At 40.5% G+C, this 138,208-nt stretch overlaps 1 protein-coding gene across 1 annotated transcript; it reads right to left on the reverse strand.

Moving 5' to 3' along the window:
- Positions 1–386: 386 nt before the first annotated feature.
- On the reverse strand, positions 387–111,913 carry LOC142371299 (protein shisa-8). Its single transcript, XM_075453942.1, has 5 exons — positions 109,919–111,913; positions 108,900–109,534; positions 65,409–65,524; positions 11,567–11,683; positions 387–2,241 (listed from the first exon to the last, which is right to left on the reverse strand). Exons 2-5 carry the CDS (start codon positions 109,460–109,462, stop codon positions 1,670–1,672), a joined length of 1,368 nt encoding a protein of 455 aa, XP_075310057.1. The 5' UTR covers positions 109,463–109,534; positions 109,919–111,913; the 3' UTR covers positions 387–1,669.
- Between the last annotated feature and the right edge of the window lie 26,295 nt (positions 111,914–138,208).

Genomic DNA, 138,208 nt, shown 5'->3' on the forward strand with positions numbered 1-138,208 from the left:
ATAGAGGGTGCTAACTTTAGGGTTGTTGCATCCGAACTCATGTTATTAATAATGCCTGGCGTCACATTTTAAAGTACCTCCTCATACTGAATGCACCACAGAATAGCACACGAGAGAAGAATCGGTCCATGTGGCTGTCCATCCGGTTGTCCATCCGGTTGTGTTTGACCTGCACAACAACGATGATTCTTCTAGCTTTTTGTTTTGTTTCACAACTTTTGGCAGAAAACAATGGTTACCAAGTATCCGTTTTTTAGATTTAAAATTGTCACCAGCCCCCCCCAAAAAAAAAAACCTTGATGTGTTAGCTGTGTGCATCCAAGCCATGAATTACATTAGTGCTTCGTTTAAGTGCTCGCAGTAATTCATTTAATGTAGTGCTACAGCACTTCATTAAGAGGGAGTGAAGTTAACTGCAGTGCAAGCAGCAGCAGTGAAAACACACACACTCACACACACGCGCCCCAAACAGCTGTATTTGGGAACAACCATGCTGGAAAAAGGGGTTCTTGTATGCATCGGTGGTTCTTTCCTATCCGACATACAGAAACACCCCCCCGATGCTGACACTTTGTAAATGTATGGAGCCAAAAATAACAAAATGGATCTCAGTGGATGTACACGATCCATAAACCGAGCTCAGATAAGCAGCTGATCGATCTCTGACATGGTTGGGAAACTGATAAAAAGAACACAGTGATTTTGAAGTAATCTTTCTAGATGCTCTTGTTCCAGACATCCAGGATTTCAAGTTATGTCAGAGCTAAAAAGAATTCTACAATACACGAGGCAGCTCATCAAGCCCCTTCAAATAGCAAACAAGGGAGCTTGCTTATTCAGTCTCCTACTCTCTGAGAATTAGTGTGTAACGACAAGTGTGTGTCTGTTTGTCTCAGAGGGGATGAGTGTGGGTGGGCTTGCCTGTGGCTTCTGACAGTCCCTAGAACCCTTCTGTAATTTTTGTTGAGGGTGTATTTTATGTGTGTATGTTTGTGTACATTGTTCAAATCCCTCTCATCGCATTTGGCTCTAGAATGAGATGAATCCTTTCCACGCTCTCATGCCCTCTTTCTCTGCTATGAATCGCCATGCTGATATCTCACTCTTCCAAGGGCTGGAGGGCAATGAGAGCTGACAACACAACGCCATTGTCTCAGTTGATGGGAAGCCAAAGTCTAAGGGGAAACACTTCCCTACCAGCCTCTCTGGCAGCCCTAGAGTCTGGGCTGCAGTTTGTGGGGTAAATAGTCTCTGAATGGTATTTGAGCATTTTGTAACTGGGGGAGTGGTGCTACTGAGCCCAGCAGAATGTCTGTGAGGTGCAAGAGGATTGAGGGGAGACGGAGCATAGAGGTGTGCCAACACACTGAGAGGCCACTCAATTATTTAAAAAAGCTGCCATTTTCAAAGGGTCATAGCCAACACCTGCTAATCCGTCACTTTCACAGCTTATCTGCCTCTGCTTCGATCCCGTGGTCTTAAAAATACACAAATATCACTTACATTATTATTTTTGTTTAAGTCAACAATGAACACGCAGAGTTAAAAAAATTCAGATACGATATTTGCTTGCTCACACAGATCGTCATAGCTGTGGATATAAAGGATATCAGAGTATTTCCTTTCATCTCCGCTCGTTTCTCGTCTTCTCTGTCCTTTGCGTCCCCGCTCACACCGTCACCTCCGTCTTGCTGTTGGTGGCCAGTCCCTTGTGCTTCGGGTGCATGTGCGGAGAGTGGCCGTAGCCCAGCGGCTGCGAGAAGAGCTCGGGCAGCGTCTCGATGCTGAACTGCCTCTTGTTAGAGTAGGCCTGGCGCCGGCTGTTCTGCTGGTGCAGCGGCTGGTGCTGCTGCTGCTGGTGCTGCTGCTGCTGTTGGTGTTGCTGCTGCTGGTGCTGCTGCTGCTGCTGGAGCTGCTGCTGGAGCTGCTGCTGGATGGGGTGATGCTGCTGCACCCCGATGCCAATGTGGGAGGCGGTCGGGTGCTGGATGTAGCTCTTACTTGGGTCCCATACTTTGAAGGCTGAGCTGGAGGTGAGTGGGTGGGTGTTGGTCTTGGAGATCTTAGGCTTTGGGATCTGGGAGGCGTTGATGGTGATGGCCAGGGGTGCGTGGATGTCAGGCGGTGGCAGGAAGGGCTTGTCCTTGGGGTGAAAGTTGATGGGCTGGAAAGTCGGAGGAGACTGGCGGTGGGTGTAATCTACCATCGGGTAGCTCTTGTAGTAGTCTCTTGCACATGTGTCTGAATGATGAGAGAAATAGAGGGGAACAAGACACGCTTGGTTAAATTATTTGTAAAAATAATGATAGACAAAAAAAAAAGAAAAAAGGATTTGTCATGAGTTATTGTATTTTTCTATGGGCATCAATTAAACCTATATAAAATCATATCTGTCAATTTAAATGATATCCCTTGTTGCAGTAAAATGCTTACATATAACACTCTTTTGTTTTATTTCAATTATCTATGAATATATACAAATTGGCCCTTCCACTTGCTGTGGCTGAAGGCAGCAGCAAGTCACTAGTTCTCCAGTTAACTCCGATTAATGCCTTTTGGGGTGCATCAATTGCATTTATAGTGATGTGACGAATTGTCACCAGCTAAAGTAACCGATCTACACCGGTCTCTGCCGTCCTTTAGTCTCTTCCGCCATGATTCTGTCATCTGTGTTTGACTTTGCTCAGTGACAGTTCCACTTCCCAGGGCAGATGGGTTCGCTCCCTCAGGTGTGTTAGGTATGCAACCTTGGCTGTTTGAATCTTTTCGAGACAGTTTTGAGGCATTGACTGCTTGTTTTATTAATTTGCTTTCTAGCATTTAAAGAGAGGGGTTCTTTAAAAAAAAAAAGAAAAAAAACATCCATTGTACTTCAACAAAAATATACAAGGCGGATTATTTAGTTAAGCAAAGTGCATCCTGCTGGGTACACGATTAATTAGCATGCATAAAAATAGAGCGTGTTCAGAGTGTTAAGTCTGATACGTGCGAGCTCCTTGAGTGGAACTTGACTCTGCTTGATCATAACCACGATCCTTCTTTCTCTAAGACTTGCCACTTTTTTACCCATGTCTTCCCTATAACAGCAAACTATCTATCATACTTTTATCAAATGCATTGAAATTATTTTACTATTTCCATATGCGTGTGCAATGATGACTTGCTTGCTGCTGGTAATTGCAAAGAAGTACAGCTTACATATAAAAGCTCACATGACACATGAAATTATATCAAAAGGGGGATGACAAAAATCTCCTATCTGGTTGTGCTGCACCTTAAAGGTAAGTGGCGTCTTGCAGTTTGGGGGTCTGCTAAAATTTGCTGCTACTAAACAGGTGTGACACAATACAGAAGATAACATTCCTACTTCAGTTATTTGACTGAATTAATTTGACATGATAGAATCATATCAAAAGGGGGAATTGTTAGAATTGGCTTTGTTCTTAGACATTATGAATGAAATAGTCTCTGTACTTTTCCACGATGACATAAAGTGATCCAGGAATGGGGAGACAAAACAATTAGCCTGGGAAAGCAGGTGGAGATTCACACACTCACATTGTTTTGGCTGATCCAGAGAATATGACGAAGCATGTTGAACCTACTCATGTCCAATCATACTCGGTCGAGTGTGAGTCCAACCTATGAGGCTATAAATACAAATGATACCCAGAAATCGAGGCTCAGTCTGACGGATTTCCTGCGGGAGCTCTGTTCCACTGAGCCCAGCGCTGATATGCTTGACATGTGACTACCAATAAACACTTTATTTGACTTGAGATTCCTCCGGCTTGTTCATGAGCTTCCATTGAAAGAATCGATCTAACAGTTTGTATGTGTGCTCACGTGTCTAATTTTAACAGCGTTACATACCAAATTGAGGCATTGTTTGCTCAGATGATGCGTGATGATTTAGGCTTATTGTAATCAGAGTGAATGAATGGGACTAATTGTATAGTCTGTGGGTAGAGACTCCAGGTTGACTGATATATATTTACTGTATTCATCAAAAAGCAAAGTTCAGCAGGGACTGGTTTTCTGCTCTCTTGCAAAAAGCTCATAATAAAGTAGCCAAGATGGCCAACAACATTTTCTTATATTTGCTCAACCAGAAGGTGTCTCAAAGTTAGCCCACGTCAGGAACCCATGCAGCACTCTAAAAGTCATGTAATTACTTATTGAATGCTTCATATGTCGGCCCATTGTATAACTCCAGAGCGTCTTAAGAGCTCTGTTGGGGAAAGACACAACGTTCTAGGAAATAATTTATTGCTTTCGAGAAATTCTCCCCTGTGGATCTTCAGATCCAGTTTACAACGTATGCATATTGCCAAGAAGTTCCCTAACTTTCACTAAAACACTTCTGTCATTTTCTCATTGAGTTAATGCAATGACATTATTTGGTCAGGGCTAAAAGTACTTGTTTATAGTTAGAGGAAGATCACAGTTTGTGCCAACAAAACGTAATATTTTGACATGTCACGTGCTGTTGCTCTCACAACCACAGGAAGTAGCCTAAATATCATTTTAAGTTGTTATTTTGAGCATGAAAAACAAAAGAAAAACACATGGGGGTCGTATTATATAAGGGAGGAGGACAGTCTCGAGATTCTGCAAAGATGAGAGCAGTTAGAAAAATGTCATACTCTGATTTGAAGTCAAATTCGATTGTCAGTCATTTTTCATTCCTGGCTAAGTCAAGAACATGTTACCTGCTTACAGCTGGCCCAAACTCTGCCGCTAGATTATTAAATACATGCTCTGCCTTTCTCTGCCTCTGGCTAGCTAGCAGCAGTAGCCTTAATTGGAGGGTTTTTAAGCAAGACGAGGATCTCATACCGGTCTTTATTCTGACGAGAGGCAGCAGAAGATACGTGACAGATATGTGCAAATACTGCTGCCGTATTTTGAGTCCTCTTACATGTTAGTGTTTCTAACATAAGGGGTTTATCGTTTACCAGACAGGCTTACAAAAAAAAAAATCAGGGAAGAAATTAAGATTATACCCAGTTCTTTGCACAGCACTAAAGCACTACAGCGTATCACCCAAGCTGTCATCTCACTGCACTGATGTCCAGTTAGACTCAGGATTCAGTTCAAGATCTACTCCATCTATGAGCTCCAGAGGAGATTGGTGTACTTTTCTCTCTCTGCTTGACACCGCTTTGTATCATCTTTGAATCACTTTCTGTTTTCTTGCTTGAAACTGTTGAACTGTTCGAACCTTTACTGCTGTGTGATGTACTTGTAGCACGGAAAAAGTGCTGAATTCATAAACTCACGTGCTTTCCATGAAATAACACGTCTGATCCTGCTCCAGTTTTTATTCTTGCTGATTCTTTAGAAGCACAGCGTGCAGTTCAATCTTTTGAGTGTGTATCAAGCAGACTTTGAGAGGAAGATATGAGAGGGGGGACACATTCCGTGTCGCAGTATTCAGATCTGACAGAACAAATTAAGTAAAAGACTTCAGAAACTGTTGGAAAATCACATCACAGTCATCGAATAAAATACACTTCTCCTTTTTATGACAACTTCTGCTGCCGTCCATCTAAGCGTTGCCAGCAGGATCCTTTAGGACCATGTTCCTCACCATCTTCTCCACTTTTTCCATCTCCTCACCATTTCACCCTGTCTCTGTCTCTGTTTTCAGCTCAATATTTCTTTTGTTTTTCCCACTCTTTTACAACGTCAGCTTTTTCAGTCCATCCAGCTTCGGCCTGAAGTGAGGCCCCTGGGCCCCAATCAGAGCCACCACTTTAGGATTTCAGTTTGAAAGCATTTTCTATTCTGTTTGGTCTATTTTTAATGCAGTTCCGTTATGTTTGAGCAGCTATTCTAGGGAGCTCTGTAAAATGCTAATTAATTCTCCACCATTTTGATAATGGCTGAGCTGCAACACAATTATTTTTTTGAAGGATCATTATGTTCAGACAGTTTTTTGGTATGCAGTGCATAATTAATACCACAATACAGCCGCAGGCACTCTGCTGCAGAGTTTTGTTTATCAATTCTTTAACTCGTGTTTTCTGTCCGTCTATGTAGGGGCGTTTGTGTACACCCAAGGTATCATATAAAAGTGTGCATGACCCCCCCCCCTAAAAAAAAAATTAATTCTGTGTAAGAAGTTGGTTTAAGTTAACAGTGAGTTGGAAATATTGCTATATTGCTGCACTATTTTCATGTGATAGATTATGCTAGATAGATGTTTTATATTGTAGAAAAATCTCAAATGCTAAAAGTGAGAAAATGTTCATTTATATTTTAGTTCCATTTTTAGTTCCAATATTTCACTACAGAGTCATTCTATTGTAGTACAGTCAGGATGGGGTTTGACATTGTCTTGCTGGAATAAGAAAGACCTTCTATGGAGAAAGTGCCAAGTGGATGGCCGCATATGCTGTACCGGCTCAGAGGCTAGCTGTTGAATTATGCTCTGATAACAAGCTGGATTGTCTCTCAAAGGACGCGGCATCCAGGATTTACACAGACACACACCTCAAAAGAAACTTTTTTTTCAGTTTTCCACTTAAGTTCAGTCCATCTGAAATGAACTTGAACCTCAAAAAGCAGCTGTTTCTGGATCGCGTTGATCTGTGTCTTTTTTTAAAAACATTTTTATTTCTATTTATTGATTCTTTGGCTTTTTTCATGGTAGAGATTTATCTTGCATATATGGATGGAGCGTCAGTCTGTGTTCACCTATAGCGGGTTTTCACCCGTGTGCCTGACCCCGTGAGATGATCTTTGAATTCTTTCAATCCCCAGCTTTTTTGTAAGTTGAAAAAATTGCTTTGAGATTAAACTATTTGTCCGCCCGGTTTCCGACGGATTGATCAACCTCTCCCCATCCTTACTTCTGCATAAAAATGAATTAATCAATCAATCCATTCATTGGAGATAAAGCAGAAGTTGCCAATCCTTTTCCCTTCGGCCTGCAGCTGTATTTGTGTGAGCTGATGTTTTCTCTCATTTGTAATACGGCCATTTCTTTTTTTTTTTTTTTTTAAGTCTTCAACATGATCTTCAAGAAAATCCCTCCACCCCCTGTGCTTTGTTTTGCTGCAGACCTGCCACTCACTGCGATCAAACCCGAGCTGAGCTCGCAGAATCACAAATAAAACATCTGTCCACATCTTCAAACTGCCTCCTTAAAGAAGACAACAGCATGTTCCACACGCCCATCAGGAATGAAGGTTAATAATAATTTTTAAAAAAAGAATACAAAAACGAACCTGTCTCCATAGCCACCGTTTCTGAGACTACTTCAGCTCAATTCTGAAAACTTTTCTTCCTCCTCTGCTTGTTCATCCTCTCACTTCCTCCCTCTTTGACCTTTAGCATCTTTATTCCACATATTCTCACTGCCTGCGCACCTGTCAGCCTCAGCCTCTCAGTACTTTAATTAAGATGGAGATATTAGAGCTGCTCGTGCCAAAGCTCTGCTGCTGCACCTGTCAAACTGTATTTTTTTTTTTTTTATACAGAACGTCCTCGCATGTCTGCAATGCTCTGTACCTTCACCGTTTTTTTCCTTTTTTTTCCTCACTGCTCGTTGAGGAGGACTGAGTAAAAAGATTTTTAGATTTAGACCTCAAATACACAACTCTAAATATCTTTTTAAACAGATATTTCCCTTCTTTTTGTAAAAACAAAACAAAAATCCTACATCAATATTAGTTTTGTTTCCTCAAATGTCTCCATCCAGACCACAACAGAGAAATTCATCCCCGGACCAGTAGATGGTGATAAGGTGGCGACACGTCAAAGTACAAGAGAAAAACAGACTTCAGAACAATCATGGCAAATTTTTTGGACATCATTGGGAAATTCAGCTAAATAATTGAACAAAAACCTTTTCGACTGGGTCTGATCCAGAAGTGTAATTTGTGGCGGACTTTGAACATCGGGCAGAAGGGGACATGTTTGGCCTATGAAACACCACTGTCTGCCAAACTGTCAATAGTGTAAGCCAAAGATAATCATTTCCCAACCTCTAACAAGGTCCCGACAGCAAATGAGTTTGGATTCATTGAATGCAGGATTTAGATTTATATTAAGATCAGTTTTTAATGATTATGTAACAGAGCCTCGCTAAATTTTAGATATGGATTCATTCAGGCAAAACCCAACTTTGCTCCATTCCGACTGGACCCGATCCATGTTGGTGCAACCCGACCCTTGTACGTTAATGAAGATTTCAAAACAGCGTGAGGCAGAGACCTGCTGTCTCACCTGGCAAATGGTCAAGCCTTCCATCCACACTGTTATGTGCCCGAGCTGTGACTTTGTCTGCACAGGAAGGATCTCTGGACCCTGTGGCTTGTTTATTACTCAGCAAGAGAGCTGAAGAGCAAGTGTGAAAAGAGCTGCCCTTTCTTTTTGAGTGTGTAATGGATAGCCAGTGTTTTGTTATATAGAGAATAAACACAGCGAGAGAAAATTGTATAAAGTGTCATTTGGCAATTTCGGAAATGGGCTTGTATTCTCTCCTGCTGAGTGTCAGATGAAAAGATCAATAGCACTCTTGTGAGAGAGGAAACAGTTAACTTGGCTGTTCAAAAGGAGTACAATCTGCCAACTAGCAGCTTTAAAGCTAAGCTGTATTGGACAGTATTGGACATGAAGATATTCTCTGCCTCTAAAACTAAATCTCCAAACTATTCCCCCTTAAGTTATGCATCAAATCAACCGAGTGAGGACAGAATTAGAAAAGGATGTTAAACCAAATTGTTCTAAATGCTTTGACAAAATATGAATATGCAGGAGTGTGCACATCTTTCAGAGTAGATATACTGTTTCTCTTTCAATCTTTCTTCCTTACTCTGTGTCGGATGTTTCCGTTGGAGAATCATTACGAGTATGTGGACACACTCAGCGTCCCTGATGGCAGAAGGCTCGACACACTGAAGCCGCTCTTTTTGTGTGCGAGAGACAAAAACCGAGCGGATACCAAACAGAGGAGCCCGCGTGCCGTCGAACAGCGCCTGAGCTCAACACCTAGACGTTGAGAGCGAGAGCATGCTGCACCTCAATTTGTGAGGGATTTGTTACTTTGAAGTGTGTTTCCGTGAAATGTGGCTGACGCTCGCTGTTGAGAGGCTTGGGCTTTGCTGCTGCCGCAATCAGCCTTTGTTTCTCAGTCTCTGAGCAGAATAATGAGATGAGATGCTCCTCTTCTCACTCACTTTTCACACTTGCAACGCATTCTGTCGGCTTCGGTTTTCCCCTACTTACTGCCTTAATATACATTGTATACATAAGTATGTGTATATATTCTTTTCATTTTTGTTCTTGGAAAAAGAACTGTGAATCATCCCAGCTTGTCCTTGAAAACTTGGATGTCTCTGGCTCCGTGGTTTCTGCTTCTGATACTCTTTAGCCACGATGGGCCCGAGCGTCTCTTTGCATTCTGCGCCCATGAACTGTGGAAGAAACACGTGTCAAGCTGTCGCTCCTCATCTTTGTCACCGTGTCCTTAACTGTCTGCAGTGATCAGATGAAGATTGTGTTCGTGTTAATATTTGCCAACACATGTTTACATTTCTTCCCCCCAAGAGCAGCTGTGCATTCGGCAGAATTATATACTGTGACTCCGTGTGTGTGGAGGATGTGGGTTGGCTCGAGTTGGGTTGGCCTCAACTGGCAGCTTCAGCCGGCTGATGGCCCGGCTCCTGTCCCTCACCGCCCTCCAAACCCAAACTCCGAATCCAAACTTCTTGTGTGAGAGTGTGTTGCAGCTTTGTTGATGTGTTCATTTTCAGCACTTGACAGTATTCCCAATCAAGTTATGCCGTCATCCTTCCTTTTTTTTTTTTACCCCAGTTTACTAAAACAAATGGATCAGTCTGTAATACAGGTTCAAGTTACAAGAAAAAGTGTTTTACCTCATTTCACCTTCTTAATGTGTCTTAAAGGGATAGTTCGCCTCTTTTGACATGAAGCTGTATGACATCCCACATTAGCAATATCATTTATGAACATTGACTTACCCCCTGCTGCGTCCTGTGAGCCGAGTTCCAGCCGAGTTTTGGCGTTGACGAAGGTAGTCCGGCTAGTTTGCTGGGGTCCCGAAAATAAAGCGTCTTGCTTCTCAAAACAATATGCGTTCAAAAGAGTAATACATTTGCATCTCAAAATCGTCCATCCAGAAAAAGTCAGACCTCATAATCACTTGGCGCTATTTTTGCCTCCGTTCATATCGGAGGCAGCTTCATGTCAAAAGAGGCGAACTATCCCTTTAACGACGGTCGAGGGGATGTGTGTCTCTTATGAGGGCATTTGAGTGAGTGGCTTTTAAACTTTCGATAAAAGCTGTTTTTTTCTGAAAAGCTTTCATTACCATACAAGATGGTTGAATCCTGCCAAGATTCAAAAGACCACAAAGCTCAAGGTCTGATGCTAAATGCTGCTATTACATCAAAACTGTGCTTCTTTATTGAGAGAATCAGCCCAGTCTCACAAGAAATCATGGTAGGTTAGGTTGCCAACGGATACTGTGAGGTGGTAAATTTTGCTGTATCGAGAAGCAATGAGGGGATGTGGTACAAATCTGTTGCCGTGTTTTTCTTAAACAAAGCATTTAAACCATGACAGGAACCCAAAGAAGGCTCCTTTGCTACGGGGGGTTCCACTTGTGAGATGTCACCTTTGTTCAGTAAACAAGCTACGAGTGGAGCCCTGCAGAGTGGGAGCCTTCTCTGGTTTTCTGTCACAGTTGAACTGTTTTTGCCCCACCACCTGCTGTCTTATTTGACTCGAATTTATGCGATTTGTCTCAACTTCATTCATTTCCAATTTGATTTTCATGTATTTCGATTTCTCTTATTCCTAACCATGTTTTGTCACTCATATGTAAACTATATTTCTCTGACTTAAAAAATGTTGCATGCTGACGGTTTTCTTTGCAAATTGAAAAAAAAAAAAGAAAAAAAAAGCTCACATTTTTTTTTGGAGATTGCACGACCACAACACGGAATGCTTGTGAGAGGTTTAAGGAGGTGGACTGTGGCCTCACACCACGGCTCATCAAGCAATGGGTCTGAGAACCAAGTTCCAGTCCCAGTATTGTCCAACAACTTTTCACTTTTCTACTTTAAGGTTTAGATATAATAGCCACAGAGAACAGAATGAGACTCATACTGCTAGGAGGGTTTTGCCAATTTAGTTCTTTTACACATGCATCTGAAATAATTCATCTTTGAATCCTTGTAATGTATTCAGACTGGTGAAATGAGCACACATCTAAGTGTTTGAATTCAGGATAAGGAGGCTCATTTAGTTGTAATATGCCCATCATGGCTGCTATGTTCCACTGTCACATGAAAGTCAGGAATCAGACGGAGCGTCACGAAATGAAGGATGGTCCCCGATGACATCTATTATTGTAATGGATGCTGGTCTTTTATCTTTCTCACTGACCTTTATACCTGTGTTCTGGGCCTGTCTTCTTACATCCACATCAGTTGTTAATCCGTTAGCCAGTATTCAAACATGCAAAAGTGTACGTACCCATGCAGCCGGAGCAGCCGTGTGTTGGTGAGTGTATCCGTGTACTCCAGCTTACCTACAGCCTTGAGCGAGGTGTACTTGTTGAAGCCAATTCCCAGGTTGTTATGAGGGTGAGACAAGGCCATGGCCGGTCCCAGGGGAGACAAAGCTGCGTTGTTCAGATGGTTGTGATCTAATAGAAGCAGTGAGACGCAGAAGGGGGAAAAAAAAACAGGAGAAAAATATCAAGCAGACATCTGAGAAGTCGGTCAAAGGAAATAATGAGGTTATCCTCATGAGTGAGTAACAGCATTGCAAAATACAAAGACCGAGCACCAGCGATTCCCTTGTAATTCTGGGGCATCGTGGCCTCATAGGGCCGCTACATGTTTTCATGAATGATTTTGGAAGTTGATTCCCTTTAAATGCTGTTTTTGCACCATATCTATGCAATACAACATGTTGGTTTAGCTCTTTTGAGGAGGCTGCAATGATTAACTGGTAAGCATTTATGCATTTTTTTATTATCATTTTGTCACCTCACAATGACAAATCTCTTTTCTGTGTGCAGGGTGTGTGCGGGGTAATCCGTGTGACTGATGAGGTCACATTTGCGTTATTCCACTTGTTGCGCATCTAAGGCCCTAGCTACACGAAAATGAAACAAGGTTTTTTTTTTAAACCGAGTACGAAAATTATTGTGACCACACAGGAAAGCTTCTGTGAAAATATCAGGTCCTCATGGCAACGCCACGCTTGCTGAAAACGATGCAGTACACACGCCACACCTCTATGTGCGCTGTAAGCCACCCCCACCGGTTACACCAGAACAATTGAAGAAGCAATGCGCATGCATGTACACCCCTACTTCTACCAGCGCGTCACTGGCGTTGGTCATATGGCTGTGACGCAGATGTAAACAAATCCGTTCTGGCTGTAACAATGGCAACGCAAACGGCGGCGTTCCTAGATCTTCCCACTCTGGAACCCATTCTCCAAAAATATCGTTTTGGGTTACCCAGAACGCCGGCTCCATTTGGCCGCGACAGCCAAATGATAAGCAAAAATAACGGTTATAGTGAAAAACGTTTCCATGTAACCAGGCCCTAAAAGTCAATATTAAACGAAATAGTTTGCCTAAAGATGTGAAATTCCCCTACTGTGGTGTGAGCTTTTTGAATCCCATCCGAGTAAAGATCCTTTGTGGAGCGCTCTTTGGAAGATGGGGATCTGAATAAAGTCTTTGTGCTTTAGAACAAATTCTTTTACTTTCCCATTTCTACGTTCAGCCTCTGCGCTTCTTTGTTATCAAAATATGTCCAGATGCGTCTGTATTTTTTGACTGACTCACTTTAATCTCTGCACTCTGAAGACTGTCTACTTCAGATAAGACACTGACGTGGGTACTTCACACGACCCCACGTTAACACATCCCTTGTTTTCTGAAAAGCTTTCATTACCATACAAGACGGCTGAATTCTGCCAAGATTCGAAAGATCACAAGGTCAAGGTCTGATGCTTAATGCTGCTATTACATCAAAACTGTGTTTCTTTGCTCCAGCCAAGTCTCACAGATAAACCTTAATCATGTCGTTTTTAATTGCTAACCTTAACCATTTATATTGTGACACCTAATCTTAACCAAGTTCTCTGCAATGTTTTAAACAGCAAAGAAACTGTGACTGAATCCTAAAACAAAGTTTTAAAGTAAAGGCATTTTAAAACTGCCTTTGGGACATGAGTCAAACCCTTTCATAGTCTAAGAGTGGATTTAGATGCAACATTTAGTTAGTTATTGTTTCATGGAATGAGATGATACTGTATTAGAAACTTTTTAATCAAAGAATGACCCCATAATGAGTGTGTAAAATATCCACATCGTACCTGTAACTTTAGAACCCTTTTATTCTGAACAAACAGGGTCTGAAAAGAATGACCTCCCTTCTTTGCAAAGTCTCATCTGTCCAGAAGAATAAAGTAAAAATGTTTCCAGCTGGAGGTACTGCACAATTGCATGCGCACTTAAAACAAACCTGACACCTCCGTCTACTAGCCTCACAATAACTGAAGCGCATCAGTGAGAATCAAGCGAGGTGGTGGGGGGGGGCGGAGTGGCAGGCAGAAAGCCACAGAGCGAGGAATGTGACACCAGCGCTGACTGATTGAATTAGAAATAGATCTTCACTTCCCCGTGTAATTGATATGCAGTAATGACACGCTGTGTGTGGCTCGGTGTGCTGGGAGGCCCAACTGTGTGATGTAATTTTATGCGTGCATAGTGTGTGTGTGTTATTGTCTTTTGTGAACTACTGACACCCGCTGCTCTATTCACTCGTCACACATACACAGACAGTTAAAGGTGTGTGACTTTCACTCAACGACATAACAGAACTGATTAAAAATTCGTTCTCTGTATATAATGTTGTAAATGGGGCTTTTTTGGGGGAGGATTTTGAGTGATTATGCAACATTTATAGCAATAGCTTTAGCTCTTGAAGTGTCCTGCATTCCAACGGCGTGTTTTCACGCATCCGAGAGCCAACAACAGTGGAAATAATGAGAGGGACAGAGAGGAAGAAACGAAGCGAAGGACTGAAAGACAGAGCGAGTTGAAGGCAGAGATAGGCAGGGAAAAAAATACCAGCTAATTGATGGAAAGATCCCTGGCAGGTCTCCAGTTTGACCACAGGGCTGTTCCCGGCCAGCAGACAGAGTGACGGGAGACTCGGAGAGAGTTTGTTGTGGTATTACAGCATAAATGCTGTAATGCTCATACCATTCTTATCTTTTTCCACCAAATGTGGTTTTTGCAACCTGCTTTGACAACGCTAATCACAGTCATGCTAACAACTAAAGGCATAGAATGCAACAGGGACTAAGAGATACGGAAGATATATTTGATTCTTCTATTTCTATTCAGAATGAACAACTCCTATCTCGTGTTATATCGACAGAATTCGCAGTAATAATCCTGAAGCTTCGGATTTTGAAATGGAAAGTGACTGCTCATGAAGCTGTGTTGAAAAGTCATTCCCATTCGCGTCAATGGTAGATATATTAACTCGGAAAAAATGTACTGTGCCTTTCAAAGTAGACATACTGTCGACTGCACGGTGTCTGAAATCACTGCCAGCTCAAAACTTCTGCGAAAAACACAACCCTGTCACTTTGTTTGAGGCCCACTAGTTTTGACAATATGTCATTCAGGGGAGCGGTTCGGTTTTGAAGCGAATTTCTATGACACACTCCCAGCTCAGAGTTGAACTTCAAGTTCAAGTTTGACAGCAAACTCCTCAAATTCTCTCCAGCGGTTATATAATTCACTTAACTCGAGAAAGGAAGTTGCTCAGTTTAATGTCTTGTATTCATTGCTTTTTATCAAATAAAGTGGGTCACTTCAAGCTCTACAACCTGTTGCATTGAAAACAGCTGTAAATTCACCGTTTAAAGGGGCAGTGTTGCACTGCATGCCACAAAATATCATGACAACCTCAAGAAATTGTGTCAAGTTTAAAAAAAGGGCATAATCTGTCTGTCTTAGGTCTCAAAATACAGAACATGTCACAAAAGTTATTTTCCAAGAACTCTAACATGGCAGTGTTGCTTCTGTTTAAAAAATCAGGGAAGTGCTGCATAAAGTCGCTTGAGATCAAAGAATCATTACTTGATTCATTACTTGATTACTTTACTTGACATTACTTGATGCATTCACTGATTTTTGTCCACTCGAGAATGTCAACTCCATTTTGAGTTTAGCTACAGATTAAGCAGGTATGAAGCAGCTTTAGTCGTGGTCTGATTCATTTCAGCAACATTTTGACATTTTCAGATCATCTGCATCAATAACGCAGACAGAGATGCATTTCAGGCAGCCTTGTGAGTATGGCTGCTCTGGAACACTTTTCATCTATTACTGCCAAAGGCAATTTTCTCTTGAAGGCCCCCTACTCGTACCTTCAAAAAGCCGATAATTTCTGTGACACTGAATCAGCTTTGACGACCACTTCGCCAGGGGCCAGATGCATAAAACTCAGTAGATTCATGACACAAACAGAACAAAAACTCTTCAATGAAAGAAGCAACAGAGGAAGCAACTATCAGCTCTGCAAAGTTGGAGCAAAGGAGATGAAGGAAAAAGGAAAAATGATGGGATTACAAATGAGAGAAAATCACACGAAGACAGCATCAGGGCTACAGTGGAGTTGCGGTAAATTCTGCTGTATCTGCAACAGATGAATGCGCAGTTTGTACAGTACACAGCCTTGTTTGGGAGATGATCAGGAGAAGGAGCATCCAATGATGGCTGCTGTTATATACAGCCTTTGGAAAGCTAAAGTAGCAAAAGAGCCAGACTTGTGCCAAAAAATCAGAATAAACTCTTAAATACAGATTCTCTTAAAAAAAAAAAACTCATCAGCAAGGTCTTTCACAGCCATTACCGTGATGCACAGCGACAATTATTCATAGCATCCAAATTAGAGTATATATGAAAAATAACATGAAAAATATGCTGTGCAGGCCAAATGAAGCTGTTTTGGGTATTTCCACTTCATATCAGGGTTAAATTAGTCACTCATACCTCAACGTCTGAAGAATGCACGGGGTGCACAAATTCTCACGACTCATTCTTATTGTCATTATCATTATTATTGTTGTTGTTTATATACAATCATTGTAAATATTAATCTTTTTTTTTGAGCTACTGACCAATACATTTTTAATTGAATTTCCCCCATTGGGGGATGAATAAAGTATTTTTCTACTCTATTCTATTCTATTCTTCCTTCATGAATACCAGATTATATGTAGGAAAAGGCATGGCTATGGATTTTGTGTGTGTTCTTATCATTTATTCATCTGGCCCCAGGTTAGGGAGCGTGGCCCCAGGTTAGGGACGACCTGCACACAACTATGTAGCAGATACAGCAGAGAAAGTGCAGAGTAAATCTGCTTAAACTGAATCAATGCAGAAACAACAACGCTACATGTTCATTTAAGTTAGGCAATTTTGTGTTTAATTGGTTAATATTTATCGGATTGTCCGATGACCCCTGGTTTCGTGAAGATGCTTTTCGGCAGATGCATGTAAATCATCTAATACTTGCACATGTTTCGGCTTCATTTTAATTTCCCGGGAAAGAAATATTTCCTCTCGCTGGCTGTAAAATGTTTGCTGTACCAGCAATGTTTGAACCAAAACTGTAAAATAGAAGGCTGCAAAAGAAAAATAATTAACTGAACGCTCACAGAACATAAAATACACACTTAGAGGAGTAAAATGTCTTTATTGCATATGATTTGTGAACTGATATCGGGACAGTTGTGTTAGAAGTTTTTCTAACTGTCTCAATATTTTAATCAACAAATTTTTTTCTCCCTTTGTGCAGAGTGTATATATTTTAAAACATTTCACCAGCCTGTTTTAATGTGTGATCAGTAGGCTTCCCATCTAAATCCTTTTGCTACTGTTAATGCCACTATATGATTGTATGGTGGGGAGACTAAAAACGAATAAATTCCTTCCTGTGTTTTGCATCCTGGAACTATTTTTTAATTTTTTTTCCTGAATGTCCTACATTTTTCCCTGCACGTGTGATCTTCAGTGCGCGCGTGTTTTTCGATGTACCATTGTATGTAGGCCTCAGAGGAGAAGCAACTCGTAAGAATTTGCATTCATGTTTATTAAAGAGATGCGCAGGAGAAAAACGAGCAAAAATGAGGGTTCGTCAGAGGGTGCAGAAACTGTGAGAGTGATAAAATGTTTTAGAGCATATCATCCGAAGCTTTGTCAGGCCTGTGAGGCTGTGTCCACAGCTCATGTGTGAAAAGCAGCATGTAAAGATTGTTTTCCATGTGCATGCTTTCTTGCCAGCGTGTGTTTGTTTTGGTTTGTACGTGTGTACCTTATTTGTGTGTGTGTGTGAGAGAGAGAGAGAGAGACTGCTGTGTGTGGGTGCAGGCAGGCAGCAGAGCACCGCTGGGTGATGGCCTAATTCGGCAGGGCTCAACATCAAAGAGGCTGACTGCTGCAAGGGCTTCAGCCAGCCTTACTCTGACACAACTACTGTCTCACTCACACACACGCACGGGCAGATAGAGAGATGGAAAGAGGAAAAAGGAAAATAAATGCAAAAAGGTTGGAGAGGAAGAGTTCTGTGTAGGTAAATGTATTGAGCACGCTGTAAAATTTAACCTGTTGTTTGAACTTAAAAGCAGGAACGAAAGGGTTAACTTGAAGTCCCACTCCTTAAAAACTCCTTACACTTGAAAGTTTTTGCCTGGAAAAAAAAACCTCTCATTAGCTCGAGCATGATTCTGAACCTTATTCCTTATTCAGTGAATGGGGGATATCCGTATAATCTAGCTGCAATCTCCGCAGTCTATGAAATTAGAAACAAGCTATGAGGAGAAATGAGCTAATGGCTATTATTTATTTGTTTAACTGGGCCTAATCCTAAAGATCTGCCTGGGGAGCAGCTGCTTGCGGTGATAGCCCTCAGCTGACATCTCCTTGTAGTTTGCGCTAGCTTCTAATTTCATCGGTTCCTAATAATGCATGCATCGGTATCGCCAATTATCTGACTATCTGACCTCATCCGTCAGAGACTGATGGTGTTGCTCTGCAGATTCAAAGCAAAAATCTTCAGTCATTGGATAATGTGAAGTTGACGCCTCAGTTTGCTGGAACACCACATTGTTGCTCTGAGGTTGATTTTCTTTGTACAGACCTGGGACTTTGTGCTCAAACTCTAGAACCAACCAGTAAAATCATCACTGCATTTCTGCTCCACATAACAAAATGCTCACGACGTCTGCCTGCAACCGAAGCTTCTCAGTTAAAACACATATTTTCTATGAATAAAATGACTGTAAAAACACTGACTCTATATTTATATTAAATAAATTGGCCAAAATAAAGGAATCCGATTTTGGCACGCTGCTGGTTTGTTAATTAGGAGAGCAGATTCAGTGGCGGGATTAACATTTTTCTTGGAAAGGTACATCTTCTCACTCTTTTTCCTTTCTCAATCTTTTTCGTCTTTTAGATTTGACATATTTTAGCCAAACAAACATCCCGACGACAATGGCAGCGGATAGACGTAACAGTAAGGCAATTGTTAAAAGACAGCACTCTGTTCTTAGCATGTAACACGGTGTGACATACAGTCATACCCTGATTAATGGCTGCTTTTACTCATTACATGTTTTCAAAAACATAAAACATCTTACAGAGACGTTAAAACAGGGTAAAAACAGAGACTTTACAATTTGAAGTTTCTCAAAAAAAGCAGTTTCTTCTTGTAGCAACAGAAAATGTTGCAGTGGTACACATGGTCTTCACTCAAAATACAGATACCTGAACATTCTACACTTGTTTTCGTACACCCTGCAGATCTGACTGGACTTGACCATAAAAACTAGTACCAGTCAAAATTTTGGACACATTTTTTGATCGAGTAGGTGTGTGAATGAGTCCAGTATTTAGATTCCTGTGTGATGTTTGACAGTTCATAAACCTGTAGAGATACAAGTTTGAATTCTGCTCTGATTGGTGGTTTCACTTTGTGTCCAAACAGTTAATGTGCTGTAATCACAAGTGCAAGAGTAGCAGCATATTTCACGTGATTTCATGTGTGAGAACGGGGGAAAAATGGACTGGTGTTGGCAATCAGCTGACGGACGTTTTTCCACAAAAAGATTAAGGTTGACCTTATTTATGACTATTTTGTGGGGCTTTTGGCAACAAAATGAATGGCTACAGTTGGGGAAAAAGATAGTTTTGGGTTCACATTGCTTTTTCAAACAATAACATTAAATATATATTTTATGACTCACTCAATTAGCTGGGTTGTTTGTGTTTGGTTTGGTTTTTAGTGATCAGAACATAAGAAAACCGCCTATAGAGCCTTTGAGGTGTTAGAGAAGGGCATCTGACCATATATAAGGCAATGAAAATAACTAATAATGTCCATTAGTTATCAAGGGCTTTGCAACTTTGGACGTAGATGGTGTCTAACATGGAAAACAATAATGCATTGACTATTTAAGGAACTGGATGGCATGTCAGTCAAAATTCAGAGATTATTAAACAAAAGTTACAACGTCAGAAGTCCCACATTTCCTCTGTCATGGCATGGAACTATCTGGAAAGCTTGAAAAGTACAAACTTGCAATTCTGGTTCACAATTGTTTAAAAAAGCAAGAGTAAGCCATTTTTGAGAAAGACATATTTGCGTTCTCATTTCAGTCTTTGTATGCCAAAGATAAGGAGCTAATAACAGCAACTAGAAGCTTTTTTAATCAATTCCAGTGTGATGAGCATCAGCTTTGTCTGAGGTTTAGAGACGTCTCTGACTCTTGCCATAATACATCTCCCCAAATGTTTTAAGAAGATCGGAGTTTGATGGAGCCCTGTTCTTTAAATAAAACAGGGTGACCACTCACGCCTTATTGTCCTCCCACTGACTGAAACCACCTGACATTAATGTCACTGACAGCTAACCTTGGAGGTTTCTATACTCTTGCCACTCATAAATATGGGTGAAAATATTGGATTGAAAATATTTTTGTCTTATTTGTTTAATTGGGATTATTTACAATAACAACAAACTGGCTTGAGTCCTACTTAAAAGGCAGAGACCTCTTCTTATCTATGTCACATTCCTCAAGGTTAAATTCTGGGGCCTATTTTATTCGACATTTACCTGCCTCCACTGGCTCAGAATACACAAATCTACATCATATCTGTAAAATCCCTTACAAATACTCATTAAGTGCCTCAAACGAATGAAAAACTGGATATTTCTGAATTTCTTTAAATTAAATTAAGACCAAACAGAGTTTATCGTCTTTATAGCCAAGGAAGAGCACTAAAAAAAAAAATAAATAAAAATCGATGCTCAACTTCTGTCTCTAATGTTAAAAAACACAAACCGAGCTAGAAATCTGGGCGTTATCATGGGCGCCGACCTGAACTTCAACAGCCATATCAAGTCAGTTATGAAGTCAGCCTTCTATCACCTGAACATTATTTCAGGGATTAAAGGACTAAAGAGTCAGAGACTGATTCAGAAAAGCCGGTCGATGCATTTATCTTCCGTAGACTTGATCACTGTAACAGCTCAGATCTTATCTTAAAACAACGCTTTTGGTTTCTAAAGCTTTGAATGGTTTGGGGCCAAAGTACATCTCAGATCTTCTGATACCTTATGAAACTTCAAGCTATCTCAGGTGGTCAGGAACGGTTTTGCTTTCTGTCCTCAGGATAAGAATTAAACATGCAGCAGCTGCTTCCAGATTTTATGCACCGTATACTGTTTGTGGAACAAACCCACAGATCCCTGCAGGTCTGCATCTACTCTTGCTTCTTTCAAACCAGACCTTAAAGATTTTCCTTTTTTACCCACTGCATTTCATTGATTGAATTGATTGAATTGATTTAAGTGAATTGAGGGAATTTGATTTATGACTTTCACTGCACCGTATCTCTCAATCTGTTTTCCTTATTGTTCATTACAAGAAATTTTGTTTTGATGCTTTATTTTACACGTAAATCCTTCCTCTAAACTAATTCTCGTTGTAATGAGTCAACATACAGTGATGCCAGAAATTGTTAACCTGTTGAATGTTTTTAGTGATCTTTATCTTCACTTTAACTTTGTAATGCATTTTCTGGCATATTAAGAAATAAGGGAATGGCTCGAAAGATTAACTGCACCCGGCATCGCCAACTAAGTAAATGCCCCTCGCTATTTGAATGCTTTCATGTCTTAGTCTTGCTTGAGTGTGTTAAAGGGAGTGAATTGTGTCATTTCAGTACACTGGTTTTTAATGTCTCTCTGTGACCACTCCCTCTCTTCTCTTCCCCTCCTTCAAATTCTATTTGCAGGGTAAACGAGGTCTTATCCCAGGATAATGCCATTATTTTCTGCCTTTAGCCTCCCCATTGAATACATAGAGCTTTGCTGCTCAGCACTTCACATAATGCATTGATCTGCTATGTATCTACACACATACACACACAGGACTGGTAATAAACATGGCAATGGGCAGTACTTTTTCCTTAAAAAAAAAAAAAAAAGAAGAAAAAGTTCCCACTAGGGAGGTGGCTGTGGAGCTCAGAGTGGAGAAACAGAATAATAAATGTAGGTAGCAAAGGAGAGGATGTAAGAAAGAAAGGCAATGCAGTGAAGATGCTGTAACTCTTGTTGAAAGCTGTCGAATTCATCTTATTATTGCCAACACGTAGCTATAATCCAGAGTAACACCACTGTAACTAAAACTTTAGTGATAAATCTTCCACTGTGTTCTTGAGCTAATAAATGTTTCACCAAAATGGTAAAGTTGTGGGAAGTAAAAGAGAAACACTGAATAATAAGACATGCTAAAATACTGTATTTTGCAGAGCTCAGTGGAGCTGCAGAGAGGAACGCTCAGTCTTCACGGCTTTTCTCACAAAGACGGATAAAACACAACACAGTGATGTAACCCTAACCCACTACAGACATGAAGTTATCAGTTGGCCTGAACTGTTGGCTGATTTCTGACTGAATAATGGTGCTCAGTCTTGAAGCTGTGTTCTCGTGACTGTAAATGTAGTCATGTGATAGAAAAGGAAAGTACGCCATTGTTCAAGTCTAACATTTTAAATATCAGTACATGATTTAAAAAAATAAATAAATTAGATAAATACAACCTCAGATGAACAACACATGACACACGTGGAAACTAAGTGCACCCCATGAATAGCTTGTGGAACTCCCTTTAGCAGCAATAACTTGAACTAATAATTTTCTGTCTCCCCCTCAACCCTGAGTTTGATTAAACAGGTGAAGTAAATGGATGGATGGATGGATGCTATCAGTCTCTAAGATCACTCACTGGCCCACTCTTCTACATAATGCTGCTTTAATGCGGTTTGCTGGCATTTGATGAAATCTGAACTTTGACTGGACCATTGCAACATCTTGATTCCTATCTTTTTCAGACATTCTGTTGCAGATCTGCTGCTGTGTTTGGGATCATTGTCCTGTTGATAAACCCAGTTTCAGCTGAGCTTTAGCTGTCAGACAGATGGCCTCACATTTGACTCTTTGGTATAAAGAGGAGTTTATGGCTGACCATTTGACAGCAAGGTGCCCAGGTCCCGTGGCAGCAAAACAAACCCAGATCATCAGCCCTCCACCACCGTGCTTGACAGTTGGTATGAGTCGTCTGTGCTGATATGCTGCGTTTGGTTTATTCGGATGTAACTTTACAAACCTAAGCTGTGCTGCCATGTTCTTTTCAGAGAGAAGCGGCTTTCTCCTGCAACTCTTCCAATCAAGCTTGTTCAGTCTTTTTACACCTGTACTGTCATGGACTTTAACATTTAACATGCTAATTTAGGCTTAGGAAGTCTGAGATATAGCTCTTGGGTTTTCCTGAGCTGAATCTGACCTTGGGACTCCCGGCAAGATTATCAACCGTCTCAAATGTTTTACACTTGTGAATAAGCTTTCTCACTAATGGTCTTCAAAAAGTTTGGAAATGGCCTTATGACCCTTCCGAGATTGATGGCCAGCAACAATTGCTTCTCTAAGATCATTGCTGATGTCTTTACTCCTTGGCATTGTGTTAACACACAGCTGGATGCTCCAGACCAGCAAACTGACAAAACCTCTTTTATTATAGAGGTGCTCACACTTGCTGATGCTTTATTTATCAAGTGCATTTACGAGGGGGGGCATGCAGGTTTTTGTGTGTGTGTGTGGTTGGATGAGTGTGTTATGTAATAGAAAAACAAAAAGTGCAAGTGAGTCTTTTCATGCAATTATTTCTTTTTCATTATCTACAAAGAACTGCTTTAACTCTGACAGGCGTCTGAAGTCCCACTCATCACCATGACTCATTCTCACTTATTCTCCCCTTTTCTCTCTCTAACTGCTCTTACGGGAACAACAAAACAACCCCCCGGCCATCGCTTCTTAACTTCAGAGGATTCAATTATTCAGAAGTGGTAATTGTACTGCACGGTCATCTAGAACTCACTCTCTCACCCACAGACATTTGCTGATGCTTTGTGGGTTCCCATTTTTGTCTTTCAACCCCTTCCATGTATCTACTTGATGAGAAAACTAGGAGTTGGCTTTGCGCGTAGCTACAGCTGCAGTTTGTGTCATGAGCATGTGTGATCAACACCCCCCAGCTCAAATGGAATTGTCTTATGAGGGAGATACACACGCTAGGAAATATCTTTGCAAACAAGTATTGGTTGTGACTGGCTGTCACAGTTTCTAATGTCCTCGCACAGACAGTAACATTGTGAAAATCAACAACTTTTCAGGTCCCACCCACAGTGGTAAAATAATTATTCACATCTTTTATCCAAGCAGAAGCAGAAATAAAATGATTTAAAAGTGAAAAGTCCAACATGCAACACTTTACTTAACCATGTTGCAGATGCATCTTTCGAAATTTCAGAGGGGAAATGTTGCAGTCATGCGGGCCTCTCATTCACTTTGTGAATTAATAAACGACCAATCCGGTAGATTTGCATTCATGCATGTTTGTGTAAGAGCACTTGTCTCTCCAGTACAGTTACACGGTTTCCTCCTAAAATTAGAGAACTGGTGAATTATTGAGCTAATCTGAGAGCTGAACATGCCTCTTAATCACTGAGGCCGGGCATCTCCAGAGGCTTCACTTTCCTTCTCCCAAATCTATGAACCTCAACTCAAAGCTTGCTACAAGATCATACAAGTGATGAAGAGCAGTTTCATTTGAGGCACGGCACTGCAATATTGTCATAATTTCAAGTGCAGATATAATGTATAAAAAAAAGAATAAAAAAAGGGAAATAAAAACAGAAGAGCACCACAAGGTATTTAATGCTGGTGGTGGATGAGATGGAGAAAAAGGTTAAAACAAGACGTATTTGTGCAGTAATATTTTGAAATGGTAATAACTACTGAGGTAAGATCCTTGATTTAATCTCCAATTTCATTTTGTAGCTTTGACCCCCCCCCCCCTAAAAAAAAAAATGTGAAGACAGTTTAAATATTGAATATTTAACATGTTTAGATATTAAGTAGGATAACAGTTTGGATACTGAATTAACTAAAGAATGTAAACTCTGGTCACTAGCTTAAACAGATACATTATGCCATTTCTCAAATCTCAAAGACAATCAGCAGGTGGCACTGCTGAGTGTTCAAAGCCTTGGACCATTTTTGGGCTGGAAAGCTTTGAGGCTTCATGAGACTTCATCTGGCCATCAGTCATCCTCCCATCAAAAGTCTCATAAGCCAGTTTTTATCCTGCACTTTAATGAAAATTTGAAATTCTGCAGGGATAAAAATGTTTTTCTCAGTTGTCTTGCATTTATAGTCCCATCTGCAGCATTTCTTGTCTTTTTGTGCATCTGTTGGTAGTTTCACCTGTTTGAGTCCTTTTCAGTAGTGAGCAAACCTCTGTCATGGATATGAACGATTTTGTTCATAGCTACTTGTAAGTCTAACATGTTTTTGTTTTGATGTGCTCCTAATGGGAGAACAAGCTAACATACAAACTGATTACATAGAATAGAAATGTGTGGATCAACTGTTGAATATTTGCAGGAAACACAGCATAATCGTGGGAATAATTGATTTGACTCCCCTTCCTTTGCCATCACGAGAGCCGGGAATCGTCTTTAGTTATCTGTATGTTCCAGTTCACTTTATCAGTGCAATGATCCTGATCTCATATCATTTTCATGGTTGTTCAAATAAAGGCACATCGTCATGCTTTGTGTTCACTTGTTCTTTGATCTTCTTTCCAAGCATAGAAGTCACGAGCAAAGTCATGGCTGGTACGAGAGGTTTAAAAACTCGTTTCTCCTCCTAAACAGACTCAGTTGGATTGTGACCAAGGAATAATGTTGTAGCAAGAAAAGAAGAGAGGAGAAAACATTGTGGTTTCTGTCACCACAGCAGCATCATAGGACTAATTTAAATGTAATGCAATATAATGAATTAGAAAAAAAATAAAAAACCATTAGCTGCAGGTTTCTTATTTTGGCGAGTCAAGTGTTTGTAAAGCACTAGGCATCCAGTAATAGGCATCCAACTATTACTTTGAAATGAAGGTTAAAAAGGATACACACGTGGCCAAGGACAGAGAGAACAGAACACACATGCACACACATATGGTATGCCAGGGATGTGACAGAGGAGCATCAAGCATGAACTTAATTATTTATGTATGCACACAGACTAAAAGAAAGGGCAGGGGCTATGCATATTAGTTCCTCTATGAAATATTAGAGAAAAGACCTTTGATGCAGCCAAAGGAACGCAATAAAGGATAAAAGAGGGAGAGGGAGTGAAGGAAGATTGAGGAAAAGAAATAGCTTGGATGACTTAAAGAGAGGGTGCTGGAGGTGGAGAAGGGAGAGAAAGAGAGAGGAATTCATGATGTCTTACTCAATTTGAAGTTCTACTTTGAGCGAGTGTAAAGAGTAAGTTGAAAAGAAATGAACAAGGGGGAAGAAGCAATGCAGTTAGGGACTTCAGTGGTTGGTTCAAAGCTGGAGCTCGACATAAAAGTGTTAAACAAGTACATACACGTGTGTCCGTTTTTGTGTGTGTGGTAGTATGTCTATGGACACCGCAAATGCTAAAAGGCCATTATTACACCAGAGCGCAGCGTCACATTAATAGGTTTGGCTGAAATGGGCTCAGTCTCTTGTTTGCTCTAACTTGATGTGTAATGGTTGATGACAGCGGCATGTAAATGTATGTGTTAGGGTGATGGCTTACAAAGAGCTGAGTGATCCTCTATGTGTAATACTTCTCGACAGACGAAAAGCCGCCACAAAAAGTAGGCGCGCGCCGCAAAAAACGGAGGCCTCACTTACAGTGAGCATGACTTGCCGAGCCGTATCCTAGTACACACATGGAGTGCAAAACTACGCGCTTACACTGACCATGCTCACAGTCATGTAGCCATAGAGACAAAAATCTGTCTTTGATAGGTTCGGCCATACTTAATCATGCCAATGTCCCTAGGTGTAGGTGTCTCCAGACTTATTTCTGTGTGTGTATACTTTATGTAGCCATATTATATCCTGGGGCCTCTGAGGCCATTTGTTTTCTTCGGCTAAGCCTTGCATGTACTGTCTGTGTGTGCACGAGTGGGAATGACCTCATCCGTATTCTCCAGTCGGCAGTGCTAGAATCACTCACCTCACTGACTCCATGCAGCATCATAAAACTTCAGCAGCCAGCATTGTCCTTCACTAAATGGCTCCCATTACAGCACTTGGGAAGGGGCGACTGATCAAGAATATTAACTATGCACCAATGGTAGGGAAAAAAAACTGCCTCTTAAAATTACAGCCATGTCGGCAGCGTGAGGGGGAAAAAAAACGGTGCATGGCGTCCGTCTCCCTCAATGCTAAATCATATGAATAAGCTTTTAAATTCTCCACAGCTGCAACCCTCAGAGGAGGCCCACGTACTAAGAATTTATCCTATTTCTGTCCTGTTTAGCCTACAGGGTGAAGGAAGTGCAAGAACGATGAAAAAGCACCGAATAAGACATTTTACATATGCACATAAATGAAACTAGGATAGTTATGAACCAAAAAGTAATTGAAGTGGTTTTATGATATTGCAGCCCACTTTCAAGATGAAACATGAGATAAGCATGAAATGAAAAAAAAAAAAAAAAAAAAAGCAAATGCTGCAGATAAAGTAATGTATATCAATAAAAATAAAAAAAGTAACTTTAATATAAAGAAAATTCAACGATTTGCATTGGAAACATGATGTGTGTGCTTTGGCAATAGTTGCTTAAAACATTTTAGAAGGCAAAGAACTGTGTGTTACTAAATTTGTTGGACTGTCAGTTTTCTCATCGATTTCCTGTTCAGGATTTTTAGGGCAGGTCTAAAATCGCATTTTCATGAACCAGATGGATCGAGTTTAAAGGCAAGCAAAGGCTGACCCCATCTCTAACATTGGAACTTCATAAATAGATCTACCACAATGGATTAGCATCGGACTAGAAAGTAGTGAGCTAACTGTTTTCCTTGGCGGCCAGAATTTGCAAAACTTGAGCTGTTTCCTTAAATTGCAGTGGTATCATGAGAGCACGGAAAACAGATTCATTGTGTGAAGAGTGAAGCTGAAATGCGGCACTATTGCAGATCTGGCAACGCTTCAGCTTGGCCAATCAGAAAGTCAAAGTGAAAAGTCACCAGCACAGAGCAGAGGTTAAGGGCCTGCATGCGTGGTTCTACTCAGAGAACTTAAGTTTCAGAAGTGACTACAGTCCATGGACGGCTTTGGATTAATTTTGTGCAGAGCCACGGTGATAGAGAGTTAAGGATTACCACCAACACCTGCCTCATTTCTCCCCCGGTACTTTTACAAACATTTACTGGAGATAACTTGGATTAAAGAATACATCGATATACAGCTGTGACTGCTAGACTGAGTCTGAGTCTACACCTCTCCTGCTGGTGTGCATAAACTGCGCTGATATCTCGGCTGAATTATAATAGAATATATTAGCCATGAAAATGTCAATTCCAAAATTGAACGGTGTTGGTAACTTAGTCCAAAGCTGGCAGGTGACAAAATATTTAACACCTGTGTGGGTTTGTGATTTCACATCTAAGCAGTTTGCTTTGGTTAAAATGCGCTGTTTGATGCATCAGTGCGGGTCATTTAAACTGATCTGAGATCTTTTATTCTGGGTGTTCAGCAGACATTCCTCCCACATCTGAGTGCAGAGCCCTGTTCATTTTTAATGACTTTGAGACCTAATCTTATTTACTTGGGGATCCTTTCAGTCATTTATATTCGCCTGAGTGGTTAATAACGTTTGCTTGTGGTGTAACTCAGAACAAAGATAAATTAACCTCACACCAAAAAGATTCTTGAAAGAATAACAAACATTTACGACTTCAAATTTGATAAAGTACAATATAATGAAAACAATAAAAATTGACACAATGCACTGAGCAAGAATACAGGAGAACACGGCAAACAGTTTACTTAAATAAGGTTATGAATGACAATTAAGTTGTTCCTCTAAATCTGCTCCATCTATAATGTTGGTTCACCTTCATCCAAGTCATTTGTTACTAGCTGTTCTCGTCCTCGGCTGTACATAAGCATCGCCCTCTCGTTTGTTTAATTATTTCATGTCATGTCTTGTTACGTCTGCTGTGTACCCAAGGATGCATCAAGGGATTATAATTTCTTAATGTTACTGTACAGTCCTTGTAAATCAATATCAATCTTGATGTTGGAAAGGCGCACAATGATCCAAAATATAAGATAATCGGCTATTCCTATTAAATTAGTTCAACCTAAAGTAACGTGACACTTTAGAAAAATGTAGAGAAGAGCGCGCAGATGTTTTATGTTTACATACAGCCCCAGTCTCCTGAGAATTATGTAGCCATTTTACATCTGAAACCCACGTTTACATACAGTATCATATGAACTGGAAATTCCTCTGTTATCACATGACCCTTATTGAGGATTTATGAAGAAAGGGAAGGTTATGTAAGGGCTGGATTTGATGCCAAACAAATGTTCATACCAACATGTATTTATCAAAAAGTAAAAAATAGGGAAAAAAAAGCTACATAGGAAATGTAGACATTGTATCACTATGTGCAACTTGCAAAATGTTTTCCTGGCAGGTCAGAGCAAAAAGCTGACAGAACCATCTCTGAAATGACTCTTTGAGAGCCCATAATGGCTTTGGTTGGTTTGACATTTTTTAAGCCGCAACAGAAAACAACACAATACAAACTTCTTTTCATGCCGCGGCTTTTACATGTCTGCCAGATACTTTAGAGGCAACACACACAAACAGCTAGTCCACTGGGTCACATGGTGTGCCTGCGAGGACTGCATACAAACATAAACAAAATCTATGTATGTACATGCACGCTCATGGTCCCCCACAAGCGTATTCAACCCCTCCTTCCCTCTCTGCCTTTGTCTTCATGGATCAGGAGCAGGCTCTTCTCTGTGCTTTCTAAAGCGTGAATCTCTTGGCTTGCTAGCCGACCCACCCACCATGTCTAAAGGTGATTGATGCTCTGCAGACCCACTCTCAGAAAAGACTGAGTATGTCTGCATGTGTGGGGGGATGCATGGACATGTGCACGCCTGTGTTTGACCTTGAGATCACCTTCAATCTCAACTCCCACCCCCCACCATCCCTATTTGTGTCTCCATCTTGGTATGTGCTGACTGATACCTGATTAACATGGGTCAGTGCTGCAAAGGCCACATCGGAAGGAGCCGGGTTGGAGTGTTGGGAGCCGGATGAAGGGTGTTAGCATGTCCTGCACAGACTGTTAATTGACTGCTATGTACCCTGCAAAGCGGGAGGAACAAAGAGAGGCAAGATCGGAGGTGGCAATGGAAGGAAATTACATCAGGTAGGAAAGGAGAGAAAGACCATGATTTATCCTGGGATGGAGTTGTGCTGGTAGACCTGAGGAAACCCGAGGATGAGTGATAGAGAGAGGATAGAGAGTGAGTAGCACCAGAGAAAGGGAATCAGAGCGAGCAGATGGTTTTGAAAGAGAAACAGATGACATGAGGGTGACAAAAGAAGAGAAAACTACATCACTGCTTCCAGCTGCAGTCTTGTGTCGCAGAGAAGCAATCTGCTTTCTTTCGAATGTTTTTAAGTTTAGTTATTTTCCCTTTTATTCCTCCTTTCAGATCTCCCTCCATTACTTATCCTCCTACTGCTTTGAAATGCTTCTGATTTTTTTTTTTTTTACCTCAGACCGTTCATAAGTTCTCTCTCCCGTTATTTACTAATCTGCTCATGTTGCCCATCAGTTCTCATCCTGCACCTTCCTCCTCCACCTCTCTTTTCTCCCCAAAGGCAGTGATTTGTGGATCTGTCATACTCTGGCAGCTGGATCCCCTGTCTGTCTCCCTTAGAGAGCAGAGATGGAGACCTACGTAGGTTAAAAAAGACTGGCTGAGAGGACATAAAAGTCTGGCTTTCAATAATTACATATCCCCAGTGTCCGCACTAAAAATATTACAGATGGTTTGCCCTTATCTCTCTGAATGACATTACAAATTTATTAAATGGACCAAGTTCCTCCACTCTCAATGAAACACTTCAGTTGGATTTTATGATTCCATTGTTCAAATGAAATAAGTACCACTGTTTCATTAGAGCTGTGAATCCATAACGGGTCGATTAGGCAGCTCAAGCCAATCTTGCAGATGTAACTGTGATAGAGAGCTGTATTGAAATGCCACTAAGAATGTGCTAAGCGTTCACTCTTTGTTTCCAAATCAAGGAACAATAAAACATTTTCATGGCAGATGTATATGTCACAGCTACAAAAAATGCAGGTGTACTAATTCCATTAATCAATTCCACTGGCCATTAGGTGTCTGGCAAGCCATGTGAAATACAGACTAATTTATTTTTAGCGACAGCATTTTGACATGCAGTGGTATACTGTATAGATAGATAAATTAAGCTTTTTTTTTTTAAAGCATTTTAATTTTCAGTGCTGAATGTCAATGCATGTAAATACAATGAAATTACCAATAGCTTGTCCTGTGCAAGTTAATACATCAGCAGAAGTATGTCAAAATTCAGTTTACAAACTTGTTCGTCATCATAGTTCACCTTTTGAAGTTTTGAAGTTCACAGTCCCAGAATGTGCTGGTTTTTCACCTTTTTGTAAGCTTGTCTGATATATCGTCGGTCTATGGTACATAGCCTTATAAAGTGTACAAGGCAGTACTGGAACATGCGTACTGTATCATGGCCGTCTGAGCAGAAACAACCAGTGTTAAGATGGATGGAATTACCACAGTTGGTGATGTCCTCTCGGCTTTTTTCTTTTGTTTAAAAGACAAAAATAGCTGAACACTGGTTTAGACCTTGTTACCTGCATTTCTAAAACAAGTCAGCACAAATCTAAATATGCAAATGAGTCTGAGTTGGTTGTTCTCAGTCAGTTTAGTCTGAAATATGGAGCGAGTCCAAACAAAATGGGAAGGTTGTTAAAGGGAAATACACAGGTCAACCAAGAAAAATTTCAAAGCATCAGGGCACAAAACTTCTAAACAATATAAGAAACCTGAAGGAAACAAGAAGAGCCAAATGTAAACCATCACTAACACCGAAAAAAGAGAAAACAATTGTCTAAAGTGGGCTAAAGAGCAGCAGTCATGGACAATGGATGATTGGATGAAAATGATGTATCACCAGTCAGCACAAGACAAGAAACTGATGCTGGAACCTTTGTTTGGTGCAGGTCCCCTTAAACATATAAAGATGACTACCTGAAGTCATTGCTTTTATAGTAAATGCACAGGTGGACACTGACACAATAGGGAGGTTTGGTGATGCTGAGCTCATTTTTCAGCATGATAATGCATCTTGCCACAGACCAAAGAGTGTTCTAACTTTTCTTCAGGAAAGACATATCAACTCGGTGACATGACCAGCGAACTGTCTGGATCTCGGTCCGATAAAAAGTTAATGGTGGAAATTGGAGGGTAAAAAAGGTCAATCCAGAAAGCCGATATGTCAGCTGCTGTACAAGTAAATTGAAAACCTGATGGAAGAAAAATACTGTTTTTCACTCATGATGTCCATGCCTCAAGTCATAATTGAAACTCTCTTTAATTTTTACGATTGATAATCATTGCCAGGGACCTTACACGCACATCTTTGCATTTTTTTATTCTATTACCACCCATTAAAGTACTCAAAATAAAACTGTGATGAAAACTAACATGTTTTTAGTGCATTTCCTAGTTTACCTGATCATTGTCGCCCACTGATGAAAGCATATTAGCCAGCAGAGGTTCAGTGACAAATGCTTAAATCTCTAGAATAACATTACTCTGAAGGCAACTTGAGCAGCCACTGAAAAAAGGAATGCAACTTTTAAAAAAACAGCAACAACTGCGCATCACACACCTTAAAGAAACTGAGAAAACAGACTAGCAGCTGTTTGACAAAATCTGGTGTGTGAGACCATGTCAGCAGATAAAACCCGCTTTAGTTTTAGTGTGCCGCTTTTTGCCAGTTTCTGGCTGCTGTGGGAATGTTGCTGCATAGCTCTATACACGTCTATGACTACACACATCTGTAATTACCCTAATGCTTGCATTCGTTGTATATTTGGTATTAATGCCTGTGAAGAGCAGAATTGGAAAACAGAGGTGTAGATGATGGATTTCACACTTAAATAGAAATGGGAAAGGTTCAAAAGCGATCACTACTTAGTGAAAAGGGAGCTATTATGCACACAGCCTTGAATATAAAATAGACATTGTCATTATTATAGTGGTAACATATGTGCTGACACTTTCACATCTGTTTGGAATTCAGCCAAAGTCTAATATCTTTAATTCCACCTGTGCTTTTCCTTCTGCGATAGGTCAAAGTGTCCGCCGCTTTGACAGTTTTGCGAGGACGATGCCAAAAAGTTGGACAGTGAGCGGTGTGGTATTTAACCTTAATACTTTCATTCTTTCAAATAAAAGATGTCTATAATTAAATCTCTCTGATGATTTTGATGGCCTGTTTTCTGTTTGGTACACTACCAAATAGGGTTTAGTAACACATGTAATCCCCTGCAATAATCCACACAATTCATACTTGATTAGAGCTCCAATTAGTCCGCAATTGAAAACATTTGTGTGGGTGTGAGGAGCCTTTGAGCTACACTGTTAAACCAATGCTTGTGACGGTGACTTTTGAAATAAAAATGTGATCAAATGTTCATTACTTAAACTTCTAATCACAGTTCTTTCCATTTTAAGATATCATGTTACCTTCGTCACGGCAGACTTTTTGACTTCTCCTATCTGGAAAAACACAGCTAGAGACTTGCTCACAAACTGGGAGCAGCACAGCTTAATATGGCTGTGGGCTTCTGTGCAAAGCTTCCTGTATTATCATACCTATTTTCATAATCAAATTTAGCTTGGCTCGGTTTTTGGCATGCCATTATTTCTCGAGCCACAGCCAAAAACTTGATATTTGATATGTTGGAGTATCATATAAAAGTCTTTAGCTGTGGTTCAGAGAAACCTAAATTGATGAACACAAACTCTTATCCACTTACCCTTACATTCACACTTTGAGGCTTTTTCCTAACTGATCAGCTGCATTGAGCCCTAATAGTTATCTTCCCTGTCACTTAATCCTTGTTTGAAACCTAATGAAGAAATAGAAAGAAAATTGTGATTAATGCAAACGCAGATGGTGGTATCGTTTTGCTAGCATACGTAAACACTTGCATGGCTAGCATGCTTACCATAGTATTTGTTAATGTGGCTGACACGATTCTTGAATCATGCGACAAACATTGTTAACAGCGAGTTTGCTTAAAAGCAACTGTAGCAGCTGACCAGGAAATGTAGAAGAGCTTGTATGTAGACTTGTGATGAAAGGCATACCAAACATTAAAAAAACATAAAAGGAAGAATAACATCTAAATGGACCCTAACCCCTAACCCAAACCGAATAACAAAACTTGTGCTGTCTTAGCCTCCACACTGAACCACACTCACACAGCTAATTTTCATTGCTAAGATCAGCTCCTCCAAAACAATTAAAGGGTGAAGTGACTTTAGCTGTGTTCTCACTGTCCTGACTTTTCCCACTGTTCTCAAGATCGATGGCTAACCTCTTTAATTTACTGGCGTTTACCGTTCAGGGCTGCTTCCAAAACATCCCTGAATGTCAGTAAGTAAGACTTGTGACTTCATATGCCAAGGTCAGGACTCTGACATTTGCAACACGTGATTCAGCGTGTTATTGATGGAGACAGGGCGGGTGAAGCGTACCACCTGAGGGTGTCTTATAAAACACACTCACACTGGGCCGCATGGCTGCGCTAAGCTCAGGCGGACACTGATACATGCGTTATTTGTGACTATACGTATTGCAAAGACTAAATGCGATGCCAAAAACTAACTGAGAAGTCCTGCCTGTTGCCAACTTATCTCCGCTTTTGCTCATATTCAAACTCTAAAGATAATTGTAATGCCCTCCTAATCCTCATAGAGCTAAGAGCCACAGAATGTCAGTCAGACGGCACGTTGTAAAAAGACGAATTAAGGACTACATGGAAACCATATAACACTCCAAAGATATCATAATGTGAGACCCACGCCTTGATTTTACCGCACTGACACACACAAGTTTATTATAGCACAAACACGCAGTCAAATACGTCAGCGCTTTTACTATGCTTGACATTTCTCTCTGTCAGCAGCCAGCACATGTAACCTGTCCAGCAGCATTTGACACGCTGGGTAGTGGGATGAAGATAGTGACAGCGCAAAACAGAAGGAAAATGCACCAAATAAAAGAACAGGAAATTGAGTGGTTTAAACAGGTTTTATTACGATGTATAAATATGCCGTTCCTGGTTGGATTCCTCTCCAGCCTGCTCAGCCATCTCATTTGCTTCTCCCTCATTCTTTTCACTTCCTCTGTGAAATCTCACTCCCAGAGTCCCATCATGTTTCGCACCTCACCGTCACCCTATTGCCTCCATCTGTCACACACGCACACAGACATATGCTTTGTACACACACAGGTACGCATTAAAATATTTTTGGCATCTTTTGACTTCCTCCCTCTCGCTAATTTTCATCCCCTCTCATGTTTGCCACCCTCACATCCTCCTCCTCCGCCGTCAGTTCTCCCTCCGCTCCGTGACGGTGAACGATTGAGACGCCACACCAGACGACAGCCCGTGATTGAAAATTCTGTTGAGCAGAGTGTGTTCTCTCCTTGTCTTTTTCTCTCCCATTCCCTCTCCTATTCTCCTCCCTCCTCCCCCTCAGGCGTCAGCTTATGCTTGGTGGCCAACGCTGGCCTCTGCTTGATCCCCCACCATAATGCATTGTGATGGTTGTGTCAGCGCTCAGCCTGATCTCAGAGGAACTCTCTCCAAGCAACAAGCTAAGATCAATAGCGTCATACATGTCACCAGGGAACTGTTGTCTCTGTTGGTCTGCTCTCTCTGTCTTTCCGATTATCTCATTATTTTACCATTTTTCTCCATCCTTTTTTTTCCCTCTATCTTTATGCTATCTGTCTTTCACCTTTAGCAACTTTTAAACTCCCCACTGTGCCATCTCTTGCCTCTTTGTAATCGTTTTTTTACTGACTTATCAAATATCTATTTCCTTTCCTGCTCCTTCCTCTCATGCATGCAATGAGCAGGAATGCCTCAGTGCTCATTGAGTATAGAGTGGTTATAAAAAGGTAACAGATCCACCGTCTTAGTGTCCTATCAGCCATGGCGCTGTTTCCCTCTGTGCGACTGCAACGACTTAGTGCAACAATTACAGGATTCGGTTTGCTTTCTGGGAAAAGATAAAAGTATATGACCACTCTTGAATGAACATGGCCATTTCTTTTTCCTGAGTGAAGCGCTTGAAGACATTGATTTTGTGTCCGCAGAAAGGCCGAACTAACATGAAATACTTTCTGCAGCCGGCCAATAACAACGCGACGCTGGCGTTTCAATTCTCCTAAAAGGGGAAAGTGCTGGTTTGAAAATTAGCCATTGCAGTGGGTGAGTATTTTTTTTCTAAGTCTTATATTTTAAGCAATGCAGCAGTAAGAGTAAGAAGAGTAAGAAGAGTAAGAAGAGACGGCTGCATTCACTGCGAGGAGAGTACAATTTCAAGGTTTTTATACTTTATATAAATACATAAAAAATAGGGGGAGAATATATAATGGACTGGTTATTATGGTAGCCCTGAGTTACACACCCCCATGCTTACATCGGTAAATTAGAAATAGATAAGTATTTGATAGAATAAATAAATGAACAATCAAACAAAATTTACAATAAAAAAAACATTATGTTTTAGAAGACGCAGCAATGAAACCAACACAATAACAACAAGACAGTTGTTTTGTTTTTTTCCGTTGTTGTGTTTTGCTCTGCAGGGAAACTACAGTGTGGAGTTATGCTGTCTCTTGTATGCACTTCAGATGATTTTTTTTCACACTTCAAAATGGAAAAATAATTTTGATGAAGTCAAATTCAAGGAGAAGAAAAGCTTTTTTTTCCTTGGGAGTATTTTTTACATAGTTGTGTTTCACTACTTGAAGCATCAAAGTGATTCCTCTACCAGTGCACTGATGCATAGGGATGAATATTATTGGTGCTGTGCTATTGGTTTTAATAAAACCAATTTTTTCAGATCGATGGGGAGGTTTCCGTTATATCCACTTTTATATTTTTCAAATGATGCCTTCTATGATGGACGCACGTAACCGCGCACCACTTTGTCTTTATGAAACTAAGAGAATCTATAACTTAATTAGCTTGAGTTTCTACCTTGACTGAAATAACACTGGGGACGATATCATGAGCACTGCAGCCTCTGCTTAGAGCACGGTTAAACGATCTCTGTCCCCGGAGCCAACAAACAGCCTAATGATTGATAACAGCACGCAGGATGACAGCAGCAGTTAGATTGCTGTAAGCACACTTTAGAGCGGATGGCTGATCAGTAATGGGTGCAGTCATGAAATAATGATGTCACCTCTTCCGTGGTAGTTTTCATTAAAGGACTCACCCCTTCCTCGTGTAGACACCGGGATTCAAGGGTGTTCGTGAATAATGAGCATCGCAAAACAGAGAAACTGCCAACTTTTACGTGTATGAAGGATTCAGGTGTGAATGTAGAACGGTGGTGAAATAGCTAATAACTATAAAAGCATCCAGATGTAGAAGCCAAATACAGTGATTACAGTGATTCGTCCTTGGGTTGCAGATGTGCAAACTGCAGGAGTGTGTTGTGGCATATGGTGGAATGACTGAAAAATGACAGTCAAAGGGTTTGAAGAGTTTTGAATGACATCCAATGTGGCCTTAATTAATGTAAAAATGTAGTTCAATTGATACTTAACTGTGTATCTATGACAGCAACAGAAAGCACTATATACTGAGATACTAAATATCTCTCCATCTGCCACTGGCTTAATATGTAATATATATACAGATATAACATAACAATTTCTGTCACTTACACAGGAGTATACTGACAATGCTATATGGCTTTGTTATAGTGAGTTTCACCTTGTGTGACATACGCAGATGCACATGCATACCGTGGAGCTCTGTTTCTGTTAGAGCCCATGATGGATGTAACAGTTTCAGCATCTGTGACTCTGCTGAACCCAACTCGTCAATACTTCTGTATAGAGACAAAAATCAGTCCGTGAAAAAACTGAGAGAAGCTGATAAAAAATAGGTTGGAATTTTCTGTCTCTCAATTAAAATGGCGCAAAAAATACATATATATACGAGTCGTAAAAACTCTGTTTTTAAGGCTTTCATAGAGCTCATAAATCACAAGAAATCTGCAGAAGCATTAGTTTTAGCTCCACTAGCTGTCTTTTAGCGCGACTGGTTTCTTTCTGTTGTTTTTTCCCCCTCTGCTATGATTTAATGTGTCCTAGATTAATATTTTTGGAATTACAGGCTTCATGCTTCAAAGCCAAGAAATGTGCTGTTTTTGGCTCACTCTTCTTTTAAGCTGCAGCATGAAGCTATTTTCTGTATAAAAGCCACAAAAAGCCCAAACAGACAGCGTTGCATGCTACCAAACCGCGGACAGACATTTGCATTTTGTCAAGCTTCAGATGGCGTGATAAAGACTAGTTTAATTATGTGGTTTAATAAACCACAACTCCCCTTCCCCCTTTTATTTTTAAATTAAAAAAGTTGTCTTGTTGTGTAAAATGCAAACACAAAAGAAATTCAATCGGGAATTGTACAACCTGACAAGAAAGACAAAAAGATTCATGCAATAATATGTAGACATAAAGGGTCCTCGGTTATATACAAGGCGCAATATGCTCCTCATTAACCCCTTCACAGAAACACTCATACAGTGTGTCTTATCAATCAGCAACCTCACACCAATGAGCATATTGGGCGCAATATACTAAAAGAATAAAATTCAAATAGGGGCTCATTTTCCTGCCCAAGGACACTTTGAAACATACAGATGCTGGAGATTGAATGACCGACTTCCCTCCACCACAAGGAGCATACACACTTGATCGCCTGAGCCAAGGTTGTCCCAAAGCTTACAACACCAGTGGCCAGATGCATAAAACGGTGTGTAGCGTCCAGACTAAAACTAAGTGTATGCACAAAGGTCCAAATATGCATGTGTATTCTTCAGATTTAAAAAGCCATGTATCCATTTTCCATTTCCGTTTTCCATTTCTAATACTCAGTACTCGAGTACACTAAGCTCCTGAGAGCGAGCCATTCTTTCACAAATGTTTGTAGAAGCAGTCTGCATGCCTAGCTGCTTGAATGTATACACCTGTGGTGATAGAAGTGATTGGAACGCCTGAATTTAATGATTTGGATGGGTGAATGAATACTTTTGGCAATATCGTGTATATGCTTGAAGGTTTGGCATCATCAGGTGTTACAACCCTCTTTTGTTAAACATAGATCAAAGAAACATAAACTCTCTTTACATCCCATTGGACTGAAGATAAGATGACAAGTTATTAGTTTAATTGGAATTAATTTAGTCGTGACAAATGTAAGATTCTTCTCAAGTTCTGTTCTGGTGAATAATAAAGGGTAGCCTTGTGTTGGATTGAGCTTTGACTGGCAAGACTCATGTGACAAATGATGCGACTTGCGACAGATTGTCTGAGTATTATATTTCCTTGGACAAACCTGACTTCCACTCTCATCTTTACCCATGAATGAATGCAGACATTCATTCCCCTCAATTAATCCCTTTCATGTAAAAACATAGTTTGCACCACAGCTAAACGGACTTGACAACGAAAGCAACAGCAAAGAGGAGGCAACGATTTCCCCTGAACGTGAAATTGAGACTTTCTTAGAAAAAAAGAGCGGAGATAGGGAAATCCGTTTAATTTGGGGTTTTCAGTTCTGGAATCATAAAACCCTGAAACATTGAATCTAAGCTGAGATCAAAGAACTTTGCAGACGTAAAAAGAAGTGGCGATTTTACAACAGAGATGCAAAAGGGCTCATCAGCTCACACACAGAGCTGACGCGAACGCTGCTCCTTTCATAGCTTTCATAATACTCCATTGACAAAGTTTTCCAACAATGCAGCCATCCTGACGTACAAGCATTACACCTGGCTGCAGTTATCTACAGAACTCATAATTATTAAGACTATGACATGAAACAAAATATGAAAAAAGCCCTATCATACTGACAAGCTGTATGAGATTTTCTGTTTTGTTGTCAGTTTGTTTTCTTTTTCATTTTCCACCTTTCCATACGAGGCTTGAATTGAAACGTGAGGTAAACACATTCTCACCACATATTCTTTGTTTATATACACCAGTTTTCCTCTTGAAAAAAAGAAAATGTATGCATTGTTTTTGTATCTAAGCATCCTTTTGTGCATTTAGGCCCTGATAATCCCGAGCAGTTTTTCATCCCAAGTACCCACTTAGCCTGACCCTGCTGAGCTCCAGAGATCGGACGAGAACAGACAAACTCAGGGTGGTTTGCACCACGAGTGTAAATCTTTTTTTTTTTTTTTTTTTTTAAATGGAATCCAGTTTGGACAAAACGTGTTTAGATAATTGAAAAAAAAAAAAACCCGTATGATAAGATTCCTAATCCACAGTCTTTCTTGTTGAAAATGACAACTGAACCACAGCTATTTTTTTTTTTGTCAAATATCACGCGAAGAAGTTTCACTGATTATTTTAGATTAAAGAGTTTAGTTTTCACCTGCGAAAATTCAGGGTTAGGGTTAGCCAAGTATTAAATCTAACAATAGTGTTAGTCAATAGCAGCGACTTAAAAGTAGGGTTTCAATTTGCAGCTGTAATCAACAACAATTTGACAAATACTACTTAAAGTTAAAGTTATAGGGCAACAGATCAGCAACCTAAAAGGGTACAACAAAAATATATAAAAATATAGTATATTTCTGTAGTGGAAACCACTGCATGGACTCAGAAACACTTCTGAAAACAGCTGTTATACTGTCCTGCTATTTCTCCAAATGCGACTTAAAACTATCATTATCAAAAGATATAAATCTATCAAAAAGATATAAATGTGATAAAAAAAACAAAACAAAACAAAAAAACTGGCTGCATTTTGTGGGTCAGACCTTTTTAAAATGTTTTGAAGCAAAGTGGAAAACTGTCCTGTGTTCTGATGAATCAAAATTAGAGATTCTTTTGTAGAAATGATGAAAACTACTTTAGCCAATCTAGAGGGGATCTGGCTGTTTAAACCAAATTTTGCACACAGTTTAAAAGCCAATATCTGTGTAGATACCATTAATGAACAATATATGTATGTTTCTGAACAACATAGTCAAGAAATTTTCAGGGAAGGTCTTGCTTGTTTCAGCAAGACAACCGGAAAAAAAGAACTGTTCAACAGCTTAAATCAACAGTTTGGGGAAAACCGAACCAAACAGAAAATGGGAAAACATTTTATTTTCAAAACTACAAATTGATATTCTATGTTTCCAGACACTTATAGTGTTGTTTAAAGAAGAGTTGACCCAACACAGTTATAAACATGCAGCTTCCCCAACTTTTTAAAAATCTTATTACTGGTAATCAAATTCAAAATGAGAGAACATTAAATAAACAAAATCAAGTTCTCGGTTTTAAGATTTTATATATTGTATATTTTCAATTAAGTATTGAGAGGATTTGCAACTCGCTTCACTCACATTTCACACAGTGTCCCAATTCATGTTGTTGTGTAATTGTACTTTATAATTTAAAGGTTGCTTTATACATCAAACTGCATACATTGACCGAAATCAACGGATGATGACGGCAGTCACTGCTGCTCATTTATCAAGCGCTCCATTTTTAATCCATTATTAAGATTTACCAACTGTCTCATTCTCATTCTCACAAAACATTAGTTTTAGTTTTTAGCTTAGTTTTCATCAAACTAGGAAAATAGTAAGACTATCCAATGAGCCAATGAACTTTGATATATCACAATGTAGGCAGTGCAATCCTCCCTTTGTGCACACTTTATGTATCACATTTGTATGCTATGACTCCAGACTTTTGACTTGCTTTGTAGTATTGATCATATTAATATTTATCATACTCTTCCTGAGCATGATTCTACTCATGCAGACTCTAGTCTCACCAACAGTAATTACCCACAGGTAAACACTGAATCCCAGGAACCACTGATAAACAATCTCTGGGACTTTTAATGGGACAAATCCGTTGGGATGTAGGTAGCTGCTGCCCTGATGTTTGTCTCATCGCAGGTTAGTGATATCGAAATGAACAGTACATTCAGTCACTCTGTGTTTCCTGAGAGTCTTCTGTCTGCCGTCCTTCCTTGTTGGTCCATATGTCCACCTCTGCTGACATCCTGCACGGGTTTTTGTCATGTGTAGGTGAAGGGAGAGTGTGTGTGTGTGTGTGTGTGTGTGTGTGTGTGTTTTAAAAGCAGGCTGCTGGTCGGTGCTCTTTAAAGCCCGTGGCCGTCACACAGCACATCGGCTGTCATAACAGACCTGACTCCCCCTCTGAGGATCACGCATGGTTGAGTGTGATTAGGTTAAACACGCTCTCTGAAAATGACTTGATGTGATGTGGCATTCGTGCATGTGTGTGTGTGTGTGTGTTTTCTGGACAGAAACGGAGAGAGTGTGTGTCGTCTGCTCGTGTGTGCGACGAAGAATTTGAGTTTTGTGGCTGTTGAGGTGTATGCCGCTCTTTGTGTTCCCTTTTGTGTGTGTGCGTGTGTGTGTTTTTATCCAATTACGGGGACGAAAACCTGACAGAACACACTCTCACAGGTAGCTCCTGTCAATGTGGGGAACACACTGTGGTCCACACAAGTTAAGTCATCTTTTAGGGTTGAGACTGGGTTTAAGGATTAGATGAAGACATTGGGTTGTGATAGTTAAGGTTATGGTAAGAGGCTACTAAATGCCCCCAACAAAGATATTGAGAAACATGTGTCTCTGTGCGTGTGTGCTTGTTTTGCTACCCTAATATGTTCCAGAAACAAGGGGGCCATGGCTTTGTGGCTTTGTGGGACCTAAATGGTGGGCCCCACATGTTTAAAGGGATTTCTGAGAGTCAAAACTTGGTTTTATGGGTTGTGGTTAGATTCCAGTCAAGGGTCAGGGTTAGACATTCAGATGTGATGGTAAGCATTAGGGTAAGCGGCAAGCGTAAGCTTTATGTCAATGGTGAATCCCCACAATGATAGAAAAACAAGCTTGTGAGTGTGAGTGTGTGTGTGTGTGTGTGTGTATATATGCCAAGAACTCTCATGCTGCTTTCTAGGAGCTCTGGCTTTTCATTCCGAGACTGATTTCAATCAGATATATTACAGCACCATTTGGCTTCGCTAAGATAAGCACACACACACACACACACACACACACTAACAGATGCCACGCAGGGCCCAGTTGAGCCACTGCTTCTTTAGTGATGACCATATCAATTTAAGCTCACAGTGGGAGGTACCTTCAGAGGAAAACATTTTTATTAAAGAGAGATCCTTTCTCTATTACTTGTTATTGGTTGCATTTGCATAGATCTGCCTACACGTCTTCTGAGTATCTTACACCTTTAATCTTCCTATAATTGTTTGTTTTTGGTCAAAAATGCTTCACAGCTACAAAACTGAGTCAAACAAAGTTGAGAGACAAGGTTTTCATTCGTCTGGCATCTTCTTTAAGCTCGTGATCATGAGATTGAGCTTGTACAAGATGGCTGGTCGATTAGAGGAGATTTTCACCAGCGGAGAGTGAACATGACAGCACATGCACAGACTACGTGGGATGGCAGAGCAAAGGAATTAACCGCCGTGACGGCACATTGGCAGATCAGCCTACGGTCAGAGTGATAAATACCAGAAAGCACAGCTGTCATACAGAGCTCTATCACCATCCTGTCTTAATCAAAACAAGGCAGACTTTTGTCTTTCGGAAATGAGTTTCTGCGTTAGGAAACCGACCAAAGCCACCAAATTGGGAGAAAAAAAAAAACAGTATTATTGTGCAGGCTTGCTTGTGTGTTTGTGGTGACTAGATTATTTTTCATCTAATTGCTAATTGAAAAACTGTTCAGTCACTGAGAATCAACCCATCAGTTTGGATTAGCTACTGTGCAAATTGTTGACACAAATTACTTTTGTGCACATGGCGAAATGAAACATTTGCTTGAATGAAGAGCTGCACATTGCTGGAAAGAAGAAATCATTCAAGAACTGAGCAAAAGTAAATGAGGAAAACTAAAATAAAGTCACGTCACCCCCCCCCCCCCAAAAAAAAGAAGTACTTTTCTTCACAGGAAGGGATCAGGCAAGCTGGAGTCAGATGCATGTTGACAAAACAAAAACAACAACAAAAACGTGTGATAAATGTATCACACGTTGTCAAAGGCTCTCACAAAGAAGAAATGGTGATCTGGGAACAGATAGCAGGGCAGTAACTGTGGATCTCAGTGGTCGGGAGGAACCATACCAGTTCAGTGTGTCTGAGAGGCAAAGCCTCAAATGGAAAAGGTACACACATCAAGTCTGGATTGGGATTACCAGAGACAGTAATGGAGTAATGTAAACAAGGGAAAAAAAATTAAATAACCTTCACAGATGCTGAAGATGTGTTTTCCTACCCGAACCCAAATGTGTTATAGTTTTCCACTGTTCTAATCTACTTTTACTGATCAATGATTAGGGCCGTCATGTGATTAAAATATTCTAATTGTGACTGATTGCTGTGCAGTTAATTGCAATCAATTGCAAATGAATCTCAAATGAATTGAATTTTCCAGTCTGTTACCAGGTGATTGAAATCAGGAAAATACAACCACAGATTCAGCACAACAACTTACATATTACGCTGTATCGTTAGAGAACAAAAGCTAAGCCGAAATGCAGAAGCAGTGTGTGGAAGACAAAGAAAACTCCAGGATTCAACAGCTTGTAAAACCCCCTCCAGCAGCAATAAGACGGTTTATTGAGGTTTGCAGGCATTTATTGATGCACAGCTCTCTTAATGTCCCACCACAGCATTTGAGTCAGGTTGAGACCTGGACTTAAATGGTTCATTGCAACACATTGATTCCTCTCTTCTTCAGACATTTTATTGTAGATTTGGTGCTGTTTTTGGAGATTATTGCGGCATGACCCAATTTCAGCCGAGCTTTAAAAGTCAGACAGATGGCCTCACATTTGACTCCGGCATACTTTTGTATACAGAGGAGTTCACGGTTGATTTAATAACTGCAAGGAAGAAAGAGAAAATCTTCTGCAGGAATCTGTAAAGTAGCTCTTGGGGTTTGTTTTTCTCCAGTTTCTCTGAACAGCCTGACCTTGGAGTGAACATGCAGGGACATCCACTCCTGGGAAAATTGACAACTGTCTTAAATGTTTTCCACTTGTAAATAATCTTTCATGATGCCTGATGGACTCAAATTTATTTGGAAATGACTTTATAACACACAATTGCTTCTCTAAGATCATTGCTGGTGTATTTCTTCCTTGGCGTTGTGTTAGCACACACTTGAATGCTCCAGAGCAGCAAATTGACAAAAACATCTCCTTTTAAACAGGTGCTCACACCTGCTGATGATCAATTGATTAGGTGCATTTGATTAGCAGCACCTGGCTGCATATTACCTCTTAATTGCTATAGAAACAGTGAGGGTCTACGTAGTTTTGTACACACTTAAATTAATAAGACATTTGTCATGTGTTGTTCATCTGAGGTTGTAATGATCTAATTGTAATTAGATTTTTGAATTTTTTGTATTATGTCCTGATAAGTAAAACCTTTAAAGTGAAATGATACTTTCTTCTTCACATAACTGGATATCCACAAAATTTAGGTTTATAGACAATCAAAAAATTGAAAGTTGAAATGTGAGCAAACCTGACTGGACAGGTCCGCAATGGCATTAAACACATTGGCCCATTAACATTTGTGCTGTATTCAGAGCTTAAGATATTCAAAGTTGACATAAACTATAACTGTAAACAGTAGGGCTGAGGTTGTGTGGTTTCAAATCCCCACAAATGCAGCACATATCCGTGAAGAGCATTTCTTAGGGCAGTTGCTAGTCCTGCATCAACACAAGTCCAGTTGCCCCTCACTTCCTATCTAACCTTTGGAAATGGAGTCCTGTGGTAGTCTCTCATGCCTGGTTAGCTCTGAATACAGCTCTACTTCTCTGTTCACGCTACAATGAACGGTGTTCGGTCAGTCTCCCCTGTATACCCTGACCCTTCAAGTCAGACAATGTGTTGCTGCTCACTCATGTGGACAGAAATTATTATTAAATGGTCACAAATGTTTGGCACGCGTTCGACAAATGAAAAAGACAAAAGATTTACGAATGGTCAGAGAAACTCGCGCACATCTTACACAAATGTCTGTTTGAATCTACTGTACAAACAAATACCAAGCAACTGGAAATCAAAAGAAATATGCTGCATTTAACATATGGGTTTGAGTTGAATTATGTGTAATTTCCACAGTTGGATGATATTTCTAAGCAGAGTTGCGTATCACATTTCAATTAAAACATCCCCAGTGACGGCTAAGCTGTCATAGACTATACTGTATATAAAAGAAGGATGCAGTCGTCCAATGTCAACAGAGAAACCAATGCAGGGGAGCCTTTATGTGCAATCCTACTGATGGTGACGGCTACTTGGTGCTGGCTCTGAAACATAGTCTAAAAGACTCAAAAAATGGAAACTATTCTAACTAAAAGTTTAAATCAATCATTTTTCTAACAAGATTAATTGACATGACTCTCTGTAATAGTGACAAATTCTTACAATTTTTCAAATTGCATAATCTTACCAAATTTAGCAGTAGAATATGTAAAATGTGTACAATCAACTGCAAATATTGCTGTGTTTTTTCTCTCCAAATGTTTTCACGAGAAGGGAGGGAATTAACATGAATATATTTTTTATTTGACAGATGCACCTTGATAAACTACCCTGAGCTTATTTCAGAAGATGATATAGCACATTAATCTATGATTCAATCTCTTCAGGTCTCCAGGCTCATCCATTTATCTGTCAGCGATCTCACATTTCCTGTGATGATAAAAGGATCAAATGTGATGAACTTCCTCTTCCTTTTCTTTACCTTCAGTCCCTATCCTGCATCCTAGATGCTCCCTTTTCATCTTATATGTATTGGGGTTATTACTTGTGCTTTGGAAAGCTTTATCAGTTGCTCCTACATGCAAAACAGTTTTCCCACTGCAAAGGTCATGATTATGCATCATGACCGATGTAAAAAAAAAAAAAAAAAAAAAAAAAAAAAAAAAAAGGGCCAGAATCACCGTCGGAAATCATTCCAGCAGCACAGCATCCAATTTTTTTTTAAATTGCCTTTTGCTTTGTGTCAGCTGCTAACATGTTTACTTCTCTTCTACAGTCTCTGCTCACATAGTGTAAAACAATACAGCAGAGTTCTCAATAAAACTGCTTGTTCAAATGTTTCAGTTTCTTTTGTCAATTGGTGAAATGGCACTGAAATTATGATCGAAAAGCCACCCATTGGGGCCACATATCAACCCATGGCAACCGTTAAAGCGTTTCAAGACTGTTACTCTGTTATAATAAAATCCAGATATATCTATATATTTTTTTACTTCTTTTGTCTGCAGTGTAGAAGCAGAGAGAGGTGTTCCTGCAAGAGGGGAGAGACCTTGCACTCGTGGGGCAGTACTGGATAAGTTTGTCCTAAAAGTCAATTGTCTTTGTTCGGGAGAAGAATAGAAAAAAAAAAAGCTGAAGGTGTCTGAAAAGAAGCTAAATCTGGCAACAAAATCGCCAAGTTGGCAACGCTCGGTGGTGTTAGTTTCCTCTTTTTACTGCATGAGTCTCAAGGTCAGAGCTTGAGATTTGAGAGCCCTTTGGATCTTCCAGTTTTCCTTCACTGAGGCCATGAAATGAGTCTGAAACTGCTTTGTGGTTGTGATGTTACATTCCTAATTTCTTTAGGTATTAGTGTGTGGATGGGAACAAGAAGGTTTGGAAGAAACACTGAAAATAATTGTAAATCTCACACACACACACACACACACACACATATGTATATATATATACAAATACACTGGACATGCATAGTATTTTTTGCTTTATATTGCAAAAGTATGAATTGGTGCTATGTTGAACTGTCAAATCTTTATATTGATTTCAGTAATAAGTCAGGTACACATAGACGGGAAAATGATATGCTATTGCATCATAAGAACCATAAGTGGAACACACTGCAGGTTGGCTTACTATAAATGTACTGTCTTGCAGGCACATTTCCTGTCTGTGTCAATTCTCCTCATGGTATTTAGCACCAGTGCTACCTTTGGCCTAATACATTCATCAGGAAGCCATCTAGTCCTCTTTAAGGGAGGTTATGCCTCATTATAACGGAATAATGAAGCTAAAATGAGCCAGATCCTTCTCAGTCGCTCCATAACACTGTTGGTGAGCCTGTAGCAGTCATGGCTAATCCTTGCCATTTAATGTATAGCCACACACTGCACCTCAGTTAGAGGCCTGGCAGCAGCTTATATCTCTATTCAACAGACACATATACAGTATACTGACACTGACACACACACACACACACACACACACATTCACACTCTCTTCACAACCACAGAAATTCTCCCTTTGATCTGGCTTGCTGCTCACTGCTCCTTACGCGTTAAAAAGCCACCCTCTTCTTGCCTATAATAAAGTGCAAAGTGCCTTTTCATGTATGCACAGTTAACAGACGTTGCAAACACTGAAAGATTCGAACAATTTTTTTCAACCTCAAGGTTTAAAAATTATTTTATTCCACACCTTAAACCCAAGAAAATATACTGGTTTTTTGTCACTTTAGAGAGTACTTTCTACTGCTATAAAATCAAGGGAAAGCATGGTGGTGTTATATATTTTGGAACGACACACAGATAAGAAAATAAAAATTATTGTCCACACTACCATTTTTAATCACACTGTGAATGCTTCAGCTCTCTGACTAACACAAATTTTAAGGTCAAATGTGTAAAAATGTGTCAATCCATAATTGTTGACCCTTGGGATGGCTGGAGGCCGGAAATGACAGACATAACAACGCTTGCCTCAGCTTCATTTGACACAACGCACAACAAACACACTAATGTGCTCAATTAACTGCAGATCAAGGTAGCACAGATTGACAGGGTCTTGCCGATTTGTGCCTTCATTTGTTTCTGTCCAGCTGCAGTTTATTAATCATCCTTGCATACTATCCACAATGCATACCACGGCTGTGTGTGTGTGTGTTTATGTAGTTGGGATGTCACGATTGCTTGGCTCGCGAAGCCGCAAAGCGGGCTCTTGTGTCCTTCAAATGACAAAGAGAAAATCCGCACCATGCCGGATCAATGTAAATACACACAAGCAGACTCATATACTCACAAATACAAGCATCTTCACTCTTCCTGCTGTTGCGTAAACATAGATGTGCCTCGGGATACTCTGCGGCCCCATATGTGTGCTATGTCCTCTGCACCAGCTGCAAGCGACTGAGTGTATTAATTTTACTCTACATAAAAGCAGAGAACACAGAGATTTCTGTACTTAAAATTAGCATGACATTTTGAAAAACACAGTGATGGTACACTAGAGTTCATATCCCACTGACTTTGTTCCAATAGTGCCACCATAAAGATGCCACTTTACGGTAATTTGTCAGTATGAACTGCCTGTCAGAGGCTTAAAAGCTTCCAAAACCACCACTCAGACAATTTCTGTCCATTTTTTAATCTGATGATTACAACATTCATGCCTACTTCACACTATGATAGGCCGTAAGATAGGTTCTTCTCTAACTATGAAAGTCAGCATAATGCATGAATGTCAGGAACGTCTGTAAATTTGCACTGTTATAAGCGTACTTGAGATCAAATTCTTCCCCGTCTCAGTGACCATTGGCTTTTCCCCTCCACATCAAGCAGGGCTCTTCAGTACAATTGATAACAAATAACTATTTGATTAGTGTTATTTACTATTTATCTATATTGTAAGATATCCAGCTGTATCAGCTATACCCGTCTGTAATATGACAATGGTGGTTTTATGTGAAACTGTTAAATTTTCAAGAATATTGAAAAAAATTACTTTTTGGTTAGTGCTAATTAGCAAATATTAGCATGCTAAAATGCTAATCTAAGATAGCGATGTTAAGCATTAGACATACATGCTATTTATACCACTATGTTACCACTGCCATTGCGGTCATGTTAACATGTCTACGTTAACATGTAGCTCAAAGCGCCAAACTGACTCAATGAAAACCTTTTCTTGGAAGCCAAAGTGTTGTCCAAGTAGTGAGGCAGGTATCCCTTGAATACGATGCGTTAATGCTCAACGAGAGTGGGCTTGACATTTTAAATTTTAGTAGCAATCATTCTAGCATAAGAGCAATTTGATTGGGTGGCATATGTGCTTTGGCTTGAAAAATTTGACTATTCTCAACTTTCCACCGCAAGCTAAGCTAAGACCCGGAACTCAATTCGGTAACTCGAGATGACACTTGGGCCTGTGTCGCAAAAAGACGAGGTGGAGCGGTAATACTTAGCACGAGCAAAACCTTTCAGACCAATCAGTAATAAAAAAGAAAAATTCAAGCTGGAGCCTATCTCAGATGCCATAGGGCAACAGGCGGGGTACACCCTGGACAGGTCGCCAGTCCATCAAAGGGCCATACAGAGACTAATGAGATGAACCAGCCACACTCACACTCACTCTAACTTAGAGACACCAATTAACCAAACATGCATGCCTATGGCAATCTTATTCAAACCTAAAGTGGTTGTTCAAATTTGACCATGATCTACTCAAGTGCCACCTACAACCATATTAGAGAATTGGACTCACTACACTCTTCTTCCCAAACACTAGGTGTCGCTAATGAGAAGAAGAAAAAAAACTAAAGTAAAAACCCTGCTACGCTGTAGGAATACAGTAAGGTTATACTGTATAAGGGTACACCCATCAGCTACATTATCTAAATATTTTATTATCTATAAAACTGCAATAAATAAATAGACCAAAAAAATATTTGTCTCTGTGGATACCAGAGACAGCTGCATCTCATTTTGGCTGTGACAGGCTACCGGATCTGACAGCTTCTTCTCAGGAAAATATGTATGATTCCACCGGAACCACAGCAGAATGTCCCAGAGACATCATTAAAATGTGTTTTTTCCTAAAAAAAAAACGAGGCTTTGTTAAAAATAGACGAGCTCCTGCACACAGAACATGAACTTGGTAGTTATCAGCCACAGCAATGGCACAAAGCTTCTGGTCAGTGGTCAAGTGGTCAACATTTTAGAAACCTTTTAGAAGCACAGAAGTCAGCCAATCAGAAGAATTGCATCACCAATCAGGATGAGGCATGGGGTAGAATTTAAGTTTAAGAGTTTAGATTCAAAGTTCGAGGAGTGGTTAGTAAGTAGACGTAATAGTTAGCACAAATATGATATTGCCCAACTCTATCAATGTCATGAGAAGCCTTGTGTGTGACAGAGACTGGATAAAAAAGACCCCCACCCAACGGTATCCTATACGATGTAAGCCTGTTTCTCTCTTGGTCCCTCAGTCAAAGTGCTGTTTGCATTTTTGTCACCCCGTGCCTTTGCTTTCTTCCCATCCAACTGTGTTGTTGTTTGCTAGTCTCATGTAATTGTTTTGGCGTTCACTGCAGCTGTAATCTGTCACTGCTCTGCGCTTATTAATAAGCTTGTTCTGGATGTTTTCCCTCTGTGAGTTGGTTGACTTTGAAAAGGGGTGGCAGAAGAATTATTGTAGAACTGTGATGAAAAGAGACAGTTGATGTCCAAGCCATCGCTATTCAGATTTTTCTTTTCTCCATTCAAGCTTCAAATCTATTTTTCAGGATTATTATTTAATATTCCCTTTTGTACATGTATCTTTGTTTCTCTCTGGGTCTCACAAGTCTTGCCTCGCTGCCCTGCAACCCCTAAAGTTTGTTTCTGAGCACAAGTGACATCAAGTCTGTTTATTGCAGCTCTGAGATCATTTCTGGGTGACTGAGTTCAGTCACAAGATAAGGGATAATACATCTCAGCCCAGGCTATGATTTAGAGAGTGCAGAAAGAGAGACATGCAGAGGGGAGAGGGGATGATGAAGGCAAAGGGGACAAAAAGTGACAGAAAATGAAAAAGAAGACAGAAGATCAGAGAAAACTGGGAGCTAATGAAAAAGAGATCTGAAAAGTAGAAGACTGAGATGAGGATTAGAGATACTGTAGTGGGAGGGTAAAGCTACTGAGGCATCGTTGGTTTATTAGCCTGATTTACACCAGATTTACACTACCCTCAACAATCAGTGTGGACATCTTAATCCTTCTGTATCTCTGGTGGGACTTCAGTTTCAATTTTTAATCACGCTAGATAAGTCAGACTGAAAACTGAAAACCACTATTGTCAAGAAGGGCATTAAGAGTCCTCCTCGCAAAGTCCACAGGTCAGGCAAATGCTGTACGTGACTCAGAAAAAAAGTACTATATTTGGAGAGTTTTTTTTTTTTATCGTCTCACTACACTTACAGCTAGTAGCGGGTGATGAAGTCAGTTTTCACTGGTGAAGGTGGAAAAAACACGTGGGACGTGCCGACTGAGATTACCCCTCTCTGAATCAAACAACAGCAGATTATTGCAAATCACATATGAAGGTCAAAAGAAAGACCTAAATCCCAGAGGGAGAAGCAGGAAAGAAGGCACGAGGGATTGCAACAATCAAAGAAGGGTAAACTGGAAGGAGGTTGCACACCAAGACTGGGAGGGGATTAAGCATAAATAGAGAAACATAGAGATGAATGATGCGGCGATTGCTAATATAGCAAACCAGAAGTATGCAAAAGGCTTTTTCTGCATCGGTCTGAGTTAAATACTGCCAAATGAGAGTTAGACATTTCCTTTTCAGTTTTATGTGACTGTAAATAATGTTTAGAATCCAACTAAATCTCCATTTGAATAAGCACTACAGTCGACTGATGTGAGCAGAAAAAGTCCCCCGAGTTACTAAAACCCAAGCAAACACCATAAACACACTAAAATGTAGGCTATAACTTTTCTGCAAAGTTAGCCGTTAGATCGTATTCAATCATCAGATGCTTTTATCCAAAGAGACTTGCAAGTGAGGAACACTTTGACACTTTACATCCTGAGCTGCAGCCAACCTGAGACAGCTTTAACCCTGCAATGGACCTGGGATTGAAAAAGTGAGAACATGCTGGTTCAATCAATGCCTCTCAATAGGAGAAGACCAAATAAAGTGTGCATGTATAGTAACAGCTCAAAGTTAGTGCTCTAAAACACAGTTTCAAATAGCAAGATTCTACAGTCGTGCTGGGGATTTTGTGAGGCTGTTCTTTGAGCTAAATGCTTGTGTCAACATGCCAATAAAAATGTTACATTGAGCAAATATAATGTATGTTCTGCATATTTATTGTTGTGGTGGGTGAGAAAGCTCATTGCACTGCAACGCCCAAGAAAACACACACAAGCAGACGATAGCACTGCAAAGTAAGAAAACAGCTTCATCAACTTGACCAGACAAATAGCACAGAGGACAGAGGAAATGTTTTTCAGGATACAAAAAGGTGACAGACCAAACCACGCTCACCCACTATATGGTGTTTAATGTATAGAAGAGTCTCTCGGGCCAGACAGCTGCTAATGCATTTCAAACCTGAATATGTTCAGGATATCTCCAGGTACGTGTCACAGCTGATATCTCTCTTCATGACACGAACATACAACTTCGATGAAAAACTGTGCCGCCCTTAACTCTTAGTTGTATAGTTGGGCTGGGATAAACACAATCGATTTTCCAATTTGAATCGATTTTCATTTGAAGAATCCTAAAACGACCAATAAAATCCTTGAACCCTCTATTTGCAGCTCAGGTAGCGAGGGAAACGACGTCATTCTTAATGGGTAATAAGTACTTTAGCGTTAGCATGCTATGTTGGTTGCACACTGCAATGCATCATCGCCTTTTCCTAAAGCTACTGTACAGCTTTTGAATCCTTTTTTTTTTTAGGTCCAAGCATTGTCCATTTAATTCAAATCATTTCTTGGTTTGTTTGCATTTGTTTTCTTGAGTTGCAGTGCTGTATACTATGACACACACACAACTGGGGCTGATCAAAATGTGAACAGTTTCGTGGGTTTCTTGCCATATCAAAAGCACTGGATGCACTCATATTTTAAACTGATATTGGTGCTACAGCTCGTCTACACTTGACAGAATGTCTGGGGACTAGCAACGTCATAACAGTTACAAAATTTAGTCCACGACTCTTGAGGAAGAGTCATATAAATATACTCAATAGTTTTTGTAATAGCTCATGTGAGTTAAATGTGGGTTCAAAAGGTTTGCTTCATTCAAGATATAAAATTTCAATGTGCTCGAACTATAAATATATTCACAGTAACTCCAGTAATTGATCGTCTGCACTGGCTTCGACACTCAGCCACGGGGTTAGCCTTCGTTCACATCAAAGCATACAGCTCTGCATCGTGTGCTCTCCATTTTGTTTATGCAATACAGCTGCCAAGTCTGTTTCTACGCGTTCCTGTGATCCCATAAAACGCATTACTCTTCAGTGTGCTTCTACGAGGCCGGAAGTTGAAGGCTGATCAAATGCCACAGTCGCCAACACAAGGCCAGTGAAGTCAGGATGATTCACTTCGGGTTAACATGCACACACAGTTAGGTGCTGATAAGAATGTGAACTGATATCGCAGCAAACTGAGCTGCAGTCAGTCAGAGTGGAACTGGATTAGGAGACCAGTTGGCCACCTGATGTACAAACCGTACAGTACACGCATGCAAGAGTGCCTGTTTTCAAGCTTGTATGAACATACACACACACACACACACACACACACACACACACACACACACACACACACACACACACACACACACACACACACACACACGCATGTTAATGTATCCTTCACCCAGTGTCGCTCTGTTTGACTCCCTTTCTCAAACAATGCCACGTCTCTGTTGACGTGGCATTGACGAGCTCACTGTGGATATAATTGGCACTGGCCCCATGTGGCACTGTAATGATAAGCCACAGAAATCAAGGGCGCACTGATGTAAACAAATACTTGCTCTGACACAGATGCTAATACACTCCTGCATGGATGCATGCACACACACAAACAAAAAAACCCTGTGCTTATAGTACGCCTTTTCACTTCACACCCATCCTAGAGGTTCCCATGGTACTCATTTCCTTGTTTTGATTTCAATGTCACACTGATCCCATCTCGCCTCTCTACTCTCTCATGGTACCCCCCTCTCCCATGCATCAAACAGTTCCCCGCTCTCCTCCCATCTTTGTTTCTCTCCTTTTCCTTCTCCTCTTCTTCCAATTCCTCCATCCATCTGAGCCTCCCCTTCCTCCCTCTCTCACTCTGCTGTTTGGTTTTCTCTATCTCTGCCTTGTTTTCCTCTCTTGCCGGCTGGCAACATGCAAATTGTGCCCCACAAATGCAAATCCTTCCTGATCTCAGAAGAGAACCTCCAGTAAGAAAAGTAGAGCCCTGTGAGCTTAAATTTTCCCAACTAATTTTCTCTAGTTTTCTAACACAGTGCGGCCGCTTGTTTCAAGGTTAGCCTGTGAGAACTGCGAGTACTTCAATAAGACAGTCCAGGGCATCATCTTCATTTTGTTTTAAATATAAACTGAGAGAACAAACTTGTGAAAAATATAAAAATTGTAATCCTACATTGAATATGTCAAAAAACAGCAACAACAAATTAAAAAGCTTATGATTCCAGTAAAATGGCTGAATTACAATTTTCCATTGTTAGGTTTAAGAGATTGAGAAAGACAGATTCTAGAGAGCGGATAATAGAATGTAGCCTGAAAATAAAAAATGCAATGCAAAGCTTTGCTTACATTGTTCATCAATTTAAATGGTCATTTTCTCTGTCGGCATGCTGGTATTTGCTAATTAGCACCAAACACAAAGTACAGCTGAGGCTGACAGAATGACATTTGCATTGCAGGCACCAAAGCCTGAACCAAAGTAATGAGTAATTTAGACCTGATTGTGACTTCACACAACAAATCAGAGAACTGTATATTTTCTTTTCATCCTGAGGTATATCAGCATCTGTTCCAATTTCATGGAAAACAAACCTAATTTTGGACCAATTGTTCCAGTAAACAAGATAACAGGGATGAAAATATTCTAATCTGTGCAACAAAGGATTTTATATCATGCTGTGTATTATAATTTGCTATATCCTCCGGAGCCCCTAAATAGACTGATGTGGCATGTAACCAGCTTAACATCCAAGCAAAACAAATATTTGATTAATAATAACTTATTTGAGGTTGAAATTGTTCCGCTTTAAATGCGTAACGCCAAGAAGTTTCCGTGCTCCCAATTGAAATGGTGCTGTCCGTGGTGCTGAAATCTGTCCGCTAAAATAAGAGCTCACAATTGAAGACGATGACAAAAATATCTCCGAATAGACTTTTCCTTAACCTAGTTGGAAAACGTCATGAGGCTAAGTAAAGATAGTAGGTGAGCATTTGGAAAAGCGCTATATAAAACTTAAATATTATTATTATTATTATTATTATTATTAAGGAATTAGGAAAAAAGGACCATGCTGGAGTGTGCGGTACCAGACCAACTGACACAAAGGTGTGGTGTGAGCCTTCAGTAATAAAACTACTGCCGTTATAAATCTGTCTCAAAGTGCATTAATTGGCTAATACATTCTTGCAACACTGTTTCACTCAGGCCTTATCATATAAATGAAAATAGTATAATCTGATAAAATTTAGAATATTACTTCATTAGACAAGCGAAATATGTTGCCACAGGCTGCTCAAAATCACCCTCTCATATCCTCATATTTATTTACACGAACCCCAGTTAGTACGGCTGTATGCAAATAAACGAGAATTACTGTGAATGTTCAGACCACAAGGAATTGTGGCACAGATTCATCTCTTTTCCTTTCATAAAGGATAGTCTAGTGTTTCCCGTGTAAAAGGAAATAAAATATTCCTTTTCCAAGCGATTTAAGAGAATTCAACCAGCTCTTATCATGGCTGCCACTTAGATGCTTCCTGGACAAGTCGCTCAGTTAGAAACGTTCCTAAGCAAAAAGAAGAGTGTTTGATCATAGCTACAGTAACAGCTAGCCAATGTTTGCATGGCTGACATCTTCTAAGTGATCTGGGAGTGTTCCCGCATTCCTGGCTTTCCATCTTTCTTTCCTCCTTCCCACTCTTATTCCCTGCCATCTGTTTTTCCCTCCCTCGTCCTCCCCTGCTATACTTTCTGATTATCTTCCCACCATATGATATCCCCACAGTCCTAATTACTGCCTTTACATTGTTGCTCACTGTGTCACTTACGTACATCTAATAAATTTTCATTATTTTGACCTGATATCTTTACCTCAGTGGTAGTATCGGGTAAGCTGGAAAAAAAAAAAAAAAAACTTCACGGGCAAGAATCCATGCTATGTTTGTACCCTTACATAAATGTGCTCAGGTGACACAGGCTTGGGTGTTTTTTTTTTTGTTATTTTTTTTAAAACAGTATGTGCAACCATTTGTATGACAATGTGTGTGGCCACGCATGAGCAGTGTGTGTGTGTGCGTGTGACCAGAACAGGGTGACTGCCCTCAGGGCAGCTCTCCACACCAGAACAATGCAGAGAAGCAGCTGACCAGCTGGCCCCCTCGCAGCTAGCAGCATGTCGTCTTTTCTATGTATCTCTGTGTCCATCCCTCTTACCCCAACCTCTTTTTTTCAGTCTCACGTATTCTTTCCCTTTTTTGCTCTCAGACGCTCACACGTTGTACTAATTTGTCTTTCCTTCCTCTTTTCTTCCCTCACCGGACTCCTTCCTGGTATTCTGCAGTATTTCCATTCCTAATTTTAGTTTTACACACTCACACTTCATTGCCATCACTCGTTGCCTTTAATCAAGCTGCCTCCTTATTAAAACTGCCTGCGTTTTCTCACCCCTTACTTGTTGTTTTTTCCTTTTCCCGTCTTAGTGATATCACAGTTAACCTGAAAACAAATTTTCTTTTAACCTCAGCTTCTTTTCCTCTCCTCTCCCTACAGTATGTAACAAGCTGCTGTAAAAGTATTATCAAATACTAAGATCACACACGCACCTGTTCATAATGAATATAATCTATTTTCATTCTTGTTGGAGCCAAAAGCAATAATGAATATCAATGGCTGGCCATTACACTGCAGCCACATGCAGCCGTTGATATCATATATAATCAGTCTTGCTCTTTTAAGAATTCAAACCGGAAGGCCAGTAACATGATCAAATCTGAAAAGAACTGTGCATTTGACTAGCAAGTGACCCATATCTATGGAGATTAAGTTAGTGTAAACCCAGCAAACACCCCACAGAGCAAATGTGACTGTTGCAAACATTATTTTTATTTCATTAGACCGGCTTGTTGGCTTGCAGTCCTCGCTTACTGTAAACATTAGCTTTTGTTTACATATAGGTCGAGGCAAAGTAATATGCCCCTTACTCGCATTTCGAATTATTACAACAATGGCAGCTAAGTCCCGAAATACAGACTGGTTATGATTCATTATACGATTATTTGTAAGATATTTCGGCTTAAACCAAATGTGTTTCTTAAGCTGTAGCAAGGCTGCTGGAAGGATACGAAAGGCCAGGGGATATTGTAATCTATTTTCATACAAGAATTACACGTTGTTTAGTATTTCACTGGGATTCATTCTGAAACAAGAAAACAAAAAATGGCTGAGGAAATTTAGTCAGGCAAACTTGTAGCAAAAGGCAGCCGTGGCTCAGTGGTTAGAGTCGGTCGTCCGAGGGGTGTCAGTCCACCTCCTTGTCACGGCAGAGGTGCCCTTGAGCAAGGCACTGTACCCCCATGCTCCCCAGGCGCTGTGAATGGCTGCCCACCGCTCCAGGTTGGCATCTGTCTCTATGAGTGCGTGACCCTGTGCATGTGTGTGTCAACAGGTGCCAACCTGGATGGGTTAAAAGCGGAGGACAAATTTCGTGTGTATGCATGACAAATAAATAAATCTGATCTTGTCCCAAAGACAGCTGTGAGTGAATCCTCATGTTGTCACTATTATGAGATGTTTGGACTCATTTAGTTTGGGAGGTATTTTGGGAGACACCGATGCTTCAAGGTGTGGCAAACACTTTACTGTTTATTAGAATGTGAAATCTACATCTGAGTTTAAATTGCTTTTAGTGTCCTCGATAAGTAGTTTATGCTTTAATCTTTACAATTGGATGTTCATAACTGCCTTTTGATCAGCGTTTAGCTCGACTTGCTTTTTTCTTTATCCTTTGTGCAGATGTCTGCACAATAAGAACAGCTTTTGTCAACATGAATACGAGGAACACTTTCAAGTACTCTGAGATTCTAGAGTGCATCATTGCTACACTGCACAAATATTGCAGCAGCTTCCAGCTGTTTCATGTATATTCAAATTGAAATTTGTTACAGCCCTTGTTCTTGAGCTTCGCTCAGCGACTTCTGTCCATCTAAGTCTCATCATCTCCTCATGTTCTTAAAGGAGAAGTTAGTTTTTTTTTTTAAAACCTGGACCTTATTTCTGGCATAAAATATGTTCAACAGGTTTAAAAAAAAAAAAAAGATCTTCCCCTTTAACTGTTTACAATAACTAATCTATAAAGACTTTTTCCCACTTGACCTATTTAATCATTTTATCAAACCTTGACAGCCCCTCTCTTCCTCTTTCCTGCCAGCCTCAGGCTCAGAATCCACTTCTGTTTCTCATTTGATCTCCTGCATGCTATTAAAAATGTATCTGCTTTAAAAAAAGAGCACAGGAGTGTAAGAGGAAAAGGGCAATGCAGATGAGATTCCTTTAGTTTTTAGAGAGGAAACATGAGGATTTGGCTGCTGTCTTTGTTATAAAGAGATCCAGTACTTGTTTGAGTTTCTTCCTAATCAGCCGCTAACCCAATCACACTCTGCAGGTACAGCGTACTTCAACACAAAGTGCTCGTAGTATTAGTGTTTTTCATATAGATGTAGAGATGATTACAATGGCAGACTTCTATGGCAGTGTTCTAATGTTTTTTTTTTGAGAATTAACTAATTTTCCTCCTGTAGACTTGCTATAGAAATGAATTCAGAGAACTTGAGTAAAAAGTAAAAAGTGAGTAAAGAGAAAACTTTTGCTCATGTAGCTTACCTTATAGTTTGCAATTTCTTTTTCTTTTTATCTGGTCACCTGCATGATCCATCACTCGTGGGATTGTTCAGACACATCAGCAGACAGCTGCATGTGAACCACCATCATCATAAATCATCGGCCAAATTTCAGACTAATTACCCACTGATAACGTTGCAGTATTTTATAAAGTGGAAAATAAATCACACTTTTCAGAGGAGATGAATACAGTGAGACTGCAGGCTCAACTCAAATGTATTCACAAAGCACCTTTCAAACCCAACTGTAACCCAAAGGGCTTTACCACAATTGCCACTGAAGGGGACAAAAATGCATCATCCCCTCAGTGTGCTATTTCACCCTCTCCCCAAAGCAGCTTAGCCAGTGACAGAACATTCACTGCCATTCAGAGAGTCAGGCGGCGTCTGCTTTTGCTTGATTTGCTTGAAAACTGCATTCCAAATGTATAAAGCCATGCTTGTGCCGCTGTTATCAGTCCTGAAGTGAAATCCTGGAGAATTTTTCAATCAACTTCCACTGAAAAGGACTTTCGCTCTAATCTGTAACATTTATCACCATTCGTCCATCAACCTTTCTGCTTTTTCTGCCCCCCCCCCCTTTCAATCTCATTTGTTTTCCTCTCCTCTTGCTCTCTCTGTTTAAGTGCCCTGAAGGATTTAATGTGTTTAATTAAGAAGTGATTATATGACAGCTGACACAGCACGATCAGGAAGACTTCATCCAGTCGCTTTGGCTGTCATCACCCTGTGCCCCCCCCGCCCCATGCTGGCATACCCGTACGCACACAAACTCCATATGCCTTTTATTTTACACCCTCTCCTCACTTACTCCCTCCCTCTTGATTTATTTTTGTTTAAATCTGTTTTCTAATTGTAATGGAAATGTGTGCATCTTTAGAAAAACTAAAGAAACTGAAGAAAAAAAAAAACAACAAACAGCAATGATGTGAACAGTGTACTCTGTATGTCATGATTCATTTTAGAGCTGGGGGTGGAAGATGACCCAAACACAAAACTACCGATAAAGGAGGCGAGGACAGGTGACGAAAAAACAACAAATGTTCCATTAAAAACTAAACTAAAGGCACTGCCAAGACAGGAATAAAAAAAACAGACTTAACTCAGACGGAACTAAGGAATAACGAACTGACTGAGCAACAAACCAACAAGGAAAACACAAGAGGGACGAGTACGAAAGCAACAGCAAAAAACAACAATATGCAATGATCCGACACTGGCCGAAGGGAAGCCTGGAGGACAGGTGATAAAAACCAAGGATCAGGTGTGGCAATCAGAAACTGAAGACAGGTGTGAACAGGAAGTAAATTGAACATGGGGGGCAAACTCTACAAAACAAAACAGGAAGGAAGGAAAATCAAGACAGTAAAAGACAAAGTCAAACACAAAAAGACCACGACACTCTTATAATAGTTATAGATATCAAATATCAAGAAATAGGATATACCGTTCAGAGAGGAAGAATTCCTCTGTCACTCGGTGTCATATTCCAATGGGAAAAGTCAAACACTCGCACATATTCTGACTGAGTCTTTAGCCCCGTTGTCTTTGGAATAGATGTCCGACTCATTTTAAGGTCATTTTACCAAACATTTTCAATGTGACAAATTGGGACAAATCTCAGATCCACATCACACTTTTGTGAGATCTGGCACCAAAGACATCTCTTCCCAAAATAAAATATAAATACGACATGTACCTTCTCATCTCCAGCATCATTACATACATTTCTCACACGTGTAATATGTCATGCTGTATATAAGGAGATCTTTGATCATACACAGAAACATCTGCAGCAAAAAAAAAAAAAAAGAAGAAGCTACAGAGTGACGATGAAATGTTAAATAAAGTAAGGAGGTTTTCTTTTTGTGTAATTTGGATGAACCGTAATATTAAGAGTCCTTTTTAAAACAATATAAGAGGTTGTTCAAGCTGTGCTACAAGGCATTTGCTGGTGCCTGAAGTCTAATGAAACTAAAGATGAAAGAAAGATACTAAGACAAAGGAATGTGAGAAAGCAGAGGTTAAAAAAAAAGAGAATTATTAGAGGCAAAGTAAAGAAACGGAAGGAATGAAGGAAGGCGGCCCAAAAAAAAAAGCAGAGCGCTAATAATTAGAGGAAAGGGGTGAAAATTAGGTCAAAATCTTGTTTATATCAGTGGTCGGGAAGATGAAAGGAAAGGAAGAAGTCGTTCCTTTTGCGTCAATGCGAGTGTAAACACTGCACGTGCAGGTGCATGCGTTTGTGTAAAGTGAAAAGCTGAATAATTGATGCATGAACCTGAGCGGAGCGCAGGGAACATGTGCCACCGCTGTCAGCGTTGTATTTGTGCCTTTACATTTATTCTAGCAGCTGTTGTCATGTTTGTTGATATCAAATGGCTCCATGGCTGCATCTGGAGGAGTAACATGAACTTTACAAAAGAAAAGCCATTCATCTGTCACACGGCCATACAAACCAGCCCTTTTTTTTTTTTTTTTTAATCGATACAGCTGGAGGTGGACCAGTGCAAAATGATGAGAGGGAAACTGTGAGGCAGCCGGGATCTTTGTCCTTTAAACATGCCATCAGTCTTGTCACAAATGAGCCCTCAGGAAATATGTCTAATTGAAGTCTCAATTCGCTGAAGAAGGGCCGGGTTATATTGAGCGTGTGTGTGGTCAAAGCATCTCGAGATGGAGGCAGACAGATGGGTCACACAGTTATCCCTCTGTGGGTCCGGAGCTGGAGCAGCTAATTACATCTTAATTAAATATGACCTGCGTGTCCATGCTCGTCCTCGGCCGTGGACGACCTTTGTTTTGTGTACGATGAGGTCAGAACTGAGTGCAAGGTGTGTTATAAGCGGTTATCACAGAAAGAGAAGTCGAGAACCCTTGAGATGTGCATTTATTGCATCCATTGTATTTGATTTCACCCGTGAAATTCTTATATATTGTGCATGTAGCTGTGATGCTTTCACTTTTTGGAAGTGCAGCATGACAGTTTGTGAACTCCTCAGAATTATCTGCACATAGAGGTCATGTGACACGAAAAGTTCAGCCTCTTTCAATTCTAAGGTTTTACATGTCAAAAATCTGATCTTTGCCAGATTTTAAAGTCAATTAAGTACAACCTCAGATGACCAATAGCACACAATATATTACACTCTGTCATCATTGATTTAATAAAGACGAAGTAAAAAAATCCAAAACCAGTGTGTGAAAAACTGAGGACACCCTTCCTGCTTCCATTGGAAATTAAAGGATAAGTAGCAGCCAGGTTGTAGTCATTGCATGCACTTGATTAACCGATCATCAGTAAGTGTGACCCAGTTAAAGTGAAACCCAACCACGATTAACAAGTTGAGTCAGCCATTATAGATTATATCGACCCAACCCAAATATATTGAGTTAAAACAACAGAAGCAGAAAATGCTTAAAGAAAGTTACATAATTGTGTGGATTTTAGATTGTTGTTATTATTGCTGTTACTATTATTTTGAACAGTGTGGGCCACTGATAGATTCTGTCCTTTGAATGAAGCAGGACTCACACTTCCTTGACTTGACTCTAATTTCACCTTCTAAACAGCTGCTAAATTTTGAGGTTTACATATTTTTTCCATTTATAAATATGTAATGTCATTTAATTTATTAATGACTAAATGTAATATTTTTGGATCAGGTGTTCAGTCAGGTTTCCTTTTTTTGTTTTTAGAACTTGCATGAAAATCACATGAAGTTCAATAAGTCCAATAAGTCCTCCAATCCATATGACCATTCAGGTGTGTTATCTATAAATACTCCACATAGCTGGCATCCTGTGAAGTACAGCCCTAAGAAAGGGGCAAGAGGAAAATGCGGCTCATATAAGCATTTCCACTTCAGAGCAGGCGACATTCTAAAGTTCTTCACTTAAAGGGATAGTTCGCCTCTTTTGACATGAAACTGTATGACATCCCATATAGCAATATCATTTATGAACATTGACTTACCCCCCGCTGCGTCCTGTGAGCCGAATCCCAGCTGAGTTTTGCGTTCCACGAAAGTAGTCCGGCTAGTTGGCTGGGGTCAAAAAAATAAAGCGTTTTGCTTCTCAAAAAAATATCCGTTCAAAAGAGTAATACATTTGCATCACAAAATGTTGTCCAGGAAAAAGTCAGACCTCGCTTCGCTTGGCGCTATTTTTGCCTCCCTTGATATCAATGCGTCCAATGTAAAACAGTGCAGACCGAAGAGCAGACCCAGCAGTCCCCTGCTTCCGAGCAGTAAACACCGTAACAGGTGCGGCTATCGCTAGGTGGCTAGGGAGTGCTCGGTTTGCTCTTCGGTCTGCACTGTTTTACATTGGACGCATTGATATCAAGGGAGGCAAAAATAGCGCCAAGCGAAGTGAGGTCTGACTTTTTCCTGGACAACATTTTGTGATGCAAATGTATTACTCTTTTGAACGGATATTTTTTTGAGAAGCAAAACGCTTTATTTTTTTGACCCTAGCCAACTAGCCGGACTACCTTCGTGGAACGCAAAACTCAGCTGGGATTCGGCTCACAGGACGCAGCGGGGGGTAAGTCAATGTTCATAAATGATATTGCCATATGGGATGTCATACAGCTTCATGTCAAAAGAGGCGAACTATCCCTTTAAGAAGCCACAAAGTCTTCATAAGGAGGCAGGAGCTATGCGCGGCACTTTGAACCGTACGCCTCAGTGTGACATGAGATCAGAGCCAACATATGACTGATCAACTAATAATTTCATTTTTGAGTTATGTTCAGTCAAAAACGCACAACTGGTTGGAATGTTATAATAACATTGCATGGTTAGGGTTAAAGAAATATCGTGGTTAGGGCTAAAATACATTCTTTTTACAATGTCACCCTTATGGACACCAGACCATGATGGTGACACTTCACCTGCAGCTGCTCTTACAACCACTAAAGGACAAATGTATATATCTTGAACATGATTATATAGTGTATCTGCCTGCATGAATATACGATCCATGATCCGTGGTTATTTTGGGATGGAGGACAGTCTCTTTGAGTCATATTTTTACAGAAAAAAAGAAAGGGTTCACACATGATCTAACCGCACTGTATTACTTTGGGCATTGTCACAATTTAATTAGTTCTACAGGGTCAGTTTTTTTATTTTTCATTGAATAGAAAAAAAAAATTTGGCCCAGTTAGACTTATAATTTCATAAACATAGTGACAGGTGTCCACCGGTTGTACGATTTATCATTAAGGCCAATGCATACACCAATCAAAGACTTACTCCTTCAAGTTGAATAGCATTGATGTCTTCCATGATTTTAACTACTAAAATTGTGGAACAGATTAAGTACGACTTGTTAGCAACATACTGAAGTGAGAGTGTGAATTGATCATTCTTTCTAGTTGTAATATGAAGCTAAAAGTGTTGGATAACATGTCAAAATAGGAAGAGCTAAAATATAGGACAAATCGACTCATAACTAAGTGATGGTTAATTAGTTGTTCACAAATGGCGACACAGTTGGACATGGTTTGCTTTGTGATGTGCCTGCATCAGCTCAGTTTGCAAACATTGAATAGACGCATACACACACATCCACTCAGAAGCTTACCATTGTTAGAGCGTAGAGTCCTGGCGGTGATGCCGTTTGTCCCAATAGGATGATGAACTCCAGCTCCATCCACCATTCCCGCCTCCCCAGGCTGCTTCAGAAGCTCCGTCAGAGTCCTGAAGGGAAGACGATAAACATTTAAGACTTACACATCATCTTGCCAGCTTTCCCTAGAGCGTTTGAGCAAATCCACACAAGTTAAAGAAGAAAAGAGCGTGCCAGAGATAGGAGCAGAAGTAGCTGCAGAGACGACGACTGATGGGAAAACAGGACGTGATGAGCTGGGACAGGAAGATTTAAAGAAATAGGAAACATGTTGATGTGGATGTAGAATGAAAGTATGCGTTTCAAAAAAGATTAATTACATCAACGAAAGAGGAAATATTCAGAAGGAAATTTAAGAAGTGAAACTTTGGATAAAAAGGATGACTCTGGCTGTTTGCCAACTAGGAGTATCAATCATTTATGGAAAAAGAAAGAAAGAAAGATGGATAAATATGACCGTTTCCCCTCTAATAATCTTATTTTTCAATGAACAATTTCTGACGCCCTCTTAAAACTGGAACACAGGAAGGAAAAGGCCTGTCGATTCAATTCTTCAGAAGCTACAAACTGTGTATCGTATTAAACAGCCGGTTGATTTGAGTCCATTTGAAAGTTAAAATGTTCAATAAACTGGATGATTGTGCTGCAGATTTACTGCACTCACAGGGGTATATCTTTTAATCTTTACAAATTAAGATTAAGTTGAATTAAGACTAAGATGTTGTTGTTGACAAGGAAATGAAAGCAACATACTCGACAAATCAGCTGTAACTGCTATCAGGAGACCCATGAATGTTTTTCTTACCATTAAGCCCTCTAAAACACATTAGATTAATCAAAAGGAGCACAGTACAATGCAATCCAATAGCCTACAGTAGAGGCGCCAGAGGTGCCGTCTACACCTAGATCTGTAAATCTTAATAGGCAGGTTTAAACGTATGCATTTTCAACATATGAACAAAAGATCCCGTAAATCCTGTAAATAGTATTTCTTATTATCCATGTAGTCTATTCCAGCTTGCTTTGCATAAACAACAGCAAAATCAGCATCTGATTTAATCTCCCGTATAGTCAACGGGGGAGACAGGAATATCATGATAAACAGCGAGACTAAAAAAAACTTGGATGAATAAAGAGACTAAAAGCACCGACAAACCCAAATATCTCAAGCAAAGCAAAGCCTAATGGGGTGAAAAAGGGCTGGAACAAAGATTAAATCATACCATATCCAGCTTGTTTATGGCTACTTTTTCATTAAGTTACAATTCGACCTTTCTCTGTGGAAGTGCTGTGGAAGAAATATATGTAACTAGCCATTAAAACTGGTTTTGATGTGTTTTTTTGCACTGCAAAATGTTCCGACACATGTTTCTCATGTAGTGTTTAAAACATTAAAGTAAATAAGAATATAAATTATTTAACTCTGCACTCAGTAGTTTGACTGTATTGGGAATTCAACAATGGCCGAAGATGAGAAATTTCTAAAGAGATTTCTCCAACCTGCCGCAGCACCCGCAGTTTCTAACTCTAAAGACATGATTCTTTCATCAAAGCGTAGGGAAATGTTCTTCTTTCTCACAACATAGGTCTCAAAGCCAACAGACTTGCACTTTTTTGTGCTGGAAACCACTGCTCAACCATCCCCTGGACTCCAAAACAAGAATGACAGCAGGAATTTTAGATGAAACCGAAAGTAACCCTATTTTTGATTCGCCAGTATGTTCACGTCGGCTACACAAATATCACAGCATAATCTATAAAACTGTACAAGAATGTTATCAGAGGTTATGTTTTTTTTCTTCAAATACCAGCTGTTTGGCGGTTAGTGTTAGGGTTGCCTCTCCCACTCTGTCTTGTTTACGCACAATTTGATAGAATCAGCTTCAACTTTTTAGCAGTTGGCAAGTGATTAGGGACGGCTAGTGACAGCAGTCCCACCACAATTTCTAAAGAAAATGTTCTTTGTTTGTTTTTATCTAATGCTAATAATGACAGACTTTCTATTGCATTCATATAAAAACAATTGATCAGTTCTGTTTACAATCCCCTTGAAAAAAGTTTCTTCAATGTTCTTATTATCAAGTTCAAGCATTATCTGAATGTAAAATCTAAGTACAGACTCAAATTTATAGCCCAAGGTCGAAAAAAAGAAATATATCAGGTTGGAAAATCTCATTTAATCTATTTCTTTCGCCCCCCGTAAAGATCTTCTGACAACTAAGGCGCCATTAAGCAATCCTCAGCTCCAGTGGAGCTGCACAGCGACCAGCTCTCCGGAGTGAACGTGAAGGTGGGGGGGTTGTTGCAGAAAAACACAGAGCTCAGCAAAATCTCTCCTGGATAAATTAACATCAGGAAAACATTTATTTGAAGTCAAAGCTCCGGTCGGGATGACAAGCAAGACTGAGTTACCAACCTCAGGAAATGGGAGCTGCTTAGGGATCCCATGGCCCATATAAAGTTCAGCAAAAACAGAAAGTTATAATTATAATTATCATTATTGACTACAAGTCATTTTAGCTTTACTGTTCTTGTTGGTTGACAGCAGCATGTATTCAATCTAAAGTAACGAATGGGATTTCCACAGTAAATACCCGTACAACGTGTCCACAGACTGGATATGTGCCACAAGAACACACAATACCCACACATGCATTTCATTGCCCTTTGCATTTTCAGTTTGCTTGCTAATCCATTTTCTCCATCTCATCTCATCAATATCTGTCCACTTCCAATCCATTATATCATTTGTCTTCCACTCTCGCCCTTCTCTCATTCATAATGGTAATAAAGCGCGCCGAGGCAGTTTCTTCCTCACTCTCTCGTCTCCCCCTCCCACCCGATCCGTGTCTCTGGCGTTCGTCCTCTACAGAACACTTAGGCGCACTACATTGTTCGGTACTTGTTGTTCTCTCCGCCCTCTATCTCCCTGGAAACAACTTCTCGTTCTTTTGGCTCCTCTTCTAATCTGTCTTATCTCCCTTAACTTTCCGCATCTGACTCTCACCCTCCTCTTCCTGTTATCTCTTCCCCTTCTTTATTTCCTATTTCATAGCTATAAGTCTTTTATCTCTCGCCGGATCGCCTCCCCAACTCTCAGTCTATATCTTTCTTTTCCTTTTATCCCCCTAATGTGGCTTCTCTTGCACTTTCTCATCATTGTGTCTGGACTGTCCCCTGGGCTCTCACCTCATGGCCTACTTCCTACAGTCTTTCCCTTCCTTCTTTCTTTCTAGCTTTCTTCTTTAATATTCTCAGCTCTCCCCCTGCATGTCTCTTCCCCCTCCCTGAGGAAACTATCACATAAACTATTTCAACTTGCAATACCAGCACTCTTGGAATGATACAGAGTGATATGAAAACATCGGAGCCCCATAATGTTAAATAATATCTGTATGAATGACGGATATTTTCCTTCCACCTGGTTTTTACCTTGTGGCTCTAAGGGCACATTAACTTTAACTACACCTTGCATTAACTACTTATTCTCTGACCTTGAGTTGCAAGGGGTAAAGCACAGCCGAATACCCTCAAACGCAGAGGACTGATTCAAAACGTTACGGCATGAATAGAGGAAAAGAAGTTTAAAAAAAACGGTGTAAACCCTAGATAGGAATAGCATCCACCCACTCTATATGTCGAAAGACGTCTGTCTCTTTTATGATAAGGTAGGAAACTTTAAGAGTTTACATGCAGCGCTTTAAAAACCCGCAGGTGTAGTGCTGATATAAATGAAGGCAATATACTGTAGACCCACACACACACACAACAAAACACTTAGTACATATCATATACCTACCGAATACTATTGTGGAGTATATCAAATTGTTTTTTTTCCAAAGATTGGACAGATATAGGAAAGCTTTCAGCCAGTACACTCTGTAACTTCTGATAAATGTTAAATTGTTAGAAATCTCCAGGACTTGGAAAAAGTTGAGCTCGTTGTTCCCTTATTGTCACTCCGAAAGTGGTTAGAAAACTATGAAGACACCTCAATATAAAGAACAATACAGTCGAGATGGCATATATAATCAGAGATGTATCATTAATAACTTATTTTTGCAAGGCCATATCAGAGCCACGTACCATGCAACATTTTTAATGACTGGGTTTCAATTGATCTGTTATTTCAAGCTTTGCACCGATCCTTGTCAAGTCGGAGAGAGAGTGTGATTTCAGGGTCATTTTGAAGGCAAAATATTATATTAGAGCGCCTATGTTGGAAAATGAAATTGAGACATTGGTTGCTTGGAGGGAAGTGTTAGACGTTCTAAGGACTTTATCATCTGCTGCACATATATTATGCGTGGCTATTAATATAAATCAAACAGTTGCATTTTACTGTGACATTTGCTAGAAACGACATACAGAAGTCTGGGATCTGAAAATCTGACAATATGAATTTAACCGAGTATGTATCGTGATAAAATACACACCTGCAACAAAGAACAGTTGAAAAAGAAATGTGTTCAGAATTCATTCAATTTCGGTAATTTCAGTTGTGTCTAGACCTTTTGCCTCCAAAGACATACTATAGGTCTGCTGAAGACACTGGAACTCTGTATCAGCTGTACACCGATCAGCAATAATATCATGGCTGATAGGAGAAGTGAAAAACACATTATTTTGTTGCAAGGCCTAAATAATATAATATTATATCTTTTATAATTTTATATATTATTTGGGATGTATTAGACAGAAAGTGAACCTTCTGTCTATGAAGTTAGTGTGTTGGAAGCAGAAAAATAGGGAAAGCGTCTGCATTTGGGGGACTTTTACAAGATCCAAATGACTAATGATGGTTAGAGGGTAATAGCGTCTCCTCAACTGCAGCTCATGTGGGATATTCCTGGTCCTCAGTACTCAGGATCTACCAAAAAGGTTCCAAGGAAGGAAAAGCCGTGAGCCTTCAGTGGGACAATGGGTGGGCCAAGGTTCACTGATGCTCAAAGCCAAAAGTTGGTTTCTTGATCCAACAGAGGAGCTTCTGTAGCTTAAATGGCTGAAAAAGAGAATGCTGGTTCCAACAAAGTGGTGTCAAAACACACAGTCTCAGTCCATGGCTCCGTCCATGTGTATCCCTTACCTGGGAAGGTGAAAGAGCCGGGAACGTGTGATGCTTTGGGACACGTACTGCCTACTGAAACTGAGCAAGTGCACGCCGTCATGGAAACAGTATTCTCTGATGAAAGTGGCCTTTTTCAGCAGGATAATGCGCTGAGCCACATCACAAAAATGGTTCAAGAATAGTTTGAGGAACACAATAATGAGTTTGAGGTGTGAACTTGGCCTCCAAATTCTCCAGATCTCAATACAATTAAGCTTCTGTCAAGCCAATTGGGCAGATGTTGGCTAATCGGTGTAGATCATTCTGTTGAGTGTCAGAATTAAAGAAACATGTCTGATACATTCTTTGAATTCAATGAATTATGTTCAGTGGGACAATGATGGCTTTTTGTTTTTGTATCTATAATTAGCAAAAACACTTTTTATGCATATTAATTATAACCGTATAGATGTGTGTAGAATAAAATATTGAGAAGGACAACCTTGTCCGTATGTGGAAGGTTGGTTTTCTTGATTGTTCTGTACATTGTTTGCGTTACTAAAAACGCTCGGCGTTCCTCCACAACACAAGATGAGATTTGAGGTGAACAGTGAATAAAAACTGATGCACTGAGACAGTATTTTTAAAATTTTTCAATGAGAACAATTTGGCAGAAAGGATTCAATTTCATTCCATTTCATTAAAGCTGCTTCAGACTTGACAAAACATATTAATACCTTTTAAAAACTCAGCTGATATCTGCGATAAATTCAAAGTCTTGAGCACACTGACTGAGCATAAGTGTGTTTTCCAAGAAAGCAGTTTAATATTTGTTTTAACTGCTTCAGACAAAGTCAGAGTCAAGTGCAATTAGCGATCATTCAGACGTTTGCAGGAAGAAGGATTTGCTTCTGTGCTCAATTTCACACAGCATGAAACCTCTCAGTGGTGTCAAACAAAGTCCTTAATTAAACTGCAATATTTGACAATGTTTATCTTGAGTTTGTATCAAAGTCACGACACAATATCAATCTGTGTAGTGCTCCTCCGTGCGAAATGGCATGCTTGAGAGTGGACTGGATCTTTATTGCATTCTGGCATCATCTTTCATGATTAAATTGTGAGGCGTGCTGCATGTGATCAGAACTGATGGGCTGAACTTAAAGATTTTCATTGAAAAAACTGAGGGGTAGTGCTTGTTATATACGGTACAAATTTATCAGGCTCAGAGATCCAGAAAAGATAAAAACAGCTGATGTAGACAGGAGATATTGAAGGTCCCAGAAATAAACAGCCATATGGGACAATTGTTCTTCCCTCAAGTAATACTCATACGAGTGTTTTCACATCGGAACAAAGGCCATTTTCAAGTATTTCCATTAAAAAGCCACAAATTGCTCTTAAATAAGAAGGAAGGAGGAAGCACTGTGACCAGATTTTTTCCATCCCCAATAAAAATCTGAGTAATTCAAGATTGAGTATCTGCAAATACTGTGTCTTTCCTTCGATACTTGCATACAGTTGCAAACTAAACACTATTGCACATGTTTTTTTAAAAACAACCTTGTAAAAGTGGCGCGACCATTGCCATCGCGGTAAAAAAAAAGATTGTTTTTCTCCACATACGGGAGAGGAAAAAGGATTTTTTTCATGGTCCAACTGCGTATCAAACAGAACTTGCGAAGTTAAACACAGCATCCTTACGAGTCGCATTTTGCAAACTTGCAGTTGCTCGGCCCTGGTTGTATAAGCAAAAAAAAAGCACCGTAGTTTCCAATTGTCAAAGAGTGTTGGATGCTAAAAATAATGCGAGAAAAATACCCCACGGTCATGTAATAAGACATTCAGCATTGTTCTGCATATGTGCACACACATTACCCCAACACATTTAGTCCTGTGGGTCTATAACATTGCATTTTGTAGCTGAATCACTCTTCACTGTCACAGCAGGTTAGTTTACATTACAAGCCCCCCCATGGTTGATTCCGGGCACCCCCACCCGCACATGGAGATGAAACCCTGCTGTTTTTGAACACTGATGCTGTATAATTGTGTGTGAAACTGCTTGCCACCTACAGTTGCGCCGCGCCACCGACATAAACAAAACGGTACAGCACGTATCATGCTCACACACACATGCACTGCTAAAGTTGCGCCCGGAGGGAGTTAATTGATGCCACAAAGGAGTGACTCACCCCTTAATTCTTATGGGTGGGAATTCAAAGAGGTAACAGTGGGTGGGAATTACATGGGTATGGTTTCCAGTGGTTTTCACAAAAATCCTCCGGGGCAGGGAAAGTTAAATTTAAAAGGAGCGAGTGAGCAAAATGCAAAGGAGTACAAGAGTGTTCTATTTCTATCATTCAATTATTAATCAGAACATAAGATCCCAAAAAGATTCGGGACACAAACATTAAAACATATTTTTTGCTGGGACTTTGTCCCTTCCTCTTGAACATTACTTTATGAGGAGATGTGTTTTGTCTCTATGCTCGGAAAAAGACCAGTTGCAACACGACTGCAGAAGGTTTTTCACACACTCCTTAAGGTTGGCTGCAGTGAGCCGTATTTTTTAATGGCTGATTGAAATTAGGTTGAAGTTCATAGTTGTTCCAAAACTGCTGCCTTTGAAATGGAGATTTCAAGTAGAATGCAAAATGAAGCCTTTGAAACAGAGCGAAGCACCCAGAAAGAGATTCTCAGATTGAGCATGGTGTGTGTGTGTGTGTTTCCTGTATATATTTCCGTGCCGCAACATCTCCCCATTCTTCTCTTTGTCTTCCGCCGTTATGAAATGACAGAAGTCAACACTTGAAGTCTCTTTTCATCAGTAATTCACAGCCCTTTATCATAGCACTGCTGTCAGAGGTAATGTAGGCAACACACACACGTTCAGTCTCTCCCTCTCACACACCGAGGACCGGATCTTCCACATAGATACAAAGCTAAATGGATTCTGTGATGGAACAAGTGGAAGCATCTATCATATCAGAACGGGTAGAACACCAGAGCCCCTCTGACTCAGAAACATCCCAGCTCTTATACATGTATGTGCACATACATACACTCACTGCAGGCACACAGATACACTGTAGCTGCTAGATAGTGCACCCCGAGCAGGCTTGGTGCAGAGCCTGGAACTGTCTCCCACCCTGCTACTCTCCTATTAGAGCTGACAGCTGCCAAATAATGTCCTTTGGCAGCGCTGAGTGCTTTCGATGCCCGGGCCTGTTTGTGTTTATGTGGTCTCCCATCCACTCACATGAGTGCATGTGTACATGTGTATAACCTCACAGTGGAGTTTAATTCCAAAGCACTGAATGAGCAAATACGTGCACAATGTATCCGAGATGCACTTTTTAATTACATTTGCGTCACCGTCAATTGTTTATTGCTGGTTTATACCGAAATTCATTGCAGGAGTGGCCACATAGCATTCCATAGCAACCGCATGCCGCAGTTAACAAACTGAAATCACACTGTAAAGGGTAGCAGCTGTCCATGCACCTTTCACTGCTCAGACAGGGTCACTATGTTGGCAATAACGAGATATTCAAAGACTATGAGACGTGGCACCCTGTAGCACACGGATTATCAGCAGCTCCTTAAAGGAGGCAAGAGCATCTTTGAATTTAGGTAGAAAAAGGAAAAGGAGTTCCTATTGATCAAACCGATGTGTACTTTAGTTGAATTCTGTGTTTATATTCAAGTTATAGGCAGTATAGTTGGTAATTACTCCGCGAGATTTGACCAGCTGCCAAGGAAAGCGCCAAAATAATAAAAACTACAGTGAGCGTATTTTTGCATAGCTTGGTCGAGCTTGTTCAAACTAAACTCTGAATATAACCAGACACATTCCACAAGACTTTTAGGTGCAGAAAAGACTGATAAACCTGGTGATTATTTTTCTGGAGTCATTTTGGATTAAGGAGTTAAAGAGTGGAGGGATGGGACAAGTAACAGGTGGGTCAGGATGTTTTCCTCCTTTATATTTACTTGCTGCAGCCTGATGCATTGCTTTCAGGCCCCTGTTTTGGCGATCCATTTCCTGTCATTCATGCTTCTCCTGAGACTTCCCCATCTGTCAGATGGACCTAAAGTCCACCCTCTTGGACTGCTGCTGGAGACAGTGGACTTTATTCCGCAGCCTCATTCAGGGATTAGTGATACATGAACCAGTGCTTTACCTTCTGCAAATTCTGATTGGAGCCGTCACCATGGTGTGCATGACATTTTGACAGCGGAAACCTTTTTCCAAGAACAAGGGTCTTTTGCAGACAGACCTGTTTGTTCTCGGGGTTTGTGACTTTAAAAGGTTGAGAACACTGCCCAAAGCCTCAGAAGGAATGCAAAACATCCAGACCTGAAACAATCACTTAGCTCCTTGAAAAAGAGGAGTTGAAGTTCTGGGTATTTTTGGTTAACAGCTTTTGCCAGTCCAAGCCAGCTCAGAGGGCAATCCGTCTCTGACTAGAGACTCATTACAGACTGGAGTGAATGATATGGGATGAGGTGGCCGAGTGGCTAAGGCGATGGACTGCTAATCCATTGTGCTTTGCACGCATGGCTTTGAATCCCGTCCATGTCAGCTTCGCATGTCAAGTTGCGTGGTAATGGGTTGTTTGTTAGCATTTCTGATTCTTACCCTGTACTTTCCTACCGTTTTCTCTTTCTGTACTTCCCCGTACGCCTGCACTCTACACCGTCACCCCTGTCACCTCTGACGGAGCCTGACTAGTGGTTTTCCTTATGTGTAGCTTATTGTTAGCTGTAATGTTATATCCTCATTTTTAAGTCGCTTTGGATAGAAGCTTCTGCCAAATGCATAAACATAAGCATAAACATATGGAGCAGTACAGCACCAGTACAGCAAACTGACCAGCTGGCAAGAAAAATGAGCTAGCTGGTTAGCAGCAACTGATGATTTAGAATGAAGTACTTACATATTGTATATCACCTTCTAAGTAATCCTAATGATTTTTCAAACCTTATTTGCCATTACTATTTAAGAATTCTTGCTTGTGTTTAATTTTCACAGTACATTGACATAAACGTTTTGCATCTTCGTTATAACAGTACCATTTTACCATGAGGCACCATTTTACCTTGTGGTGGCAATTTTAACGCTTTACTGGCAAAGGAAAAGGTTGCGGCGACGGTCATAAATATTCTCAGTGTATTTGATTCCCAGATCTCCGATGAACCGATTCAATGCATGGACTTTTATAGAGGTCGAAAAAAAAAAAGAAGCTAAACGAAGAACAGACGTTCACTGCCAGCATGCTGCATGAACCAGTTGCTGGCAGGATCTCAGTGCTGAGGCTCTTTGGGCTGCTAAAGATGATGTCACAGAAAATACCATATGTCACTGTCTGAGTCACTGCTTTGCGCTCATTATTTTGGGCCATCTTTATTTTAGAAACAACAAAACACACATGCCAACACAAACACACACAAATTCACACTCCTCAAGGGATTTGTTCTCCAACATTCATCAGTGTGACGCACGAATAACCCACGCATGGATACACCTACACACACAGACACACATGCTTACACACATTTGTCAGCAGAATATCCATCATATGGTGGCGCCTTCGACATTATTGACAATATTCAGCCGCTCACTATGCTATAATATCAGGATCATTAATCATTAAATTGAGAAAGACTGAATAATGTTGATCTGTTCCATCATATATCAATGGCGGTCTAAACAGCTTAAACCAATCATGTGAGCTTGTGACGCATTTCTTCATTATACAGTTTAGACTGTACAGGTCTCAGTTAGCATGTTAAACGTTAAAGTTCATGACAGTACAATTAGATAAAGACTGAACAAGTATGGCTTGTTTGGAAAGGTTGCCAAGAGAATGACTCTTCTCACTAAAAGAGAACATGGCAACATGGCTCATGTTTGCAAAGTTACATCTGAACAAACCATTAGACTTCCGGAACAATGTCCTTCAAACAGACGAAATCAAAGAGGAGATGTTTGGTCATAATGCACAATAGTAATCGCAAAAGCATATCAGCACAAACACCTCATACCCACTGTCAAACACGGAGGTGGAGGGCTGGTGATTTAGGCTTAGACAGCTCAGGGGCACTTTACGGGTTAAAAACGCAAAACCTTTTTGCAGATGCACTATATCGTTTAGATGGTAACGGCGTTTTGGGGGCACGAAAACGCAAAAAAGTGAAACCGCCCTCCAGTGGAATTCTTGAAAACGCTCCACTGTCGCGCCACCGTGTAAAGGATGAAAACGCAAAACTGCGTTTCTCGTCACATAGAAATGACGTGACAAGCATAATAAAGCGCCAGAAAACCGTGGGAAACACATCAGTAGGCTATCAACATGTCCGTCCCTGCGGACTTTCAACTCGCCTTAGGCGGTAATTGACGTTCAAGAGTCATTTCATTATTAAGCATTTCATTACTACTTCGCGCGCTTGGAGTGAACATGTAGAAGAGAAATAGAAAGACTTGGTCTTGGTAGTGTTGCCACCTAGCCATCTGGCGTGTTTACTGCATCGATAAATATGAAACGTCACACACTTTTGTGTTTCCGTATGCACGCAGATTTTCCCCCTAAAACGCTCGTCTAAATGCAGATTTAAAAGTGAAAACGAAACGCCACTTCTGCGTTTTGGTTTCAGATCGTTTCCGTGTAAAGGTAGCCTAAAGCTTGGCAATGGTCCCAAACACAGCAGCACCTCTACAACAGAATGTCTGAAAAAGAAAAAGAATCGAGGTGTTGCAGCGGCCCACTTAAAATCATGACTGAAGTGCTGTGGGGAGATTTTAGGGGAAACGAATGAATGCATGCAGATCTCAACGAACTGAAACGATATTGTGAAGAAAAGCTGACCAAAATTCCTCATCATTGATGTGAAAGAAAGCATGCAGAAAGCGATTACTTCTAGATGGTTCTGCAAAATATTAAATCATGGGTGTGTTTAGTTTTTAACAGACTGCTTCTTGTATTTTCGTTTGAAAAGACTACACAGAAATTTAGAAGAATTGGTAACCATCTCCTTCACCACTATCATCCATTTCTGGTTATTTATGATATCTTGCAAAACACACCGTCGCCTCATAGTTTATTTAGTACAGCGATTAGACAAAACTGCTATTTCTTTTCATCCAGATGGGTCAACATTTCCACCATCCATCCTTTCCACATAGACAAAATGGCTTGTCACACTTTTTCTGGACGCACCCACTTGGGCCCAGTGCAGCACCTGTTCATGCCATGTTCTTAAAATACGTCAAATCCTGGGCAGCACTGGCAAAAAGACCAACACCCCAGCACTCTATAATGTGTGCACTGTCACAAGCTATAACAGATGTCGTGTAGCGGTACAGTATATGCATTGTTGAGTTAGTGACCTTGGACTGCAACCTCAGGCACTAACACATGGCACTGGCATGGCTGGTTCGCTCAGGGCTCTGCATGCTCTGCTCACCAAGGTGAGGTACACACGATTCAAAGAACACATCAAGGATGAATGGATGGTAAATCGTAGCTCAGCTCATTGGGGATGCAGTTTGAATGAGCACTGAGATGGAGCAGCCCGCTGTCTCCAAGATAGCTGCTATTTGCATCAAAGGGGGTGCAGCTGGTTAGTTAGCAAGATGAAGTATGAGTGCACATGCAAACAGCTTCATTAGATACTCACTCAATGTGTGTTTGAAGCTTGACTTAAGATATGCAGATGCTTGTTCCAGGTTGATGGCATGTCACACATAGTTCAATAACCGCTTAAGTTTTATTTGCTGACAGTTTTAGGAGCTGAAAAATCTCCGGGCAACAATGCTACTGCAAGACAGACAACATGCAGCTGTTTTCACACTTTGCTTTAGTACTCCGATCTAACAAGCTAATCATGGAAGACCCTCTCTAGAGCCAGCGTTTGGTTTGTCCGATCAGGGCTACTGTAGAAATGTGTAGCTACACAGCTGACTTAAAGGAAAAGAACTTACTACTAACATTACCTCATTTACCAACATACCTAATTAAACATACTATTAAAGATCGATGGTTGAAGGTTGATGCGTTAAGATGTTTGACGACCAATGTGATTCGCCGCTCATTCAGTCCAGTGTTATCGAAGTCTGAAAGTGAAAAAATGGCTGTTGCTTCCATGTCATCACCTATTGTTTTGTGGACTACTGCGCTGACACAAGTTCGCCCTTTGGCTGATGACATCTCAGTTCCTTTGCAGGAAGAAATGTCATGGTCACAGCACGCGAGGATAATTATGGCCCATGGCACATGAAAACAAGGATTTTGAGTAACGGTTTTTATCCACCTCCACATATAAAAAAACAAATTCAACCTGAATTAACAAAAACCACATTGACAATTGACTGTATACGGGTATACGCTGGGTACATGTGGTACAAAAACCATCTTCCCTCACCTGCAAAATGGTTCAGGGTGCAACTGACAGTGCTGACAGCAGATCTCATTACAACTTTCTTCTCCTCAATATGCAGTGAATGCAACATACTGAAAAACAACTGAGAAAATAATATCACCATTCTGATTGATATATATATATATATATATATATGTATATATATATATATATATATGTATATATATATATATATATATGTATATATATATATATATATATGTATATATATATATATATATATGTATATATATATATATATATATACACATATATATATAGGAGGATGGATAGGAGGATGGATAGGAGGCTATATATACATGTGTCCCCTCCCCAATGGTCATAGAATTTTTTTTTTCACAACAGGCTGTAAACATGGTCATTTCTGCTGTATAGTTGGGTTTTATTGTATTTATATTGGTTGATTAGCCTCAAGTGTCCACTGCAGCATGTGCACATCCACCTTGGCTTCATTTTGTGTTGTTTAACACGGTTTGATAGAATGTAAATCAATGCAGTAAGATGCCAGTTAAAATAATAAATAAAGCTATACAATACAATATGAATAGATTTTATATTATTGCTACTTATGCAGACAGCAAATCATATTTTGGCTGATGAAAACACTAAAGTGGAAGTGCTGAAAAACAGTCTCTGACAAAAGATTTTTTTTTTTTTTAAATGGCTTGCGTCTTATCTTAAAGCAATCTCCTTTTCCCAGTTTCTGTTTTATCTTAGTTACACTTTTATGACATCTGACATATTTCACAGTTCAACCCTCGAAGGGTTTTCAGAATCAGCCGGGAAGCAAAGCACCGATGACTTCAGACTTAAAGGGATAGTTCGCTTGACTTACCCCCTGCTACGTCCTGTGAGCCGTGTTCCAGCCTCGTTTTGGTGCTGACGAAGGTAGTCCGGCTAGTTGGCTGGGGTTGCAAAAATAAAGCGTTTTGCTTCTCAAAACAATATGCGTTCAAAAGAGTAATACATTTGCATCACAAAATCGTTCCTCCAGAAAAAGTCAGACCTCACAATCGCTTGGCGCTATTTTCTCTCCCTTCATATCAATGCGTACAGCCGCCTGCCGATAGCCGCACCTGTTACGGTGTTTACTGCTCGGAAGCAGGGGACTCCTCGGTCTGCACTTCGGTCTGCACAGTTTACACAGCCTGTAGTGATACAAAGGTAGAGAGAAAATAGCACCAAGCGATTGTGAAGTCTGACTTTTTCTGGAGGAACGATTTTGTGATGCAAATGTATTACTCTTTTGAACGCATATTGTTTTGAGAAGCAAAACGTTTTATTTTTGTGGCCCCAGCCAACTAGCCGGACTACTTTCGTCAACGCCAAAACGGGGCTAGAACGTGGCTCACAGGACGCAGCGGGGGGGTAAGTCAAATTTAATAAATGATATTGCTATAATGGGATGTCATACAGCTTCATGTCAAAAGAGGAGAACTATCCCTTTAAGTGCTTTACACTTAAAGAATGCAGTGGTGCTTTTTCTATTTGTACAGAACGAAAAAGAAGTTCTAAATCTTTGCTCACCATCCTCACCAGGGGTGCTGCTGGGATAAGACAGAGAACCCTATAGGCTAGTGCCAGACATGGCCAAGAGACTTTGTGAAAATGAGCAGCGACAGCAGCACAGATGAGAGCTCGCTTGGGAGAGGACTCGAAACGTCAACTTCATCCCAAATAGCTTTTAACACATGTATGAGCTGTTGTCTCGCCATTAACCTCAAAACAACTAAACAGAGCTTGTCTGATCTCTGTAGCTGTTGTTCCTCGCACACTTAGAACAAAACGACGCAGTGCTCCGTTTGAGGTCGTCCAATTACATTGATGCAACGGAATGTAATCCAACAGACGGCGAAAGCTACCGAAAGCTCTGCAACGCGGTGCAAGAGAGAGGGAGCCATCAGTCATCTCGTGTTCAGCTCATAGCACACATTCATACACGCAGAGATGTTCCCTTCACACTGCATCCGGCTCAAAGTTCAGCCGTGCGCGCTGCACAGACATCAAAGCTTTGTGCAATACGTAGTTTGTCACAGGGTTTACACACAAACACATGCGCAAACACTTGCAGCACAGAGTGCAAGGACACCGACAATGCAGCATAATAAACTAATGGACAAGCAACTCTCACTGCCAATTCTCGTTTCTCATTTGTTATGAAATTGGACACACACACACACACACACACACATATGTACAAGTGTGTGTAGAATAAGTGTGACTTCATGTTCCTCTTGACTTGTGTTACATGCATTTTTAAGCCAACGGCTGTGGCCAGAGGCTTTATGTCTTCTGGTCTTCCATCATTCCCGTTCTTCTGAATGTGATGATTCAGCCGTGACTTGAGGGGATATTTCTAAATTTGTTGCAAACATTAACATTGGGCTCGAGGAGGAACTGTTTAGATTTTGGCACTCCAAACCTCGTGAAAGGCAGCTTCACAATTCCGTTGGATAATTATGAGAAAATTTCACTCACATTTTCATGTCCGACAGAGGCCAGCGGCTGCCTTTCTCTGTCAAAAGTGTACCTTCCTCCTGTCGTCGCTCAACGTCATGACTGAGAAGTATGAAGAGAGAATGTTTCACGTTTGTCGGGTACTGAATTAATGACGGTAATGTTGGGAGGATGACTATGGAGAGTCTCTCTGTGCACTTGAGTTGAAAATGTGTGTGAAGCACCTGACACAGTGGGGTTTGAAAAGAGACCCAATGCAAACACAAGTGGAAGGTATAATGAGCTAAGTGAGGAGCTCTGATGAGCTTACAAATAAGGCGCTACAAGGACGGGGAATATGACATAAATCACAACCCAATGGAAATCCTTCATTGGCAAGGGAATCAGACAGGAAATGGATCAAGTTCAAACAGTACAGACAAGCAATTGGCAACTGACACATTAAGGAAGGGAGCATAAATACACAAAGCGATGACATCTGAAAAAAGGGTGATGAGCAGCCACAGTGTAGAAAGAGAGAACAAAAGCTGAAATACATCGTCCAAAATCACAGACCAAGACACATTCATCCCAGTGTCTCTAGAAAACACGTAAGACTTGTCCACATTAAAAGCGTAGTAGTGTTATAATCCGTGGTTGTAGTGCAGTACAGTGTGAGATGCATCCTCAAACTGTTGTTTTCTGTAGGGCATTATCTGTGTGACATGGCAGGAATCACAGCCCACAAACAGTGAGAAGTGAAACGTGTGAGCCCGACTGATGTAAATTCTTTCTAATTCAAACCGTATGTTTGGATGAATAATTGTAGCCGTGTGTCTTTTCAGTCCTAACCCTAACCATTCCTGTGTGAGTGGGATGCAGAAAAGTGAATGGACAGTGGGGAACTTTGCGCAGGATGGGTCTTGAACTCCATCTTCCTGCTTCCCATCCTTCCTCCTAACGAGCATTTATGGGCAAATCAACCATGTCAAACACGAAGCAAGACGTGGAAAGTGGATGCATTGACATGAAACGTGAACTTCATCACGTAGCAAGATAGATGAGGATGTTTAATGTCGATATGAAGAGGTATTGAGATTTAAACTTAAATCTCACAGTTGTACAAAATGACAGTTGTAGAATTTTAGAGCCTTTATCGTCAAACTAACTATCAACAACGTCAACTGTCTTTCATGCACGAGGGAAGCATCGGGGAAGCATTTCTGAGCTAAATGCATAGTAAACAGTTGGGGACAGTTACTGATCATCATATCTATTTTAGCAATTGCACGTGACTTATCTTAAGTTAAAGCTGGGGAAATTTCATGTCTTCGCTTTCCATGGGATTACGTGAAGAGAGACAGATTCGAACCACACTGCATACACAGAAAATCTATGGTTAGTTCCCCCGAGATTCCTTCAAAACCAATGTACGAGTGCATCTATAAGTTGCAGTTTTAAGGCAACGGGTGGTCACATCAAATATTGAATTGGTTTTTTAACCTTTTCATTCTGTTAGCTCACTTTGCTTTTTGTAAATGGGTAAAAAAATAATAATAGACAATCAGAAGTCATATTTGAGAAAGCATTCTTGCTTTCCAGCATTTTTTCTCTGTCCTCCACCCACGGCCCGAGACACAGGTATTAATGAGCAAAAGGAAAACATTAGTGTAAACTGCACCTTGATGGTTTTGTGCAGGCTTGCGTCTCCAAAGCGTTCATCCTTTTGTGTTCAGGGGTTTTCCATCTCTTAAGTGACATCCTCTTTTTTTTCATCTGTCTGCCTTCAACCCCCACACTCTACTCATTAAATCTTTGTTTTGCTTTCCTCTGTAATTCTGAAAGGCATCACTTTGCTTCGACGGGAGTGCTTTGCCTGAAGTTTTTCTGCTGTTGAAATATTGCTATTGCCGATCACAAAACAATAAAAGGTTTGATTGGATTGAAGCAGCTGGAGGCGCTTTTATAACCCTCTAATGCTGGATATTTTTTATTCAACACTTCCCTTCCCATGTTTATCAGCACAACATTGAACATTTGTTCTGAGTTTGAACATCTGCGTCACATTGCCCCCCCCCCCCCCCCCACACACACACACACTTGAACTTTTTCCAGCATCTCTCTTCCTCACCAGTTTATACGTCTGCTTGAAATTTCCCTCTCTCCAGCCACTGAATAATTGAGTTTTGAGGGCAACTGAAATAATATTCACTTGTTTTGAAATTCTTTTTAAGAATGTTCTTAAATGAGATGCATGCTCTAAAGGAAATAAGTCTTCAACATCAAGTAACTTCCCACATACATAACAGTCTCTCCAACCGAGAGGAAATGACAGACACATTAAAAGAGAAGGATGGGGGAGATATAGATTAATAGAGCGATGTTATGAAAAATTAACTCGGTAATTTTTTTTTCTCTTGATAAAATGCCAATTAAGCAGTCTCTTTCACCAGTTAATCTCACGTCATGCCTTTCCCAGGCTCTGTGCTTTGCTCAGATTCACCTTGTCTCTCTCCTTCCATCCAGCTTCCTTGTTGTTTTCCTCTCGTTTCTCTTTTTAATGGCTCTCTAACTCTGAGGGCTATTCCCCCATCCCTCTATTTCTCACACTCACTTTGTGTCCATCCCTCCTTCCCCATCTCCCATACTCTCCTTCCTATCCTTTATTTATTTTTTTGTCTGTTTGACTCCTCTTATCTCCCCCTTCTCCTGACTGCCTCCCCCCTCTCCCCATCTCTCAACCTCTCTGTCATGTGTGCTGTTTAGCTGCGCTTAGCTTCACCTGTCAGCTTGGATCAGGGCTGCGGAGCAGCAAGATGACAAACTGCCCTCTGATTCACTTACACAGTCACACACATACTCTACACGCACTTGTAGAGTCTTCTCAGACCCCCCAACCCCCCACCCCCCTCCAACCGACCCTTTTCTTTCTCGGTCTATCTTTGATTTCTTGTTGCATCGGGTTGATGCACAGCCATAGATTTATGTGGCTGTCGAGTCTGGCTTGCAGTGATGCACAATGCCTTTTTACGCACAGGATTGTGTTTTTAAAGACGTTGCAAGGCAAATATTTTATTTCCTCTAACATTCCACAGGTCAGTTTAGGCGTGTGATTACTACTGAACAGTGGATTAGCTAAAAGCTGCAGTCGGCAGGTTTTCAAAATTACGAGTCTAAAGTCGGAAAATTCGAACTGATACAACTTTCAGGTCCCTCCCCCAACCTCTAACAAGCTCCGAATCGCCCCCCAAACCCCTCCCCCTCTGTGGACGAGGTTGTGCACGTGAGTTCACACCAGTGTGAGCGCACACAAGCTGGGGCAGACTCACGCTCAGCAGCGTGTGCACAAGCTGTGATTGACAGGTAGGATTCCTCCACTCTAACTTGATTGGTTAAAAACAGCCGGGAGCGCTCGGTTTTTGCAAGCATGATTACAGGCTTCAGAGGGAGCTACAGAATTTGTTATTTTTCCTAAACAGCCTATTTAATATTCTACTTCCAGAATCCCATGACAGTTCAAGCTAATATGACTAAAAAAAAGTTGCCGACCGTAGCTTTAAAGGTTTTTGGGAAGAAAATGTTGTGAAGAATATTTTTAAAAAGTCATATTTGGAAGTATTGATGCCTTTTTACACCAACTCCATGTTTTTTACTGTTTGATATGGTTTGAAGATGGAAAAACAAAAGAAAGATGTTGCATTACGTCAAACCGCGTTTTGCGCGTTGACTCAGAAGCTTTTGTCCGTTAGCAAAGATTTCAGGATGCTCTGCATCAGTCCACTGCTTTTTAAAAGCTGTTTGGCTACTCAGAGCCACTGCACATGCAAACAAAACTACAGTTTAAAACTGATTCACTGTCTTTGTCTCTTTATATGAAATATACCTTAAAAATTATCAGAGATTGTTTCAATTTTTTTTTTTTTTAAAGTGAGATAGTCTGTCTCCAACCGTTAACGTGAATCAATAAAAGCTTCTGAGGGGTCAGCACATCGTCTGGCTTGTCTTTAGGATTCAGTCAATATTGCATGATGTCAATACTGCAAATTTGTTTTTTGGCTTGTGTCAAAAGATATATCCTGACAGCTGTGATCAACCAACAATAATAACATAAAATGAAACCTAGGATACATTTGGTGTTTGGCATCTGTCCCCATAACAGCTCACCGATATCTGGATGATGATTGGACCAACATCTTATTCTGCTTTCCATGATAAGGTGAGGATACTCAGCATATTTATGATGGATGACATTACCTAGATCCCAAAAAGTAACAAGTACATACTAAACTCAAGCCTTCAACAGGCATCCTCAGTATGCAAAGATGACGTTAAGAGTAAAATACATGGTGCTGCATGCAGAGATAACATAACACACGGAAGCATGCTACTGTATGGAGAAGGAAGGGAGGATGGCGCAGCTGATCCTCGGTGTGTTCTATGTTCAAAAACAAAAGCAGGATGTCCGTGCACACTCTAATGTGGTGGAAAAACAAATCTCTGCGTCATTTTTAGTCATTTAACAGTCTCTTCCTGCTGACAGTTTTGAGTATGGTGCAGCCTGCTGGCTGCTCTGCTCTTTCTCCCAGGGAGCGCTTAGATGTTTTGGAGGGCTGTCAGCGGGGGAGAAGGGCCTTTTTTTTTTTGTCAAAAAAAAGCATCTTCCACTGCCAGAAATGGCAGAACGATGGGGGGAAAAGTAGAAGACGAGTCAGTGAGCAAAAGACAGGCAGGGAGGTGACAGCTGCCTTCATGTATAAAGTGTGGCCCAAATAGTCAGTTCAGGTTTCACTACGCTGATGCCAAGGCTCTGCGGTGGCAAACTGCCTTTTCCTGATCGTTTTCAACACTATACGGACTATTTATTATTTCCTTTTACTGATGCTTTTTTAATGTCCCTTTTTAAGACTCGAGAAGGGTCATTACTATTTTTATGATTGTATTCTTTGGTTAATGCGTGCTGTTGAAAACAAAGTTATGCAGGAGGGTTTTATTACAAGTTTCCTGATCAAAACTGTGCAATTTTGGGGGGAAAACGCATCTCAAAAGCTTGAAAATGACATATAGTGCCATGTTATTCAACATAATTGCTTTAGCAACTGGTGCTACATCGCCTGGAAAGCCCTTCAAGAACGTCAAAACTCAGTATTTCATTATTTTGATAAAGCTCACTCCTGTTATCCCAATTCTTGGCTCTGCACGCCTGATTTGCAAGTGAGGTGTCGTCTAGACCCAGTGGTCATCCCACCCTTATATCGGGGTGCCGGTGGCCATTTGGAAAGGAATTTCAATTGAGGAGCTACAACAGCGTCCGCTGCAGGTGAAACAGTGCTGTGCACGCTGTGGGCGTCTTTAAGCGCTGATCTGTGCACCCATCTAAAAAGACCAATGCTTGCTGCTCACCTATCAAAAGCAATCACGAGTGTTGGACTTCTACATTCCCAGCCTCGAGGACACCTCAGCTGCGATGATGAGTTCATTCACCTTCAAACTGATTCACTGTCAGAGCAAATGTATCCAGGAGAAACACTAAAAAAGTTCTGCACCATCAGAGGACAGTCTGTTGCACCCCGACAGGAAAAACACGCAGTTTCAGGCTGTTCTACATATACATATATATATATATATATATATATATATATATATATATATTTATATGTAACATTTCCTCCCTAGACAGAAGCATACAAGCTGAAGGTGACCATTAGGTTTTTTTTTAGTTGGGAGCCATTGGGCTTGATAACCCAAGCCGGTTATTCGATTTTGTTGTATAATATTGCTTTCACTGTTCTTTTATTGTTTTTATTTGTTTTGACTTCTTCCTCTTTTTATTTATTACCTACTGTAAAGCACTTTGATACATCGTAATGATTGTTTGTAAAGGGCTGTATAAATAAAATACATTTACATTTACATTTACATAACCACTTCTTCTTAATCTCCAAAAAGGGCCATCTCACCCCTGCAAAATGACGGTGTAGTGCCAAGAAGAGGAGCTGGGATTGGGCGTTTGTCTCCTTGAGCAATCCAGATGCACCTCAGAGTGCATGTTTCACACCTGCTGACCAGCCCTCTCGTGTCTGCATATTATCTAGTGTCCTCGTCACTTTAAAAATTCCCATTGAAGAGGAGAATACCCTCAGAGGTATAATGATTAAAACTGGTACCAGGACGATAAAAATCAAGATTTCCCAAGCATGGCTCTTTTAATGTTTCGTGTCTCATCATGCATGGATTTTACCTTCTTTTCCCATGTTTCTCTTCTTTTTCTCATAAAACAGCAATCCCCTCATTGTAGGAACATTTCCCTCTCTATACTTGCCAGTTCTTTTCAAACGGTTTAACATGCTGCAGCCTGAGTGAGTCCGAGGCGGAGATAGCGCTCCTCCATCTGTCCTGCAGTGTTTTCAGATGTTAACAGTACATTCAGTAGAAACAGCATTTAAAAACTCCATTCTAACTCGCAGTGCAGCTTGTCAGACAGCCCGGGGGCCACATTGCTGATGATCTGTTAAAAGGCTGTCTGTCTAATTGGCGGGGTAATCAGGATAGTTAGCGGTTTACGGCAGGTGAAAGGGATTTTATTTGGACTTCTAAAGCAAGCACAAGGACGCGACATGGTCGCTGCCTCAGAGGCAGGGGATGTGCGCACAATCGCTGTCGTAATATTGGCCTGAAAAATGATTGATCGTCATCATACTACTTCTGTGTTGATTTTTTAGCAGCGTAAGGTTAAACACCAGAAGAGGCAGACAGGCTTGAGAATTTATGAGAAAGATAACAGAGGAGGGGAAAGGTGGGCAGAACGGGAAGAAGCCTAAAATAGGGACGGGGGTGATGAATGGAAAATGAGATGACTGGAGAGGTGGAGGAGTGGATGGATAAGGCGGATTGCATTTTGACCATCATGGCTGTCATGTAGAGATGAGAAATCTCCCTTCCACTGTCGTTAACCATTGAGCCTGTGTTATTTCACAGCTGCCCACAAGGAATATTATATTGTTTTCAGTCCGGCTCAAGGGCATGACATCAAAGTCTTTTCCGCTTCTTTCATTGTTTGCCTTTATTTCTTTCTGCTCACAATGGCAGGGTCCCCTTGGCAAGCATTAGTCCTGCGTCATGCTGACACTGGAATGTTGACACAGCATTAGAATAATTAGAACATTATCGATTGTGCGTCTGCTGCCAAATATGAATCTGCGTATGTAGGCAATTGCATGTCTGCTCTACAACTGATACTAATGGCCGTTGTGACTACTCTTGGTGCAAAACATATAAAGGTGAGATGCACGTTGTCGGTCATTTAGTTAAACAATAAATCACTAAAAGAGGCGACACCGTTTTTCAGATTTTGGGATACTTGCGAATCATTTTGACCAATACTGAAAGAGGACTTAGGAAAACAGGCATGTTTCCAACGATGATGGGAGGTTTCAAAAGTACTTAGAAGGGTTTCAGAGACCCCAGACCCAGCTACCAGCTGCTCTTGTGCGGTGTACATGCAGGGCTGAAACCTGATTGATTTTCATTATAACTCACACACTGCATTATCATTTGTGAGTGCAAAGCAAACAAAATCCTGCTCATTACTCATTTCGTAGAGGTTCAGATCTGAGTCTGCACGGTGAATACAGGTTTCAACACCTTTGGGATCCTGGTTGAAAGTGGAATGTAAACTGAACCAGTTCTCGAGACCCAGAGAAAACAAATTCATTTTCAAAATCTTTTTTAAAGTGTAAAGAGCTACGATTTATGATTCTAGCTTTGATAAGTACTGGTTTTGCACCTCTGTTCTTTTTGTAAATTCTTTTTTTTTTATGTTCAGTTACTATTTGCTTCACATCCTGATTTGTTGTGTCAGCGCTTCATCCCACGAGTATTCTGGTTTCACACCTTGGTTCGGTTCTTTTAGGTCTAGTACCTGTAAAATTCCTGTTTTTTTTGTTCAGTCACTATTAGATCTATTTTATGTTTTATCTGTCTTTTTAAGTTTGCTCCCCTAGTTGGTTTCACACCAGGGTTCGGTTACTGATTTCAGCTCATCTCTATTATGTCAGTCATCTCCTCGCTCCCTATATTCTGCCAGGTTGCTTTTTTTCTCAGTGCCAGATGATTGTGAGATGAGTGTGTTCCTTCTTTATCAATCCAGATCTTGCTAAGTGTTGCTGGTTATCAACTCGCTGAGTCAACCTAGATTTTACAGTTTTTACGTGAACACACAAGCTGAAAAGCAACACAGCAAAAGCAGGAAGGAAAGCTGAAGAAAAGGAAAATGAATGCAAAATATGTGAATAGGTAAACTAATAAGATGATCCTTATTATTGCCCCATCGTTACAACGCAAGAAGATCCGGCAAATTTTTGAACGTTCATTCAATTATTTTAACGTGCTGCAAGTGTTCTCTTGAGCTTTATTCTGTCACATGCAAAGCTGGGTGTTTTAAAAGCTCTTTGTACCAATTAAACAGCAAAAATGATAGCAATTCAAACCAGTAAGTGGGCTTATCATAAATGTCTAAGTTGATTTTCTGTCACCAAGGCTCTAAAATACTGAATAAAAAGGGGCTGAGTTGTCTTTTGGAAAAATTCTAAACGAGGGATGTGCATCATTTGATGCAGATGGTGAGTTTAACATGCAGTGCACATCTACACTATACGACTCTGTCATTCATTAATGATTTTGATAAATAAAAATAGTTCATGTTTGTTCCAACATTTTAACGGTTGGCTTGGACGAGGTTGAAATGAATCGGTCTCTGTTTTAGACCACTTAAGCGTTACCTTCTGCTGATATCGGCATTATTTTCACTCAGGTGCTTCCAAGTGAAAGTCAAACAAAGAAGTTGGTCTTTGGAGAGTCAGAAAGAGACTCTCACTGTCCCCGCACCGATGTCTTTTCCTTGATTTATTGGTCCGGGAGTGATGCCTTCACATGTGTTGATCTATCTTTCTTGAAATCTCAATTGCTCCAAAGCAGGTCAGAGTTCAAGGTAAAAGATAAGAGCACATAAGTTGCCATGGTGATACACCTCACTAAGAACTGAACCCAGCTCATCTTACTGAAAATACAGAGGGGAGCCTGAAGTTATCCAACTAATGCTGCTTATCCTGCTTTGTGTTACAGGCCCCATTTGTGTTTTTTTTTTTTTCTGCCTTGCCCTGCTTTGCGTTTCATGGATTTTAGGATTCCCTGCCACGGTCACGCTTTTAGTTTTAGAAAAACAATGTTTTTTTTTTTTTCATCTTCCTGCCTCGAGTGTTTGAGTCTGCACTTAGATCCAATGTGACGGAGAAAGCGGAACTACTTCTGTCTGTTTGCGTGCAAGTGAGGGAGCATGACAGGGAAAAGAGGACGAAAGTGTGTTAAGTATCAATTTGCTTAAAATGCCTTGAGGAGCTGCAGTCTCTCGAACTAAGTGCAGCCTTTTAGATTTTAAAAAAGTGCAGCTGTGCAAATGACGTTGTCATTACCGTTGACTGCGATGTGGGTTTGTGTGAATTTGATAATGTGCGGACATGTTTGTGGGAAAGGGCTGGGTGGGGGGGAGGAAGTCGGGGCAGTTAAATGGAGTTGAACAGAAGACAAAATGATATAGTGGTGGTATCGACTGTAAGCCCGAACCCCTGCAGGATCATCAATCACGTGTTCCACAACCAACGTACAAAGTAAACCCCCAATAAGCTGCTCCGGAACATGGGTAGTATTGAGTATGGGGAGAAGAAAAAAAAAGAGTAGTCCAAATAGAACATATACAAACATTATAATGATCCGCAGCTTTTGCTAATCTCATTTAGCAAATCCCTACCCAACAGCTCAATAGTTTTTGATTTGGATAACTGAACGGATCGGTAACCCGTGTTCGACAGGGTTGGATACTGACACAATTCAATTTGATTTCATTTGACATTATTTCATTTTATTGTATAATTTCTACTGGGATTTAGACAGGAAGTCTTCTTTTTTTTTGTATTTTCCAAGAAATGACAACAAAATTTCCGGCATTTGCAATCTCCTGACTGCAACAAGAAATCAATATGATTATTGTATTATTAGGATTCCCATATTACAGAAGGATACACTGTTTTTTTTTTTTTTTTGTTAGTTTTGTGATGCTGAAGTAAATCCTTCTGAGGACAGTTGCAGTATTGAACAGCAAGAAAAAAACAGCTTGAAAAATGGGAGAATCTTTCTCCTCTAAAGTGCTCTCTGTCTCCTCTTCCGTCTTTGACCTGCTATGAGAGGAAGATGGATAACCAGGTTTTCAGCCTAAAGGTTAGAAAACTACAGGGGAGATTGTTCTAAACCGAATGAGGCAATGGACTCTTTGGCCTGTCACAACACATTTATATTAGTTCGTGTATGTAAGCGTACGTGTGCGTGCGTGCTTCTGGGACATAAATCTGTTTACATGGTTCACGGTCACGCTGTTTGTGGGGCAAAAAAGCAAAAGTGATGATTTGATTTTATTTAAGGTGTGGTTATACAATTAAGACTAACTGTATCACAAACATTACGATGAAGATAGGTGTCCGGCGTAATATGAAAATATTTCCACTACTTCCTAAACCAAAGCATGACGCTAAATGTTTGGAACCTATTAAGCATAACACTCATCCACATTTCAATTCTAATCCTCTGCTGTGCGTTGTGCTGCAGCACCTTTTATCACCTTCTGTCTGAAACAATCCTGTCTCTTTAAGGCCTCCTGCAACAAGCCCAGTCTGCTGTGATTAGTCAAAAATAGTGGATTGTGAGGCCGCTGCTTATGTTTTGCTTGAGGCGTGCCAAGCTACCCACGAGGCAGGTATTATGCAAATCCACATTACATGTGGATGGAGATGAGTAAAGGAAGAGAAGCCAGGGCTGTTTTCTGTGGGGGACATGAAGCGCTTTTAGTCTGGACCTTTCCAGGCTTTTACATGAGAAGAAAAGCCACGAAACACAGGAACAGCGGAAGAGCCCCCAAAAAACACAACACATCCTCCTCAGCATTCAAACATAATTATTGTTAGATTATTGCGGCATCAAAATGTTCTCTTTTCTTTGGTATCAAGCTATAAATGTATGTGTTGCTGCACTGCAAAAAAACAACCCCGTAGCTGTAAAAGAAAGGGAGCTGTGTGGGAGAACAAGCCACAAGACAGAAAAGCTCAAGAGGGAAAAGGAACATATAGAGACTACGAAAGGCCAACAGGGAATGTGACAGGCACAAGCGTAGGAATATGAAAAGCAAACAGAACAGGAATAAGTTGATGGTAAAGGATGAAAGTGGTGAGGGGAGTCATGATGTGAATTCCCCCTTGCAGCACCATTCTGCTCCTTCCGGTTTCCCCTCATCTTCAATCATCTTACCCCCTTTTGTTTGATCTTTCTCTCTCCCCGCACAATGCTGAAGCTGCACAATGGCTGGGGACGGGTAATTAGTATTTGCACAATAAAGGAAAAAGATGAGAATAGATGGAAGGATAGGAGTGGACGGTGGAATCTGAAAGGCACAGGGGATGGGTCTTCGTCTCTTGTCTGATCTGCATGTATTTAAACTGTCTCGTAGACATGACGCTCGAAGAAAGGAGCGGAGAGGTGATTACTGAACCAGGAAGGATAGGATAAATAAAGACATGCGCCACAACATAGTGGTTGATGACTTTCAAGGTAAAAATGACGACGCAAAGAAAAGAAAGCTGCGTCACTGATGAGCAACTGATGAGCATTGTTGTTGCTTTACTTGTTGCCCTTCATTAGCATTAGTGCTGTCGGGATCTGCAGATACAAAGATGACAGCAGTGATAAAAAAGTATTACATGATTATATTTGGAGAGCAGTTAGCGAGGCATGACAGAGCGAGACGGGTTTCAGAATAATAATGAATAATAATAGAAGGGTTGGTCACAGGAGCTTTTTAATTGGTGAACTTTTGGTGTACTTTGAAACATAAATGTCCTCGGCTGACTGACAGCAGCTGTCCTAAGAAAGGTGACCTTTTAGGCGCCGCCTCTCGCAGGGTACACGCTGAATTACATTCAGCGGGGATGGAAAATGGATGGATGGGGTATTGCACTACAAACTGAAAAAAGTTAGCCATCCAAATCAGCTTGCAACAGTTAAAATAGTATTGACACGGCAGGCTTTTGGACATTTTGATGAAAGATTTAAGTTTAGGATTTTATAAAATGCACTTCAGTTATGCAAACATTTATTCACGTGTTTTTATTTTCACCTTACTAACATGTTAGAACATTGTAAAGTTTAAAAAAAAAAGATGTATGAATCATTTGATTGATTTACACCTTGTCATCAGATACAAATGATTCTCTCATTGGTTTTGACATAAGATCATAATTTCAGATTTCTGAACAACTTGTTTACAAAAGATCTAAAATTTATTTGTGCATTCTGCAGATGTTTTGGCACATGTCTAAAAGAAAGAGTGAAAAGCATGCTCATCTGTATACCCAACATGCACAACATTAACTTGCACATTGATAAAACTTTCTGATAAAGAAAAAATGTTCCGTTGATCCTCAGTGAAGCTGTCATCTCCCTCACATCCTTTCATCGGTTTGTTTTACTGCAGGCGGTGGTCGCGCCTACACAAGATAAAGCATCGGATGTGAAGGTGGCAAAAGTCTCCAAAACCAAGAGGATTTGCACCAAGACCAGGAGAACTTGGGTTTATTACGTACTGTGTGAAAGCACACCTGCTTTATGCAGAAAAGCAGCACACTTATTTCGTCGTCGTAAATGTGCACGTCAGCTGTGTACGACAGCACTACTGACTTCCCAAGGTGCCTACTGCTGCGATTATAATCAGTAAAGCTCATTATGAGACCCGGCCGCATCCTTGATAGGTTTATCTGTCGAGGAGAAAACAAGCAACGTCGGCGCCACTCTGAAGACCTTTGATCTTAATCAGGGATTTCCATCTGGATTTAGCGACTCCAATGTTTATTCCTGTTTTCTGCTTGCGTCTTTCCCGAATTCATTTCACCTCTTAATGCTTTCGCTTCCAGTCATGTTCCTACACTTTCTGATAAGTTTGATTATCCATTCCTTCAAAATCTTCACCAAACTGCATCCACAACTGCTTTTTACATTCTCCACTGATGCTCAGGATGGGGCCTGAATTAAAGTGTTTCGATGTGGTCCGTTGGTTTGCTGAGAATATGGACTGTAATAAACTGAATTTGAATGAATTGGATTGAATTGCATGATGATTAGACTAAATAATTTTTTTAATTGGACTTGAATGTAACATGTATACTTCCTTTGAAAAGGGCCCTGAAATGACTTTTCAGTAGTAAGTTAAATATTGCAACAAACAAGTGGTTAAACACACTGGGGTTCATTATGAGGCAGATATATTTTATGCACATGCTATGATGATGATGATGATGATGATGATGATGATGATGATGATGATTATTATTATTATTATCAGTAGTAGTGGTCAACAACACTGACTCAAGTGAACCGGATCACTTTAGTGAGTAAGAGTTTACCACCTCGACCGGACAGTACTCTTCTCCTACATGCCTTTTATATAGAAATACCTGCTGTTTTCATACTTATAAATGGTTCATTCGAGGGTAATAGAACATAAATATTTGAGCAAAGGTATTAGATACCAGAGATGGGGACTCGAGTCGCTGTTTTGATGACTTGTGACTTGACAAAAAAGTGCTTGTCAAATTAGCTAATATTATCCTGTTATCCTAGTTGGTAGTTAGCTAACGTTAGCTTGATATGATACGGGGTGGGGGTGGGGGACAGTTACTTATATCTTGTCTTTTCACTTTATTACAGTTTTTCTCTATTGGTTTGGCTCATTTCTTGAAACAGAAATTACATTATCAAAATAACATGGACGAATCTCCAAACCACCTCGCAATTGTTCACAACAGAATGGCATTTCTCATTGCTTTCATCAAATTGCAATTGTCTTAATACATGTGTCAATTGTTTCAGTGCATCTCTGCAAAAGATTAAGTACAAGTAGCCTACAGTTTGCACAGTTTGCCTACACTTAGCACATTTTCCAAGTGAATAGATTTTGGTGATCTGAACTGATTAGTTGATTCTTGGTCTAATGGTTCTTCCACCAAAATATGTCAGCATGAATTCATTGTATAAGTCATCACATGCACAATAATCTGTTCAATTGTCAAAATGGGCCAAGAACATGATACCATCAATACCATATAGAATCTCATGTTATTCCCCTTTCCTTAATCCTATTGAGGAGTTTTTCTATGCTTGGAGGTGGAGAGTGTATGAGCATCATGCTCAAGACCAAAGATCCCTGCTCCATGCAATGGACGCTGCATGTTTAGACATTACAGGAGATCAGTGCAGGGGATGGTTGCGGCATGCACGGCGTTTCTTCCTGCGTTGCCTTGCAAGGAAAAATATACGTTGCGATGTTGCTGAGAATCTGTGGCCAGACAGACAGCAACGTCTGGACGGCCAGGAGGTCATGAGGGAGGGGTGAGGGTGAGCGGGAGGGGGACGACAGCGACCAGTAAAGTGTTGCTATAGTGTTTTCTGTAAGCTGCAGATTTATTTACAGTACTGTAGGCCACATAATTTTGTTTTTTTGTCCTATGCCAGAGTGACAAAACATCTAAACATTTTGACTTGTAGTGCTCACACAATGCCAAAAGGACAATGCATTTTGGGGGCACTGACTATTTGAATGAGAAAGAAACTTCATTTTGACACATGGCTGAACTGTTTAGGGGGAGATATGAGCTTTTGCTGGTGAACCGTGGTGTTTTGCTGAACCATTCAGTTTAGTTTTGCAAAAAGTACTAAAGAGTGTTGGAAACGTCCGGTCTGTTTCAAGAAATGAGCCTAGGCAACTGAGAAAGATCTTTGCAATTTGGGTGGCACTGACTCTTTTCATGGGAAAAAAATCAGGTCTGAAGCATGGGTGAACAGTTTTGGGAGAGATATGAGCTTTTGCAGGTTAGCTATGGTGTTGTGCTGAACTATAAGAGTGTTATGCCCAATGATCTTAGAGTTTTGAGAATGTAATTTCTGTTTCAAGAAATGAGCCAAACCAATAGAGAAAAACTGTAAGATCAGATTCTGCAGGTAAAATTGCAATAATAAGGTGACTTGACTTGACTTGCCCAAAAAAAAGTTACTTGAGACTTACTTGAGACTTGCACATGTGTGACTTAGTCCCATCTCTGTTAGATACTAATTGAGACATTTTTTGACGACATACATTTTTTTTCCCCCACATAGATTTTTTTTGTTCAAATTAAGAAAAGAAAAAAAAGTAACACAATTATTTCTCAGTATTAGTTGACGTCACCTCAGTGAAATGTGTACTTTTTTTTCCATCTGAAGAATATTAAAAGATAGAAATGAATCAGAAAGATAGATAGATAGATAGATAGATAGATAGATAGATAGATAGATAGATAGATAGATAGATAGATAGATAGATAGATAGATAGATAGATAGATAGAATGCTTGCTACTGTGCGCTTCAGCAAACAGCTACATGTAAGCAGTTGATTTTCTGTCAGGTTGACTTGGAACCAGTGTGAATCTACACTTGGGCAAGACCATTAGCAGGATCACTGGAGTGAAAACGGAGCCCATGTTGGACGACATGTTCCCAAAGTCCATGTCCACAGACGTCCCGCACGCAAACTTTCACTTGCACAGACAAGAAGCTCAGAAACACACATACCCAATGAAGTTTACCCACCCTTAACAAGTTAGGAAAGTACTCTGATTGTATTTAGACAGGAATATATTCACTCACTTTAACAATAGTGCCTCCCACAGAGGCACTCCTACAGAGCCTCCAAATTACAAAGTCAAAAATGACACAGATCGTTGTTAACAGCCCACAGCCAAGCTCAAAAATAAACCTATCATTATGTAGGAATCACGCTCCATTTAACCGTGTTGCCTTATCTTCAAACATAAAGCTAAGTGTTTTATTTAGTGACTTATCTTGTGCTGAGCAAGTTTTGAATATCTGGTCATTTGGGTGAGTTCATTTGAATATAAATCTGATTTAGAGAAGAAGTAGGGCAATGAGGGAGGAGACTTGATTTTACTGGAAGCTTTTCTGGCTGCTTTGGCATGCAAACTGAGCCAAAGTTACAAGACAGAGGAGGGAATAGGAGGCAAGTGCAAGTGATTCTGAAAATCTTAAAGTAAGGGAAAATGGAGAAAAATTAGAAATGTGTTGCAGTGCTCTCAGTGGTAAAATAATAGGCACAGTGACGGGTTTGTGTGGCGTTTTAAGTCCTTTGAAAAGGAAAGTAAAACCCGTTGTAATTTTATTTTACATATCAGGATATGGTGAAATATTTATTGAGGACCAAAACTGCCATAATCAAAAAAAAGTAAATCTATGAGGAAATAAATAATAAATAATTTGTTATTTAATAATTTTTTTACAGCCGACTTTTGTGGGACGGCCGGTGCTACGGTTTAACCTGCGTCCATATTAAACAGCGACTTTCAGCTCGAATTGTCGGTGGCTGCAGGTAGCTACGGCTGTTGGGAGACTGGAAGAGGCCGCTTAGCTGCCCTCGTCAATGCCGTATTGTGTGTGTCACATGAAAATCCCAACGTTTGCATAATTGATTGTAATGCAGAGTGTGGTCAGAGTGAGGAGACGCATCCAAGAAATATTCAGACGCAACCGTGTTGTTGGAGGTCAGCAGGGACAGCCGAGAGCAAGGGTCTTTTTGTTTGTGTATGTCTTCTTTTTTTTTTTTTTACCACAGATTCATAGCATGATCTATGATTTAGTGTAATGTCAGGATTATTACATCTATCAATAATGTACGGGAGCCTGTAAGTACTCTAAGATACAAAACCGGGGACAAGCAAAGAGTCCACCAAGTACTCACAACACCACTTAGATCACATTCCAAAGGCAGTGATGAATCAAAGTATCTCAGATTAGTGAGAAAATGTTTCTTGTAGCTTACAGAATAGAGTTCAGAATGATGTAAGATGATAAACCTGCAATAATAAAAGTGAGGGGTGGAAAAATCAATCCCTGTGGAAAGTGCACCCTGAACATGCATGCCGTCGTGTCTGATCCTCATATCTTCTAAACACTGATACAATCTTGCCTTCAGTATTCAAATTTTTATTTGTGTATTTCTTGAAAGGATGCTTTACTTTTCCATCAAACTCCAATACTTGATGATGTGCACATTATGCACATTGAAGTTGTATAAATACTGTAAAATCCCATTTTTTTGCAAGTCATTTTCTTCTCAAACCTGCACATTTTTCAGCCCAATTTTTGGCCCATGTTTTATTCATCAGACTGTCTGATAATATAGGGGTGAGAGCAGAAGGATGAGGCAAAGAAATAATAGAACATTTGAAATGGGAGGACTAAAAGAAGGAGAGGGAGAATAATACATGTGCAGATATAGGTGTTTTTAACACTAAGGATACAGCACCTAACACCTAAACTTGAAAAAGTTGGTTTAAAAAACAAAAATCTTAAGACTTTGTTATTTAAAAGAAAAGTGAAAAATTGCACAAAAGCATTTATTTCTATTTTGGCTGAATGTCGTGTACTGGTGTTATTTTTCGTATTTTTCTGAAAAAAAAGTACTACCCGCTGAAAACACTCCAATCTAACACAGCCCTGTTACTTTATTTGGTGCCTACTGTGTCTGAAAATTATGGACAACTTCTAGAGCCATTCCCGCAGCGTAGCAGCGTCATTTTCAAGACTCCTGCAAGCATCAGTGTAAAAGGTTATGCTGCCTTGTTGATGCAGTGAGTAATATGGTGGCTTCATGACTGTCAGAATAAAATTATCCAGCCTCCCTATCTTTTTCTGAGCCTACAACTTCAGATCATACTGCATTTGTTATACCTCATAGGTGGAGATTCAAAACGCTTTGCTTTTTTTTTGCTTTGTGCTGAACAGCAAATTCTCATTAGCTGTTCATTTAAAGAGCCGAGTCCATAATGCTCCACTGGTACTTTTTTACAGTGTTTTAATGGAACAGAATTAGCTAATTAGCTCATTTATAACTGGAAATTAATTGAAAATAATTAGGGCTGGGCGAGTTAACTCTTTATTATCCCATTAACTCATTAATTATTTAACGGTGATAAATATTTTATCGCGCATTAGCGCAGGTTTTATTATTTATTTTATTATTGTAAAAGTCTGTTGCTCACAGGTTTTATTTTGTAAAAGTCTGTTGCTGTCTGCTGCGGAACCGGAAAAGAAAGTAATTGGCGGATCAACCAAACATGGAGATGGGTACGGAACTTTTACTCGGCCACTTTCATTTTAAAGTTCTTCCAGACGGCGGAGTCGACAGAACCAAAGTCATCTGTAAACACTGCCAAGTTGAATTGTCTTCTCACCGTAGTAGTTCCAGTCTAAAATATCACTTAAAGGCAAAACACACAACTGATACCAGCAAGTCATTCAAGGAAACAGACAGTGGAGCGAGGCTTCTACATAAAAACTAAATGCTGATGTTAAAAGTGTGTTTGCACAACAAATGTTATGGCACTTTCATTCATATGGCAGCACATTTAAAACAAAACTAAATGCTAAAAGCTATACACTACTTTTGAATTAATTTTGGGATTTTGCGTACAAATGCGATTAATCGTGATTAATCAGGGAAATCATGTGATTAATTAGATTAGACATTTTAATTGTAGCCCAGCCCTAAAAATGATAAATGAATCGTTAACTGCAGCAATCAAAGGAATGTCTGAGCACAACAACAAATCTGTAATTGCATAAACAAAAATGTCCAATGAGAGTCGAGTGGCTCACTCCATCCCCGTAGAAACCGGCTGCTTTGAACAGAGGTGTTAAGACATGGTTGAAAAAGGTGCTGTTGTTCTGTGTGCATGAATCATGATGACCATGGAGACATTTCATTAAGGCCTCGGGAAACTTTGTCGACTTGTGAAAAGAAGAAGAAAAAAAAAAAACGTCACTTTTGTGGTCAACGAAATTGTCCATTTTATGGTGAGCATTTTGACTGTTTTACTCGGTCACAACAGAGAACAAATAACCCTCGCACCGACTGAAGATTCAGAGGAAAGTGTGTGACATCAGTTGATGTGGTGGTGATCCACTGCAGCAACAGTTGAGATGAGAAACTTTGTGGCTCTGCGGTAATCTGTCTGACTGAGCTCTGCTGCACTGAGGTGTGGTGTGGAGTTACAATCATAGCCCAACTGATCCAGCTGCCACCACATATACAAAGCATCGTCACCTCTGTACATATACGCAGAAAAGCACAAGTATGAAGGAAAATAAGCATTGTTTAACGTAGAATTATTCTACTAAAACCTTCAGGGGCCTCGGGAGTTGTTTACCACATCTGTGCCACTTGGAATATTTGAAACCAATTATTTGGATGGTAGCATTCCAACAAGTAAATTGCTTAAAAGTAAACTCTGGCTGGTGCGTGAAGCAGGCAGACAGTTAACGGCGTGTGTTGTAGTGCTGGAGATGTGTGTTTTAATTGCTTTTTGAGAGCTCCTTGGCCTTGTAGTGCTTTGAAAAGCAGATTTAGCACCAACGTGAACGTAAAACTAGTGATGGCACTAAAAAGGCTCGTTGAAAATATTCACCATCGTGACCCCTTCCTCTGAGTAGCTGGAGAAGCTCGGTATAAAAAGGCATAAACAAGAATTTCTTGTTGATTTAAGTTATCTGTGCAATTTCAGAGGGGCCAAAGTATATTTTAACACCACTGCGGCATCAAAGAATGTATTTGCATTCAAGCCGAGCGCTGAGGGAGAAAGTCGCTTTGGCGGGCCTTGACTGTGGCTGTTTTATTTAAACCACACAAGCTTTTGTTAATGGCAGATGAGGATAGCAGAAACTTTTAATACGAGCCCAAAGAACGATGAATTTCTTTGCCTTAAAGTCAGTCAGAACAATCGTTTGATCTGTTAGAAAATCCTCATCTTTTGATTCTTTGATAGTTGCGTCTTCCGTCTTGGGCTTTGTCACAGCACATCTGTATAGCAGCTGTCCTACCTGGCATCGCATTAGGACATCTCAGTCTAAGACATAAGGCTTCAAAAAAAAAAAAAAAAAATAGTAATATTAACTGGCAAAATATTTAATTGAGTGTATTTACTTCTTAAATACAAACAGCTCTCACAGGTGTTGATGAAAAGCACCACTGCAGCTGAAAAATAAAGGAAAATAGGAAGCACTACTGATGAAACACAATACAGTTAAGAAACAGAAATAGGCCTGGCGGAAATAGTTGTTTAGCTCCCCAGTGGGTCATTCAATCGTCCGTGCCCTTGAACGCACGGCTCTTTCGAGGAATAATTTATGATAAGTGTTGCAACGCTGGGGAAGGAAATGAGAGTTATTAAAGATACTGTGTGAATAAATGCATGTGCGTGTGTGCGTGTGTTTGTGTGTGTGTGTGTGTGTATGTTTGTGGGTGTGCATTTTAGCGTCTTTCCCATTATTTATCTATGAGTTCATTTAGGTGTGAATTGGTCCCCTGGTTCACGAAGCAAAACTGAGAGGGAACTGGAGCTGTGTGCGACGGTGGCCCTGAGGTCCAAAACACAACAAGACCACCGAACGACAGCACTTTTAAAAAAGCTTGACATTTCAAACACAATCAAAATGAACACAATATTTGAATTTTTGTGTTTTAAAGGAGATATATGTATAAAAACTGCATGATATATATATGCATGATATATATATATAAAGTATATGTATAAAGTGCATGATATATATATATATATATATATATATATCATGCACTTTTTCAACAAGTTAGCACATTTCTTATTAAAATGTCTTATTAAAATGCACGGCACAAGCTTTATTCTAAATATCGCTTGGCTAAAGCACTTCTCCCCCACCCTGTTTTATGGGTGGAGAGCACTCACTCCACCTCTTACTCCACCCCGGTCCTCCTGTGGGGGTTGCCTCTGTCGAGGTTGACAGCTTCTTCCAACCATGGCAGATTTTGTTTGGTTCCTGATTTAGTTTTGAGGCATTAAATTAAGGCGATGAAGTGAAACATGACAAGTAAAGAAAATAATAAAAAATGTAAAGTAAACAAAGGCCTCAGCCTGTATTTGAGGAAATACAGCATGTAAATGTATTATGCAAACTATAATGCACTGTTAAACTGTGTATCCTATGGCTTAATGCACCATCAGCTATGTATTCAGCAATGCTGTTCAAAATATCTCCAGCAAACTTTATTTACAAAGGGTTGGTGTGCATTATTAGAACCACAAAGCGCTTGGCTTCCCCAACCCCACAGGGGCTGCATTGTAAATTTTGTTATCCTATCAACTTGTTAGTCAAGTTGATTTCTACACATCTGGTTACTTCACCGATGCTAAACGTTTTTTTTTTCTTTTTAGTTATTCCAAATGATTTACGACACTGCACAAGTCCAGACTGGCCCACGCCCTCTTCCTTTTCCCTCCAACACCTTCAGAGATGCTGCAGTCTAAAGTACGAGCTGAGCTGTCCTCAATTAAAAGAACTGGATTTAGCATGTAAATTCCTGCAGCAGAATCATGTATCGGAGGATTTAATGTTTGGCTTTGCAGTAGTCTCCACACACAGAGTCAGCCAACAGATTGAGAGCAAAACAAAAACACTGACAGTCTCTTTGAAGGCGAGAAGCGATGGCATGGCGGGGCGGGAACATGTATGGTGTGTGCGCATGCACAGGTTCACGTGTGTATTTTGCTCTATAAATCATTGCACCACTGCCTGTTGTGATTGCCTGACCCAAGGTTTTAGTGCATTACCACCTTTACAGCTCTGTGCCTGGATTTATTTGTTGTGTGCATGAGCACACAGGTCTGCAGCCAAAGTGTGAAGCTGTCAAACGTATGCAGATGGAGAAGGAACTTCCAAATGTGATAGCCATCAATCGATGTGATGAACTATTTAAACCTGGGCTCATCTTTTCTGGACAGAAGCACGGAGCTTTTTTCTTTTTTTTTTTTACCCACTATTTGGTCGTGACTTCCCTTTTTCGTCTCTCCAAGACAGAGAACATAAAACTTTGTCCATGTTGATTTTCATTCAACCGTAAGACACAAATGGCTAATTCACGCATTGTACAATTTGCTTCCTCCCGCTCTTTTCCTCCACATTAGCATGTTTTTGTGTGTTTTGGCTAAACTTGAGTGACATAAGCATGTCAAGAAGATCTGAATATAAAGAGAACCATGAGCCAGCAGCATCCCCAGCAAACCTGTCCTTTCCAGTCCTTTGTGGATCACTAACACCTCAGGTGGCCAATTGTTGTAAGCGGCAACCTGAATTCAATCTTTCTTCAACTGGTTAGAATTATTTTCCCAGCTCCATTAGACAGAGTCTTGTTGAGATAAAAGTAAAAGCACAATCATGCCGTTCACATCTCTCAGTGGCAAGTCATCCAAATTACAACAGCTTAGCCCCTAGCCCCCCCCCCCCCAGCTTGAATGACTTTCTCATTTTGTCCTTCTCTCCCTGTTTTCACACTCCACCAGACTGTTTCACATCAGTACAGGGGTTAGTTCTTGTGTTATTGTCTCCGTCTCGTTTCTCTGTCTCTCTCCTTCTTTTACTCACACACAAACACTTTGGCAGATGTGTGGGAAACAGCTGTGGTTAGCAACTGGGCTGTAAAATGAGCCAGTCCCCAGAGTCACTGGATTCCAACCCTGAGTTCTCTCTGTCCTTCTTTGCATGTCTAGCACTCATTTATTTTGTCCCTCCTTTCTTGTGGTAATCACTCTCTCTGTGACCCTTTCCTTTGAAGTAAAAAGTTGACTAAGCACCAGGTGCATTTTATAAAGTTAAGCTTTTGTTGGGAAAACCTGTACACGTGGATAAATGGCATGCAAAAATAATCTCACTCACACCACCGAATTTATTGTAAGAACAAGAAACACAAACAAAGAGCTTCTGTTCTGTTTGCATTCATTTACCTTTTTGAATGCAATGTAATGCAGTGGGCCAGGTTACACAAAAACAGTGTAATAGCTGCTGTCTACATGTTGTAACAAGAAATCCCTGAGCTCAACCGCCATGCATTTATTGATTCTAACCCAAACCACGTGGGTTTTTTCTCTTCTTTCTCAACCACAACTGTTAGCGTGGTTGAAAAGTAAAAAAGCTTTGGACAATGTTGGCTGGGATGTTGTTCCTCAGACTCGGTCCTCTGGTGCAACCATCCGAGAACGTCGCGCCTCTTTTGACCACTTTTTGGCAAACTCGCGACCTTTTTCTTCTTTCACGTTCCAGCTGTGTTTGACATCATGTAAAACATGGGCACATTTCACATTGCAAAGGCAAATATGGACTAAAAAAGTGTAGTAATGTAGTAGTAAACCACAATATTCAGAATTTGTTCCAAATCAGACAAAAACATCCCAAATTGAAAGGACCCAACATGTGGTCATGTGTCCCAGCCTGGTAGCTTTGATATTATTATCAATATAATTATTACAAATCAGTTTGTTTACATTTGTATAAATATGAAAATGCATTTGCGCGTATGATTTTTTTTTTTCTTTTTGAAATATAAAGTATATATAATCATCCTATCACATCATTACGATTTGTTATATTTTACATTATTAGTTTGAATAAATTACCTCTTTTAAGTTTTGCAAAAATGTGCGCATTTCAAAATTCGGAAAGGGAAACGCACACAGACGTGCAACATTTGTGGTGCCCGGAGAGTGTCTTGGTGTTACAGTGTTTTAGCCTTTATAGTAGAAACTGTCACTTTTTGAGCGGTGCAGCAGCTTTTACACTTTCCTGTCTGAGACTCCTCTGTTGCGCTTTTGTTGTCCGTTCACAAAACGAGAAAGATCTGCAGCATTTGCTCTGCACTCGAAACCTTGAAACTGCGATAACCCAAAAAAATCATTCCACATTTCAGGTGTGACTCTGACCAACATTTGTTAAGGATACATTTAAAAGTTCCCACAAGAAACATAAACGGACAACCAGCCAGATTTCCAAAATATTTGTCAAACAATCCTTTGGCTCAAGCATCAGGATTCACATATTTGTTTCCTTCAGGGGGATAAAATGTGCCAAGAGATGCCAGCTTAAATAGTTCAATTATGGGACTGGGTTTAATTTAGCATCGACTGCCTGCTGCTATCTCATCCTCTTCTTCTAGTTCTGGAAAACTGAGAGGACCAGGTATTGACGGGATTTTAAAGGAGGCCCCATGCGCCAACTCTTAACACCCGATAGGCCGGCTGGTGCCCTGCACACTCTCTCTTTCGCTCACCACACACGGACAAACAGACCAACACACCCCCCTGCTCTTTGTACTAGCCGTTGGCTGCTTTCCAGTCGGATCCGCTCAATATTCCACCCCTCCAAAAAAACCACCCTCACTCTTCTCATTGTTCTCTGAAGGCCACTCATTGTCACAGTCATAGCTGTGTCACAGCAATCAATCAGCCATCAATGTGAAACTGCTACACTAATACACATAAAACACAGTCGCGCTGTACTGTCATTTTCCCCCAAACTCCTCCTGCAATATCACTCCACATCTGTCCTTTGGAATCTCCAACTTGCTGCCAGAACTCCATTTGGTGCTCTCCGTCTCTATTTATCTCGTCTTGCTTCCTCTGCCTCTTCCTCTCAAGCAGTATGCTCATCGCTCCTGCATGGCTTCAGACAGACTTCACACCCTTTATCATCCCAGTGGAATTCAGTTGCTTTATTCATTACCAGTCTGTGACATTTTAAAACAATGACATTCTATGCAACTCTTCAATTTGCCATCTGTATGAGTGTTGGGCTTCCATTGAAAAAAACAAAACAAAAAAAACAAACAATGCACATTGATGTGACTATCTGAAAATCCCTGCTCACATCTCAGTTATCAATCTCAGAAAGAGGCATTTGGATACCTGAGATAAAGGGAATGCAAAGAGTGACGCAAGGGAGCACTGAGGCTGCTGAGCAATTTGTAATGTGTTATACTTTCTCTTTCGGTCGTGGATTCCAGTTTTTAAGTATCTCGCCTCTCAGTAATGGAGGAATTGATGTATTCATTGTTTTTAATGCATGTAACATAAGAACTATACACTTTCATCTAGAATTGCCCAGTATTTTGGGAGTTTTGTCCTTTCGTTTCTCTTTCTGGTCGCTGCTTGGTCAGGGGGTTGGTAAAGTGGATGCCTGGGGGGTATTCCAGAAAGGAGCATCAACAAACTCTTAGTCTATCCCTGAACTCTGAGTTGACTTACTCTGAGATGGGAAACTCTGAGTATCCGGTTCCAGAACAGCTGATCTGCGTTAGTTCAATCAACTCTCAGTATGTTCACCCTGAGTTAAGCGCGTGCATGACGACAATAAAAAGCCATCATCAATGGAGCGCCGATACTACGAGTCACTATGGCAACCGAAGCAAAAAAACGGTCAACATACTTCACCTCGCTAGAATTGGAGGTATTAGTACAAGCATATGGCGAGTAAGAGCACATCTTTAGAAGGAAAAGCAACACAGCTGCAGCGGGTTCAATGCGTAAGTTAATGCAGTATTCATGTAGCATTTAACCACACTGTCTTATAACATGGGACATGATCTGCTTTTACCCATAAGCACTTGATTGCAACTCACTTCGATCGTAATCTTATTTAACATATTAAACAAAGTTACATACGCATCATTCAGTGGCCATTTCAACGTGTTGTGGCTGTATCCAGTTTAACAGGTGAGTTCTACTCAGCCAACAGTAGGAAGGCAGAGGCCCGCAAAAAACTAGTATATATATATATATATATATAAAGAGAGATGGTAGCCATAGTTCTGCTCGTATGCACATTTTTTTTTTTTTTACGTTGTGTGGAAGTTGGAGTTTGACATGTACACTGAAGTGATGTGAATACACATTCTTATCCTTTTTAACAGAGTGCACCTGGCCATTACCAGGAGCCTCTGCAGCACTGATTAACACAGTAAATATACCAGGTTAATGTTGCATGAATTGTAGAATTTAGTGTCAACCTTATGTTTACAGTTAGGACTGGTACAGAATCCATCTAATAAAAAAGATGTCAAAAACAGAGCAGGAAATGGTTTACTTGGAGCGACAGATCAGGAAAGGCAGATCTGGAAATAGAAGTATTGGAACATAAATTACAGGTGGGTGCATGGTCACAGGTTAAATATGTTGATTAATGGAACAATACGGGCCTACGAATACTGACTGTTGCATTTGTATTTGTAGGAAATAAAGGAGAAGTGAAATATTAATGAGAATGTTGTTGAGACAGTTGATGGAGCGAGACGAAAAACGATACCACTTAATTAAATATTCGTGTGGCAATGACAATATATCGATCCGTGGTATATGAACTCTCTCTCCACGCAAGGCTATGGGGATTAATTCCGCTTCAATATCAACAGGATTTCGGAGAAACGGACACCCCATGTGTAACAGCTCCTTAGGAGGGAGGAGATGGGGATAAACTCAGAGTTTATTTAATAAATGTTCACAGAGTAAGTTACCGCAGTAACAGACCCAGAGTTTAAGTTGCCTCTCTTTCTGGAACTGAAAAACTCAGAGTTTCCCTCATCTCAGGGTTAACAAACTCAGAGTTGTAACAACACCCGCTTTCTGGAATACCCCCCTGGTTTGCTTTCTGTTTATAAATGATCTTAACGGATGATAACATCTGACTGAGCCCACAAGGATGTAGAGGAGAGTCACTTCTGGCCATGTGATGTGATAAGATGCAGTTAACGAGCTGATATAGAAGCAAGTAAACAGATTTGATATAATCTGACTGATTTTTAGGCAACTAAAACTTTTACTGTAAAACCACCAATGTTATGTCAATAAAAACAAAAGGAAAAAGAGAGGCTGTCGTCACACCAAAGCATCCACACTGTTAAGATTAGACACATAGCGGAAGCCAGCACATGGTTAGCATAGCTTCGCCTAGCCCAAAGAAATGATAAAAGAAAAATTAGTGGCTGACAAGCTAGCCAGAGTAGCCCCTTCCCTTTGTAGCTATGTTGGTTTACACCACAAAACATTCCACTTTAACAATACAGACTGAAAAACTGTACGATTACCATGTTTTCCTCACTCTGGCTTCCACAAAGACAGAGCTTAAGCTCGGACATGTCAACTCGTCGGCATCGTATGTTCCTAAGTCATGGTCTCCACAGAAGGAAGCAAAAAATGGCAGAATGCCCCAATCTGTGGAATTTCGTGTTAGAGGTTGCTAGTTTCGAGATGCATATTTTTTACTGCCCTTTACACCTCTAGACTTTAACACGACCATGTCAGAGACATGTGGTTAGATGCACCTATTACTCTTTTTTTTTAGCAAGACTGTCATAAAAAAAAAGATGACAACGATCTCATGAAATGCACCCACAACACAATTATTGATGACACCATTATCACAAATGATCACCATCATAACTCATCTATAATAGCTGTTGTTCTTTTACCAGCCCTATATCACCTATCCATTCATCCAGCCATTCATTCTCAGTTCCTACCTGGAATTAGTCATATCCGTTTGTCCTCCCTGACTCTTCTCCAGCCCAAGCTTTGTGAAAATCCCCACCAGGACCATGATGGCCACCACTCCACAGATAATATACACGATCATGTGGGTCCGATCCCGGTCCGGTTCCTCTTGGGCTTCTGTGACTGGTTCATCTGGTCGCCCAGTGTTAGCCCACACGGGTGTGTCATAGTTGGAACAAGAGGTCTGGTCCAAACTATGGATTTTGAACTGGCAGCAAAAGCGGTAGAAGCAGGAACCGCAGCAGAACATGTAAATACCAGCGTTACAATTGAAGGGAGGGTCCCACTGGCCCATGACATCGTAGTAACCCCAGCAGCGGCTCCCAGCAGATGCATCCGTTTGGTCGTCTGTCTCTGGTGTGGGTGTCGGCAGCGATGCCTCTGGTAACACAGAGGGTTCTGTTGTTTGGTTGTTGGAAGAAGCCTGTGCCAAAGCTTGACCTGATAGCCGAGAGTTCAGTCCACTCAGGGTCAAACCCAGGAAAATGGCAAATGAGAAGTTCATCAGGAGTGGATACAAAGAGGAAGCCATGTTGGACTTACTCCAATTTCTTGCAATGTCTCAGTACTGATGAATAACAGTTCAAAAAGGGCCCGAAAGCTTCTGTAATGAAGAACACAACAAATAGTTGAGGGGTTAAATATCCATCTGGTCACTGAATGAGTCTTTGAGCCTTAATATCAGTGAAAGAAGAAAACAGATTTAAATTTGAAACACGTGTATCTAAAATTTATACTTGAAACAATAAAGTGCACTCAGTAGCTATTGCGGGGGTTGTTAATGCACACAGTTAACAGAGAGTTAAAGTTTAATCAAACGAGGGGAAAGAAATTAGTCTCAAATCTCAACATGCTCCGAACAGGAATAAATGAGTCCCTTGAAGACAGGAATTCACATGTGCAGACACACCGCAAGTCTGGCAGGTTACTGTATGTGTGTGAGTGTGTTTGTGTATTATAGCAAAGTCCAGAATTCAGGAAATGTCACCTTTCACAAAGCCATAAGTCATCAGCGGACAGCAGAGGCGGTCGTAGACAAATCCAAGTCCTGGAGAGGATCCAATTTAGTAGGATGTGTTACCTATGAATGAACTTTCCTCTGGCATTTCCAGCAACCAGCTCTCCAACTGGGCATGCAAATAATCATCCAGCAGGAGAAACCAGATTGCTGTAAAACTTACAGATAGTAAAAGGCTCCCCACTCGAAAGGTTTCTCACTTCAGAAGTACACCCGTGTTCCTGAGTGGGTATCAACTCAACAAATAGTGTCAAATTAGTTCTAAAGTCCAGAAAAAAAACACAGACCAAAAGTGTGTTGTGCTCCACTGTGTCCTCCAGTTCCCTCTCTCAGGTCTTAACTTGCATCTATCCTCCTGCTACTTCCAATGTCACTGTTAAAGAGAAGCCTTTTTATTTTTGCAGTGGGCATCTTTTTCGCTGCCACTGTGCTCGACGTCACTCCCTCTCTGAGAAGTGTAGCTTCAGTCTTTCAGCCACTGGCGTCTTTGTGAGTGTTCTGTAATTATAAATGAGATCCCTCCTATTATAAGCCAAGGACCCAACAGGTAACAGCAGCTGATAAATATCTTTGGACTCCAGGTTGTCGTCAGGCTGAAATCCTGTGGTGATTACAGTCCAGAGGCGTCCCTCGTGCACCGGGGGGCTTGTTTTCTCTCACATATCCACACACATTCTCTCACAAACATGCAAACAGCCCAAATTCCCTGATGACAGAACACTCTAAGTATCAGTCTGTAGCTTTTTGAGCGACACACACGAGTCCAGTTGCTTTTTGTGCTCGGCTCGCGCGCGGGGCTCCTGTTGCTTTGGCTCCCGTTTGCGCGCCACTGAAACCCCTCCTCTCTTCGGATCCAAGGGTCTCTGACAGACCCGGGACACCAGTTGGACACTCTGTTTGTGAGCCTGCTCAGTTCTGCCCTGCGATTTCTCAGGCAAAGAGGAGAAGGGAAAGAGAGAGGGAAGGGCTGTTGTTGTGACACTGAATCTGTGATCTTAACGGCTTAGATCTCCTCCATCCAACACTGAAGAGAAGCTTGTACAACAGAGAAATGTGCTGGAATTACTTGCCGAAAATGGAACGGATCTGATGGTTTTGTTTCCCCTTTCCCTGGTTTGTTTATGACTGTTTGTATTTGTCATTGTACGCGCTAATCTCAGTCTCCCTCCATCATTTCTTTGACATTTTTTCCTTTTTTTTTTCCCTGTCTCTTTCACAACTTACCTCACCCCTTCCTCTCAGACCCAGTGGGACTTTTGCCGTCGCTGAGGAAATATCAGCGTGGGGTTAGGGAGCCTGTGGACTGCCCTCTGCACTTTCAGCAATGCACTTGCACAAGCCTCGCTGCAATAATACTAGCCCAGCCCGCGCGGACGACAGAGACAAGTGGAGATGCGACAGCCAAACGGCAGTGTGGCACCGAGGGTAGATTAAAAAATAAAAAATAAAAATCCTGTTTTCAAAAGAAGCCCCTTTGGAATGACAGGACTGCGCGGAGCAGAAGCTCTATGTTCATAATGTTGGATCAACTAGTCAGTTGACAGTTTTACAGATTTCCCATTTGCATCATTTCTTTTTTCCCCCCTCACTGAGCAAAAAAAAAATTGAGAAAAACAATCTCAAAGCATTAATATGCAACAGTTTTTAAGCAAATGTTGCATATTATCTTCCAATTTTTGATGCATTTTGCTGTCAATTCACTCCTTGTCCGTCTGCAGCTTCTTTGAAAACAGGCATAATTTGATATATATGTATAGGAATTTTATATATATATCATATGTATGTGTTTTCACTGGTGCTCTGCTTGTGGGATGCTCCAAACAGAAGTGTGAAGCGCTTGGAGAAGCAGTCAAATTCTTTTTTTTATTCCGTCCCTTTGTTGTTGCCTCCTCATCAGCGGGTATTCCCTTATTTCCTGCCTGCTTCAGGTCTGCTCAGTGCGTCTGCGTCCCGTCCGTTGCTGGTGCTCGCGCTGCTGCTGCTGCTGTTGCTGTTGCTGTTCTCTGGCAGGACTGGCTGACAATACCTCACGCATTCGGTCCCTTTCTCTCCCTCCTCCCTCTCTCAAGTCCCTCCTCCCTCTCCCGCTCACTCCTCCCCTCCCTTTTTGGCATCTTTCTCTTCTACACACGCGCGCGCGCTCGTATCTTTTGTGCACAAATGAGCACAGCTCTCACTTGCTGACTCTCCCTTTCACTCTTCTCCACCCTCACTCATTATATGTCACCGACACCATTTTTTTTTTATCCCCCCCGAGTTTTGCCATGAGTTCATGTTTGGTGCCTCCATTCTTTACTTGTTCATCTCCATCTACCTTCTTGCTCTTCTAACCTTTTCCGTTTGCATTGGCCACCTGCCGTTGCCTCGTTGCCTCGTTCCCTTTGTTTTCCTACTCTCTCATTAATTTGACTTCTTTCTCTTCTGTGTGACTCCCCCCTTCAAAAATGCCCACATTTTTTGACAAATAGGAGCAGCAGGTTGTAATATGCTGGCATGCTTGCGTCTCCATGTGCGACGCACGTCTCTGTGCGTGTGTGTGTGGAGAGTGTTTGTGCTTCGGCGTAATTACTGCGCCAATTCCTCTGCACATCCTTGTCTGTGTGAGCGCATGTCTGGAGCATGTGTGGCACTGCGGTCTATTAGGGCTGATTTGAGAGGAAGGAGCGAGGGATGGATGTGCGGAGAAAGGAAGGAAAGGTGTGTGTGGGGGGAGGAGGGAGTGAGACAAACAGGCAGGAGGTGAGGGAGAAGAGGGGAGGAGAGAGGAGGACAGCTTCTGCCAAAGAGAGGGAGAGAGAAGGGGCTTGACGGAAAAAAGGAAGCAGGGGAGGGAGAAAGGAGAGGAATTATCGCAGAAAAGGGAGGGGGATTAAGAAACATGGGTACAGCGAGTGGAATAGGAGTTGACAGAGGGATAGTAGGAGGGAGAAAGGTAGATAGGATAGGAGCGCAGACAGGTAGAAGAAAAGCCATCTCAAGGGAGAGTGACTTGCAAAGCCAGAGAAAAAGAGTTGAGGATATAATTCGGAGAAAAAAAGCAGCAGAAAGACGAAGACCCTGGAAAAATAGCAATGATCTACAACAGGGAGAAAGATTGAGAGGCAAATCATTATTAATTTGAAGTGTAATTTGAAGAAGAAGAAAAAAACGAGTGGTGCTTTTGGCTCCTATATAACAAACAGGGAAATCTCATCACAATTTTTCATTTAATTTTCAAAGCATTCCTTTAATCCCCCCACCACCACCACCATTTTCTTTTTTCTTCCCTTCAGACTCTGAGCCGTGCTATCTTTTGTTGTTTTTCTTTTTGTTATTCCTGCAGGTCACTAGCTCACCTTCGCTTTCTATTTATGCTCTGTCCAAGCCTCTTAACTTTAATTCACATTGGCAAGGACTATCAGAAGTTATGTCAAGGATACACACACGTGCACCCCTGAAAATGTGCACAAACACTCAAGCGAACACGCGCCACCGTGACTTTGCAGGTAAGTTGCTTTATCTGAGCTCAACTTCTTCCTCTGTCCTGCCCAGCTTTTCAATGTCTTCAGCACATTTTCTGTCATTGAAAGCAGGTCACACTACTTTATAAGAAGAAAATACAAATAAAGTCAACATTATTATCTATCATCTTTATCTTGAGCTACTTTTACACAGTTTTACACTTGCTTTTAGGTTTCGCTGCCGTTCAATTCAATCCATTTGTCCCGAAACGTTCCCAGAGCCACTAGCTGCAACACAAGCCCAAAGTCAATCAATACACATGCACAAATAATCAATACACCCCCGTGCCAAACGGTTGGAGAGGTGATCTCTGCTAATCATTTTTTCAGTCAAACACTCCTCTGATCATTGCAGAAAGAATGTTCTATTTCCACTTTGTCACAAAATGTTTCTTGTTTCTTTGTTTATGAGCAAAGATGTGTGCTAAAGTTTTCCTTCTAGCCTCCGTTCAGCCCAGACTGTGAAATGGGTACATTTTCCCACATGCCCATTCCGTAAGATTGTAAGATTTTTGGGTGGAAGTTGTTTTGTTTTGACTTTCTGGACATGCATTACTTTACCATCCAGAGTACTGGACAGCTGCTTAGAGGAGCTCATAGTTCTCCTCGTTGTTTGCACAAGGTTTTAGTGGACAAAGTATTTCTAAAGCTTTACAATTCAGAAGCATCCCATTAAATCAACTGCTCATTCGAAAGGTAATGAAAACACAATCATTCTTAAACAAAAACAGTATTAGGAATATTATATGGATTATACGCAAACGTATGATATATGCCCATGAGTCTAAAATGAGTTCAATTTTCAAGCACTCTGTCTCCTTATTGCACAACCGATTAGTAGGTTTTTCCCAGGAGCAGGCCTTAAGTTTTTAATATGGGGAAATAAAAGGGACTGTTCAAATGTCTGTGAAGCTAAGAATAAAGTGAGAGCTCATCTCTTTGTTGAACAGAATTGACTGGTGTCTGTACGGTGGTGTCTTTTTTTGGGCGAGCTGATATTCAAGCTGAGCAAAATATAACACACACATGCTTTGAGGATAACCAATGAGTTTTATGTATTTTTTTTAGCCCTTTTCAGAAATATGTAAATGAAAATAGGGTAATTTGCATTTTTACCAATGAAGGTTGAGAAGATATAGTTGACTTAAATAATGAAAGCTCAAACGGCAGAGGAAACAATGATTTCATTTTGTGATGAATATTACCTGCTAAATGAGAAGCTAGCTTATCTTCTTGTTAGCAATACCTACAGGCCAATGAGCCAACATGTTTGCTAACTGACCACCAGCCTGCTCATATCCCGTAATACCATTTTTATTGACCAAAATGCTGAGCAGTTGTGAAGGAAATGTTAGGTTTGAGTAAACGCAACATTACAAAACAAAGTGCAGAAACTCATTGGGATCTGCAAACCTGTTTTGAAATGTAAATAATGATACAAATAAGTACTGGATTAAATTAAATGGCATAGGAGCATTCAAATAAAAAAAAAACATTCCACACGTTCAGAGTTTTTTAAATAAACATGGGCCTTAAAGGGATAGTTCGCCTCTTTTGACATGAAGCTGTATGACATCCCATATTAGCAACATCATTTATGAACATTGACTTACCCCTCGCTGCGTCCTGTGAGCGGAGTCCCAGGTGAGTTTTGGAGTTGACGAAGGTAGTCCGGCTAGTTGGCTGGGGACACAAAAATAAAGCGTCTTGCTTCTCAAAACAATATGCGTTCAAAAGAGTAATACATTTGCATCACAAAATCGTTGTCCAGGAATAAGTCAGACCTTACATCGCTTGGCGCTATTTTTGCCTCCCTTTATATCAATGCGTCCAGCCACCTAGCGATAGCTGCACCTGTCACGGTGTTTGCTGCTCGGAAGCAGGGGAGTGCTCGGTCTGCACTTCGGTCTGCACAGTTTACATTGGACGCATTGATATCAAGGGAGGCAAAAATAGCCCCAAGCGATGTGAGGTCTGACTTTTTCCTGGACAACGATTTTGTGATGCAAATGTATCACTCTTTTGAACGCATATTGTTTTGAGAAGCAAAACGCTTTATTTTTGCAACCCCAGCCAACTAGCCGGACTACCTTCGTCAGCACCAAAACGAGGCTGGAACTCGGCTCACAGGACGTAGCAGGGGGTAAGTCAATGTTCATAAATGATATTGCTAATATGGGATGTCATACAGGTTCATGTCAAAAGAGGCGGACTATCCCTTTAAGGGATTTTGCATTTCATTTCATGGGGCTCTATATGTCTCCCAATAGCTTGCTAATAAGTTGATGGCCTCAGCTACAGCATATTTTCACAATGCTTGTCTGTTTAACAAAGACACAGGTCTTTAAGTTTAGAGAAAGTAGTTGCTGGTGGCATAGTTTCAAATATTATGGGAACATTTGTAAATTTGGCTCAAATGTTAATTTAGACTAAAGAATGAGGTGAGTAGATTTCTGTGATCAAGGTTTAAAGGTCACAGTGACCTCTCTTGAAAGCAATGCAACAGGGACATGTTATATGCGTAGACATATAACACACACCTGGACATATAGCACAAACATGCCTTGATTAAAAACAACATTAATACCTGGGCTCAGATGCGGATAACATCTGTGCAGTTTCAGGACTAAAACCGTGAGCGCATGTCATTTATGCATCAGATCCTGGGAGATTTAACACAAACATCTCTGGCTACATTTTAAAAAATCAGCACAATGAACCCTCCTGATTTAATAGCCCCTTTTTCCAAAAAAACTGTAAAACGTCTACCAAAGTTTATTCATAGGTTTTTTATCTATGATGAAGATCAGAGATTATGATACATTGTCTCAGTGGGGATGTTTTTTCTTCTCTCTCTTCTCTTGTCATCTGTCTTACTCACTTACTCAAAGTTTTCATCATCTTCACCCCTTGAATCTCTTCTCATGCTTCCTTTCACTCATTCCATGCCTTCCTTTTCTTCTCTTTCTTCACCTCTTCTTCACTTTCTCAGCGTGTCCTATCTTATTTGCCTTTCGTTAAATCTTATTCAAAGACTTAAAGGGGATTCATGTTTCCTCAAAGCTAACTTCATCTGTCATCTTCTGTCCTCACTGCCACTACATCTCCTCTTCACTTATGCTTCGTCGTTTCCTGAGCCTTTCTCCATATCTAACCTCACTTTTTACATTCAGTTTGTTCAGGTTGAACACAGACAGGGAGAAAAAGTATGGAGTTACATGAGGGCAAGTCAGACAAGGCCATAAAAAGATGAACAAACCCAAAATAGGGTGCAGGTTCAAATAACTTAATCAAGAGGTTGTACAATACTGACATACTGTTACCAAAACCATGATTGTATAGAGGCTCATATAGTTGCATGCATACATGAGATGCATATGTATGTTATGGCTGTGAATGTTAGAGCGTGATGTACGGCAGTGGAATGGCATACAGTACACATCACCAAAAGAAAACAAAAGGATTTATTTCAATTTATTATGAATTTACCAACATCAGCATAGGAAAGAGAGAAAGAAGTACAGTTTCAGAAGGGAAAAGTACCATTTTAGAAATCACTATGATGTACATCATTATATGATTGTCACAGATGTACTAATCCATTCAATGTCTCCTCTTCAATTTAGCAAGCTTTAGCTTGGAAGATACATATTTACACAGAGTAATCTTTAAATCAAATTGACTTGTATAGCACATTTCATGTACAAAACAACTCAAAGAGCTTCACATAAAATAAAAGCATTGCACCGGGGAGTGTAAGAAGCATTAAAAATACATAAAAGAATATAAAGAGAAACAAATAAAATAATTTAAAAACAAGCAACCCTCTAGATAAGTTCAAAGATATCATACATAGACACATCCATCCATCCATTTTCTATACCCGCTGAATCTGTCAGTCAGGTCGTGGGGGGCTGGAGCCTATCCCTAGTGGTCAATGGGCGAGAGGCAGAGTACACCCTGGACAGAGACAAACAAGACTAACAACCACACACGCTCACACTCACTCCTAACATGCATGTTTTTGGATAGTAGGAGGAAGCCAGAATACCCAGAGAGAACCCACACATACAGAGGGAGAACATGCAAATTCCACACAGAAAGGCCCCAGCTGGGAATTGAACCTGGAACTCTCTTGCTGTGAGGTGACAGTGCTTACCACCACACCACTGTGCAGCCCGCATAGACACATGACAAAAGAAATGTTTTTATCCTGGATTTAAAAATGTCTACATTTGGTGAAAGTTTAATCTCCACTGGCAGTTCATTGATCTGATGTTAGCCCAATATTACTGTGTCCTACAACACAAGTACAGATCTATCAATGCATCCATCCATCTAATCATTTATCCGTTCATTTGTCCCACTTATCTGGAACCAGGTCACAGGGGCAGAAGTCTGAGTTGTTATCCTCAGACTTACCAAACCCTAGCCACCTCCTCCACCCCTTCCAGAGAGACACAGATGCAGTTCCAAGCCATTCAAGAGTAATAAACTATCCACCAGGTCCTGGGTCGGCCCCGAGACCTTCTCCCAGTGCAACATGTCTGAAACACCTTCCCTGGGTGGTATTTGGAAAGGTATTTGGACCTTAATCGTTTCCTTCTAAAGCAGAGGGGCATTGACTCTATTCTGAGCCTCTACCTAAGGATAGAGCACCTCACCCTATCCCTAAAGGTGAGCCCCGACACCCAACCGAGGAACCTTATTCTGGCGTTTGTATTCATGATCTCATTCTTTCAGTCACTACCCACAGCTCCTGACCATTAGTGATGGTTACAACGTGAAATTACACATTTACACAGAGTTTGGATAAGGTCTCATTTGAATGACCACCGTTAACTAAATTACAGATTACTGCTCAATATTACTGTGGGTTTTTTCAACTTTCTTGAAAATTTCTCTAGCTCAAACTACAAAATTACTGACTGGAGCTGGTATGAAAAAGTCACTGAAGGTGAAATAATACTAAGTAAAACAACTTGTGCTGGGATGTCATCATTTTGTGGATTACCAGTTGGTGCTCTGGTTTTGGAGACTAAGCAGTGCGAATCTCCATCTCAGATTTAAATGACTACAGGCCTGTCGCACTGACATCTGTGGTCCTGAAATCCTTTCAAAGACTGGTGCTGTGCCATCTGAAGGACATAACAGGACCCATGCTGGACCCCCTGCAGTTTGCCTACAGGGCAAAACAGGTCGGCGGATGATGCCGTCAATATGGGACTGCAATTCATCCTGCAACATCTTGACTCCACGTACGCCAGGATCCTGTTTGTGGACTTCAGCTCGGCGTTCAACACCATCATGCCTGAACTCCTACATCAGAAGCTCACTCAGTTATCAGTGCCTGCCTCTACCTGTCAGTGGATCATCAGCTTTCTGTCTGACAGACAGCAGCATGTCAGACTGGGGAGTACCTCATCAAAGACCAAGTCTATCAGTACAGGCGCCCCACAGGGGAGTGTCCTCTCCCCACTGCTCTTCTCCCTCTACACAAAAGACTGCACCTCAAAGAGCCCTTCTGTAAAACTCCTGAAGTTCGCGGGTGACACCACTGTCATTGGTTTGATCCAGGATGGTGATGAGTCTGACTACAGACAGGAGGTGGAGCAGCTGGTCCCATGGTGCAGTCAGAACCAACTGGAGCTTAACCCCAAGAAGACTGTGGAGATGAAAATGGACTTTAGGAGAAGCTGTATTAACTGTATTTATTATTCTCATACAAAGCCTTATTTTACCACCCGTACTCAAATTCTATTCTTACTGTTCTGTATTTCTAATTTTATTCTTTTATGTTATTGTTGAGTGTTGTACTTTGAGAGTGAAGTTTAACCGGAGTCAAATTCCTTGTTTGTTTACTCAAACCGGGCCAATAAAGCTGATTCTGAATGGTCAGCTGTGTATGTTTGTTACCTTGTAACAGACTTTCATCATTCCCATATTCTCCATTATTATGTGCTGTGGTAGGCTCCATACTCATGCACATCCTTCTCAGTATAATCACGAATGGATACGTGGATGGATGGTGATCTACAGCTCATCTAACCAGTTCACCAGTGGTCACCAGTTGCACAGTAATCATTCTGGAAGCGTGCCAGCAGTCCTCAATAGAGGATTATCCCACTGTGTCTCTGTAGGAGATCTATGTCATTATTAACTGTATGTCTCTGGTTCATCCCGTTGCAGTCTCAACCCCCTGCAAAGCCATCCACTGTGTGTATGTGTGTGTGTGTGTGTGTGTGTGTGTGTGTGTGTGTGTGTGTGTGTGCGTGTGTGCGTGCGTGCGTGCGTGCGTGTGTGCGTGTGTGTGTGTGTGTGTGTGTGTGTGTGTGTGTGTGTGTGCGTGTGTGTGTGTGTGTGTGTTTGCATGTGGTTGTGTTGGTATATGTCAACTGGGACAGCTACAGTAATTCAATCACTCAGTCAGAGATGAGATCTGTCCTCACTTGTGCCTCAGAGAGTGGGACAAAGTGAAGCCTAACGTAGATGGTGTGTCTGTGGGAAAAAGATAGCCAGGTCACTCAAAGGTGAACAAAGAAAAGTGAAGGTGGGTCCTCAAGGAAAACAGTAAGGATGGAAGTGTTTCAAAGGAAGGAGAAATGAAGGCATAGAGGGATTGGGAGTGACACTTCAAGGGGATTGCTCCTGCAGAAGAACATCCTCTGACTTTAAGGCAGAGAATATGTTTGCTTTTTAACCTCACACACACATAAGCAACCAGCTCCGATGCCTGTGTGATTGCTTTCATAGTTGCCTGTAATCTATGTTACCAGAAGATCACAGGAGGGGGCACACTGGCAAACTCAGTCCATAAATAATTTCTAAATTTGTAGGACGTAAAGCAATGATCTTGCAGGCAATACAGGAGATTAAATGGTATTTAGGATCACTGAAGTACGTTCGATATCTGGTCACATTTGACCCTACACTGCCTCCACCGGTCATCTCCAGCCGATGCTCCAAATAAAAACTGGATAAGATAGTCATCATAAAGAAGAAAATGCATCGTTAAAAACAAAGGTATTCTTGGTCTAAAAATAATATTTGCTCTTAGTTTTACATTGTACTTTTTCTCTGTGCTGTTATCTTTAAGGTCATTTCGGATCCCTTACATTGTGTCTTTAGCTTCATTTTATCTTTAAATTCATCTTCCACTTTGTATGATAATTTTGATCCTTCTTTCAGATCTTTTAAAGTCTTTTTTTCTCTATGTCCTAATTTTGTTACTCAAGGGGTTGTTTTTGTATTTCCTTCGAATAGTTAGGATCCTTCTGCAGGCATTTGATTTGACTGTCCTATGAGTTGATATTAAGCTTAAACACACGCTCGACGAGGGGAGACTTTAAGGCCTGTTGCCAGCAGGAAACGGTCAATATTCCATCCATGTCAATGTCAGGACACGCCGCGCGCCGAGAGAAACGGGGAACCAGCATACGGAGATATGGAAACCTTGTTGACACAGACACTCACTTGCTCTCTGTTGCTCCTTCACTCTCTCCTTCTGCTAAACTTTTGTGACACAAAGCGGATTTGTAAAATCCAGCAGACCTTCATTGCAGCTCGGAGATGTGTGCATGCACACACGTGGGTTGGCATGTTAAGTCTTCAAATGAACATGTTCGATAAGCTACATTGTGTAAGGTCACGTCTTTAACGCACATGTATTAGCAGATGTAGTTTTCCATAATTAATCTCTTGCTCATTTTAAAGGCTCTGTGCAGACACTGCTTCATTTTTTGCCAGTTCCCTTTGAATGTGTGTGCATTCAGTTTGTATCACTGGATTTCAGTGGATTAGCCTAGTTTAGGGCTGATGTTTTTCATCACACAGGCTCCTAAACTTGTGGATGACTCATATTTGGTCCAGCGCTGCTGATGACATCACTATGCGTCTCACAGTGGTGCTTCTCCCTCGAGCTGTTTATCCAACTCCATATTTGACATCTTATCACGCTCAGAGAAACAAAGTCTAACCTATGCAGTTGATCACCTGTTTCTCATTAAGAGCACAGCAGCACCTGAAAGCCATCATGAAAGACCAGAGAGAGCCTTTTATCGCAGTTAAAACCTGTACACATACAGGACAGAGTGGCTCAGAGGATATTTTTTCCTTATCTAATCTATAATGCTCATGCTGAGACAGCAGTATCACAGTCAAGGCTTGCTCTTCTTCTTCAAAGAAAAAGCCGAGTCAAGAAAGCTTGTGGCAATGTCTGATAACCGAAGTTTTCTTTTTTTTTTCTTTTCTTATATAAGAGTTGTGAAAATGGAAATGTTAAATGTTCGAGCCGAACACTGAAATATTGAAAATTAGACCAAAAAATAATTCATTGCATCTGTTCAAATATTTATCCGGAGAGGCCCAACATTCATTATTCAACAAGAGCCCCGATTTAGTCACGATATGCTTGTAATTAGCAGTTCAGTCCACTTTGCAAGCTTCTAATGTCAGTGAAAATGCTGGAGGTGAAGCATATCGGTCTTGCCAGGAAACATAAAATAGTCATGAAAACACAACTTCATTTTGTTTTTAATCACACCAGACACAAAAATGATTAAACAGAAGAGCACAATGTCCCCGTATTCATTCAAATACTCACAAAACAACCATTGCATCGCATTCAAGAGGCAAAAAAACTACAGTTTTAAAGCTACTGTACTTCAAAATGCTGTTTAAGGATTCTGTCATCCTTTCTTTTTCACTGTTTAGTTTAGTTAGGTTAACCCTCCAAAGCTTTTACCGCTGCCCAGGGTTAAAGTAACTAATGTTCTAAAATCGCTCTGGATCTTTTTAAGGTGGATTGTTCAACTTTGTTCTCCAAATATGATCACCATAAGGGTTCTGAGTTTTACAAGAGGTGTATTAATCCATTCCTATTTAAGAGTCATTTTAATAAATAAATTTAGTAATTTATTAATTGACAGTTTTTTGTTTTTTCCCAGCCAAATGACAGCAAGAGGGGGAAAGAAACCTATTTTTTATTGGCTCTATTGCCTGTTGATTACTACTGGCTCCTTTCATATTAACTGAAAATAGCACATTTAAGGGATGAGGTTATAGCCATTATAATATAAGTGGTTATGGTTAGGAAAAAACGACTGTAGTTAGGGTTAGCCAATGAAAAGGACTTGCTTAATGTCAGAAAAATATCACAGTTTGTGTTAAGCAGATGCTGTAATAATGTTATGACTTTAAAATATCCTTTACTGGATTACTGGCTGCTAAATTCAGTCCCCGCAGCCAAAAACACAGAAAGTGTTGGACACATGAATCAGACATCCTACTGAAAGTCATGCAGGGTTGCGTGAAAACTGTACAGTACTGCCTACATCATCGCTAACACATTTTTTCTGTATCGTGACATTTTCATCTTTCTCCAAGAGACTGGGTTGCTATTTATCATTCTCCAAAAACTACTCTGATAAAAGTACAAGTACCCTGATAGCGCAGCTTTATTATACTCCAAGGCTGAAAGCACATTTCACTTTTCACTAGACAAGGTCTAGTTTTATCATCTGTTCTGTATTCCAAATGTGTGGGCATTCATAGCTCAATTAGCAACAGAAAACGTTTTCATTATCATCATCAAAGCAGTGGCCTAATTATCCCATTCTGGAATGGGTTCATCAGACACTTTAACTCGACTTATCACAAGCAATAAAAATCTAAATAAGACCCTGCTGTGTAACTTTTGTGCAGTACTGTGCAAAAACACCATCAACTGAACATGCTTATGAATGGTGTTGATGTTTCCAGCAAAATCCACCAGGCTTTGCAATGATTTCTGCACCCGTTTGGTTTATAAAAGTAATTATTCTCTTGATTGGTTTCATTTGATTTGAGGAATTGATTGATGACTGATTTGTGATAAGAATGGGGTCATGAATGTGACCTCTGAGGGCTAAGTTGTTGTATCTAAAGACTGTCTGAATTTGAGTAGGCTGATGGTTGATAATACATAATGAAATAGGTTAATACAGAGATGCTCTGATGGCCATGTTGTCCGTGTAAGGGGAATAACAAAGAAGGGTCATAAAAAGTTCATTCAAAATTTTGAAATGCCAAACTATGAACATAAACTAGTTCATTTGAATCTAATTTGAACTGAACTTTGAACTAGTTTAAACCTGCCAACAGGTGTATATCTCTTCCAATATGGAGTAGAAACTCAGTGGTAATTACTCTTACCTTTGAATTAGCATATTAACCTGAAAAAGAATAATTCACCCATCTCAATAATTCCACAGTGACTACTGTGAGACTCAGGACATCTAAGGCAAAGAAAACCGAAAGCAGGAGACTGTCGTCCCCAGGCTGACACCACAGGGATAGTCATAGGGAAAGTGTACACTTTGAAAACAAACTCAAACAAACATTAATGCTATTAATAGAAAAAGACCTTTCCTACTTTCATCAAAGAGTCAAAGGGCTTAACACTACAAGCCAAACTGAAGTAAAAATGAGTGGGAGACTCTGGTGATTAAACCGCAGTTCGTCCAATTAGTGGAGGGCCCGCTCAACCTTCTGACTGACAGCCGCCCTTACTCACAGGCTGTCGTTCGTGTGTGAAAAAGACGACACATTTGATCATTATACCACACAAATCTGTCAGTTTTCCCTCTCACACACAGCTTCACACTGACCTCTGCCTCATGCTCGTTCTATGCGCCGTGCATGAAGGCGTTGAAAAGCAATGAAGGGTTACATATTCCATGCATCTGATTTCACTAATTTTCATTCACAGGAAATTGAAATGCAAGTGTTGAGTGAAGTCATTCGCATACAATCAGTTATGACCCGGTTTCTCTCTTACACACACTCCGACACAGTCGCTCGCGCAGCCTCCAGTTAACCTTTGAGCCATAACATCATTAATGGCCCTTACTGTGTAAGGTCATTGTAATGTCAGAAATGACGCTTGACACAGAGACACAGTCTGATAAATACAGACACACAAAGACTTCTCTCCTAATGAGCAAGGCCTTAAATTCCACACCAACACCATAAAGATTTATCTGGACTACAATCAATAGCATATGACTTTAATTATCTTTTTATCATTGGTAATATAATCTCATGACTACCCCAGAGAACTGTAGCATAATCCTTTGTCATCATCATCGTTGTCGTCATAATTGTTATCGGTGTAAGTGGATGGATATTTAAAGCACAGCAAAGCACTAAACTCCCCTGGAAGATCATTTCGCACAAAGATCTGTTGAAATAACTGTCACACTGTTGCAGATAAACGGATGAGCAGACAGGGGTTCTGTTCTCGCTGGTTTTGCGTGGTCATAGAGTTTAAACAGCACGAAGCGACTTGGATAAGGTAACATTTTCATTAGAAAAAATGCATTACTCAGAGAGTTTTGTCGCTTTTTTTTTTTTAAACCAAACAATTAACGTTAACAAATTGTCCATCACTGGCTATCATGAAAGAACATTTATGAAAATAAAAAAACAAAAACCTTGAATATTAAGCGTTTGTCATCAGGCAGTAATTGTTACGTAATGCACCTTTAGGGCTAATGAGCAGTCACCATGCTTCACTCTCCACAGACTCGACAGCGAAGGAACACTGAAGGAATGGAACTGTGACCCATCTGCTGTTGATCGGAAGAAGTCCTTCCGCTGACATCTGGATCCGAATCCAAACTGAATATTAAGCCACAACGGCACAGAAAACAGTGCTTACATTTCAACAAGGTATCTCTGTAATGAAGGCAGCTGAAGCCTTTTTTTTCCTTTTTTTTTTTTTGGTAATCATGTAAGATGCACTGGATGCGAAGGAAACCTGTCTTTTAGGGATATTTTTTTGTATTGTTTTGAGTTATAGATGAGATTTTGAAGTCGTCACCAAGCGCAGAACAACACACCCAGATCCCTTTGTCGGTCTGAGGCCATACTGCATTATGGGTAATTTAGGCACCGGGAAAGAAAAATGCAGATATTGGAAAGCAGTTGTACCTCTGGAGAGCAACATGTCTCATAAATGTCCTACAATTAAAGCATTACTATGTGTCATCATAGTTATCTGCTCATGTTGGTAAGCAGTGCAGGAAAGAAGATTAAATGTATTCATTTATTTAATGACAGTAATCGAATAAGTAATTTGTGAAAATGTGGATCCGTTACTGGATTTCGGCGATCAGTCGTACTTTACAACAGAGAAATATAGCACTAGCGTGAGCTGCCTCAGTCAGTTTGGGTAAAGGTAGCAGGAAAATTAGATCCATCTTAAATGTGGAGGTGTATGGCCGTTCTCTGGTCAGTATGTCTGCTCACTGAAGAATGCTTTTGTTTTATTTTCATTCATTCCTTTTCCACACCTGCTTTATCCAATCTTTTCTACTTGATGACTACGGCTGCTCTGGATGGAGTAAATGATTGCTGACGCTCGGTTACCTGGCGAGGGGAAGGCTTAATGCGTGAGTATAAATCAGCCTTGTGTGTGACCTCATTACGGGCAGCAGAAAAGTGTTTAAGTTGCACATGCAAGAAGAAGACAAACTTTCAATATTGCTGAACTCACAAAGTCATAAAGTCGAGGTATTTGCTGAAAAGTTTTTTAAGAATCTACACAGAAACAAGCATGTCAATATGTTGTTGCCAAATCATGTTATTAGTACACAGTTATTTAATCAGTAATTACGCATAATTTGCATTATGATATTGCGTCAAATCAATCTGCAAAGTAACTTCTGTATTTTGAAAAAAAAAAACTACAACAGTGATCAAGTCATCAATAGAAGAAAGGCAAAAAATTAACTTGTGTTTTACCTTGAAATCAACATTTTTTTTGCCCCTGGGCCTAACATTGTGAGGTATTTAATTTCACAAGGCCACAAGATAGTGTCTTGGGCATCCTCCTTACAGCCTTTGAAGAAAAACAGTAAAAAGCTGCAGTCTCTTTGCAATGTGAAATGTACCACATGAAAAAAAAAACTAGAGACCGTCTTGGTTTCAAAGCACAACTTTCAACCATCTACATGTCGACATTTCAACCCAATGAGAAAATCAGCCCTTATTCCTATATTTGTACAATATTAAACCGGTCAGCTACCTTTGATCTTAAATAGAAATGCCCTATTGCAAGTAAACACTGTACAACTATATCATTCATTTGAGCTGAGATGAAAGTCAGACATGGTTTAATGTGTGTGTGAGTGTGCGTGTGTGTGTGTGTGTGTGTGTGTGTGTGAAACCTTGAAGCCAGCCAATATCCCCGGATTAAGATAACTTCGGGCCTCTGTGTGAGCGTGCTGTGCGGAAAGCTCTAAGACTGCTCCGTTCATATTAATAGATAGATTACTTTGCAAGTACAAAAGGTGTCATTTTAATGACTTCATATAACACTACACTTATAGGTCATGTTACACAAAACCATCCTAAATTCCTTTTTATTGCACAGTCACTTCTTTTCATTCAGTTCATCTCAGCTCATATGTTGGTGCTTATATGCGATTGAAATGTCATGAACTTTAGTTCCCGGGCGCGTTCGCACAGGGGACCAAAATCATGCTTACTGCAACACCACCCGACATCTCATGCATCTTCTCTTCTGATTCCTCATGCAGCATTTGGCACAATTGCTGATTAGCAAGGATTCCCCCCCCCCCCCTCCTTATGAGCAACACATGCAGAGATGATGTTCAACAGTTTGTCAGAAAACATTTTCTCATCAAACAGCCGCCTTTCAAAAGCTCACGGCAAGGACAGACGCACTCTAGGGGTGCTAGGACGAACCGATACAAATCTGAAAAAGATGATATCAACATCAAAGATGCGATTGCATCCGCACACGGAGACGGTTTGATGAAGTCTTGCTACAGATCTTGCGCAGTCAAAGCGAGACTTTCAACATCAAAGTAAAAAGTGGTGTAAAATAAGAGCTATCAAATTAATTTTTTTCCTGTGCCATAAAAATACCTTTGCCACAATTATAGAAAAAGACTTCTTTAAAATGGAAGATTAATATGTTAATATTACCCACTATATTATATGGAATCACCTTACAAGGGAGAGATACCCATTCCTGATACATTTGGTGTTTGGTATAACCAGTATTGTGAAAATGCTACTTTCATTGACGCTTATTGTTTGTGTGGAACACAACAGAGCGTGACATTATGAGAGCGTAATTATATCTGATGTCATGTTGACAATATTCCCCTGTTGGTGAGATCATTTAAAGATATTAATAGCCACATGTTTTGCTTAATGCTGAGGGCGCATAAAACTAATAAGCATCAGCTGTGAGGTGTGAAGACACTGGAGGGAAAGTGCGCTCCCGGCATGTCGGAGGAGCTTTTGAGTGCACAAAAAACACAAAGACGGAGAAAACTGCAATGAAGAGTGGGGCTGGGGGACGGAGAAGACTGGGTGAGAAGAAGGTGCCTTTCAGTTTAATTAGGGGTGGAAAATTAATCAGCGGCAGAGTGTGAATTAATTAGTGCTCCAAAGGCAGTTTAAAGACAATGCCACAAGGAGCAACCGGAGGGGTCCCCGAAGACTTGACAGGATGGTGCAGCCCAAACATTTTCCTATTAATTTGCAAATAAATAATCCCCGTTCCAGTTATCGCTTTGTGTTTTTCTTTGTGTCTGTCGATTCTTTTTGCCTCTGCTTTGTTTTCACCACACACTTAGACCCCTGCTGTCAGTACACGAGGAGTCCTCTTTGTACTCAAATCTGTAACACATTTGTGAAACATGTTAATTTTCTTAGGTTATGCTTTTTTTTTTTAAACGATGACCCAAAATTTTTTTTGGTTTTTTTTCCCCACCTACGGACAAACACAAGAGTTGTTTGAATTTCCAATTGACAGGTTTGAACTGGAGTGCAAAAGAAAACAGAAACACATCACTGGATCATTATAAGACATCTCATTTCCTGTGCTCTCACTCCAGTTCTTTGGTGCGGATGCTTTAGAGCCAATCTAACCTGCTGGTTTGTATTAGAGCATGGATCGGTTCACAAAGTATTGGCTGGTTTTAAAGTGTTTCTCTCTCATAAAATTCAATATTGCCCCTTCCTCATCAAAACAAGGTACAATTTTACTGCTTTTGCAAACCAAAAATAGATCGACTCTCTGTGTCTTAGTATATGCTCTTCCAGCTTATTGGGGTGTGGTGATGGAATGAATCATGGTTTTTTTTTTAGTCAAATTTAGTCAAACTATTAAAAATGAATAGTTCATAAAAAAGTTATAAAAATGACCTAAAAAAAAAGGCACCCAGTGATGTCCTGACAAAGTGTCATGGTGGGAGGGAGATCAGCTCATTAGTTCATTACCATTAAAATGACACACATCCTTGGTTAACAGAAATGGTACATGCATATTGATGAGACTGGGCTGAAAATGAAAAGCCCCGCTCTCAAATGTACCGATATTAATAAATCATTTCAATCGTTTTAGTTTGTTTGATTCAGCACAGTGAGGGGACATCAAAGAGGCTCTCCAAGCTAATGGCCGTGTTTCCTAGAGACACCGATTCAAATCTTGTTGGTTTTTATGATGTTATCGACCATGTTTCTGAAATGCACAACAATACAGGACTGACTGGATGTATAAAAAGCAACTTTAATGCTCATGTACTGTATGACATCACTTATTGACAGGAGTAACAAGCATTAACTGTAATGCGCTGAAATCAATAGAAGAGTCGCCAAAGACATTTATGATTCACTTTCAAAACATGCGAATAAGAGAATAAGAGAATGTGAGGGGTAAAAATCGAGAAAAAAAAAACTTCAGCAATACCCAAAAGGATATTAAAAAAAACACACATGCATTCGTCTATCTCAGGTGGTGACTCACCGGCTGTCCAAGCCAGAACTGAGTAAACTTTGACCGGTTTGTTACTAGTGTTCCAGATATCCCCAGAGATGACAATAATTCCTTAAATAGAGCTCCCTGTTATGGCCTGGTAGTCTTTCCCTAAGCCCCCTGTTTCCTTCCCAGGTCCCTGTTGTCTCATGTGTTCTTTCTGTTTTGGTTTAGGCGTGGCTTACTGTAGCAGTGCTGGGATTGCTGACTCTGCACACTCTGCAGTATATCTGCCCAAGTCGACCCGCCAGTCTTCGCCAGTTTGCCAAACAGGCTTTACTGCAGGTCAAATCTTTGTTTTCTATTGAAAGGAATCAAGTTTTGCCTCTAACTTTGTCCTCTGTCTACCTCAGGGTATCTAGCTCAGACCAGTCTGCCCGACCGTGCTGCTGAACAAGCGTTTTGGAAAAGAATCTCCTGTCACGTCTCCACTTACCTGGCCACCGCCTGGGAAACCTTGACTGAGATCGTGACCTCCTTGCTTCTGGCTTGACTTTGTCAAACTGTGCTTAAGCCTCCAACTTAAGGGTCCTATGCTCGTCAGCTGTGACATTCCCCCTTTTTTTTCCCCTCTTTTTGTCTACTTCTTGTTGTCCACCCCCAAATGAAAGATTTGAAGAAAAATCACGAATGTGGCACTGATGGAACATCACCCTGGACAACCTCATAAATGAAGGCAGTATAAGACATTTTGATCAATTTGATTGGCATAACAAATGAATGACTGCTTTTTCTTTAGAGCAAACATACATTGTATATACATACATTTTGTATATATTGAATTTCTCATTTCTTTATACCCACTTCCTGTTTTTGTACCTTTTGTTGATAGTTATCCTCTTGGGCCCCGCTTGTTTTTGCAGAGTTAAGGCTGAAGCATCTTCCATGTCAGGGTCAGCTCATTGAGAGTCTTGTCTGATTTCATCTTCCTGACTTCACCTGAGGAAGCAGTGCGCTTTCTGCCCCTCAGGCCAAGAAATTCTTGGTGGCACTCAATTACCATGGAAACTAACATTACATGAAATCGATATATAAGACAGGGAGGACAAATTGCAGACACCACCAGTTCAAAACAGTGTTGAAATAAATGTCTTATATCAAAGGATAGGAACCGCCTCTCCACATGTAGCTTGCCTTAGCCTCAGGCTACAAATAGTCTCTTAGTAAATGGCTTATAAAACGAGGGATGTGTCAGGACTATCAATTAACTCTCTGCTTAAGAGCCTAAAAGTTTTAGCTTTTGATTCCTACTATGGTAACTTTCTGAAACAATAGAAAGTCTGCTTGTAAATATGGAAGCTAAGGCTTTCTCCCAGCAATGTTTACTGTTGCAGTTGGCTTACTGCTGACTCTCCTGGAATCTCAAAAATCTAGATCAGAATAGAAAGATTTGGCAGTGTTAATCAAATGGGAGTCACTGCTTCATCAGCAAACTCAGATGGGCTACCTTTAGACAAAACGCCGATACAGAAAACGTCCTGCAGAAAACCACAGACGACTCCTTCATCTCTGTGTGGCATCAGGCTGTGACTGCCCATTGATTCTTCCAGTTGGCTATGTGGAGTCATATGTGGTCATCAACGCACAGCCGCCACCCAGCCACTGAGAGTCAACCCATATCGATGTTAAAGCCGGATGTACAACATTGTACTTTCACAGTTGCCTCTTAACGGAACATAAAAACATTTAAGCGTGGGAAATTCCTGGACATCGGATTATTCATACAGATTCTTCACACAGGGATGCTGCTCAACTGTTTGCAGTTCAAGCATTTTTTTGTGTTTGGCAAGATTGCCAAACCAAGTACTTAAGAAGGTAAGAAGCAGCCAAGTGCTGCTAACTAAATGCCCTTTATCAACTGATCATCAGCATGTGTGAGCACCTTTATAAAAGCGAAGGTTTTGGAAGTTTGCTGGTCTGGAGCATTCGGTGCACCAAGGAGGAGATACATCAGCAATGATCTCAGAGAAGCAATCGCTGCTGCGCATCAGTCTGAGAAGGGTTATGAGGCCATTTACAATCAAGTCCATCATTCTGAGAATGATGTGAAAGATTATTCACGAGTGGAAAAAGATTCCAAGAAAGTAAGTTCATCCCAAAGTCTGATTGTGTAGTGTTCCAAGAATACTGTAGTAAGAAAAAAAAAATCTGTAATCTCAGAGTCTGTAGACTTCAGTTAGCATGTTAAATGTGCAGAGAAAAGGAAAAGACTGACAGGCCCAAAGTGGACACTGGACACTTTTCAGTCATTGAGTCCACCATGAACTCTTCTGTATACCAAAGTTTTCTAGAGTCAAATGTGAGGCCATCTGTCTGACGGAGAAAGATTTGCTGAAATTGGGTCAACCAGCAGAACAATGATCCCAAACACAGCAGCACACCTACAACAGAATGTCTAAAAATGAAAAGAATAAATGACCCAATCGGTCGAGTCCAGAGCTCAACCTGATTAAAATGCTGTGGCTGGACCTTAAGAAAGAGGTGTGTGCACAAATTCCTGCAAACTTCAATGACCCAATGCAACGTCGTAAAGAAGTGGATCAAAAGTCCTCCACAATGATGTGAGAGAGTGAAACAGTCCCTGGACAAGTCAACAGTTGTTTCTATTTCAAAATGTTTGGCAACTCCCTGTAGTTTTGTACAGTATAAATACAGTCTAAATCATTTGTGGCAAGGTCAGAAAAAAACAAGCACTAACCCCTTTGAATGTCTATTAAGTTACAGTCAATATTCTTCTATTATATTGTTTATATGGAGTCTCAGAATTCTGATTGAATTATTCTGATGAGATACAGAGATGTCAGGCCACCAAATCAGTGAGATTGGAGGGGATGATAATAATACTGTACTGGACTCAGCAATAAATCACAGACTGATAAGGTCAACGCCTGAATAATGACCACATTAAAGTGATGAGTTGCATCCATGAGACACAGCCAGAAGATATTCTCTTGGGCATGAAATGGTTGGAAGAGAATTCAAATATGAAAGGTGAGAATAGTAGTATACAGTTTGTTTGTTTGTTTGTGTGTATGTTGGACTTACATGTGCATGGATAAGTTTACAAAGAAAGCTCCATTTGGCGAAACAATGGCCTTCCCCAAACTGCCCGCCTAAAAACAACTGCTCCTCTGTTAAATATAGATGGTCTGCATTTTACCTCAACCTTCTTCCTCCCTTATCTCTCTAACAGATTACACAATTCTTCCTCCTGCTCACCAGCTGTCTTCGCAAATCTCCCGTCTTTTTAGCTGCGCTTGAGGCGGGTCTACGGGGAGAATTGGTCTGGATCCAACACTTTGATCCTTCTGGATTGCTGGGAAATTTGGGTCAACTTCTGTGTTCGCAAGGGGATTAATCACTGACTCATCAGCTCAATTACACACTAATCAGGCACGGCATGAGAACCATTTGTCCATTTTTTTTGTTGGTCTATTTATTCCTGCCCAAACAAGACTCTTCAGGGCTTGGACAGGGAACCTCTGGCAGTATTTTTTGGTGTTTGGTACAGGAATGTTGGCTGCAGATCCTTTGGGTCCTGTCTAATGTAAGATGGGACTATTGGCTAACATAAAGAGACAGGGGCTAAAAATGAGCTCCTCAGGCAGAAAGCAACTAAATAGGAGTTGGTTATACAGGTTTGAATTTGTAATTGGGTGATATACAACCTGGATGGGTTAAAAGCGGAGGACAAATTTCGTGTGTACATATGTACGCATGACAATAAATCTGAAAAAAAAAATAAATTTATATATATATATATTGACGTCCGAGGGTCCAGGGGAATGACAGATTCACACGATTATTCTCTGAAGGGTAATTCCTTCAAGTCATCCCGCTAACATTGTTTTCACACTGTAATCTGATAGGGCACATTATCCGATTTAGCTTATCACATGCATGTCAGTATGAGATTCTTGACCTTTATGTGTGGCAACACCTTGAATCCATGTTAGACTATTGCATTAAAAAATAAATAAAAAAATCAGTTGCATCTTAACATGGTCCGTCCTCTATTTGTGTTATCCTTTGTTCTGCTTCTTTATACTCTGTTGTGAAGTTGTGAGCTCTGCAAGCTCAGCCTACCATGGGAGCCAGTGGGGTCACAGTGGCACTAATAGCTTTAATGCACGTTTTATTGTTGCTCCACAATCAGCCCCACAGCCTGATTACCATGCCTACCGCTGCCACACACTGCGTCAGCATTTTCTCATAACCCACGCGCCATTGACGTATGGAAGAAAAATATATGTACTGTACACAGGCAGGAATGTGTTGGGTTTTACTGCCCGTCAATGTGCATTGATTCGGCTACATGTCCTTTGCACTTTGCTGCGTAATCTGATGTGTGCTGTGTTATTAAATAATAGCGTCGGTGCTGACTACACAACACAATACACACACAAAAAAAAATTAAGGGCAACCAATTATAAACACAACTAAGAAGGACAATGTTTCTCATTTGCGGGGAGAAGTGATGCATACCAATGTGCTGATGGGATAAAAAAAATCTCCATTTTATTGCTATTGAATCCCTGAGAGTTACATTTTCCACCCGTTCTAGTTGACAGCTAGGTAATCAGAAATATTACAAAATGCAAGCCATTCAAAGCTGCAACCCATTGTGTCATTTTCACACCTACAGCTGAAACAGAATAACTTTCTTAAATCAGTTTTATAGTTTCACTAAAAACTCTGTCATGGAAAAAGAAATGTTCATATCACTTGGCATTCAAATAAAGGAACAGGTTAACTTTTCATAATGTGACTCCGGTAGGATCGCTTCCTCAATACGGTGAAGAAGTCTGGGTAGCTCCATCATGATTCTGGGAGCTGTGCTGCCCCTGGTAGAGTCGACCAGAGCAAATTGGTCTCAGGGGAGGGGTGGGTCAGACCTCCGAGAATGGGGAAGCAGGGGCACCCACCTGGTGTGAGGCTCGGAGAGTTGGCGCTCGTTGGTTCGCCTGGTTGCCTTGCCGCAGCTCCTGGGGCTCAGTGTGAACAAACCACAGGATGCCACCTGCAGGGAGGATATTCGAAGTTGGGTGCACTGTGAGCTGACCGGCAGGTGAAGGTGTGGGCCTGGGTGGGCTGACTCCCAGTGTCTAAAACTGGTTCTAGGGCAGTTTGAGATGTAAAATGTAAATATAAACAGAATGGATTGATCTGCACATAATCATGAGAAAATAACAAAAATTCAACACATTTGAAATGAAAATATCAGACATATTCAGGACTCATCTGGGCCACTTTTTACAGTTATGGCCACTGTTTATTTCAGAGACCGTCCTCATCTCGAAAACATGCCCATTCAGTGTTTGTTCATGTAGACAGATGCAGCCAATCATTGCCTGTAGTTGGTTAGAGCAACTGCATGCAAAGGGTAAAAATGGTTACATAACATTGTGGTTGTGTTGTAAAAGAAATTTCTAATTTGTTTCTTATCCCTGACCAGGATTGTTTTTTAACCCAAACCAAGTAGCTTTGATTTCTATTCCTAAGCAAGTGATGTTATTTCTAAAGCCTGAAAACTATGTTTTCAGTAATTGCAGGATTTCTTCTGCTTCAGGATTTTACGTGCATTTGACAACCAGCAACCAGGGAGTTATAACAGATAACAGATAAATAGATAGACAGATAACAGATAAATAAAAGAAAAAGTATTTAAGTATATGACTGAAAGACTAAAAACCTTCCTTGAGGCTTTTCTTCTGAATTATCGCAAGGTTATGTCAACTTTTTCCTCCCCGATTGAATCACTAGATCCCTTCAGTCTTCCCTGTATCTGAGGCACCGAAACAATACATGTTTGACCTTTTCCAGTTGATTGCAGTGTGTACACAGCCCAGTTGGATTTGTGCTTAACCTCAAACAAGTTGTGATTATATCTTCCCTCCAGACACACCAAAATACAGTCCTGCCAACACGACTTTGTTTTTCTGCGTCTATGATGCCCCAATATTCCTCAGGAATAGTTTTTGCTGTGGCAAGAGAGAAGAAATCCAGAGGAAGGGGAAGCCATTCTAAGCAGTGCCTATAAAGCCTCACTGAATAGTACTGATGAGTTTGTGTAGTTCTAGTCAAATTTGTGGATGTTTTGAAGCTTCTGTAACAAAGAAAAAAGTTAAAAGTTGAGTGCGACGTTCATTCTAGACATGAAGATCTTGTCTCCGAGGATCTCTGAGAATCGGAGATTTGATGGAATTCTTGATGGGATGTTGGAACCAGAATCGGGTGGCTGTTCACTCCACGCAGCTGCTCAATGCCCCCATTGACATTAGGCTGCCGGTTGCAAAAGTGTATGCTTCATTTTGTATGATTTTAGTCTGCTTAGCTAATGTGTCTACTTCCTCATTAACCCCAACTCCCATTTGGACAGGAATCATTAGGAAAGGAACACCCAAATTCCTATCGTGCAGTCTGTACAGTATACATAATGTTTTAAACTAGATACCCCATCTTTCTTTCTTTCTTTCTTTTTAGTTCTAATAATATAGCTAAGAAAATCAACTGAATTTACTGACAAATGGTTTGATGCTCAGCTTTTAACACTAAGGTGCACCACTCACAGTATGTCCACTTCCAGAATATTTTCAAACCATCTATGACATCGACTAGTTTTTCAAGGAGGCTTTTGTCCGTCTTAAAGTTGTTTACAGTGAAGTGAAAATCTGATGTTGGAATGAGCAAAGGTAGACTCGTCCACAAACAAAAATCTCCATCAATAGCCAATTTATTGCTTAGGGAACACAATGATGTTAGAATCTGTGTGGAAAGGTCCATAAAAGTTTGACATTGTCAACAATGGTAGGTTATAAAGGATGGTAATTTGCCTCCTTTCATGGTTTCAAATTTGATTCAACGGCCCATAACAGAAAATGGGATATTTGCAGCAGTGTTGTTTTCGTCAACGATGACGATGACGAAATCATTTCGTTGACGACACTTTTTTTCATGGCAATAACGAGACGGTGACGAGATAAACATAGCTCTCTGATGACGAAAACATGACGAGACGTGTGTGAGTTTTCGTTGATGAGACGAGAATGGACGAAAATGTTAGTGGGTGATCTGTCAGACGTTTAAAATGCATGACATTTCTGCTTATTGTGTGTGTCAATTAAAACCTAAAAAGTATCTGCTGCGGCACCTTAAGGCTTGCCACAGGGATATTTTTTCGAAGGTAAGTTACAAATGCTGTTAACACAATCGATAAATTTTATAGTAAGCTAATACATTAATACGTTTTCCACATACTCCTGGCGCAAATGGGCTGCTAACTTCAGGCTAAAGTTAGCTTTTGTTACGCTAACGTCAATTCATTATGTGTGTGTTACTTTAGCAGCATGTTTAGCCATATTTACATTCAGTGACGGTGTGGTTATCTCTTTGTGTGTACATTCTGTCAGCACGTAACTTGATATGTTAAACAGGTCGAGTTACTGTTATACGTAGAGTCTGCTAGCTTTACCCTAAAAGCCACAAGTGACGTTGTGCAGCCCTAACCAGGACCTGTGCGTTTAGTGCGCTTACAGTAAAGTTGGGACAGTTAATAAGCTATGTATTTTTGTTCTGCTTGTTTGATAGTTAAGACCATACTATTTTCTTAACACGGTAGACTATACTTATTTTTTCTTTTATTTTTACTTAAACTAGACTAAAACCCTTTTGAGTTTTCGTCGACTAAAACTATCACATATAGAAGTGACTAAAATGTGACTAAAACTAATAAGCATTTTAGTCCAAAAGACTAAGACTAAGACTAAATCTAAGATGGTTGCCAAAAACAACCCTGATTTGCAGTACATTCTGCCATCTGTTGAACGTCTAACAGAAATCAAGGCTCTGTTCAGGAACATAAATGGTCAAATGTTCATTATAATGATTATATATAATAATTATGTATATTTAATAATAATAATTATGCTTTTACACAAACCATCCGTTCTAGATACAAAGATTACTTTATACAAAACGTAGACTTCTTTGGCTTCAGCCAAAAATGTATTTTTCTTAGGGTTTGGGCTTCAGCTACAGCTTGTATTACTGTCATAAACTCTAGTTAACTATTTCAGCAGGTTTTAAGTTAATCCCTAAGTGCTTGGCGGTATGTTCTGCTTCTACTAGAGATGACTTCCATATTCAACATCTTTTAGGTTTAAAGGATTGGGCATCTTTTCTGAATTTTTTTAATAATCAAACTGTCGTATGGGAATTCTCGAGAGGACCTGAATATAGGACACAGGAAGCCGGCAAATGGAGAAACGTACTAAAGAAAACTAGGAAAAGAAGCAGGGCATCTAAAAGTCCTGTTGAATACTCAAACAGAGAAAAAGGGTGGGCAAGAATAGACAAACTAACAAATGGGCATTGTACTGAGACACACAGACACGCGGGCGCTGATGAGACACAAGTGGCAACAATTAAGACAGCAGAAGATCACAGGGAGGGTAAAATAAGACAAGATACTCTTTCTAAATAAAGCATGAAATCAGTCTAACCAGAAATTGAAATTGTGTCTATAATTCATTGACCCATCTTCCAACTTGATGTTTTTCCTCAGTGAAACCATGATGTTGTGAAATGGGAATTGCCTGCTCTTCAGATGCGTGGGTCAAACGGTTCCCTCTTGAGGTAGTGGGTAAAAAGGAGAAAAAGACAAAGCCATTTCTCTCTTTTGAATAGCGTTAATAATGCATGTGGAATTAAAATATCTGTTTGCCAAGAGACTCTGTTTGTTTATCCGATTCCGTCTCCATCCGTGTGAGCACCAAACGACATTCATTTACAATGTGACAGCAGAAGTTTTCCGGCCAGTATCTGAAGCATTTTGATGCTGTGGTGGTAATCGGGAAAACAAGCAAGATGAGAGAGTAGTGGGGGGAAAGGAAAGGTTGGAGAACTTGTATTTAGAGCAAAACTGTTATT

This window comes from Odontesthes bonariensis, chromosome 21 (assembly GCF_027942865.1).
Source record: "Odontesthes bonariensis isolate fOdoBon6 chromosome 21, fOdoBon6.hap1, whole genome shotgun sequence".
Taxonomy (NCBI): Eukaryota; Metazoa; Chordata; class Actinopteri; order Atheriniformes; family Atherinopsidae; genus Odontesthes; species Odontesthes bonariensis.

What these genes read in the sequence shown, in the direction of transcription:
- LOC142371299 (XM_075453942.1), bottom strand. Translation starts at nt 109,462, where the DNA reads ATGGCTTCCTCTTTGTATCCACTCCTGATGAACTTCTCATTTGCCATT. An exon ending in GACTCTACGCTCTAACAATG is followed by an intron (nt 11,684 to 65,408) that starts GTAAGCTTCTGA and finishes TGCTTCTATTAG; the next exon opens with ATCACAACCATCTGAACAAC. An exon ending in CACCTCGCTCAAGGCTGTAG is followed by an intron (nt 2,242 to 11,566) that starts GTAAGCTGGAGT and finishes CTCATCATTCAG; the next exon opens with ACACATGTGCAAGAGACTAC.